Consider the following 144,179-nt stretch of genomic DNA (forward strand, 5'->3'; position numbering starts at 1 on the left):
AATATTCACTGTTCAGTAATGCATTTATCTCTTGCAAATTGTTGAAAGCAACATACATTGTGTACATTTACAGCAATATTAGACTGTTGATAATTAGATGTATGGATGTCGTCTGTCAACATGAACTCAGTAATATGAGAGGTCAGTTCTGTTGACATGCTATGGAATAAGATACATACATTACATCCATCACTGAACAATGTGTAAAAATGACAGCTGAACATGTGTCAGCAGCCCCTGAACAGTGATCAGATTTAAGAAGTCTGTTCAAAGAAAACCTGAAGAGTGGTGATAAGGAATCTGAATGAGGTAAAATAGTTGGAAGATTTCAGAGTTGGTGCACCGATGCTAACTTGCGTATTTCCAAAATGCCAGGTGACTTTCGTTCAGCATGGAGAAAATGAACAAAAACGCATGTTTGTGTGTTAAAAACTGCTACACCTTTACGTAGAGGTTTTTTTTCAATCTCGAATTGACCGCTAGGGGGCAGAAAAGCTCCACAAGTGGTGATGATGGAGTTTCGTGACGCTGTGGGAGGATGCGCTGCAGCGCGCAAGGCCAAGTTTTCTGTCCGGCATCTGCGTCCGTAAGACTTATCCTCTACTTTTTGTATCATTTTACATCGTGACACTCATTATGACTCTTTAATTGAAGGCATGGCCACCAAAAAGTGCAACGCAACCTCCGATGTGCTTCTACAAAAATGCTGCTGATGCTGCTGATACGCGTAGAATTAAAGGGAGACTTTTCCCCATCACAGTGATCCACTTTTGTGTCCACGTGACTCTGTCGTTTACGAAACGGTCGTTCCCTGATGTTTTCAGGTCTGCCATTTGTTAAGGGAGATGTGATGAGGTCGCCAGGCCAAAGTGCAAGCTCCTCTCAGGCCCGCTCCAGCAGTGGATCAGCAGGCGGGGATCATTGCGGGGGGTTTTGGCTAAACGTCTGCACATCTGCTCGCCCATCTGAAGCGGGCCAATCTCAACTTTCACAACGCAATTTAACAGGAGGAAATAAATGTACATGGTGACTCACAACGCACATTCTATATCATTTGTGCAATTCGGTATAGCTCACAGGGATCGGTGAGAGGCGTTCAGGTACGTTTTAAAGCTGAAATGAATAAATTTTAAAAAAAAATCATCGTCATTCTTTTATGTTTGAATTAATAATCAAGATTAATTGCTGCGTTCCTTTTTTTTTTCTGAAAGCAATGTTTGTGATCGATATACAGCATTATGTCAACATGACTTAGAAAAGGGAGATTTTCTTCATTTCTAATCGAATCTAATTTCTAACCCGACCTGGCAGCACAGATTGAGGGTCATTATCTCTGATAAATATATCAGTGGTACAAAAGAAAAAAAAAAAAAAAGATTTTCTGATGTAAAATCCGAACGCAGCGCCTCAAAATGGAATCATTTGTAACGTCTGATGGCCTTTTACTCGAGCGTTCAACCGCACTCTTGTGCGTGTGCGCTACAGTGCGCACGCATCACCCTAACGCGGTGTGACCGGGGGCTCTCTCCTGCGACAAGCGCTAGAGCTGTCTTCAAATCAATACATGACAAAGTAATATGCAAACAAGGCATAAGGGGGAACGTCCCTCTGATCTTAAACGAGGAGTTTGTTGCGAAGTGGAAGCTCACCTATACTCTGGCTGCACATGACTTGTTGTGAATTTTTAATGTTTCGTGTTGTGATGCATCATAGTTACAATTTACTGATTATTCACGTCCACAGATAATCGACTGTGCGCTTCTTTGGTTCGTGAGCTCCCTTTTTTTTTTTTTTTGGGGTGAAAAGCGCAGGAGGAGGGTTGCATCTGTTAGGGTCCAATGTTAGTCTTAATTACTGGCCTTCATGTTCTCCATGGCCCTCAACCGTCTTTAATTAAAACCTTGATTAGGGGGGAGGAGGTCTCAGCCAAGACTATTACCAGATGGGTTTTCCGCAATAATAATAAAGACTTCATCCGCTGCCTCCGCCCGTGTGCCATAAAGCGCAGAGCGCGCTGCCCGTCCATATCAAAGCCCAGCTAACAGAAAAGGGTTGTTAATTACGCTGGTAATTACTTATCTAATTACGGTTCGGTTATGATTAGATTTAGAAATGTTTCCTAGTCTATACAAAGGCTTTATGTAGCCAGTATGTAGGCTTAACACAGTATTGGGTGAAATGTAATGTGCATCCACAGCGGGGTGCTGCTGAATAACCGGCCTATAAGGGATGGCCAGTATAAGGTCTAGTGAAGCACTGACCCGAAGCGCGTCTTTATTTTTATAGTAGACGTCCTCCACCTATAAAGTTCTTAGTCACCATCATGTTGTCAAACACATTTCTCTACTTTCCTTTCTCCCTCTTTTCTTTGTGTGTGTTTTGTATTCAGCACATTTTCTTCTAATCCTTCCTTTTAGAGTTTGGCAGGCTCCAATGAGCTGTCTATAAAAAGTACAGCTGTCTTTAAAAAAAAGTGTCACAGTTTAAAGACGAGCGTTTCCACGATGTTCGAGAGCCTCTTGATCCATAACAAAACCATATTTTCAATGTTTAAAAGGGGGGGGGGGGAATCAATAATGCCCTGTAATATATTCTGCAGAATTGCATATTAGCAATTTAAGATTGGCCACATTATGACTACATCTCGCCAATGGTCTGAAAGGCATTGTGGAGGCGCGCTGGCACGCATAACGCTTTATATTCAGGACAGAGAAACTTGCAAATTACAATCAGTTCAATTATCCTCAAAATATTTACTGCAGGATAGAATTTGTCATCCAGACACAGAGGAGGAGTGAAAGGACGAGAAGTGATTTCTTGCCGCACTGTGCGTCCATTTTCCAGACGGTTTGTCGTCGTTATTGCTTGATTTAGTGTGTGTTGTTTTACATAGTATAGTCATCTGAGGGAGTTCACGTACATTTGTGCTGCTGCACCAATTTATACGTATCACACACATTTGCGTTGAATTCGTCACGTTTGCTTTGTCTATCTATCTATCTATCTATCTATCTATCTATCTATCTATCTATCTATCTATCTATCTATCTATCTATCTATCTATCTATCTATCCATCCACAGGACCTGTCCAGGTGGTAATATCATTCATTCATTCATTCTTTCATTGGATGAATAAATGAATCACATTGGATGGATGATGAATGAATGAATGAATGAATGAATGAATGAATGAATCAGTGAAATTATATTATTCCTAACTCCATCTCTGTAGATCTTATCCCATCACTGTCAGTGAACGCGCATGTTGAAGCGTTGTGACGTACTGCCCTCTTATTACCGTCATCTGACATCATCGCTTATAATTAGGATTTTAATTAATATTCATCGGAGTGAGTAAAGTGTCAGTATCAACGAGGCTGTGGGGAAACAGTGTTAACGTTTTTACTGCCTTGATTGTTTATGGTGACAATGTCCATTACTTTTTATTTTATTTTAAAAATCTCTTATTCCTTGTAACATTTTGTTTTCTCCCGTCATTTGGACGCCAGGTTTATTTATTTATCCCCGCCAAAAATGCTGAGTCGAGTCATTTTCAGTGAACTGTTTAGTAAACATCATTTTGAGAGTTCATAATCTACAAAATTAAGGATTAAAACATGGATTATGGATATGGATTATAATGGATCTTGACAAAGCATGCGGTATTGTATGCTAAAATACATGATCAAATACATCTAGAAATGATTAAATACATATAAAGTGATTCACATGCAGAATCTCTTTCAAGAAAAAAGGTTCGACAGAGCCCAGTGTCAGCTCTGCCCTAGGGATTATGTATCATGTCCATAACTACCATACCGTGTGTTGGGTATATCGCACACCATGAATTACACAGAAGAATGCACAACCTCTGCGCTTGTTATTCACAAAAAATCAGTCGGATCACTGCAGTTAAAGGAATGATAGGAAACATTTTTTTAAAAAAAAGAGCAGTCTGGTTTCTGATCCAGAGAGTTTAACAAGACAGAGTTATGATGCGTATTTAATCTAAATACCGCCTTCATTGGGGGGGGGGTGTTTTATTCCACCATAATCTGAGATTCTTCCTTAGCTAATACGTGATAAGTAAAAAATCAATTCAGATATTCCAACTGTTGCTAGAGGTGCTCTGAAAAAAGACTTTGGCATAACTTACGACTGTTTCCACTCGTCAACACAAAACCCCAGGTCGGGTATTTGATGATAAATCATAGGTGTTATATAGATACAATCTACTTTGGTGGTGCCGAATCCAGGTCAACACCCTTCAGCTGATGCGTAATTTACCTCGCCTTGCGTAATTAACTGTGATGCCGCCAGACCCCGGTATGAGTAACTCTTTATTTTGAACGATGCAATACGTTTCCATTAAACATTATTAAAGCACAGGGAGTGACGAGCTCTCATTTGTCTTGTCAGAACATCTGACAACCTCGTTAGCTCCCATTTTCCCCTGTCAGCTCACAGCGCGACACGGACACTGACTTCAGCCACTCTTGGCAAGCGAGTGATAAATGCGCCTACTCAGCCCTGCGCAAAAGCAGCATTATTGTTGCCAGCACCAAGCATCAGAATCAATCACTAACAAGTCTGCGTGGCATGTGTCAGTCTTGCGTTTTAACATTTAAAATACAATCCACTGTCATTCTTTAATCTAATTTAAAGGGGTCATAGATCTGAGGCATAATATCTCCTCTCGTTTGGATTTTCTTGCTGCCAGTCTCACTCGGCGGACTGACCATGTGCACCACTGCCGATGGAACTCGAATTAAGGCCTCACTATAGCAGATTGGGCATGTCGCAAATGGCACTGTTATGAATAGGCATATTGTGTGCAAAGTGATTATCGTGTTATTTATTTTATTTTATTTTTAAGGGGAGGGCATGGGATCTTTCCGCTCGGTGCACTTTCAGATGCAATTGTAGATCGAAGTCAGACTTGTCACGTTGAGCCAAAGTGAATTCCTAACATCCAGGACGTGCCTGTCTATTCCGGACAAATTGCATCCAATCACCCCAGGGGAATTCGGCTAATGTCTCGGTCCAGGGCAAGGGAGCATGGAGAGAAAACAAATCTAACTCTGCACACAGAGCGTGTAGGGCTTATTAAAACATTTCACACAGGAGAGAGAGAATGAGAAAGAGGGATAGAGGAAGGGGGGAACGAATGTGTGCAATGTGCTGTGTGGGGTAATTAACATATATTGCCTTTGAACTCCATTTCTTAAATTGAAAATATCCATTGCCCATCTAAACACCTCTGCAGACCACATGCCTGCCGTTTAAGTGGCAATATCAGCAGGAGCAGGCCTGATAATTTTACTCACTCCATGTGTGAAATCAGGTCCCCCACTTAGACTATTTTCAAATCTTTACACTAGCCTATTTTTTGATGTGAATAAACTCAATTGATAATTAAAGGTCGTAACTTTTTAAGAAAGTTCCAATAAATTTGATGGCCCTTTTCAAACCCCAGCTAAAGCTTGAAGTAAGACTTACCTCCTTGTCTCCATTGCAATTAGTCCTGATTTAGATGAATGAGATGCCCCTTTGAAAGCAGCATCAACTCTGCGTGCACCCTCTGCTTTCTGGTAACGTGGTCGGTCCCCTGGACATTTTTCTCTGTCTGCTACAGCGGCAGTAAACAATAAGCTCATGAGGCGAAGGCTATGGCAGCATGATGTTCTGCATGGCTAGAGATGGGAGGTCGATCATTACACAATTTGTTTCAGATCTGATCAGTCAGAGGCAAACAAGAGCTTGGCATTCCCCTGGAATGCTCGGGTTGGTGGTTATCTAAAATAGTTTATTAAGACATGTTGTCCACGCAAAACCTGTTCACGGCCACGTAAAGTGAGTACACTGACACCTGCTCAACCTGTAACTGAAGCTGAAACTATGTTGTTATACTAATGTTTGGGGATTGGGGTGACATGCAAGTATTTGTCAACTAGATTTATTAGTATTCATAAAAATTTCAATGAAGTGACTCTGCGTCTTTGTGTGTGTGTGTGTGTGTGTGTGTGTGTGTGTGTGTGTGTGTGTGTGTGTGTGTGTGTGTGTGTGTGTGTGTGTGTGTGTGTGTGTGAGAGAGAGAGAGAGAGAGAGAGAGAGAGAGAGAGAGAGAGAGAGAGAGAGAGAGAGAGAGAGAGAGAGAGAGAGAGAGAGAGAGAGAGAGGTGGCATTGTGCAGCAGCGTGGTGACGGCAGAGGGAAAACCGGCTGGACAGATTTGCCTTTACGCCTGATCTGCTTCTTGAGTGCGGGGCTGTGTGGGAAGGGAAAGGGAGCACCTGGCTCGACCGCTGTATCCCATCTCGTTTTATTGACAGCCTGATAAGCAGGGACCACGCCGTGCGGTTTCCAGCGCGCATGTCGAGCACCCTGCAGCGTTGCACAGTATCAAGGCCTCTTAATGGCTGTTCCACCAAATAATGACCCAAACACAGCCAGTCCTGACTGGCCCGTACCTGCGCTGCCTCGGTCTCTTCCTGAGATACAAGCAGCGGAGCGGTTGCCCATTTACTCATTGTCTTGTTCAAATTGACACAAACATCAGAGGCTGTGAAAGAGGATTTAAGGCTTTTAGTCGGTCTTAGTAAAAGGGGTCGGTAAAGCTTCATTACTATTTGCAGATGACAACTTTATAGGGCAGCAGAAACAGAAAAACGAGTAATTCACTTTTAGGTAATATACTTTAATCCTATAATGAGATGCGGCAACAGCCAGAGCTTAGATAATGTTCCTGGTGCCAAGAAAACGAAAAAACAATAGATGAGGTATTCACACGTCTGGTTGGGACTTGTCTACACCTGTTTTGTCCACACCTGTCGCATACTAAGTGTAAATATTTTTAAAAGTATAAAAAAGACTATCGTGGCTTGATGGCTTTAAAAGTACTGTCTCTTTAAAGACCTTTTAAGGAGGAAAAGTTTTGCCATTTGTTGTCATGATGGGGTTTTCATATGCTTAAAGTTGTAAACAGTTTCTTTCCATATTTGACAAATTGACAGAATGTTAATATCTGTAAACGCTGCGGCCTCCATTTAAACCACATCCAACATCTCCACGTAGTCATTAATAGAAACATTAATGTAATTAAGAATTTAAGTGATTAGGAACGACCTTTTTTTGGTAATTATTACATTCATTTGGGGACATTTGAAATGGAACCTAGTGAATTAATATAGGATCAACATCAAAAAAGATCAAATCAAAATTAAGCAAGGGAAAATAAAATGAAACAAAAAAGATTGAATTTTTTCCAAATAAATTTGGAGTATGAAGTGATCTTCTGAACTTTCTGTCCCGGTTCAGGCTCGTACACACACATACACACACACACACACACACACACACACACACACACACACACACACACACACACACACACACACACACACACACACACACACACACACACACACACACACATCGGGACAGTAAACAGGCCGGTGTGCTCCACATGTATAGGGTACCTTATGCACTTCCCCATTCTCGGCTCCGTGTCCTGTCCAAGGTATGACGTCGAACCGTCGCTCCAGCCAATCACTGCCAACTTGAGACTGATGCTGAGGGGAAAGTTGCTGGTAAGAGCCGCAGATTTTTTTTCCCACTCTCATTGACATTTCAACTCGTCGACGGATCCAAAGGTAGATAGATTTTATTCGGGACCTACAAGTTTCTCTCACCGTGACACGGAGTGAAGATCCGGGCCGGAAGAAGCGGCTTATGAGCACAGGACGTTAACCCTTTCACCCGGTGAGTTTGGACAGCTTATATTTTAATTCACTTGACTTTTAAATGCCCTGATATTTTGTGAGTGATCCCTATATGGCAATCTCGTGGTTACGAACACTTTTACCGATTCCAAAAATTAAAAAAAAAACTTGATCGCGCTTGCAGACTGATCTCATACCAGGCGCTGTACCGACAAAGTTGGTTCTAAAACGGGTTGGATGCCTCCGCGCTGACACGCGGAGCCGTCAGACACCTCAGACGGTCGCCGCGACTTGACTTGGTTCTTGTTGTCATCTATCACACACACTTCCACCGTGTAATTGGAGATCTTCACCGAGGAATTAAGCGCATGTCACTCATTTAAAAGAGTGAGCTTTACACCGTGGAAACCAAAAGATTCGATCCATCAAGTCGGTGTCAATGACGATGTCCATAGAAGGAATTTAAACCGAACAGCGCTTCTTTCTCACCCTGAAATCCACTCATTTTCAAAAAAAATAAGTTAATTTCAGCAACTTGCAAAAAAGAGCGTGGAAACATAACTTAGAATAAATATTAGGTACAAATAAGCGTGAAGAGGATTTTCACACTGACCCGGTCCAAGTTTTTTTTTTTAAAATAATGCCATATATGTATGTATGTATGTATGTATGTATGTATGTATGTATGTATGTATGTATGTATGTATGTATGTATGTATATATGTATGTATGTATGTATGTATGTATGTATGTATGTATGTATGTATGTATGTATGTATGCGTTAAAACATGTATTTTCTATTTTAATCCTTTTCTTTTAAGCTCAGCCTTTATGTACATTAAATATTACATATAAAAGAAAACATGATTTTTTTTCCCCAAAGAGCAACTGAAGACTTTAGCCGTCCCGGGTCCAGGTTCTTGTTTGTTTGGGTCCAGTCTTGCTTTATTTCACGCTTCTAGAGTAGCCCTGTGACACTGCCTCCATATGTATCTCAGCTTTCAGCCTTTTGCCGGGAGAGGGCTTCTGTGCACCTTCTGTGGGCTGCATAAGAAGCAATCCATCATCTCCTTGTCCCCTCCAAACACAGATTTTTAAATATTTGCATTATTGTATTTCCCCCTCACTTCAAGTAAAGCCTCACGAAAGGGGGAAATACAGGAATGACTCTATTTTCACTGTATGAAAACTTATGGAATTATTCCATGACTGTATTATCATATTTAGCATTAACAGTTTTCAAAGTACTTTAGATTTAAAATGATAAATTTTAATGTCTATACGATCGAGCAAGACAACAATGCTTTTGAACACACTGCACGCACATCACTCATATTTGCCATGAATCTTTCTATAAGGAAAAAATATGACAGTCCATCAAGTGATGGAAGACAGACGACTACAGAAAGTGTTTGTCTTACTAATTCAAGTTAATATTTCTAGTAGTGATTTTGATCACAAAACACCAATATAACAACAACAACAACAATAATAATATAATAATTATAATAATATTATATTATTATGTTTTATGATTATATGGATTAAACTTTCCCAAAATTATTATTAATAATAAAATATAATATAATAATCAATTATTATTATTATTATTATTATTATTATTATTATTATTATTATTATTATTATTATTATTATTATTATTATAGGAAATGCATGACTACTATTTATTGGTTTACGTGCTCCACAACTGACCAGAAAATATAAGATTTAATGACTGAATTGAGATTTATGAGTTAACATTTGTGTGCATGTAGTGTCTTGAATAAAACAAACAGGTTCAACTTTCATACACAGACATTTGATAATATTTGAGACAAACTATAGCCATTGGAAACAGTCTTTAAACACAGGTTTAACACTTGATTGATTTATCGCATATAAAGTTGCATCGGTCCGGAAAGGGTTAACTGTAATCCCAAACAAGAGCTATCTAAATGAGGTGGGTTTACCCTGAACCACATCCCTCTCTCCCTGTCCAAAAACAATGTCAGCAGCCCCTCCCCCTGTGTTGTCTTTCTTTCTTTTAATTTCCCTCTATCATTCTTTCTTTTTTAAAATCTTTCTTGTTTTCTTTTTTCTTTCTATCTTTCTTTCTTGCTTACTTGCTTTCTGTCTTTTTTTTCTGGCTTTCTTGCTTTCTTTCCTGCTTTATTTCTTGCTTTCTTTCTTTCAAAAGTTTCTACATGGGTACAAATACCACATTGCCCCAGGGGAAAATAGCGACCAGATTAGGCTTTCTTTTCAAGGCCTTTGGCTTTAGGTGCTGTTAATCCGAATTGGGCTAATTGCTTTCCCAACATCAGCCTGTCTGTTTTTAACAGACATCCACAGCAATCCGGAGACTATACTCACAAATCCATATCACAAAAATGTGCAGGTCCTATGTGAAATACATATTCTGAAATGGGGGGACATAGCAGATGAGCTAAATTCCAGGGAGAAGATTGTAAAAAAAAAAAAAAAGATTGTAATAAATAAATAAATAAATAAATGAATAAAATTCCATGGAGAAAAAAAAGACTGTTAAAAAAAGAACCCTCTCCGGAGAGTGGAGACAACGAATTAGCTCTTGGAACGGATTTACAGCTTAACCAAAGAAATCAATAACCTACTGGAGGTATTGTTTCCAAAGAAAACTACTTCACACACACACACACACACACACACACACACACACACACACACACACACACACACACACACACACACACACACACACACACACACACACACACACACACACACACACACACACACACACATTGGGGAATCAGTCTTTTTAGCGGCACGCATTTTTGACAGCTGCAGTCTGGAACAGGGGAGTCGCAATTCCATTTGCGCTACAAGTAACCACCAATACAAAGCCTTCAGTAAAGTCTTATGAAGCATAACACAAAACACAACAAAACAAAAGAAAAGAAAAGAAAAGAAAAAGGAAAAAGACGGATAAGGTGCCAAAGGTCCAGCGTGCCCGCTCGCCATACGACTGAACCGTGTGAGGACCCGTAGTTCGGTGTAAACCTTGCAGGAGTTCAGACCTCTCTCTGGGCCATGCAATCAACAACACTTAAGTTAATGTTACACACTCCCTTTATCTTCACTTCAGATTTAATAAGAAACAATTCCCCTCCATGCTGTGTTTCTCTAAATTATAATGACTTATTTGACAGTCAATCATAACCCACTCAGAGTTCCCTCATAATACGAATGTGTATGTGCACGGAGGGGGCATGTCTAACAGGGAGTTGACGTGAAAATGACCCCCCCTCCTCCTCCTCCTCCTCCTCCTCCCAACACCCCCTCCTGCTCCTCTTCCCCTTAGCTGATATAAGCTGTGGCCATTCATGTAGGCCTATAGGCTGAGCCACCAGTCTAAGTGAGTATAGAAACAATGCAGGAAGGAGAAACAGATGAATGTGCTCGTTTAGTTTACGGGTTGTTTGATGAAGGAGTATTGGCTATACTGTTGTTCCTCACCGCGGGACCCTCGGTGACAGTTTGAGTCGGTCCTCTCAGCTCATTATCTCGCCGGCCCACTGAGGGCCCCATTCAAGCCATCGGGCCCACTCGCTCTCTTTCTCTCTCTCCTCTGCCTCCCTCCCTGTCCCCTCATTCCCTCCTACTCTCTCTCTCTCTCTCTCTCTCTCTCTCTCTCTCTCTCTCTCTCTCTCTCTCTCTCTCTCTCTCCTCTCTCTCTCTGGCAGCGTCGTTTGTCTACTCATTGAACCCATGGTCAGGAATGCGATGGTTGTTAGGGAGCCCTCTTTCACCTCCGAAGTGTTTTATTGATGAGCTCTGACTTCTCCTACTTTTTTCACATGTCAAAGAAAGTCAAGTGTAGGCCTCCATGACTTCATTTCATGGTCTCCCATCCAAAAAAACAAAAACAAAAAAACAACAACAACAACTACCAACGTCTCTCCCCTCCCCCCCTGCCCATGCTTGTGTCCCCTTTCCTCTCTCTCTGTCTCCCTCTCTTTGCCCATTCATGCGCCCCCTTTTCTGTTTCAGTTTGGTTTCCCCATCCTTACAACCCCTCATTCTATCCCCCCTTGGTTCTCCTCCTTTTGGGGTAAAGCGACGGGGCTCCTCTTTGCTGAGACTGGTGCTTCCCAAACCTCAGAGTACTCGCTCAAACACGGGCGCAGAGGGGTTGCTTTTGGGTGCGTTGAGGTGTGCTTTAATAGCCAGTCATTCAACCAGCCTAGTTTTGGGAGCGTGTGGTCATGGCTACACAGTCATTTGCTGTACTTTTATTTACGCGTGCTATTTGCTGTCAGGTCACAGGAGTGACGTCGCTGTGCCTCGCAAATGCGTCCATAAAAAGCACCAGAGCTCGCCTAAAGGCTGCGCTCTTTACGCATGGTGTTCTTGTTGACAGGGTGGGTAAGGCTATTCATGGAAAGGTGATACCCAAAAGAATCAACATGAGCACGTGGTGGACACGTTACGGTAGTTTTCGTTTGTTTTATTTATTTATTTATTTATTGGGGGGGGGGGTCGTGAACTTTTTTTTATATGAAAACGATATTTAATGGTAAATATGCATTTGGAAGGTTTAGTCAAACAAAGTTTTTTCCATCTCAAATTTGCTACTTCCAATGCAGCATCAGAAGTCTCTTGGTGGATGGTTTTTTTTTTTTTTTTTTTTACGAAATCGCTTTTTTCACAAAATAAATACCTCTAAGTTTATCAAGAGAGCTAAACCGGTGCAAGTTATTTGAGCGCAGGCACACAGAGCCAATATTTGAATTAATACTCCCCCATAAAATAAATGGAAAAATGAAAGATTTTAAATCAGAACAGTGTGATTACGTCTGTAGAGCACTGGGTGCTTCATAAAATAGACGCTGCAGCTCGTTGCTATTTTAATTTGCTGTTATGAACCCAGAGAATTTCTTGCGCGCCGCTCCTCCGATGGTTCCCGTCCCCTTTGCGGCACTGAGCCCGCTTCAGGTTACTGCTGAACGTGTCTAAGATTCCCTGAGCGGACCCAATTCAAGTCAGGAAAAATAAGAGTTTTCCGTCCAGTGGGCATTTCAGAGGCAGTTGCTTTGCAATAGCGGAATATTCAGTCAGCGAACGCAGTGTATTTGCATGCGTGGGCTGATTAGTTGGTCGGCAAGACTCTCTCTCTCTCTCTCTCTCTCTCTCTCTCTCTCTCTCTCTCTCTCTCTCTCTCTCTCTCTCTCTCTCTCTCTCTCTCCCTCTCTCTCTCGTTCTCTCTCTCTCTCACCATTTCCCGCTTTGACTGTGGAGCAGGGGGAAGTGTTTATATGGGGGATGATGACAGAGGTCGGGTCGCGCTAATGGGCCAGTGAAGAGCGGCGGAGGGAGGCGAGGAGAGGCGAGGCGCACACAGCAGACCAGGAACAAATACATTAATACACTTGTTCCATCACCAATCAGCATAGGTGTGTTCATTCTCTAACCCCCACCTCCTTCCACTACCACCACCACCACCACTTCTCCCTCCCTCTTTTCCACTCCTTCCCTCCCTCCCTCCCCCTCGCTCGCTCTCTTTTCTCATCCCCACTCTCTCTCTTCCCGACCCTCTCATTCGCTCTCTCACACGCCAGCGCACATCCTCTCCAAACTCCGTGCGTCCTGACATCTGAGTTCACTGTCAATCTCTGTCCACTTCGCAGGGATATCCCCTCCATCTCCGCCGAAGACCACTGGAAACTAATTTTTCCTCTTCTAAACTTCCCGAGAGAGACTGATCCTGGTCGGCTTTTTTCTTTGGCTGGTGTGGAGAACTAGGCTGTAGTTTTGCGGAGGACTTTGACAGCAGCGCAGGATGCCCCAAAAAGGTGAGATCCTGACAAGAAAAAAGTTTGTCTGTACTGAAAATATTACTAACACTTTATAATGACCGTTAATATTATATATAGACTACTGTTGTGGTTGGCGGTATTATCAGGATTTTATAGGTATATTCCCGGTTTTCTGTTCAGAATCAGAGATGAGGTTCGGTGTACCGTTTGGACTGTCTTCCCAGTCTTAAGCGGCTCTGCGTGTTTTATCTGCTCGGTGTTGTAGCAGTGTTTTAGGCCTCCGGATAGTTCACCGCTTATTTATGACAGTAGAAAGTCACGTTGGGCCAGGACAGTGATCATCGTGGAGAATGGGGCGCAATGACCCGTTGAGGAAAGGTGTCAGATTGATTCATGCGGGCGAGTCACCATCCATCCATGCACCTTCAAAAAAAAAAAAAAGTGCTCAATTGTAACACTCAGGGAGGAGGCCCGTTTTAGTGTGTTTGTGTGTCAGATAAAACAACCCCCACCCCCCCCAGAGGTTTTCATTAATGACAGCGAGTTAAGCCATTTTAACATTTTATTCGTCGGGTAAAGTTATTTTCAAATACTGTAATGTGATAGTATCTCGACAGGCCAGTCAGCACATTCAAGTTGAATCATTTTCAAAGTAATTCCAATAATTTAACAAACTGCAAAATATGGACAGTTAAATTGCTGTGAAACTATTTTGTTAAACTAAAATTATTCAAATCAAATGACTATAAATGTGCTATCATTTTTCCCCCCATTTTTATAATTGTAACATAAATTTATTTAAACTCAGCGTAACATAATAATAATATTATAAAAAAGACTTATACAGCAACTTTAAATAAAAAAAGTTGATCCTTTGAGTAGAGATTAATTATTTTTCTTCATACACACCAAAAATTAAATTAACACATGCATTTTATAATATGAAACACATTTTTTTGGAGAAACATTCACATATCCATGAACTGCGAATATATTTGTAAATGATCTGTCAGGCTACAACATGCGTCCGGACCACCGATTAGTCCCGGCCTATGCGTCGACCATGTCTGCATATGAACGTTGTGAGCACAGAATAAATAAGCATGTTGAATTAAGACATTGTTGTTACGGATTACTAAAGGAAAAGAAATGCTGATTAGAAAGCAGTTAACCTCAAGAACAACAACGTTTGAGCTTTCGACCTTAAATAAATGATTAACCACTTGGACCTTATGAGACTAGAAGCAACGCAGCGCATTTCCACACAGGTCAAGCTTAATTTATAAGCTGATTTTAGATAGATCAGTGGCATTAATGTCGCGATATTAACTAATAAAATTAATAACAACAGACTTAATATTGGATTTATAGATCATAATAAGTAGACAAACTTTGCCATGTTTGGCCAGTGTGATGGAATCTGAATTTAATTAATGCGGCCTATTTACAAAAATAGACACCAATACCGCATAAATAAGGCGGCCTTATAAGTGCGCTTCATAAAGTATGCTCGGACTGCACACAGTCTGTTAGCGGTCGTTATTGGGCCATTTTACTCCGCACACAACACAACTTTACATGGAGGGAGAAAACTTGAGACTTCTCCCTCCCTGGCCCCCTTTTTATCTGTTCCCCAGTCAAAAGCTTCTTTAACGCATTTGTCTTTTCCAATTGAGCGCCCTACTGCGCTGTTGTGTCTCTCAACCCGCTTTACAACCCGCACCAGCAGCACAAAATAACCCACAAATATTTAAAACAAGAAATTACTTTTATAAAATATATTTTCCCCTTTTGTATATATATAAAAAAAAAAAATCCAGGCCAAACAAAAACCCTACATTCACGCACTGACGGCATCGGGGTCACGGTCGTGTGTGTGTGTGTGTGTATATGTGTATGTATATGTGTGTGTAGGCAGTGTGTGAATAGTCCCGGAGGGGGTGGATGCATGCCTCCGGCTCTTTGTATTAATCTGAACTTGTTGGTGTGTTTAGTGGGGAAGCTGTGTGTTATAGTCGCGGAGGCCGAGATTTCGCCCCTGGTTTGAGGTATACGGAGGCAGAAAGGGGGGGTTCATTGTTGAAGTCCAGCAGTCTTTGTGCACCAGCTTTGTACCCCCTCCTGGTCCGGGCTTTTGCAGAGCACTGAGGCGAGATAGACAACGTGTGTCACTGTGCAGTTTTCACCACAAAACTCCACAAGAGGGGCGATATCAAGTTTTAAAAAAAAAAAAACTGTTGAGACGATGAGGGCTGATCACTTCATGTGGACTTTAAAAAAAAAAAAGATCATCTGGATCTGGAAAGATAAGATCTGTAAAGATATTTACAGGCCTGTTGACTTCGCCAGTTTGTAGGTTTGAATTTATTTTGATAGAGCGTGGAGGAGATGTTCAAATAGGACGCGTCAATTTTGATTTATTTGCTTGGCAGCAACAATAATGAGGTTAATTGTAAATGTAGGGCACAAATGTAGAAGTCCATCAGTATGGCTGTGGCTGTGCTAATGTGTTGTTTTGCTTTGTCCCATAGGGAGACATTAAGTAGTGAAAACGGCAGATGATTGACTAAATTGTTATAGAGTGGACAGTCAACTCGGTTTCCAGGCAAGTTTAATTAAAATACCTACATACAATGAGGATGTGAAATTCATGATCCATCAATAATGTTTAAGCGCAAGCTGCGTATAATAATAATAATAATAATAACAACACAAAACTAATCGAACGATGAGATGAGATATTTTTATTCATCACCAAAAAAAAAAAAAAAAGCATATTAATAAACAAACAAACAAACAAACAAATATGTACACGTCTTGTCTGTGATTTGATTCTAACCAGCAATTTCTTTTTGCTTGTGACGCTCAGAATACCACAACCAAGCCACGTGGGAGTCTGGCGTAGCCTCAATGATGCAGAACAGTAAGTTGTTTTTATGTATATTGTGTTGTGATGACAAGCGCAAGTCGCTAATGTGGTCGCATGGAAGCAACACCCACTGACATTATAGCGCAGTAACCTTAAGCACACTTTAAAGGAAGGGAAGGGGGTGGGGGATTTTTTTATTTTAATTTTATATGTAAAATATATATTTTATTTTCGATAGTTGTGTTTTTGAATGGGTCGATCACGAGGGGAAGAGTAGAGTTAGAGAGAGAGAGAGAGAGAGAGAGAGAGAGAGAGAGAGAGAGAGAGAGAGAGAGAGAGAGAGAGAATAGAGGGAGTTGTGTTGAGAGAGAGATTTTTTTTTTTTTTTTTTGTTTCTGCTTGAGTTGGTATTAAATAATTGCACAGCCGTCTGCATTAGCGTTAGAGCTGGCTGCCAGGCTGCATACAAGATTAGCTGCGTAGGGAAGAGGCTTGCATGAAACATGAGCAATAGAAATAACGTCTTATGTAAATGAGTCCATATTCTTCACGGATAGACGGCATGAACTAGAAAGAAAATGCTCGTATTACAACCGCAGGCCTCGATTCTTTTTTAGGTGCCGGGTTTAGAGCATGAAGATAAATATTAACAGCCATATTGTCGTGGGTGTCAATCAAAATCACGTTCGATGAAGTTGATTATAGGCATCTGTATTTAAAGTGGCCCATGAGATGTCTTATACATGCGTGTGTGTGTGTGTGTATGTGTATGTGTGTGTGTGTGTGTGTGTGTGTGTTGAAACACAAAAGGATAAACATGAAACATTTTCTCTCTTGCTGCTGGACAAGAGGTGTATGACATCTGTGATGAAGGTGTGTGGAATAATTTTATTACATTATTCTCCATATGCCTCGATGACGTGTCTGTGCTGTAATCTGTGCGCATTTAAATCCGAATATTTTTGCCCCAATGTTTGGATCTAGTGACAGTTTGATGTGTGGAGGTGGGATTCTTGACGGGTGGGGGGGGGAGACATGTCATCCAACAATGAAAGCAATTTCCTACTTTTTTTTTAAAAAAAAAAGAAGAAGTTTTTTTTAACAAACTGTTGGGGGAGTTATATTTTCTGCGATTTGTTGCTTGCCCAGTGTAGAGATGATGAGGCCTGATCGGGGCTGTGTTCCATACCCAGTGCTCCTGCTTTGCTGCGGACTGATGATTATGGGATGCTCTCTTGGCTTGGCGTGTGATGTCTGGTGCGAATTGCCGAGCAGATATCACTCGGCCCGGCCCTTTGGGTTGTCTAAAGGTCGCGACGGCTTCGGTGGCTTTTGTACTAATAACTCCTGGGTGTATATGGTGGTGTGTGGTGGTGGTGGTGGTGGTGGGGGGGGGGCGTCCAAATTGACACCATATGTTTTCCTATTAGTCGACTTGCAATAGAATACAAGGAGCATAATCAGCGCCAGCGGGCGAGATCGACTCTGGCCACTTCAGGGAATTGTTCCATGATTAAGACTTAACCTAAGGAGGGTTTGATTTGATAGTGATGTCTTTATCTGACGGTTTTATCGATCCGGATGATTTATATAACAGTTATAAATCAGAGATGATGGAGCAGCCCGGGAGAACCCGCAGAGCAAGAGCTCCGAATGCGGCTCGGCCAATTGCAGCCTAAGAAGTCTATTAATTCCACTTAATCCTGGAATTACCAAAGCGCAGGAGGGATGATAATGGGTTTACTATCAATCAGATCCACGATGGAAGATTATTACACATACCGGCCAAAGAGGATATATTACTCAGTTAAGTAGGTTTATTTTCAAAAGCAGCTTTTTGATCATTTATTTCCTGTAAAATAATCGATTTTTATAGCAGAGAACTATGACGTATTTCCTGCAGAAGACGCCTGCCGATTGCACACAACAGGACTGCAGTGGCTGCGAGCATTTGTTGTCAAATACAAACAAGGGGGGGGGGGAAGAAAAAAAAAGAAATACATGTCACTTTTAATATGTTAAGATTCCAGGCGCGCCCTCGTTTGTGTGACCGCGCGTAGCCCCCGGCCACCTTAAAACGAGTTCTCCCTCGGAGGGTAAACGAGTAGCGTCCAATTTTGTCTGAGTGATATCCAAATGCAGACAGAAAGGGTCGTTTTATCATGCTACTATTTGTCGTGACGATGCGATTTTCAAAAGCAGAGCGGTGTCATAAAGTGACATGCCTGCCACAAGTGCTCCAACTGATCTTTTCAATTAGCCTCCCATGCATGATCCGAGGCGACTTCCGCCTATTTCCAGAAATTAAGCTCAAACTTGACGTGCAGCTAGCTTTATTTTAAAGACAAATGTCAGGCAGGCTCATCATATTTTCCCCCTCTTCTATATTTGGAGCTTATTTATTGCTAAGGAGCCTCTGCTCTCGGAGTCAATGCACCGGGCGGCAGCGCAGGGGAAGGGAGCGCAGAGGCAGAGCGCAGTGAGGCACTCCGGGGAGTCAGCGCTCCCTTTTGACTCCAGGTTTGCGAGTTTACTCTATGCTTTACTGGGATGATATAGGACAATTTATGGATAATTTACAAAAACGCATAATCTAAAGATGACAACAAATCCTAAACAGCTATTTTAGATGTAGTATCCAAGCGGTGTTTGTTTTATTGCTCTATAAATTAGGGTTTTTGATTTGTTTTGTTTTTTTCTAAATTTTTTTATTTTTATTTTTTAATTTGCCGATTTAATGTCACTTTATTTCAGCTTTTGGTGGTTATATGTGATTGTCGCTTGTCACTGGTCATTATTTTAAGGATGGTTTTGATTTTGGTGCTGATGATCCTTGCATCTTGTGAGGAGACGGATGAGGATGAGAATCTTTTAAGGACGAGATGTGCCGGTTTGACAACAGGTTGTGTCACCTCAGGGCGAAAGAAGGACAATTGTGTTCAGGTGTAATTAGATTTTTTTTTTTTTTTTTTTTTAAATGTTTGGATTGATTCATGTGACGCTACTGTTCGGTTCTGCATGTGTTATGGAATGACAGCGCGATGTTTGTCTGCAGAGAGGATTGTATCAAGCGATCTTTAAATCAATTTATCGGTGCGCTTTAATTTAAGAGAATGTGAACAGCATATACACGTGACAGTTATTTTCTGAGATAACTGCAAAAAAAAAAGTATACTTTACTATTTCTGCTTCATCTTCACCCTTATCCTCAGCGCTTCTCGCATCTTCCTCATCATTCAATAAATTTAAAAAAAAAAATTGTCCATCACATGTGCTTAATTGGAGTTCTAATGCGCTGTGATGACTCCGATGCTTTTGTCTCCATGTAGGTCACAGTGGCGTAAACCAGCTTGGTGGTGTGTTTGTTAATGGTAGACCGCTGCCGGATTCCACCAGGCAGAAAATAGTTGAACTTGCCCACAGTGGAGCTCGACCCTGCGACATCTCCAGGATACTCCAGGTGACAGCCACACTCCTCACCAACACAAAACGGCTCCATAAACTATTCTTTTCTTGATTTTTTTTTTTTAAAGAGAACTTCAAGAGGACAGATCCCGGTAGGATGCCCACATCCTCTTTCCCAGCCTGACTAATGCATCTTAATGCTTTTTCAAAGCCAATAAAATTATCACGTAGTATTTAAAAAAAAAAAAATTACTGGAAACGAAATAAGGCCGACAAAAAGGAAAAAAAAAATCTGTCTGCTCTTATGAAGAACAAACCTATTGTAAGAAATGCCTAATGTACAATTCAAGGCATATTTTTTGTGTTTGTAGACCCATGATGAAGTCCAAGTGCTGGACAGTGAAAAGGTGATAATTATTTGACGCCATCTTAGAAATTCCGTTAATTGTCGTAAATAATGTATGTGAATTGTGTCTTTTGTTTTCTATCCAGGTATCCAACGGTTGCGTGAGCAAGATCCTGGGCAGATATTATGAGACCGGCTCCATAAGACCGAGAGCAATAGGCGGCAGCAAGCCCCGGGTCGCCACGCCAGAGGTGGTTGCGAAAATCGCGCAGTACAAGCGAGAGTGTCCGTCTATCTTTGCGTGGGAGATCCGTGACAGACTCCTGTCGGAGGGGGTCTGCACCAACGACAATATACCCAGCGTAAGTATTGGATGGAAGTTAGGTGCATGATTTGATTTGCCACATGAAATAACTTTTTTCTTAAGCAGTGGAGGAAAAGGAGATGCGCAACGAACCATTCAGTCTTATTAAACACAATGCGTTTCAAAGCGTGGCCAGCGCGTTACTTGCGTATATGATCCCCAAAAACAAAGTCAATGAAAATGAGCTTTATCCACCTGTGCTGTTTGAAGGAACCTCTTTCTGTGCAGATCCATTTGACAATAAGACTTGTGTGTGTGTATTTGTGTTTGTGTTGCATCCATCTTTGCGCACCGATACGGCGCTCCATCTGATCCTAATATTTAATACAACCATATGCAATTTGTCATTCAGGTGTCATCGATAAACAGAGTCCTCCGCAACCTGGCTAGTGAAAAGCAACAGATGGGCGCAGATGGCATGTATGACAAGCTGAGAATGCTCAACGGTCAGACAGGAACTTGGGGGACCCGGCCCGGCTGGTACCCCGGAACATCAGTGCCAGGGCAGCCCAACCAAGGTGAGCCTCATTATCACACTGGCAATTAGGACGCCTTGACGCGTTCACCGTTTTAAGGTTGAATCAAAGAAGGATGTATATGTAACATTTATGACCAGCCACAAAAAGCATCTTGGAAATGGTCTCTTCTTAACTATAAACTCCGCAGAGGTCAACATCATTTGTCATGTTAGAATATGAATAGTTTTACAGCTTAGTGCTACCAGTCGTTCCGCTCCATGGCTGTTTGCAGTAAAGTATTGTATTGGCATGCTTTGGTGCCCTGAACAAGACCCCCAATTTAGACTAGTCGATTAGAGGAAGGCCACGCAGTTTGAAAGCCTCCACTGTCCCAGACATGGATGTGCGTGACAGCATCTCGTCCTTTCAGCAGAGGTGTCCATCCAACAGCCAGCACTGCATGGGGAGGCAGAACTGTGGAGCTATGCGCTGGGATACAAAGGAATGTTTTCTTTCACACGCAATAAATTGGTTATGGGAACGGTACGCACCACGTGTAATTGCTCATTAGAGGAGGTTTTGTCGCTCATTAACATGTAGGAGTGTGGAGATGGTCTTCTGTGGAAATATTCCTTGGCCTCCTGCTGGAAATACATTAAGCAGATCTCCTAAGAAAGAATACCGTTGTTGTTTTTTTTTGCTTCCTAAATATTAACCAATTGAACAGGACGTTTATTCTGATGCATTAAGACTGATTTATTTAGGAAACGTGCCGGTGTGTTTCACGGTCATATGGACACATAACGGGGTCTCTATTAATGAGTAACACTGTGGAAACAATTATATTAATAGGCGAAGATAACTTAATACATTAAAAAAATATTTAAAAAAAATTGTTATTGTGAAATGGTATTACATTTTTACTTAGATTTCCAGTAGCACCTGTCATAGATATTTATGTCTGTATAAATAAATCTAATATTTAATCATTATTTTTATCATCACATAATAATAATAATAATAATAATAATAATAATAAAAAAAAATAATAAAAAATAATAATGATAATAATAATAATTTGTTTAATACCGACAATAGATTTTCCAAATGACAGCTTCCTAAGCAGAAATAGTAATAGAAATAGAGTGACAGGGCCCCAAAAGGAGACAACTCTATCCGAAGTGGAACGAATAAAAACTCCTCACCGATTTTTCTCTTTTATCTCTTTCTCAGTCGAGCTCGCTGCCTGGCTATATGGCTCTAAATCCCGTCTATAGGATTTAGTCTCTCACTTTTTCTTTCAGTTCTAAGCGGTTTCTCAAGAGTGTTTTGATCCGGTCTCAGCAGCTGAAAGGTGCCGCAATTGGTTCGGTATCTCCTTTTTTTTTTTTTTTTTTTTTTTTTTGCTGCTTTTCCGCCTCACTGGCTGAGACATCGTGATACTAAAGAATGAGTTTATTTCCCAGCGCTTTTATAAAGAAAACAAATCCCATCCGAGCGTCACTGGGTCTGGCAGACGGATAATGGCTGCACATTCACTTCTTTTTATGGATTATCCAGAGCGAAGAAACAAATAGCGTGGATACAAACCTATAGAAGAATACTTTTGTCTGTCAAGAAACATGTCGCATCAGGTTTCCTCCAGTGAACCAAGACATTTTATATTTAGACACACTTAATATGTTTTCAGGCCTGCATAGAGGCGTAAAATGTCATTGCAGCAATCTCGTTTGAATTCACGTGATGCAAAAAACCTTTCTTTAAAATCTTAGGTGTTACATCTTTTATGTAAGAAAAGTGGGGGTTTATTGCCTCAGTGACCATTAGACCGTCCTCCACCTGTTCCACTCTTTCAGCAATTTATTGCCTTTGAGGAACTCGCTTTCCAACCTTGTTTAAAACATTTACTACATCTGACACAAAAAGCTCGACAAGTCCCTTCACGGGGAGTCCTCCGCTCCGACATCTGTGATATTACAGAAAACCACCCCATATCAACGCATCCCCTGCTTAATTTCGCATTAACTTCTCTGTGTGATAATGATGTCCAACAACAAGACAGACATTAGCCGATAAGCCTCGCCCTGCAACTGAAGGAGCAGTGAATAGATTGGCCTTATTTTGGTTGTTCAGGGGGTTGCATGCTCTCTCCTCACTCATTTGTTTCCAATTGAAGACAGAAATCCTGACTGGCGTGAAGCTGGCCGGGGACGTGATTAATGATGGTAGTGGATAAGGGTTAACACACTGGACTCAAAGCTCTGTTGACTGCGATCCTCGTGCGCACAATGCCAAAGCACTATAGCCTGTGCGCCTCCAGAGAGAGAGGATCCTTTTGTCATCTCCTCCAAAAGCCCCCCTCCCATATATTACACCCACCGTGGGCTCACTGCTCGTCCCTGGCTGTGTCCATAGTTTAATGGTTTCCCTTATTCCTGAAGGCATTGTATCATTCTGAAAAGCGTCTTCTCCCATTCAAAAAGTTGGTGGTCACCTCAATAGCTATACCAACGCCCATATGGGAACCACCATTGAGGGACTGCTCTGTCCTAAAAGGGGGCTAGAGAGTTTGGGGTTTTTAATACATTTCATAGGCTCTGAAAAGAGGCTCGCCACATCTTGTCACATTTCTCTTAACCTTTTGAGAACACACGCCATTGTTGCGGAGCGATAAGTACACGAACCCTATCCCCTCCACAGCATGTTTTTCCCACAATATTTTATAAACACTTTAAATGCGTGGTCTCCCTTCAGATTGTTTCTCTTTCTCGCGGTCTGTAATCTGGAAACGTCGAGGAGAAATTGCAATCATTCCTCTGTGATTTTGAATGAAATCAAGCGTGATAGGGGCCTTTAATTAATGATGCTGCACCGCGGTCAGCGCAGACTGATACTACAAGAGAGCACATAATTAATTATTCAATTAGCTTAGTTGAATGTATATTTCCATTATATTTGTTTTGTACAGATGGCTGCCAGCAGCAAGACGGTGCAGGAGAAAACACAAACTCCATCAGCTCCAACGGGGAGGATTCGGAGGAGACGCAGATGCGACTGCAGCTCAAGAGGAAACTACAGAGAAACCGCACGTCTTTCACCCAGGAACAAATAGAAGCTCTGGAAAAAGGTGGAACTCTCACGAATACACTTTATTTAACATTTTTTAATTGCACAAATGTCTGTTTTTAATTGTAGTTTGAAAAAAGGAACAGGTTTTATTTCATCTATTGTCTCCAACAGATATAGTAAAAATATACCAAATAATCTTTATCGTTTTCAGTTCCGTTGACATATATTTATTTAAAAAAAAAAAAAAATTACCACGACCTAATTTGTGTAACTCATTTTATTTACCGACACTTTCCTTCCTGTGCGCTACAGAATTTGAAAGAACTCATTATCCAGATGTTTTCGCTCGAGAGAGACTAGCAGCCAAAATCGACCTGCCAGAGGCAAGAATACAAGTGAGTTATGGAAAACTTCTGTGTGTGTGTGTGTGTGCATCATGTTTATTGAACATTTCAAAATTTGTCCCGAACATAAAAACAAAAAACCAAAAACCTCTCGCTGCAGGTATGGTTCTCAAATAGGAGAGCGAAGTGGAGGCGAGAGGAGAAGCTGCGGAACCAGCGCCGGCAGGCCAACAACGCCTCCAGTCACATCCCCATCAGCAGCAGCTTTAGCACCAGCGTCTACCAGGCCATCCCACAGCCTACTACACCGGGTAGGTGTCTGGAGTATAGAGAGGACACGGCCCACCCCTGAGAAAACTATTAATTTGTGATAGGATGCCACTTTACGCACAACCAGACATACTTAATTACACTAGTCATTATATTACACTGTCATGATGAAGTAATGATACGTTCAATTGAAGTCAGGCAGCCTGTGGATTCATATAAAAAGGGGGAAACTAGGCCTCAATGCACGCGATGAAACACCGGTGCTTTTCTTCTGACAGATGAAGAGCGATGATTTATCATTCAGGTTGTTGTGAGACCGCCGTGAACTCTATCTGTCAGGGCCTATCGTCCTGTCAGACGAGGCGTCACCCCACGAATGCACTATTTAATGCTAATGAGACTGAGCCATTTGAGCAGGTTTAAACCTCTCTCTCATCCACAGTGTCTTTCACCTCGGGGTCAATGCTGGGTAGACCTGACTCTGCACTCACAAACACCTACAGTGCGCTGCCCCCCATGCCCAGCTTCACCATGGCAAACAACCTACCTATGCAAGTAAGTACCATGACCCAGTAGGTACATGTCTGGTGTCATATTTAATGATGATTGATATCACCAAAGGGTGGATTCAAACACACGACTTCAATTGTTTCCTGGCCCAGAAATAAAGTTATTTTATTTTGAAGCACGGCTTTTCTTAGAGATAAAATTAAGACACATCTGTCTTCACGAGGATACAGTCTTCTAGACAAAAATTATGGTTGGCTAAGCTAATATAACATTCTCTCCCCCATCTATAGCCCAGCCAGACCTCCTCTTATTCCTGCATGCTGCCTACCAGTCCGCCTGTGAATGGGCGGAGCTACGACACATACACGCCCCCTCATATGCAGGCACATATGAACAGCCAATCAATGACCACTTCTGGTACCACCTCAACAGGTAGGCAGAAAGTTCATTCTTTACCAACATGCTTGGGAAGTAACCCTATAACAAAAGTGCACTCTTTGAAACATCTGCCACCTTTCCTGTAATTTTGGGGGTACTACATAGCCTTCTTTGGGCTTTGACTCTTTCTTTTTTCCTCTCCTTCTATTTGGGAGACGTCACCATTAAAACTGTCTGCAGATCAATACCTCTACATTCCATATCATTTTTTCCTCTGCAGTTGCACGAACAAAACTCATTTCATCGCTGCTTTATGCCATCATGTCAATCCCACTGCTCCAGCCCATAGTTTAGTTCCAGCCCATTAGGACACTGTTACTGAGAGCAATATATACCAGTTATAGTCATGAAGAGTTAATCATGCATAACCACATTTCCTCTGTGCTAAATTGCTAATTAATTTGATTCATTTGCTGTTGTACGCTCTCTGTTTAAATGCCATTGCCAAAGCCTCAATTTATCGAGCTTGTGAGGCTTTTACTGTGCAGCCATGTGCAGCACATTGTGACTCATTGCAGCTTCACTGCATGTCTACCTATTTGCAGGCATTTAAAGCACAATGCTCTGTGCTATGAGGCTAACCCGTGTTAGCTGTCACACTAACTGTGCATGGTGCATCCGCTCACCTAATTAAGCATGCTGACTTCTTGGGGTATTTTTATTTTTTTTTCCTGACTTTTTCTTTTCTTGTCTCTGTAGGACTCATCTCTCCTGGAGTGTCTGTCCCTGTCCAAGTCCCCGGGAGCGAGCCTGACATGTCTCAGTACTGGTCAAGACTACAGTAGAGAGAAGAGCTACTTCACCCTGTAACCACCCACTCCACTATCGCCCTAAGGCAGTGCTCCTCACACACACACCCGGCACAGGAGAGTATAGAAGGTGAAAGAGGTTTGAGAAGAGGCGAAGGACAAGAGAGAAGAGGAGGGAAGACAGAGAGAGAGAGAGACTCTGGGAGCGCCTAGGGACGTCTGGGCATTGCTTTTCCAGTGGGATTGTCCGCTGTTCTGTAGCTCTCTAGGACGTTCAAACAGGGACTTTGAAGAGAGAACAATGATGGAAAGACTGAAAAAAATATGGACCTATGTAAAGTGCCCGGTGTAAAATTTTTTTGGAACAAAAACTGTTTTTTTCTTCTATCTCCATCTTCAGTCATTGTTTCCTTATTTCTCTGGTGTGTTAGTAAATGGCCATTTGTATGTTAATATGGAAATCCAAGATTAAGTACTGATAGATGGACTGCTAGAAAACCATGTTGGTCTTGCGTTTGTTTAAGAGAGGAGAACCTGAGAGATTCTGCCATGACTATCTTTTAATCTGCTTATATCGAGACTTTCTACCAGCCTTTGCATGGTCTCTGGACGCTGTCGCATATCACTTAAGACCAAAAGGTGGAGGGAAGACTCTTACTGTGTCGAAAAAAAAATATTTATTGGTCTTATTTCTTACAAATAGATATTTAGCAGAGGAAACTCAAACTCGATCCACCCACTGAGGATGTGGTCTTGACCCCTCTGACACCGGCTTGCGTTTGCTGGCTCATTAAACTTGGATAGAGAGCTGAAAGTGTGCAAAGATGGCATGACGTACAACGCAGCTTGGACCCCTCGCTACAGTGGTTGGATTGACTCTAGAATACCATGAAGAAGTAAATGTGGAAAACAGGTGTAAAAGAAAACCTGTAGTCTGTAAATGGTAGACTGCGTCTTCGATATAATCCAGTTTGTTTATGTCAAAATGTAAAGTACTTGTCTTCCCTTGAAATCTTCCAGAAAGATTTCTCCAATAAAAGTTGATTTCATTTATAATCCCCCCAGAATATTCTATACATGTTCCATGCATCATTAAAAAAAATTTCTTTAGGGTCAGGTACGATTTGTCTCTTAGGTATAGTTGTATTATAGTGTCCTATGGTCAAGAAAAAAATGTGCAACTAGAACTATTTAATTCCTATAATTATGATTAAACATTGCTTGACAGAGTTTTAAACTTCAGTGTTTGGCAGTTGTTTACAAGTACATATCAGATTTAATCATTGTTGATTGTAAAACAGACCAAAGCCTTTGTATTTCATCTAGTACACAGTGTTTTTTTTAAGATATTAGTATTGTGTTGCAAAATTTTGTAAACACGTTCTGTTCGATTACATTGGCTTCAAGTTTGGAAGACTGCAGCCGAACCCCGCAGTCCTTATTTATAATGGAAGACCATGGGAGGGTTTTTCTAGCATCATCTGTCATGCTCTTATGAGTTTTGCATTTTTATTTCAGTGTGTACGTACAACATGGACACACACTGGGTTTACGTCTGAGCAATGCTTCTAAGAAAAAACGTCTACACGCTGTCTCTTAAATATTTCAATTTAATTTTATTTAAAATGGAGCTTTCTAAATGTATTTTGTGAAAACTATAAAAACATTTTGTACAGTAAAATTGTGTCTTAAAGAAAACCTTTTTGCTTGTTCAATGCTGTGTCAGTATTTGCTGCACGAGTAGACGGTAATGTCCACAAATTTCAGCAAATCCAATGCAGCCGATTTCAACATAAGGGTTTGTAATAAAAATACAACCAACATCTCCAGTTCGTTACAAAGATGTTCACATTTACAAACCTTTCTTGTTGTATAGGGTTGAACCAGGTTTGACACAGACCACACAGCGCAACACCACAACACAATGAAAAAGGTCAAGCAATTCACCATCACTGGCTCTTGTTGTAGCAGAGTTACGATGGTATGAAAAAAAAACCAGAACCAATGAAGAGGAGGGAGCGGAGAAGAGGGAGAAAAAAGTCATGAAATAAAGAAGTCAGCGCCCAGAGCGAGGCAAAGGAGCGATTGTGTGGCAGAGTGAGTTATTTTGCTTCACTTGCTGCCTCAGCGGGGGGCTTGTGTATGTGTGCGGATTAGAGGGGGTGTGTTAGAAAGAGAGAGCATCAAAAAGAGAGGGATGTCCAAGAGAGAGTGAGGTCAGGTAACATTCACAAAGTAGGTAACACACCAGATATCATAAAATTGATTAAGCAAATTCCTACATCTCAATTTTTCCGAGTTTAATCAGATCTTAGAGGATTGGAGGTTAATCAAAAACTTTTAACAGATTTCTTTTTTTTGGGGGGGGGGGGCGTGCAAATGCAATGTCTCTATTCGTTTAATCCAGTTTATCATACAGGCAGAGGACACAATGTGTTGAGAAGACGGGATGAGAAAACAGGCGACGCATTTGCACCAGAGGCAGTGGAAGAACATTAATAATTACAGAGCGAAAGAGAGATTCAACATGCCAGAAAGACTGCAATTAACCAAAGTCTAAATAATAGACAGCGTCAGAATAAAAAGGCTTGTATGTCGTTATCACTGTGAATAAAGTCAGGCAATAAAAGTTTATATTAAAAAGTTCCTTGAAACTTTGATCAGATTTTAATGTGGAAACAATCCTGACCTGGAAAAATGAATTCTCAAAGGACAAGAAGAGATGTTAACTATTAGTCTATGTAGTATCAACATTTAAATTATTTGCCTTCACACAAACATCAAATAACGTACTCATTAAAGAAAATTTATAAAAGCCTTGATTGGCCTGTATTTGACAAATATGGTGACCTTACCAAGCAGAACAATTGTGAATATATATTTGCTTTATCAATAAGAGTTGGTAAATCTATCGCTTTCTATATTGTATTACTTCAACAGCACAGTGATGCGGACTGTCAAATAGCAGAATCCAAAAGATCTAAGATAAGCAGCAGTAGGAAAAGCACTTCGGCTGGGAATCAATGGGATATGAGCAGCAGCTGCCAACACACACTTACATCTTCTCTAAAGGCCAAGTGCCTTTCAAGAGGTAGGTCCTCTGAAAAGTCTCAATAGTACTGAATGATGTTTTTACATGCTACTGTCACAGATTACATGGTGGTAAAATTCAAGTTGCTGGAAAAAAAAGAGAATACCTCATAAATGACAGGAAACAATCTCATCCCAGGAGATGAAGGTGGTGAGGGTGATGAGGGAGCTTTATACGCTCATTTATTTTGAAACTAAATGTAGAATTCTGTACTCTCAACCTGACAATGAAGTTGCAATTCTTGTGTATTCAAAGAAGATAAATAATGGACCTATTCGCCCTTGATTTACAAATGACTGTTATTCAGCAATAAGGTGGTATGTCTTAAATGTTTAATTTGGAAAAATATGCAGCCATATTTTAAATATTGTGCAGGCAAAGCTGTACATTAGATGAAGAAGAAATTAATTAAAATAGATTATTCTAACAACAACACCAACACCACAGCAATTAAAATAATAATAGTTTGAAATGGGTGAACAAAAAAGACTCAGAGCCACAATGATATGGAGATGTGGGAAGTGTAGAAAAAAGGTGTACCAAATAGTGTGACGACATAAACAAAAGCCAAGATAAATTTATTGAATTTTAACCTATTTTCAAAGCCCTGAATATGTCACATTTTCAAACACAACTTAGAAAATAGTTTTAATCTCAACAACAAAAATTCTAATTCACCTGGACATACGACCCGTGGTTGTCACCTCTTTCTCTTGTACACCTGATATGAGATCATTCCATTCATACATGAAACTGCCAGGAAAATCTCCCCAAACACTTCTGCTGATGGTCACCAATACTGTCAGCTTTCACTGACAAAAATATTCAAACTGGCATCAGGAGCAGATTTAGGAAAACAAAAACGAAACATTTAATTTTTCATGTTGTTTTTTCTCTGTTTCTCCATGTCACTATTTGACCTAATTTCTTCTTTTGGGCTTGTCATGGCAAAGCAGCTCATCCAGCAAACATGCCTGATGAGGTGTGAAGCCTGAACCCAAATCCAGCTCTCCTACCCTCTGCCCACATTCCTGCTTAGCTCTCCAGCTCACCAGAGGTGAGCCTCTGCAGTCTCGGGGTCAGAATGAAGCATACCTATTCGAACCTGAAACAAGCGAGGCAGATGAGGAAACAGTCATAACTAACACACTAACTTCACAAATCTCACACAGGTTGTCCACTTTCCGGCACTGCTGGTGTGGCGATGTTATAACAATTAAATAATGAGGATTTGTTTATGTACTGTGGAGTTACTTTCTTTAATACAGTCAAAGGAAAACACATTTCATTACATCCTCCAAGAAAGTGGAACAAGGCAAAAGTGGCCACTAGTTAGTCAAACCGGCCCAGAAAATGCAGTTAAATTATTTAACAGACAAAAAAAAAGACCAGAGTTTTGAAATATTTAAAACCACCAAGGCAGAGAAATACAAAGCTCAAACAAAACAAATGAAATTTAGAAAAATATCTCAGTTTATATTTTACCTGGGTTATGTATTCTTCAATGTTACCAAAACATAGACTGTCTGGAAATACCTTGAAATGATAAAATATTTAGTGAATGCAAGTAAAGCAAATTAAGGTTGTAAAAAAGACATCATGTTAACTTAGGTTCTGCATTTCCAAAGTTTCAGACAAAAATCGAGTGAATATAAAAAAAAAGCGTCCGTTATGTGACGAGGTACCGTGGATGTTTAGAGCTTCACCCCTGGCTGTGAAAGTTGGCAGGTGGTAATGGCTGGCAGGGTTATCTCGCTCGACATTATGTGGGTGAGGGAACAACCTGGTCTCTGCGGTAAAGAGGGCAACGCTGCAGCGTTCCAGGTGTTGGTTGCCCGTGGCGACTGTGTGGGAGCTCTAGAAGTCCAGGTGTTTGTTGCCGGAAGAACCGGAGCCACAGGCTGAGGCCGTGGCGGCTGCTCCTGCCAGCTCTCCCCTGCTCACACGACTCACCGTCTCAGACAAGTCTGGAGGCAAATGCAGTCTCTACAGAAACCAGAGAGGGAGAGAGGCAGGGTGGGTGCTCGGCACATATGAAGAAAAAAGAAAGCATTACAGTGGGTCAACATACAGTAGATTTTACACTTCAGCAATGTTTATCCAGAGTTATGTTGAGCTGAAATTGCATTAGATGCTTCAGCACTCCCCTCAGCACTGAAGTAAACCTGCTAGCGCAATGCTAAATGCTTCAGAGAGCTTTAGGTCTGTTACGGCTCACAGGGAATGTGTGTGTGTGTGTTTGTGTGTGTGTGTGTGTGTGTGTGTGAGAGAGAGACTGTGTGTCTGTGTTTGTGCATGTGAGCGTAAGGTCGAACTGTTTTGAGAAGTTGTGTATGGGACACAGCAGTATCTATTTATGACTTGAGAGAATGTGAGTCTGAAATGTGCATGAGATGTGTTTTGATTTACTTTGTAACACATGATTAAGTGCAACTAAATCAAGAGTTGTGTATTTAAGCTGTTTCGCCTTGAAACTTACTGATAGAGTTCAAAAACCCAGTCACGGAAAGATTTCCAACGCCAAAACTAAACACCTAAAATTAACTCCTATAAAGTTTTTGTGAGGCTACATTGGTGTGCTCTCAACAACCCAGAAGAAAGGAGTCTAATGGCACTCCATGAACAAAGTGACGAAGAGGTTCTGAGAGTGTGAGAAGGGGTGAAGTATCTCCAGAGTCAAGTGTGCGTACGACAATTTTGCTGAGTAGCCTGTTGCTTGAGTGTCTATCGAGGAAGTTAAATCAGAATACAAGAATCCAGGGTACAAGAGAAGTTAAACCCTGTAATTTGCCCCTCAAAGAATCTGCCATGACATCTGAAACCCTCTGGACAAAAGCCTGTGCTCCCACCCCACCCCAGCCATCTAAACCTTCCCTGCTTGGCACATCCTTAGCCCCTCCAGCCACGCAGCTTTAGTAGAGCCCATCTACTCCCATAGATACTTATCTTTATCTTAATGAGTGGGTGTTTGGGTACAGGCTTTAATAGCATTATTACTAAGAGATAATTCAAGACTACGTAACAATCTTTACCCTCCAGGAAAGACTGCTTCCTCCCTTTGCTTAACGATTGCAGGAACACTGAATCACCTGAATCTGAATGGCAAAAATGCGCTAAAGCAGTCAGTCACAGTCGCGTCACACTCAAGCTGCCTGTTGAGGATTTTGCCTTTGTGTGAGCTGGAAGACTGCTTGTCAGGCAAGTGGAGGAAACAAGAGGAGCAGTCTTCATGCAGCTGCGGATTATCTGGGGCAGGTGAGCAGTGAGACATTGTGAGGGACCTATAATTTAATGTAGGATGGTAAAGGTAAGGTTACAAAGAGGATGGATGGAAGATTCCCACCAGAAGAGAAGATTAATAAAATTCATGATAAATTAGATAGATAGATAGATAGATACTTTAATGATCCCAAGGGAAATTCAGGTGAATGATTAGTGAATGATTATTAAACGACAAGATGGACGATTACGGTGAACTAAAAAGTGTAGTTTGAGAAACTTCTTTGTATGCAACTTTTTATCTCTCTCTCTCTCTCTCTCTCTCTCTCTCTCACACACACACACACACACACACACACACACACACACACACACACACACACACACACACACACACACACACACACACACACACACACACACACACACACACACACACACACACACACATTGGTGTTAAAAAGGCCTCTGAAAGCTCTGCTCCCCTTCCACCCGTGCCAAACTTCACCTGCGTAACCTTTCGTGTCTTCAGCTCACTCAAGTGTGATTGAAAAAGAAAAACAATGCATTGATCATGCCTGGACTCAATCCTGTTTAGCGCATTGCAGCAGAAACACAGTAGAGACAGGGGTAGGAGAAAAATCAATCACATATACATCATCCTCAGCAGTTGTTTAAAAAAAAGATGTCATACTGTTGTCTGGCTGTTTCGCACCCACGGGCCTGGCTACACTTTGTCTCTTTGGCACTGGGCTCGGTGAACCCACTGAGCATGTGCACAACGAAGGTCAAAGCAATCCAGAAGTGCAGCTCAGCTCTTCTAACCTTTGAGTTCAGGGGCAGATGAGAACAATCAATGGTAACATCAAAGTTGGAGGGAGGAGCAGACAAAACCAATCGATTGGTTTGACACACAGTGGGAAAATAGAGCCTGCTAGCAGTCAACAGCCATCCCGCATGTCAGTGGCAGCCAATACTAGAAATGTTGTTATGTTGTTAAAAACATTAAATATTCAGTTCACATTTCATACAACTGCTGATACAAGGATATACAGTATATATTAGGAAAATCAAGGAAACAAATTCTCACAATGACTTTGTAAAATTTTAAAATGCCCAGTGCTTATTGTGGCAGTGATACGCCAACTGTGAGGTTACCATGAACTTTTGTAGTAACTCCAAGTGAATGGAAGTCATTTGGAGTTTAGGACTTAGACAGACATAACCAGGGAGGCTCTGAATCTGCTTCTCTTTGACCTGCACACTCCATGATATAAACAAGGACATCCGGAAAACCCTCAGAGGCATAGTGGGGTGTATGCGTGTGTGAAGTGTTTCTGTGCTGCCTGGCAACCTTCACGAGGGTGAAGAAAGAAGAAAAAACATAAGAGAGAGAGAGAGAGAGACAGAGACAGCGAGACAGAAAGAGGGTGGGGTGAGGTGGGGTGGCATAGTTGGATGGAAGTGAAAGGCGGGAAAATAGACCATTGGCTGTGGTTCATTGGATGGGTGGGTGGTGGGTAAAAATGGATGAGTACCTCAATGTTCGAGCATGTGTGTGCATGTGCGCGAGCAAGTGTGTGTTAGCGTTGTGAAGTCAGTGTTGCCTCCTTGGTGGCAGGCAGGGGTAGAGGTCTACAGTTCAGCTCTGTTCTACCGCCAGAGGGGCTGGGGCCATGCTGGCAACAGGGTGAGGGGTGACAAAGCTCCAAACGAGCGATAAGCACTTGAAATGAGCCCTCAGGGCCGGCCCACAGAGTAGCTTTGCCTAAGAGGGTTACTAATATCACCCCACAATGGACAATTCCCTTTGGCTTACTGAACACCCCAAACACTTGGTTCTTAAGGGATATTGCATTTTGTGACACTTGTAACTGGCCATTCAAAATCTTTGTAGACAGCAGTGGTTTATAGTTCACAAATGACAGCAAATTAAAATTTAAAAAGTTTTAGACACAATGTGTTTTCAGCATCACAATGCTATGTGGGCGCACAATGTTTAAGATCCATATGTACAAATTTAGAATCTTCTCAAAGAAAGCAACACCATCAAAGGAATTCCATTGGTAGTAACATCTTGCTAATGACTGGAGCATTAGGTGATAATTTAACGAGTCATTTCTTCCATAGGGTATTAGCCACACTTTCAAATGGCCCGTGTCACTGTACAGCTTAGAACTACGGGAAAACCCTACACCTTGTTAGAACACATGACGAATGGTCTGGCTGTTCCAATCAGATTAGCTGATGCTAGAACAAGCTCATGGAAGTGACACAATATTTACCAAAAAGACCTACTTAAGACAATAATTTTTGCTATTTGTCTAACATATTAGAAGCATTAGTCAGTGAATTGAGAGACAACAAATATTATATCACTAAGCTGAAGCCAAGTCACAAAACCTGTCAGGTCAGCAATGGCAATACATTGCCAGGTATGAACATGAACTTCCCTCACAACGCACTGCAATATGTTTTAAAGGTACAGTTTGACTGGATTTACAATCCATGTTTCCAGTATTCATGGACAGTGGTCACATTAGAGGTGTTTCCTTTTGCCAATTCCATTTCCCTGAGGAGGGCAGCTGCAGTGCAGCCACTGTAAACTAATGTGGATGTCTGTCCATGACACTGGGTCAAAATCCTCCATTTGCAGTCCATTTCTACAACCAGCCAAGGGTCAAATGGTAGAATGAAATTGGTAGAAATTTCCCAGACATGCTGGTCTATCCAGTCACTAAAACAACCTAAACCACCCCACAGTACCATAATCCCTCACACCTCTTAAATTACACCGCACTGTGTGGGAAATAATTTACTGGACCTAAAGGAAATAGTCTTAACTTTGGCATACCAAAAACCAAATGAGGTCATATGCTTTTCCTTGATTGGAAAAACACACTATCATCACATTTTTGTAGGAATTTTCAAAGAATATTTGCTCTATTCTTCCAAAAAAATGCAGAAGAAACTCAGCATAAATCTCATTACTTCAGAAATTCTAAACCACCTGCACATGACAAAAGCAAAGAAGTGCTTCCTTCTTCTTTTTTTGTGCTAACAAAGAGTGCAATACAATCCCTCATCTTGCCCTAAGAACAAGCTAAGGCTTCATCCCTTTGACTTTTTCAGTTTTTTCATCCCAAAAATCTTAACCATTCTCATATTTTTTTTGTCAGTAATGGTACTTGTTTTGCTAAATAAATGACTATATGTATATATGTATATATGTATATATGTATATATGTATATATATATATATATATATATATATATATATATATATATATATATATATATATATATATATATATATATAAAAGTAAAAGTAAAAAATGTCCTCACAAGTAAGTAAGTAAAAAGTAAAAAATGTCCTCACAAAAACAAAAAAATATATATATTCCAACAACCTTCCACTGTTTTACAAGTACAAGATGTAAGAGCGCTGTGAGGAAAAAGAACCAAATCTACACAAAACTCTAAGTCATCTGAAATTTGTTTTTGGTAATGGGTGGGGGGTGGTCACCTGCTCGCAAATGTCACCTGCTGCTTGATCCAGGATAATCTGAGAGGCAGGCATACAGATATTCAGGCAGACTGACAGACAGATACAGACACAGGCTCCTCATCTCTTCTGCTTCATGGCTAATGCATCTGACAGAGTAGGCAGTAGGCAGGCAAAAGGATGAGTAAGCATTCTGAGTGTAATTATATTCCCAAACAAGGGAAGAATAGGAAGTGACTGATAACTGAGTGATTTTCATTGGTAGCATGCCTAAACAGGAAATTGATTTACTGAAAAACTTTAAAAAATTTTTAATACCTAATGGAATATTTAATCCTGTTCTATAGAAACTCCACAGACTGACGCAAAACAGCAGTGGGTAATACCTGTCACATTACAAAACGTAACCTGGATGGGAATCAGTTCACTCTGCGATGCCTCTGAATAACCCCATGGACATACAAGGGCCAAAGTGTAACTGTGCCGTAACACAACAACTTGACTTGTTATCTCTGTGGTCATCATCTTCAACTGAACCCTCCTCTGGGGGCTGTTCTCAGGCCTGTCAAGAGTTTTGACAAGGGAAGTGGTGTAGGGCCATTTTGTCTCTTTTCAGTTTGGCTTTGTTTCTCTTTGGAGGGCAGTTCTTATATGGACTGTGGGCAGTGTAGGGTGAGGGGGCAAGGGCGCATTGACCCTTGTGGTGGGTAGTGAGGGAGGGTTAGTTGGTGTTATGGACTTGGGCACATCCAGATAGAGAGAGAGAGAATTACTCCTCCCCGGGAGAGACATGTTGCCTGGAGAGAAAGGAAGAGGAGTACAGGGCAAAGAGTACAAACATATCTAAGTGTTGCCTTCACTACCAATAGGCCCATAGCAACGAGTGCAGCTGCATGGGTTATGACAGCATATCTGGGGGACCTCTTGCACCCTCCACCCCTCAAACACACATTTTACCCCTCAAAGCATGACTTTGATACAAATGTTCCCAGGTTGAAATACCACTGACACTTTTGGTGAAAGCAGGTTTCTAACGCTGCATACATTTACTGTACTTGGGAAAAACATTTGGAACTCACATTTGTGTTATCGTTAAAACCTGTACCTTAACCCACTATGAAACTGCATACAGGTTAAGTAGCCATGTCATGTAAATAGTCATGTCAATAGTAATGTCAGTTTACAGCAATCTGCCAAATATAGAAATTTAGGTGAGACAATAACACTCATATTTGAGTATGAATCTGGGCCAAGTAGATGGTTGTCTGAGCCTAGAATAAAGACTTGAAACAGGTATTCTGGCTCTGTTAGAAAAAAAAAGAAGACATCTGTATGTTAAAGCCAGAGCTCACTAATGAAAATTCGATATTCCTGTTAACTTAATCCACCCAAAAAGGTGCGATCCTTCAAGGGTTGTTTGTTTGCTGGAATTGTCTTGACTGAAAACAGTTAGTTCTGAGTCTTTAGTGGCATGGGATAGAAAGAAAATGGTCATATTTCCAGAAATGTAGAAATAATTATTCAAGATTACTGGCCAGTTGTGACAGTGGCTCTGTATGCTGCTTCATCCACCCCCCCCCCAAAAAAAAGACAGAGAATGTCATGTATTATTCATTCTTTAATCTGTTTTCCACTCGGTCTACAAGTGCAAACACCCATGCACAAAAGCATAGAGACAGATACCCACTGCCACTTACCTTTGTGTGTGTCACACAGAGGTATTTACAATACGTACATATAAAGCCAGCTAGACGTTTACAACTGGGGTTTCTGAATTCAACTCTCCCTTTCAACAGAAAAGTCCATTTCTTCCTTGTTTGTGATGGACTTCAAATGCTTTACAGGCATAGCAGTTGGCAATGCAAAAGGTCGTGTGGAGGTTACTGTGTCAGACTGGGTAAGTGGCCAACCCCTTGAGAGGGGTGGGGGTGACCACACTCACTGATGAATACATGCAACCTGTTATCGTGCTCGAAAAAGATAAGGACATAGAGAAAATTTTAGAAAAGGAAATGAAATGTAAGGACAGTACGAAGGAAATGACAACACACTCTATTTACAAAATTAACAGTGTTATAATGATCGCTATTCTGAACCTGGAGCCACAAAGTTTGTCACACGAGTTGAGACAGGAGCAACAAAATATTGGAAAAGTGTGGAGTACTAAAATAACAAGGTAGAACCTTCTGCATCTACATTTTACTTCAGTAACAGAATATAACAACCTGACTGACATCTCTTTTCATCTATTTTCATGTGAAAAGTGGGTGACAGGAGCATTATGAAATGCTCAGTCATTCACTGGCAAGGGTGGGACAAAGTTAATAATCTTTAGAAAAAATTAATGGAAAAAAAAAGTTAAACAGTTATAAACCATTTCTCAGTGCACAACTAGTGTATTTTTGGAACAGGTAAACTCAACACTAAACTGACATGTATGATTCCAGTTGATCATTTTTAGTAAGGAGATCTGTCTTTTGCTGTTTTTAATTAGAGATTACTTTTACAGAAGTGGAAAGAAGACTGTCAGGTGGTGCAACAGCAGTCACTTGCTGGTCAATATCAGGAAACCCAGGGAGCTTGTGTTGAGCTACTAATATGGATGCTGCTGCAAAAATGCTGTAAATTCAAAAACATCTTTTACTGGCCAGCATGTAACATTTTCACTGTTTCAAGGTGGGTACCCAGATGAGTGTCATCAGTTTAGTATCCAACCAAGTGTGAAATATGATGACAATCTCCCCTTCTGTTCCCAAGTTTCGGTGTTATATAATGGCCAAAAATGTGTGTAAGTTCTGCAGAACACAACTATGTAACAATGAAGTTCAGCGTTGATCACTTTATTTTATCCTACAGAACATTAGTGTGTGAAAATCTTCCACAAATAGCTCATGAAATCTTAGGCTATGTTTTATGCAGTCAAACTGGCCTAATCTTTAACTTTCAGAATGTGATCAGATCACTCTTGAGTTCAAATGGATGTGTACATGCTATTCTGGAATCAATGTGAGGTCTAAAACACTATGAACTCTGAACACCAAAAATACATCCTTGAGTTCAGGTGGATCTTCTATGCCGGATTTGAAAAAAATTCCCTTGTCTCACTTTTGAAATAACTGGTGACATGTTCTTGGTGCTAAAGGAGAAAAAGGTCCATCCGGAATGTTACCCTTGCAAATTTCAAAATCCTGCATCTGCAGTGATATGGGAGTGTGCTAGTGCTCTCATCATAGGTAACTTGGACATCTGTCAGGGCACCATTGCTGAAAGGCACATACAGGTGAAGCAATATACTGCCACTCAAAATGCTGCCTGGGAAATCCCTGCTTGTCTTAATAAGACCCTGTGAAGTCACCTTTTGCATGTGTAAAAACAGCATGGCTTTGTAAGAAATGAGTCAAGGTGCTAGACTGACCATCCTACAGTTCTTACCCTTTTTTGCCAATGAAAATGTGTGACAGATAAAGGAAAAAAAACAGTAAATCAAGCAAGACCGAAAAATAATTTTGCTTTCAAAATATGCATGCAGTTACAAAACATCCCTGTTGCAATTATTTTTTGGAAACTACAGTATTGCAGATACAGAATTTGCAATATATTGAATGTAGGTCAAAACATCATCATTGCAAGTCCGTTTGAAACAGATTGTGTTAAACAGTGAACAGCAGTGATAAAAAGGGTGTGTGCATCCATATGAGTGTATCGTAGCCCTATTAACAACTGCAAGATTTGATGTGTTTGTGCCTGTATGTATACGTGTGTCTGTATGTTTGCTTGCATCCATTTCTATTAGTGTGCTTGGATGAATAAAGGGGGGTGGGTATAATCCATCACTAGTTGATAGTCCTAACAAAAAAGGAGCCCTTTTTGCTGAGAGGACAGCCCTTGTGTGGACAAAGACCACCATACTGGGGACTTCATAGGACCCAGCTGAAAAGGTGTTGCCCAGAGTTACCCCATTCACATTAACAGGCATGCTGTCCAAAGCCAGTCATTACTGCTGACTTGGACCAGCTAGGCCACACATAGACCAGCCTAGAGCCTCTCAGGCCATTCACTTCACATTAGCCCTCAGGGAATCAGCCTGAACTCTGCCACTGGGGAGCATCTAGAATTGTTACTGTTCAACTTGATGGTCCATCTTGAAACCTTACAATTTATTAAATTTGTGAAAGTTTTGGCAGATGTAAAAACTAATACAATTATAGAATAGCACAGACACAATGGGTGGAAAACTACTGTGCTCACAGATGCCTCCTCTTATTTTTATGCAAACAATCAGGTCCTGAGTAAGTTGTAAATGAAATGAAAGAAATAAATGATATGAATGAAATGAATGATCGTCAATCGAACCGTCAATCTTGTGATCATTGGACGACCCGCTTTACCAGCTCAGCTACTGCTGCGACAGTAGACTGCCGTGAAGGAGTCCAAATTTTATAAACCTGACAAGGTTCTTCTTTCAAATAAGGCTAACATCACTGGATTTTTATTGACTGAAAAAGGTAACATCCGATCCCATTCATTGCTGTGGACACCTGGCCCTTACTGTATGTAGGTTAGAAATAAACACCTACTAACAAGACGCATTAACATTATTTAAAAGACCCTACAATGAAAATCCAGATGCATCATTGTTTTAACCTACATCTGCATGCACCATGGCATTCAGCAGATGATCAACAGTGTGGCTAATGAAAGCCTCTACATCATAAAGTTTATCAAAGATTACCTTAAAAAATACTGGTAGATTTTCTATTTTGAGAAGACCACCAAGTATAACTCTCAGTTTTGCTTTGTTACCATCCAAAGAACTGTCAACATTTGAAGAAAAAGCTCACTCCTCTACAGGATTAATTAACTACTCATTTTTTCCTGACCTGACCATGCTGCACCTATGCATGATAAAGCTATAAAATCATTGATTGGTGCATTTCAATCTTCTCTGAGCCAGATCAAAGAAAGGCATGGTTTGGACGGATGGACATTTCCAGGGTTTTGCGTAAGAAGTCTTAAAAAAATGTGGGATACCTGTAATTCCTTCATAACCTTGAACATCCCCATTGAAGTTGCAAATCACGTTCCATGTAACTACGATAGCATGCCATCCATCCATCCGACGACAGTCATCATCTTGTCTGTAGCCTCTTCTTCCGCTTTGTGGGTCACGAGTTACGCTGGACCCTATCCCAGCTGAGTACAAGTGAGAGGCATAGCACACTCCAGACTTGTTGCCAGAGCATCGTGGAGCCACATGAAAGACCAACAAACACTCTCACACACTCACACCTACTAGCAATTTAGTGCTGATCAATTCACGTATATCATATGTTTTTGAAAGTGGAAGTTGGAGAACGAGAGACAAAACCCACAGACACACAGAGAACATATAAACTCCACACAGAAAAACAGGAACGCGGAACCTTCTTGCTGTGAGGTAACAGTGCTACCCAATATGCCAGCATGCCGCCCACATAAGGTATACACTGCTCAAAAGTAAATAAATAAATACCAGGAGAGCATTTAATGATTACAGTGTACAGGGGTTACCAATCTTTCTATTTAAGAAGCACAAGTGATTGCGAGTTGAATTTAACTTCTTTGGTGCAAATGAAAGTGACATCAAGTGCAATGGAGAGGCAAAAACAAGGCAACAGGAAGGGAATGGTCACAAAAAAATGTTTCCTAATTTCCTTATTGATTCTTTGCTAGGTTTGTGCATCGTCGGTGTCCTTCTCACTACTTGCAGCATGAGGCAGTACCTGCAGCCTAATCAGGTCGCACCTACTGTCCTTATCCTCCAGGAAGGGATAAATGCGGTCAGAAGAGGTTCGCTGTGGATCCCAGCACAATATCAAGAACATAAAAACAAAACCAGGAGAACAGCTATTAAAATAGTTGAGCTGGTCAGATCTCTAGAAGGGCATCAATCCAGCAGCAGGACAAGTATCTGTTCCACTGTGCTAGGAGGTAAAGGAGGAGGACTGCCAGAGTCCTACAAAGTGATCTCCAACTGTTAACAAATGTGCATATTTCTGACCCAACTGGTAGAAACAGACTCCTCAAGGGTGGTATGAGGACCTGAAGTCCTGTCGTGGGACTTGTGCTACTCCCATGTAGCTTAATTGCCATTTGTCAGAGACAAACAGTACTATTAGTAGAATTGGTAAGTTTGCCGTTCTTGCTTTGCTATCTTCAATGACGAAAGTGGCTTCACGTAGAGCATGAAAAATAAAATGTGTGAAAGAATGCAGACGTGTTGTGGTGAAAGTTATCCTGCCGGTTACATCATCCAGCATGAAAGGTATGGGGGTGAAGTTTGCACAGACCTCTATCTCAAAGCCAATGGTACCTTGACTGCTGTCAGGTATTGGGATGAAATGTTCCAAGTGATTGTAAGACTTAACATTGGTGCATAGGTCCGTTCAGGGAACAATTCTCTCTAACCCATATCAACTGAGCATATATGGGACTTTATGTATTGGTGAATTTGATGTCACAAAGTACTTCCAAATACTGCCCAGGAGGTCATTGATGCCCTGATCCAGGTCTAGAAGTAGATACCCCATAGCACCGTCCTCCAACTCCTCAGACACATGCTAAGTTATTGTCAAAAGTGAATACAGGCATGCAGTGGCCAGACACATTATGACATGTTATGATCTTCCATGATGAAATTCATGCAAGTTAGATCAGCCTGATTTAAAAATTTTCTTTTGATTTTTACTGGGATTGTGAATCAAGCCCTAAATTAGTTGATCATTTTAGTCTCCAGACTTGTTCATTTTGTTCTAAAACAATTACATAACGTACAAACGTAAAGATGTTGAGTACTTTGCTCATCAAGATCCAATGACTGATTTAAGCGTCAGTGTTTAATTTCTTTAAGCATCCTGTATACATGACATCCTTTGATGGACCAATGTACTACTGTCTTTCCCCCCCCCCCAAATTTCACTCCTCACCTATTTGACCTCCATCCCACTGCACTTCCTCCTCTGCTCTTCTGTCTGATATACTCCCTGCAGGCAGGTGGTTGTGTAAATTTAGCCACAGCTAGGTGAGTTGCATCCTGGGCACAATGTTTGCAAAACCACCTTTAGGGTGTTCAAGATGTCAGAGAGAATGAGACATCACCTTGGTTACCCTGCCAAAAACTTCACCACTGTCCATTTGCCCCATAACATTATGGACCTAGAAGCACTGTGAGTGACACAGAATGCTTGTTTTGTGTTCTCTAATTTTGCCTGAAACACAACAGCCTTTACCTAACCTGGAGCACTGGCCAAGTGTAAATTGCGAAGCATTAATAAAGCCATTATAAGAGTGAAACAAAGCCTGGGGAGAATACATGCCAAAGTTAAACATCAGGGAGACAACACTAAATACTATATGGCACACTGCAAATGACTCCTATAAGAGGTGCCCCTGCAGTGAATTGATTTTGGCCTCTATTTTAAAACGACAAAAATTTGCATGTTAACAATGTATAAACTGTGCAGACTTTCTGGTCAGACGTACAAATGTTAAAACTCAAACATGATTGGTACTTGACTTGGTACCCGACTTGGTACATCGACTTCAGGAAGAAGAGGAGCACGCCACAACCGATCCACAACCTGGGAGAGGCTCTAGAGGAGGTGGAGGACTATAAGTACCTGGGTGTGAAGATCGGTAACAGACTAGACTAGAATTCCAACGTCGATGCTGTCTACAAGAAGGGGATGAGCAGACTCTATTTCCTAAGGAAGCTGAGATCCTTCGATGTATGCAGCAAGATTTTATATCAATCTGTTGTGGCCAGCATACTCTTCTTGCCATGGTCTGCTGGGGAAGCAGCATCAGAGCCAGCGATACCAACAGACTTAATATGCTAATAAAGAAGGCTGGCTCTGTGATTGGCTGTAGACTGGACACTGTGGAGGCCATGGTGGAGAGGAGGACTCTTAACAAACTGTTATCCATCATGGATAACCCCACTCACCCTCTCCACCACACACTGGACAGACAGCGGAGCTCGTTCTCCAATAGATTACTACAGCTCCTCTGTCGAAAACAAAGGTACAGGAAGTCATTCCTGCCACAAGCCAACGCGCTGTACTACTCTAAAATATCAGATTTTAGAGTTGTACAGATTTTAGAGTCCCACCACCAGTCTGATGTTTAGATATGGCTTCATTAGGTCCTGTGTATGGCCACAGAGTGACACACTTATTTATGACTAAACGCCGACCATGCTTGGGTACTGTTATTATTGTTATTATTATTATTGTTGTTAATATTTTTTAATGTTATTATTATTACTTTTCCTCAATGTATATTTTCCCTGTTTCTGTATGTTCTGCTACTGTGACGTTTAAAATTTCCCAGTTTGGGACGGACGGACGGACGGACAGATAGAGTCAGTCCACCACTGAGGATTGCACAAAAAAATTTCACAAATAAATCATGTTGTATACCCTCACTGGCTTGCTATGTTTATACAGATGTTGATTTGACATAGTTACCTCCTCATTTGCAGGTGACAAAAAATCACCTCATCGCAAAAAACATAACAAAAAAAATGTGTAGTGAAATCTAAATAATAAAGAGAACTGTTTATCATGGGTTATTTAAGTATGATGAAGATACAATCCACAGTTAGTTTGCAAGACACAGCTCAGATAAGAATGTAACCCCTCAATCACCTAAAATATAATGTTTCCGTGGAAACCAAACAAAAATATAATTATTGTAAAAGCATCAAAAGCTTTTGATTTTACTATTATGCACCTGTGGCTTTATGTGTAAATTTTCGTGAAACTAGAGGATTTTTTTGTCAACCAGATATACTCTAGACTACATATGACAACTACCAGTTATCTCAAAATGACATTTACATGTAAACAAAAAACAACAACAACATTTGTAGGATATTTAAACAATCAAAATACTGCTGCTGCTTCCTTGACACAATGTCCATATGACTTAAAATGAGTGATAATGGTTGCTATTAAAGCTGAACTACACAACTGATCACATGGTTGTCAGCAGTGATCAGTAACATGATCCCAAGCCATACAGGATGCAGTCACAGGATGTTTAGGTGTCTAATGGGGGAAACTTCAAATCAAAAGTAAGGGTAGGAACAGAAATGGCTACAGAGATGAGTTAAAAAGAATAATCAATTTGGAAAGTGTTCCAAATGTGACCATCAGCTTCTTCATTCTCCCTGATATCAAGTTAGGCATTTTGCTGGGAAATGGGCAGCCTGCCAAATTGAGGCCAAGTCAGAGTTGTCAGGGGATTATAGTTCTGCCTTGCTCACTGCAGGGGGTGAAGAGTGGGCCTCAATTACCCTGGAGCGGTGTGTTTGATTTGGCTCGGCACTTTTGGGGACAGACCAAAAGCTGAATAATGCACCATTAGCAACTCAAAATCCTTCCCTAAAATGAGTCCACTTATGCATCACATACAGTAATTGTGTGTCTATCAAAAGGCTGGCAGGTCTACACCAATTATCCTGATAACAACAAAACAATCTATGCATAATATTATCTGCCTAACACCTGTGGGTAGCCACAAATATACAAGATGACTGGTTTGAAGCTCTGAATTTCATTTAAAGTCAGATACCAAAGCATTGCGGAGAAGCAAAGTTTCACGTATTAAAAAATATGGGAAAGGGAAGATAGAGAATGTGTGAGGAGAGAAATAGAAAGAGAGAGGGAGATTCCCAACACTGGCAACAGTTGGGGCTGTGCAATTGAATTTCACAGGATATGAGGCAGCAAATTGCATGTAAAGGCTGAAGCGTCAGACAGTTGCTGTCACATGGGCCAGATTAGATAAGGGAGGTGTAAGTGAAATCATTAGGTAACTGCAGGACATCAGGGACAGTTTGATGCTGACAGGGGCCTGTGAGAGCCAGAGGTCTTCCTTGAGCTCTAATGAACACCCATGCAGGCCGCTCCATATTCATAAACACACAGGGAAATTCACTTGTACAAACGAAAGCTGCTGACAAGAACCCAACACAGGGACACACCAGCAACTGAGTGCAGTTTGATTGTGTTTGACCACCTGGGTATGAAAGTGGCATTCTGGCCTATGTAGCAGAGACAGCAGAGAAGTACAGCTCTAGCCTGAGCCTATCTATGTTACGGCTGTCTAAGGCTCTCAGGGAGAGGAGCAGCCAAGTGTGGATGCACCTCATTACCTCACTCATCCACACACCAATTACCCCTAAATAAATACACCCAGCCCACTGCAGCAACAATGACATCCAGCCTGAAAGGGAAGAAAGAGAGCCGTCCAGAAAGCATTTGCACGCACAGAAAAGTGCTGTTGGATAATGATGAAAAAAAGTACAGAGAAAAGAAGCAAAAAGAGGAACATGCAGGGGGTTTCAAGTCTTTTAAAAGCTCAAAGACGAAACGGAGAAAGAGAAAGAATGAAACAAACACCGAGTAAGCGGAGTGAAGTGATTCAGAAAATGATAATTTCTTGCTAAATTTCACCCAACAAATTCGCAAATGATTGTTGTGGCGGGGGAGGGGCAAAGTTTAATTGTTTTAATGCATGCAGCCATGAGATAGCTGTGCTGCAGACTAAAATGGGGATCACTGTAGAGCAGAGACATATTTGCATCAAGATAGACCACTTGGACTAACAGTAACAGCACTGCGTCCGAAGGGCAAAGGACAAAGTCCCTAGAAAGTTGGATAAAATATAGCAGATGGAATGAAATGTGACAAGAAAAGCTCTGAAGAAATATGCTTCTTGGCACGTCAACGACATGAACGCTAAAAAGTCTGCTACTGAAGTGAGTGCACAAGCAAAAGATGCAAAAAAGGTGTGTGGCAGAGAACTGAAGACAGATGTGTTTTCAGGGAAGGGAGGTACAAATGAGGAGAGGAAGCCAAGAGTTCCTTCATGCCTCCCGCCCACTCTTTCTCCCACCTCCCTCCATGTGGTATCTTTCTGCATGAGTGACTCAGTCATACCTGGGGGACAAAATGGTCTCTCTCTCTCTTCTGTTTATCCGTCACCCAGTTTCTTCCTATCTCTTTTCTCCGTTTGTCCTGTGGTACTGTCATGCAAAGTAGGGCTGAGGTAGTGGCTAAAAGTCTGAATAGAACCATAATATATTACGAATATTTGAAAAGAATAAAAAGCCTTTAATACAGTTTCTCTCCTCTGTGCAAAGTGCTGAGGAATGTTTTCCTCAAGTGTAAAATATAAGAAAAAACAACATAACAATAAACATCAATTGGATAATGTGAAATGAATGTAAAATACACATTTACTCAAACTGTTTAAAGTTGATTCTTCAGTGAAAACAAATTCTGGTTTAGAGATGAACTTTAGACAATGGGATGCAGCTCTCTGCACCCCAATCATCCCTACACACATTTATTGGAAGCAAACTTGAAATTGTTCCTGTAAAACTCTCTCTGAAAAAACCCCCAACTAATTTATTCTAATCCAACTAGATCCCAAAGAAGATGGCATTTCCTTCAACAAATTAAATGTTATTGTTCTCACATGGATGTAAATATTGGTCCACACATCCAGTGCAAATAAATGAGTATAAACTAAATAATAAATAAATATGACTATATAATAAAATTGTATTGTCTCAGATGATTCAAGTAACAAAACATATGTGTGACCCTTGTAATCAATACAAGTGGTTATGGTGAAGTAAAATCATCTCTGCATTGAATGTTTGAAAGTTTCATAATCAGAGAAAGCTGTTTGTATTGTCCAGCTACAACTGACATGACTGCTTGTTTCTCCAAGTAGAAGTTGCAACATGGATTCACACTACACTGTTAGGATGACAGCTGTAAGTTTGTAAACATAAATGAAAAGGGTTGGGACTAACAATTGACACCTCTACCTGTTGACCCTGTAGGATACTCGAGTTTGGAGTGTTATTTAATTTTGGACATGGTGAATCCTCAGTGAAAAAACTGTTTTCACTCAGTGCTTAGAGGGACTAAACAATGTTCTCTGGCCTAATGTTTTATCTAGACTACTAGAAATTAATGTCAATGTTCAGATAACATTGTTGTATGTTGTGTCAATATAAGATTTTATTTTAATACTTAAGAAGTTCTTGGCACCAAAATTCAACAGAAATGATTCACTTCCTCTTCAGACACCTGAACAGTCAAGTGATTGACAAATTCATGAGTCGCTGAGGGCGGTGAATAGGTATATGCGTGTGTACCTGCGATTATGCAATTCTTAATAGGCTGTTCTACAGTCACCTGTATGAAGAAATGTATTCCTAGTGTGAAAATATGTCACATGACCAGAGTCGACTGGTTCACCTTACCAGAGGCAGATTCCTGGTTAACAGAAATGTCTGAGAACTTGTCACTTTTCCACCCTGTTGATTCCATGTGATAAACAAAAAGTGATCAATGGAATGGAAGAGAAAGGAGGAGGCTGATAAGAATTCTTTCCTGATGGAGGGCTGATTGAGGTTGGGCACAGCGCCCACCAGGTCCGGTGCCACATTTGGGTGGGGTAGCATTAACATGCTATGACAGCTTTGTCAGAATTCCTGGTGTACTGCTTAACACTCAGCTGGGATCAGCCTGCACAGGAATGTGTGGCCCTTTCACACACACCACAACAAGCAAGGCCCGTGGATACCTATGGGCTTTTTGTTAACCACACTAGTGTTTAAACAGGTAACACTTGTCTGACCTGTGGATATATCAAAAAACAGAAGGGTTGCTGTGTCCATCAATACAGTAGGGCGCAAGAGAGTCACATGATGTATAATATTATAAACACAACATATCAGTACAGAGGCATTCTCAAAAAGCATGTGAACAACTGAAGAAATGCTGAAGAAACTGAAGCATCCTAAACTCCTTCATAGACTTGCACAACTCCTGTGAGAATTCACACCCTACTTATGCCTGTGAAGAATGTGCAGGAGATATGCAGGATCCTCGAGTACACACCCAGAAAAATTTGATGACGCTTACAAACTGCAAACATACAAAACATATCATCGTGCTTTTGTTGGAATCCATCAAAACTTTTCAAAAGAAAATCATCTGACAAAGCAACCAGTTGTCATTACCACAACTGAAAATGCCTACACAGTAATGTAATAAATAATAGAATAACATAATGACACTCATGAAATTTGAAGTTTTAGTGGTTTGTGGACTCTGAATTTCTTCATAGCAATGAACAATATAATTAATGATATCGCACCACTGTTTAGAATAAACAAAATATAGTGGGTCTTTCTAATAAATTTGTGTATTAGAGAGTACTTCACCATGTATGTCATAACCAATGAAAAACCCCCCAATGCATATGGATTATGCTCTCACAGTTAGTGAGACATATCCTCGGTCTCATCAATCACATATCGCTATCTTTCTAACTCATACACATACTGACTTTCACTGATTCTCTGCAAAATGACAAGAGGATGAGGAAAATCGGAGGATACTCTAGACTAGATGGTCTCTTCTATGAAAGAGTTAAAGAGTGAGTTAAAGAGCGACTTTGATAAGTTAAGGAGTTACATTGATAAGTTAAGGAGTGACTTTGATAAAAAGTTGGAAGAAAAGCTAAAACCTGTGCTAGACGCCATGGAAGAAATGATAGACGAAATGAAGAAAATCCAGAAAGACAAAAATGAAAAAGACCGAAGAATTGTTGTCTTAGAACAGGGACAACAAAGAATGATTTGGAAAAAAGCATTCAAATGAATGATGTGATCATCACCAGCATCAAAATCAAGCCAAGGAATTACGCACATGCTGTGGCCAGGGGAGATGGAACTGAGCACATCACTGACATCAAGACTGTGGAACAACAAGTGAGTTCTCAACTGAGGAATCTGGAGATAACTAAAGATCAGACCAGATTGAGACATGTTATCCACTACCATCTGCAGGAGACCACCTGCAGCACTGATAAATCTCCAGAATCGTAAACACAAAATTGATCTTCAAAAACAAGGCGTCAAACTGAAAGGAAAAAATGTCTACATTAATGAGAATCTCACTAAAAAGAATGCTGGTATCGCTAAAAAAGCTTGAAAACTGAAAAAGAATGGGTTGATCGACAACACCTGGATAAACAATTGCAGGACCTTCAAGAAACAATTGCAGCCCCTTTGTTCATCAAAACAAAGGGGCTTTCTCTGGATCCGATGAAAACAATGGTGATCAGGAGTGCAAAGGAGTTGGTGAAATACAAGCAATAAAAATGGACAAGAGTTGTTACTACACCAAAGATCAGTACAACAATCACTTCAATAGTGGGAGTCCCTGCACCGATTTTGGACACATCTAGTATTACATGGAACAGTTGAAAAACCATTCAACATCATCAATGTCAGAAACATGGACTAATGAACAAAAAAACATGGATTTCTGCTTGGAGGGATAACATTAAGTTCGAGACGTTAAAGAGCATGTCAATATCTTTTGACAATATAATAGCATATGTAACTGTAATACACTTATAATGGCTGTTCATTTTCTGTTCCATGTCTGGACAGACAATGAAGTTGAGTTGCTGCTCAGTGTCACACTTGAATTCAAAGTGGAACTTTGGAGGTCCTTCCATTTTAAATATGTGGTCACAATTGCTCTTTTCCTGAGGCAGCACCTCTCTGAACCCAACAGAGTATTTCCTCATTGTAATGAAGACATCATCGTAGCTCCAATCACCACTAGGCTTAAGGCAGTACGGAAATTATAGGTTTGCTATTTTTGGTCCATGACAGTTGTATGACAAATCCTGGCATTTAAATAGTGGTTATAGACAAAAGAAAGTTATAAACGACAATACTGGATTAACAACGCACGCACGCACGCACGCACGCACACACACACACACACACACACACACACACACACACACACACACACACATACACACACACATAACTGGGGCAAGATTTAAATACGCCATATGAAATGTAATCTCACAATCCAACATGATGACACAAACCTAGCTAGACTAAAACAACACATCCCCATTATTTGGGCCATATATTGTCTGCTGGCGGACTCACTCACTTCATCTGCCAAATCCCTAAATTAACACCTTTTTGGTGAGAAAGCTCAATTTGGAGCACATCATACAAACACCACAGCTGGCATTCAAGGGTAAAATTAATTACTTCAGATACATGTGCTTCCTCTCAAAGTGGCAGACTTATTTGCATTGAGGAACATTCAGCAGAAGTAATCGATGCACACACAAAATACGGGCACCCAATGACCCCAGCCCCGTCTCAAAGTCCCTTCACGTCCCCAAAGCCCAAATGGCTCAGCCATGCATGGAGGAACAAACACAGGTAGCAAGAGCAAATCAGACTGCAACAAAACACAGAAACATGAATGGGAAGCATTACAATGATGGGCTGGATGCAAGACAATGGGCCCGACATTAAAAAAACGGCAAATCCCAGGATGGGCTGTGGGAGTATGATACAGATTACAGGCACCTACTCCCTGCCTGGGGAAAAGGGGAGAGGGAGGAAAAAGGACACAATATTCCAATCTGACAGCTGACGTCTTCATATAAATGTATGAATTTACATTCCAATTACAGGAAATTTACATCTTAATCACAGAGAGCAGTGTGTCGGTCCCTTGGTTAGTGTGTTGCTGCCGTAATGAGGTGGGATGCTGCTGTGCTCTCTCATCCAGACAGTGATCTGTCAGCAGACGACACCTCCCTGGTATGAGGGAGTTACACCCTTAAAAGCAACTGCTGCCACAATCCGGTAATATCCGTTGAAATCTGTCTTAAATACCAACAAGGTGTGAGCTGCCACCCAAGGATAATATGCCAAATATAGAGTTTGAAAAACATCAAACAAATCATAAATACTGTTCACTGAACCAGGAGTGTCTTTAACTGTCACTCAAGTGACAAGCTTTCAGTACTTTATGGCATTCCATTTCTAATTTCCATACTAATAATGGGTATATTATCCTTAATGGTTTGACTTTGTTTTATGGCATTTGAAATGGATGGTGCAGCCGTCTGTGGAATTACTCAAACATATAATGTCATCAGATCACATGCTGCTCTAGTGCTGACAACAGCAAAGTGAATGGGTGAGATGAGCACATTCTGAATGTATTATCAATATTAAGGCTGGGCAATTAACCAAAAAAGTATTGAAACTGACTTTAAGAACCTCTTACAAATTTAATGTTGCTCATGTCAGTTAATTCCAATTAATACTTTCTAAATTTTATTTAGAAAGTATTAATTGAATTTCCTCAATTTTATTCTCTTGTCTCTACTCTGTCTGACTGACACTAGTCTGTGCTGGGCATTGGTTGACATCACAAACACCAAGCCCACAAATAGTTTCCAACCAGAGGAAAAATGTTTCACATATGACAGTGAAGATGACATCCTAGTTTTAATAATTCAGTATCTTTACAGTGGTCTAAGAACTTAGTAGACATTGTGTGTGTGTGTGTGTGTGTGTGTGGGGGGGGGGGGGGCAGAAAAAAATATTTCTGCTCATAAATACTAGCTCATAAATACTATTCTAAGTAAAGGTTTCAAATAATTGAGCTCATATTGCTGAGCCTTGGTTAATAATGTTCTGGTCATCATTTACCTTGAAAAAAATGCCTTTCCCCACAACCCCAGGAAAACTTGCAGTAAGTGAGTGATGATGTTCAAGTTTCTAAAGTCTATTTGAGGATTCTTCTGGTTCAATTAAGTTAGCAGACATGATCTTCTTTGAGGAGGAAGTGAAATAACACAAAAAAAGTAGAGCTGTAGAAGGAGCATTTTATAAAATTCAGAACATGGAATGAATAGAATAATAGTCATGCTAATATGAATTTTAACAAATGGAGAAAGGGCAGAATTTGACAAAAACTTCAGCATGGAAACTTTGCTGAAATCACTTCCATTCACCAAATTCATTTACTTGTAGAGCAGAACTTATTGCTGACGATGCAATCAGGAGGAGTAGATTACCTAGCACCGCATAGGAGAGCACATAAATCTTTTTAACACAGTCCTTTGCCATCTTTATGCTTGACTTTAATACAGGGTTGTGGGAACAAAAAATTGGAGGTAAATGAGGCATGATTCTTTATCACCTACTCGTAGCCAATCAGGCCTCTTCCTTCAAACGCACTGCTCTAATGGCTGATATCTATGGAAGCAGCCTATTACTGGATACTGCCAGTAATTAAGAGAAGTCAGATTACACCCAGTCAGTGTCTATTTGCTGATATGTAGTGTGCCATCAAGGCCAGAAGTGGTGAGGCACATTGAGAGAGGATAGAAGACCCATGTGGTAATAAACAAACAAATAAATAAATCCATAATTGTGTGTCAAGGGAATGTGTCGAATGTGTCTCCAAACATCCCATGTGGTGATGTGTGGGAGCATGATTGGGATGCCACTTAAACCTTCTTTGAGATGGTGCCAAAAAGGTGAACACACCCCCTTCAGCACTTATCTCACTTTTCTTATTAAGGGTAATGGTGGTGAGGGTGAGGTTCATCAATTGAGCAAAGGTTGAATTCCACAGTGATTACAGCATTACAAAGAAGTAAGATGGCATGCTGACTTTGTATCTGGTAGTAAATGAGGAGAAAAAGGTGAACGTGAAGGCTACTAAACTGGAATAAAGGCTATGAAAGCAGAGAAAGCAACACTCATTAAAAGCTCACTTTGATTTTAGACAGAGTGGAGAGGGAGACTTTGACAAAAGAAACTGTGAAAGTGAGTGAGCCTGAGCTGCAAATGCACTTTTTTTTCTGTACACAGTGACCTTGCTAATGCTCTCCCTACTCTAATATTTACCACTACACATGCTTTTGTGCACTATTTCTCACCCATCTAAGCACGCAAGCCAGTCTCTCAATACATACACAACTCATATAATTTCATTAGGTGGTCTTCTAATGCTTAGACAAGCACAAACACTTACAAACATTCAAAGACACTCCAATTGCAAGATTTGAGGAGTGCAACAACTTCACTGCACTGATTTAATTATAATGCAGTGCATTAAATATCTCATCTCCTTTGCAAGACTTCTGCCATTGCAAAAAGCTCAAATGGTGACTGCTGAATGTCAGTGTTTTTTGGATGTGCAAGAAATAAAAGTGTTAACTTTAATCAGATTTGTGGAAAGAGGGCTGTGCAGAGTGATTTTTCCTCTCTGTAATTAGTAAATGAAGTAACTCAGTATGAAAAAAATATCCTCATAATAGCTTTGAGTAAAAAATCAATATGTGATTTCTTCAAACTGTTTGAGCTTAGCAATTAAGGAGAGAGATATGTTTCTCTTGCTTTTTTGACAAATATATGAAACAGGTCACTTCCCTAATCAAACTTGATGTTCTCCACAGATGTAGAATTACATCTCTGAATGTGGTCTGAGTGGTCAGGTGTGAAATGAGTCCTCAATGTTGTTCATCACAATAGTTGTGTGCTTGTCATTGGATTTCTCAGGACGTACTGTATGTCTGAACAGGGCCAACAAATAAAGAAGCACTGGATTAGAGAGCAATAAAAATAAATCAACATAAAAATAGCAAAGTTACTCCAAATGTATTTATGATGTATCAAGCTGAACTATACGTGATGTGATTTGATTCTTACAAATATTTCCAGATTTGAAAGAAAACTTATTTGTCTGATGAAAAAAAAATCATCAGAATTCTGACACTAACATATGGAGTAACCTTTGTGGCCTTCCGGGACTTGGGGGAGTGTTGGTGGGGTTATGTGGGGGGGTGAGCTGTCAACCCTTATTACAATCACTGCCTGAGCTCAGAAATGGGGGAGGGTGAGAAGGAAAGCAGGAAATAATAATAACAATAACAAGGCAGTCGGAGACTGCAACATCCCGCGAAGGGTAGGTCAGGGTACCCTGAAAGTAGCTCCTGACAATTGCATAGCTTTGACCTTTCAGGGTAGCTCAAAGCTATACACTAGCTTTGACCATAGATCAAAGCTAGTGCATAGGTAGATCAAAGCACTAGCATACAAAAGTTGAAATTTGACCTAGACCTAGTATTGTCAGGGTCAAGGTCATTATATCATTTTCATCCCCTTTGCTGCCCGAGTAATCTGCTTTTTGTTTCATTCTTCTAACTGCAATGGTTGCGAAGATATTTGGTGGACATACGAACGAACAAACACACGAACACACTAACACTGACAATAATAATAATAACAATAACAACAACAACAACAACAACAATAATAATAATAATAATAATAATACTGGTTTCTTGTGAACTGTCATCTAGAGCCACCCTCAGGCCAAAGAACCCTCAGCCTACAACTGCCACTTGGGAAACACTCAGGTAGTAGAGGGGCATAGGTTTGACAATAGATCAAAGCTAGTGCATATGTAGATCAAAGCACTAGCTTTGATCTCTTGTCTTGCACTGGCCTTCTCCCTCATTTTTCTTATCCTGTTCCTGAGTGTACAAAAGTTTAAATTTGACCTTGACTTAGTTTTCCCAAGGTCAAGGTCATCATCTCATTTTTATTCCCACTGCCGCCAGAGTAATGTGCTTTTTGTTTCATCTTTCTATCTGCAACGGTTGCAAAGATACTGTATTTGGTGGACAGACTAACGGACGAACAGACGAACACTGACAATTGCAATACATCACCGCTTTGAAGTGGGATGTAATCGAAACAAAACAACAGACCAACATCAATTCCTCAATGAAGGCAATATTGACACATCACTATAAAAATGTTTTAGCTAACTATGAGATACATATTATGATACACCATTATATGCCAGGGCATAAAAAGCTTGCCACAGTTTTGACCTTTTGCTGTCTTTTGTGTGTTTGGCTGGACACTGCTTAGGCACATTCTGTTCCCCAGATCCCACTCCTAACACCCCTGTCACTCATCATCACTCATCATTGTTAGGGACAAAAGAAAAGTTTGGTTAAGCCACACACTCGAGTATTCTCCCACCCATTGCCTCCCCCACCTTAGCACATTCCCTTATGTGTGTTACGTAGAACACACAGATATGCAAACACAATAATTTTTGATGCATAAACACAAGACAACACAACACAATACAACTTACTCACACATGCACCCTGATGGATGAGGTTGCGAGATTTCCAATAAGGCAGCATTACTTTGGTGTCTAACTTGCCTTCTGAAGTGCAGGCTTGTCCTCTGAATGGCCCTCTTACTCATCTACTGAGTGTAATTAAAGTCTATTCAGCACTCCATATGTGTCCTAACTATCCTCCATCATCTGGCCAGGCCTTTCAATAGCCACCTGTGAACTCTGAAGGACGGGGACACTTGCCCTCATAAAATTAATGAGCACTGCTACTTTCAACAACCAGCCAACTTTTGTCAATGGCCAACACCACTTTAAACAACTCTGTGTGGACTGTTTGGTGAATCTCATTTAAACACAACCATATTCAGAGAAGCAAAGGTTAAGTAGCTCCCATAATTAGCTGAAACAAATACTTTTATTTAGTGCTAAAGAATACAATTGGTGATAGGATAAGAATTTGTTTTCATCAGGCAAAAGATGAGAGACTGATGACAGAAAAAATGCTAACAAAATCTGATAAAATTACCTTGGATCCCTAATTATCCTTTTTCTTAAGCAGAGAAATGAATTAAATTAAGCACGAGACATGCTGTGATGACGTGTCGTTCATGTCCCGACTGCCTCCTTGTGTTAGATTTCCAAAAACAGATGACTCATTTTGAAGTGAGAATGGATAGTTGTTGTTTTTTGCAAAAACTGTGTTAAATGTGATTGTCAAGCTGAACAGATGTGACATGGCATTACTTTCATTCAACAGTATCGATGAGGAGTCAACTTTCTTTTGCCTGCAACTCTGTGATCCAGATCAGAAAACAAATCTTTTGCAAAAAGACCTGAAGGACATAGTGGACAACGTGGCATTGAAAAGACTGTGTTAAATGTATGCACATTACATATAATGCAAGATTCATAAAGACTAAAGACACACAGAGAGAAATACACGCAAATACTCATCCTGAGCCCCCAGGACAATGAGTAGTGAGAGTGTGGGAAAGTTTTTTTAGGAACCAAGCAGAGAGCCTTCCTGAGTTTGATGCCCCTGGTCCGGATCAACATTCCACCTTTGAACAACTCCGACCATTGAGCTATTTGTGCCCATGATGGCAATTTTAACTTTCTCTGTGAATCAACTACAGTGACAAAACTTTCACTTTTGCTTGTTCAGGCAAAACAGGACAATCTTTGCCTTTTGCCAGTATTTTAATCTATCCAAACAATGCAAAATTTGTTTCAGTACAATTTGAGAAAGAATGCTGTTTAGTGTAAAGTCTGTATTAACAACCGCATGCATGTTTATTTAATTTCTATTTAATTTTATACTGTTTAGTGTAGTGTACAGTTGTGTTCAAAATAATAGCAGTCCAACATGAATAACCTGTTTTTGGTAGAAATTATATTACTGCATGGCAAATAATTTACCAGTTGCTGTAGTAGGGTCATAGAAAACCAACAGAGCCAACATTTATGATATGTATGCTCCTGAGTCTGTGTAATTGAATAATGAATTGAAGGGCGTGTTCAAAAAAATAGCAGTATGGAGTTCAATTAGTGAAGTCATTCAATCTGTGAAAAAACAGGTGTCAATCAGGTGGCCCTTATTTAAGGTTGAAGCCAGCACATGTTGCTCATGCATTTCTCTCTGAAAACCTGAGAAAAATGGATCGTTCCAGACATTGTTCAGAAGAAAAACGTACTTTGATTATAATGTTGATTAATGAAGGGAAAACATAGAAGCACAGAAAATGATGGGCTGCTCAACTGAAATGATCTCCAATGCTTTAAAATGGAAAGCAAAACCAGAGAGACGTGGAAGAAAATGGAAGACTACCATTCGAATGGATCGAAGAATAGCCAGAATGGTGAAAACTCAGCCAATGATCAGCTCCAGGATGATCAAAGACATCCTGTGAGTGCTGTGACAATTAGAAGACGCCTGTGTGAAACTAATCTATCAGCAAGAAGCCCCCGCAAAGTCCCACTGTTAAAAAAAAGACAAGAGGATACAATTTGCCAAAGAACACATTGGCTGGCCAAAAGAGAAATGGAGACACATTTTGTGGACGGATGAGAGTAAGATTGTTCTCTTTGGGTCTAAGAGCCGCAGACAGTTTGTCAGACGACGCCCAAACACTGAATTCAAGCCACAGTACACTCTGAAGACAGTGAAGCATGGTGGTGCAAGCATCATGATATGGGGGTTTCTCTTACTATGGTGTCGGGCCTATTTATCGCATACCAGGGATCATGGATCAGTTTGGATACATCAAAATACTTGAAGAGGTCATTTTGCCTTATGCTGAAGAGGAAATGCCCTTGAAATGGGTGTTTCAACAAGACAACGACCCCAAACACACCAGTAAGCGAGCAGCTTCTTGGTTCCAGACCAACAAAATTAAAGTCATGGAGTGGCCAGCCCAATCCCCGGACCTTAATCCGATAGAAAACTTGTGGGGTGACATTAAAAATGCTGTTTCTGAGGCAAAACCAAGAAATGCAGAGGAATTATGGAACGTTGTCAAATCATCCTGAGCTGGAATACCTGTTCACAGATGCCAGAAGTTGGTCGACTCCATGCAACACAGATGTGAAGCGGTTCTCAGAAACAGTGGCTATACAACTAAATATTAGTTTAGTGATTCATAGGAATACTGAATCCTGGATATTTTTCAGTTTATATAGCAAATATTTGAGTTTGTAAAGTAAAATGCAGACACTGCAGCCCAATGTTCATTTTTCTTAATTTTCTGTAAAGTCAGTCAGTCATCTTCAGATTACCACCGCTGTATCCGCCGTAGCGGGTCACGGGGAGCTGGAGCCTATCTCGGCGGCATAGGGCGTGGGACACTCCGGGCACGACGCCAGTGCACCGCGGAGCCACACACACAGACATACAACCATTCACACACACACTCATTCCTACGGGCAATTTGGAACGGCTAATCAACCTGAAGTGTATGCTTTTGGAGGTGGGAGGAAGCCGGAGAACCCGGAGAGAACCCACGCAGACACGGGGAGAGCATGCAAACTCCACACAGAGCAGGACTCGAACCCGGGTCCGCCGTGTTGTGAGGCGGCAGCGCTAACCACTGTGCCACCGTGCCGCCCAATTTTATGTAAAGTAATTAAAGAATTTCTGCTTTTTTCTTCATGTTTTGATTTAGAATATAATGTGCAGTGTTCCCAATGCATGGAAATAAAAACCATTATAAGGATTTTAGGCTTTACTCAATTTTTTAAACAGACTGCTATTATTTTGAACACATGTCTGTGGTATGTCCTGTGATGTCAGTGCTTCTTTTTCTCCTGGTGTTTATGTAGTATTTATTCGTTATGTAATGCCTGAGCAGTGGATATGTCGAATTTCCTCCTGGATTAATAAAGTATCTATCTATCTATCTATCTATCTATCTATCTATCTATCTATCTATCTATCTATCTATCTATCTATCTATCTATCTATCTATCTATCTATCTATCTATCTATCTATCTATCTATCTATCTATCTATCTATCTATCTATCTATCTATCTATCTTATAACAGCATTCCAGCATTAATTCTTATTTCCTTGATGTCTGATTTTGTGTGATGAATTGTTTGAATCTATTTTAAAAGAATGACAACAAATGAATTGATTTTTCTTGCTCATTACATGGTTGTTTGCTTTGACTACCAACTAAGTCTGAATTCACACAATCAATAATAAATTAGAAAAAAGTGAACCATGCTCAACTGTGATAAAAATGGAAGAGCTTATGTACAGAATCTATTGTGAACACAATTACCATTTAGATCTTAAAACACCCAAAAGCGCACAAACGTAAGACAGCATTCAAAGATATTCACTAAAGCCTAGAAGATGACAATAAAAGGACTGATAATACAAAGCATATAATAAAGACCTAGTTAATAAACATCAGGGGGCCAATGGGTCTCCAGTCACTACCATTATGCTAATGAGGAAACCTTTCTGAACACACTTACATATATATAGTACCACTAGACCCCATGGACGGCATATAAGTTACAGCCTTTTACCCCTTATCTCTCTAATAGAAACTGAAGACAACTTGGGCTACTTTAATCAGGTCTGAGTCCAGCTTGGCCAGTCTAGTCTGATGGGGACTGAGTGGTACATGGACTATGTTAAAGGTTCACTGCTCACTGATGAAACAGCTTCACTTCCAGGGCGAGTTCAGGCAGACTACAATGTTACTCAATCTGGCAGGAAGAGCACACATGCCCTGTTTTGTTTCCTTTAATATGGCCTGTTTGTAAGAAACGTTTCGGCACTGCGTTGATATAGCATAGAGGGCAGCACACATTCCAAGATATTAACTTTTTCTGTGCTTTACCCGACTATAGCAAACAAAGGAATGACTGGTTTTTCATCCCTAGGCGTTCCAAGACAATGCTAAAAAAACTAAAAAAACCCAAAACCTTGTCCGGGTATGTTTTATCCAGTGTTCTGAATGAATTCTGAACTTTGACCTTGTCTGGACAAGCACATCTTCCATGCCTTGACTTCATATCAGATCACTAAGCCACTGTAACAGGGTAAATTTACACTTCCAGCAGTAAAACTCAGTGGATTCTTTGTAAGAGTTGGCCTTGGTGTTGTAGGCTTGGTTTTCTCAATCAAGAGATTTAGAGCAGTATTTACAAAACCAGCAAACAACCAACAAAAACTTGCATATGTTTTCATCTTCCCATACACCCCAAAGACTGTGCACAGAGGACTTACAAGCTGGCCCTTTTCAAACACACATGCACATTTGCAGAATAGATAAAATCCCTGTTAAATAATAGATTGAAATCTGATGTATGTTGTGAATATTGTTCAGCTGGGGGGGTCGATTGCGTGCCACTGACTGGCCTGTACAAGGCTCTCTCCCTCCCTTTCTCATACATGCACAAACCATAAGCACACCTCATTCCAAAATGTGACAGAGGCTGGTGTGCACCAAGGGAGGAAGAATAAATTATTCAGTTTGAATATTATTCCAAAGGTCAATTCCCATCTGAACATTACTCCCAAGGCACATGTAGGAATCACAGGAATGTGTAGAGAAAGTGACAATTTTTATTCCGCTAATAGGTTCAAGACATCCAATAAGCCTATTGTTTGCATTTACTTTATTCAGTCTGTGAATATCTATTCTGATCAACTAATGGATGTAAATATTAAATGACCCAATTCAGTTCTTCACATGAGTTCTTCTTAGCATTGTCTATTCTCTAATCTGTTGTACCAAGCATTATATGAGACACGGGGAAGCAGATATAGGGAAGGCATGGAAAGCAAACAAACATGTAAACATATACACAAGCAAGCCCTGAGGACTGGGTCTCTGAGTCATTCTGTATTCTACAATTCTGTCTTTCCCTTCCCTTTTATTCCTCCCTCAATAAGGCGGTTTTGATGCCTCTGAGGAATAGCCCTCATTTTAATTAGACCTGACCTGAGAATCACTTAACTGCTCCTCTCTGTTTATACCTCCCTTTCCTCTCCAAGCCTTCTCTCTCTGCTCCTCACATAGGTCCATTAACACCCTTCCCTCAGCACCCACAGGCTTCAACAGGGGGGCACACACAGGCGTTGTCTTAAAGACATTTTGAGGACATGCCAAGAAACATTAACCAACTCTACACACCTCCCTTGGACTCTTTCAGTTCACCATCTTATTCTCCTTATGTCTTCTTCCACTTAGTACCATTATTGTCTTCCCCTATTTTAATGTAGCCGCAAGAAGGCACAAGCCAGTGTCTTATTGTGTCTGTCCCAAGCCCGGATAAATACAGAGGGTTGTGTCAGGAAGGGCATCCGATGTAAAACTTTTGCAATATCAAACATGCGAATCAAATCTATGACAGAGGAATAAAGCTGATGAGCCACACAATGAAGTTATGGGAAACAGTAGTTGAAGCTAGACTAAGGGCAGAAGTGACTTTATCTCCTCTGTCACACCTACAGCACACCCCACCACTGTCTTACAGTCCTCATACATGTCCTGCACCGCTCTAACATACTTCTCTGCCACTCCAGACTTCCTCATACAATACCACAGTTCCTCTCTGGGCATCCTGTCATAAGCGTTCTCCAGATCTACAAAAACACAATGCAGCTCCGTTTGGCCTTCTCTGTACTTCTCTATCAACATCCTCAACATACTGCATCTGTAGTACTCTTTTTTGGCATGAAACTATACTGCTGCTCACAAATGCTCACTTCTGCCCTTAGTCTAGCTTCAACTACTCTTTCCCATAACTTCATTGTATGGCTCATCAGCTTTATTCCTCTGTAGTTGCCACAACTCTGCACGTCTCCCTTGTTCTTAAAAATGGGCACCAGCACACTTTTCCTCCATTCCTCTTCCTATCTACACCATGATAGAACAACTTGAACCCTGCCCCTAAACTTCCAGCCTTGCTGCCTTTCCACCTGGTCTCCTGGACACACAGTATGTCTACCTTCCTCCTCTGTATCATGTCAACCAACTCTCTACCTTTTCCTGTCATAGTTTGAACATTCAACGTCCTTACTCTCAGTCCTATACTCTTGCCGTTCCTCATCTCTCTCTTCTTACGGGCACACTTTCCTCCTCTCCTTCTTCGACCAACAGTAGTACAATTTCCACCGGTGCCCTGTAGGTCAACAGCGCTGATGGCGGTCGTTGTTAACCTGGGCCTCGACCGATCCGTTATGGAAGTCATAGGTTTGATTCTCATGTTTGATTTGGCAAAAGTTTTACACCGGATGCCATTCCTGATGCAACCCTCTGTATTTATCCGAGGTTGGGACTGGTACAATAAGACACTGGCTTGTGTCCTCTTGCGGCTACATTTAGTGAGGATTTAAACTGACATACAAAAAAGTTAAGTCATATAAAGCCATAAATTCTTTAGACTGCAAAGTTTTCTTGAAGGCCAACAAATGTGTTCAGACTACACAGCCTTCAAATTGACAGAGTTCAGCGCACATCAGACACCTCCAAACAGCCTCACTAAGAGAAGACTAATTTGACACAAATCCCATCTTATACCGTATTTGCCCCCGTGCACCCCAGTACCCCACAGGCACACTGCCTGTCAGTTTAAAGGGTCAAACAAAGGAGAATGTAATCGCGTGCCATCTGCATTCTTCAGAGCTTCATCCTACAAGCATCCTTACCTGTAGGACTAGTGACAGAAAACTGTGCTAGGTTCACATGAGCAACTGAAAAAAATTCTCAAGACATTGCGTGTCACATACGTGCATTTCTTAGGTATGGACCTGTGCTGCGGTATGAATGTCAATATCTCTCTGTGTGGGAGTAAGCAACGTCTGTGTATGTCTCTGAGTATGTGTTAATCTTGTCCAAACACCTAACACTCCTCTACCTGCTCAGACAGGGCCATGGGTTAATTCTGGCTTCAGGCGTCACAGTTAATAACTGCTCATCAACCGCGAGTTGAACTCTGCGAAACGTCAACTGCTAGTCTGAGAAACTCACGCATTCAGCACAACTTTTGGCAATGCAGCTTCGGTTTGTGGGGCTGGGAACTAAGTAGTGAAAACAATTACTGCAACACACTAACAGAGAATGTTTGTAGTGGCAAAGCCTTCATGATGTGAGAAAAAAATAATTTTTGCATTCTCAAGGTGCTTAATGTAAAAGTCATGAGTCAAACAGCAGTCAAGAAATTAGTCAACACAATGACTCAACACACAGCTGAGGTGAAATTTAACTGCCTGACCCAACTCGTCAGGAGCTAGCACTGTTAATCACCCAACATCCATCGATGTCATATTACAGAACAATTTAGAGAGTGTATGGAGTAAAGATAGATTCACTTAATTTACAGTTTGGAAAAGAAATAAAATTTTGAAACATCTGGTTATATCACTGCCATGATGGATGTGGGAAAACCTAAAGAATTAAGCAAAATAGCATAAGAATGCTGTATTATATGGCCCCAGGCAGAGGAGTCCAATATCCTGCGTAAATCAGATGATTAGCAGGGATGGTGTGAGCTGTCACACTCCAGACATTGGATTTAGACTCATATCACCACTGCATGTGTCAATCAGAGGCCCACCGAAGCAATTGACCAATAGGTCAAACACAGGACATGAGCCACGTAGCAACAACACAGAAATAGTCATACATGCATGCATTCTGATATAAATCAATCTCTCTGTATTGAAGGGTATAGATCCAATGTGTACTCAAATTTTGTGACATCTCCCTCTAAGATGTACAAACTAAAAATGACAGCTGATCACCTTGCCAGAGAACACAAAAGGAGGAAATAACTACCGGTTCCTCATAAAAGTGACTAATCTGTGTTGTGATTGATTTAATGCATGGCTGGTGATATGTTACGATGTTCTCTGGGAATTTCCAAAACACATATAGTGTAATGGCCAAGGACAGTGACTGACATTTCATATTATGTAGTGTCTTATGCCAGGGGCGAATTTTGAAAAATCTTGTGTTGATAACGCTTTGACTTTCTTTTAATATGTGTACAGAATAAGGGCAATGCAAATGGGTGGCTTCCATTCCACAAAAAACACCAATGAAATTCCGTCAACAAAGCAGCCAAACAAAGCTTGAGCTTTACAATGTGCTGCTGGGATAAATTACATAGTTTCCAGGCCCCACCGTGCTGCAGGGATGCTCCAGGCCTAAGCCCCCTGGCTTGCCCAATAAAGAGGCCTAATTAAAAGAGCACTGAGGATAACCACCTTGACTTTTATTGATGCTATAAATCTATACTACAGTAGCCTATTCAGGGTGTCAAAGAATGGAGGAGAGGGGCCTAATGCAGACAGCAAACTGAGTCAGAAAGATGGTGAAAGCCAGCATAGGATGAAAAGGGGATGACCATAGGTTGTGGAGAAGTTCTGGGGGAGGGACTCCTATCCTCTGCTTCACCTTATGTACAAGACAATAGGCCTCACTCAGAGCCACGGTGTGATAAGGTAATGATAATGTAATGAGGACCAATTATGAGCCTGAGCTGAGAGTAGGGCCCCTTAATTTGTCTTGAGAGTGGTAGTTCAATGACAGATTGATTGCTCTGGGTGAGTGTGATGATGTGACATAGGCAAAATGGATGTGTCTCTGCCAGGAAGAGTGAGAATTACAAATCAAATCAAAATGACATAAGAATGGGCAAGGCCATACATTCTTTTGCTATTTAGAACATATGCCCTATACTCTGCACAAAGTCAAACTAATCAATGGATTTAAGCATTGATGAAATGTGGAAAAATAATTCAACCAGTAAAAAAGAAGAAATCTGTCATGTGGTTCCAATTTTATAGTGTCTACAAGACAAAGGCTCCTGGGATAGATACCGAAGCCTTAATCAAATTAAATAAAGAAAAATGGTGTAACCTTTCAGACAAGAATTTCACTACATATACCTGTAAGTGGAGCTACATACTGGAAAATATCAGAATAGATGCAGACAAGTGACAGCACAGCCAATACAGGTAAGAGCCAACATTTACTGTATGTCAACCACATCCCAAATGTACTTGGATGCTGCCATTGATGACTGCACAGAGAAACATTTCAGTAAAGACAAGGCCTTTGGGTCTTATTGTCATCCTGAATTCTGGAACTAGTGTTTGACAATAACATAGCCTCATTGTACTTTGTCCTGCAGTGTTGGCGTCCATACTCCTTTAGTAAATGAAAATATAAATATATTCAATTACTACTGTCATCTACTTCTCATGGCACATTCATGAATATAGACAGTCTTCTCACTTTGTTGCCTCTTCACTGAGTGTGGCAGCAACAGTGGATAATCAATAGCGTCACCTTTGATTCCAACACCCAATAGCAGACACAGTAAGTTCACACAGAATAGCAGGTCTTGGCCAATAAGAGAGGTTTATCTTTATCATCATCTTGAGTCCTGCACCGAACTTGATGAGTGCTAAAAAATGTTTTGATTATTAAATATTTTATAACTGAATCTAGCTCTTGCTACTGTATACACGGTGTTATTAAAAATACACATTCCTAGAGTAAAATGAGAGCCACAAAATAAAACAAAAATATATGACAACATAAAAAATAACTGAAGATGGTTGCACTGCTGAGTATAATATTATCTTTAGAATAAAATCCTAGTTATGGTGAGTAATCCTGACAACGTACCTCAATACTGAACTGTTTTCTCTTGAGCTTGAAGGCCAGGTCCTTGTGGTCAGGGAGGTTACTCACCAGGCAGTTCAAGTGAGGTGTCTGTTGCACATGTAGCAGGCCTGTGAATGAATGTAAGAAGGGATTTAAAGAGGGAAAGTTTAAGCATCATATACTAGTCTGTTCACTACTTTTATGTTGAACTGTGTCTTAAAAACAATTAAATGCACGTTATTTTTACAGTGTGAAACTCTTGCTAAAATAGTTCAACACAGAAAGGGTTAAGTCTTTGAAATATTATTTTTCCCTGTTTAAATTACAGATACAATGTTCAATACAAATGTTTACTCACTACCCCAAGAATTCAGGTATTATTTATAGTCATTACACTTATTTTCAAGGAAACATTATTTATGTGTGCAATGATTTCACATGTGGAAGTCTTGTTTATCAAATTCTTTCACAACAAATCAACATAACAATAAATATGACAAGTGTAAATAAGTGTCATCTGAAGACAACACATCCTCCTGAAATCAGTTTATGCCATATACTCCAGTCCTTTTATAAGCCTAGATTAGCACAGTATACATAATTTTCGATATATGGTATGCTATGAAGAAGCATCTCCCCACCTATATATTTCAATAAGCTCACTTGAAAACCTCACACTGTCACGCTTTTTAACTCCACCCACTACCTGTTTATGCTGGTATAATAAATTCCCAAAATATTATCACACTTTCGTATATTTCAAATAATCTTTTTGATTTATTGAAAGAAGCTTTATCATGTTTACATCTCTTGTTTGTACTTTAAATAACATGACATAATTTAAAATCAAGCTTTCAATGACCAACCATGTCAATTTGGTGATGTTTTTGAAAATACTGCAATAAAATCAATGATTACCTAATATGTTTTAATACATCATTACTAATCATCAAAAACTAAATGGAAATGCGCCAGTGAAATGAAATGTATTATTAGTTAGTGTAAAATAAATCTCCCTTGAAAGGACCTGTTTTCAGACACTATCATTCAAACTATTTTCCTGGCGATGGAGACTAGTGCACTGTAAAACTTCCAAATACCAATATGCATTAGAAGAATATGGGAAATAAAACAAACTTGCAAGCTAAATATTCCTGCAAAGCTTCGGACACATTTTACAGTTACCACAATGTTATACTTTCATGAAACTGTAAAAAGTACAGTACAAGTGAGGTGGTATAAATGAGCGTGAGAGAGAAGACGAGATCGAGGGAGTAATGGAGAAAGGCAGACAGACAGAGAAAGAGGGGGATGGTGGGTTCTCTCCTCTGTGCACTTGGGTGATTTCCCCTCGTGTGATTTGCAATGACAGGCTTGCCAGCATGCTCTGAGCAGCCCTGAACTGCTGCCGCAAACATGCATGCACGCGTATCTGCACGCACTCTCACACCAGATGCGTCTGCGGCCATGTACACTCATCAAAACAATAATGCACGTAAATGTATTTCATAATCCAAACAGAATTTCTCTGGCTGGTTAAAACAGGGGCCAAATAGTGTTGACCAGGAAATTAAAAAATATTATTAACATTCTTGTAATTATTTTCAAAGATGAAACATGACGACACTCGTGTTGAATCAGTTTGCAATGGGGTGTGTGATATGAGAGGGATGTGATCAAAATGACATGTACCATCTCAGTAAAACATGCTGTTGGAAGAAACCAAAATCTGCCATTGAATTTTTTTACTCGTCATCCCTTAATCTGTCACAACTAGGGCTGTCTTACCCCAGGAGGGGCGGGGAAAACTGAGAGGAAAAGCCTAAGAGTGGAGAGTACGAGAGACACAGCTAAAAATACTACACTCACATAAACTGACCTTTATGTGTGAAGAGTGTGATAGAGAGATAGAAAGGAAGGAAGCAAAAAGGAGAAAAAGGAATGGTAAAACTGTGGAGGCAAATTGATGTTGAGAACTGAGAGAGTGGGGACAAACCATGTTGCACCCTTCACTCCTTTCCTCCTTTTCCATCTCTCCAGTCATCCCTTACCCATGTCTTCTTCCCCGACTGAAAGCCTTGCCCTCCATTTATCAGTGGAGCATTTTGGCCATGGAGACATCGAGCAAGGGACAGAAAGATAGAGACAGAGAGGAAGAGAGAGTGATGGTGAGAATATCGATTCCCCAGTGTTGGTCCGCTCTGTTCCAGAGCCTCAGGGGTATGAGACTAGGGATGGAGAGAGGGCGAGGCGAGAGGGAGAGAGGCTGTGCTGGAGGTGGGGGGGGGGGGCAGGAATGGAGGGTTTGAGAGTGCGAGGGAGAGGGGGTACAGCGTGGCAGCTGAATCCCCCCCGGCCTGTCTACTGAGTAGCACGTCTGATTGAGCAGCAGCACACTAACTTGCACTGACAGCCTGGCCTGCAAGGGGGCTGCCCTGCCTCCATCCACAGCCCAGCCCCAGCCTTAATGCACTGCCTGTGTGTATATTTGTGTATGTGTTGGAAAAGAGATAGAAAGATAAGCGAGTGCGTGTGTGTTCTTACCATGGTAATCTTTGTAGAGTGGGTTGGTCTCTCTTTCAGAGCCTTTGAATGATTCCAGCGCTATGGCATTGTCACATAGCCTGGTTATGCTTCCCATTAGAGCTCTGTCCTGTAGGAACGAGAGGGAGAGAGGGAGAGAGGGAGGGAGAGAGGGAGAGAATGAGAAAGACGGAGAGAGAGAGGGAAAGAAAGAGAGAACGAGAGAGAGACATAAGCAGGTAATTAAAAGCCTCCTGAAGAGCCATCATTGTTGCAATTAAATAGGTCATAATTTCCCGTAGCTGGGGTCATTTCTGCCCATGGGTTGAGATGAGGGTGATGAAGTGGTGAAGGGGTTTGTTGGGGGTCGCAGGTGCTGTTAGGGAACGTGAATGGACACACATTTTAAATCAGTCATACTTGTAAAGTAGCATGGGAAAATGGCAATAGTTTAAAATTATTTATACCATCAAAAGATGTATTCTTATGAAAGAGTTCACAGTTGTTGCACAGTCTCAAACCATCGCAGCAGGGGAGGCCAGAGGGTAGGTGGGAAAAGGAAGCAGAGGCTTGATGGGGAGAGCTCCCCCTACTGGTTAGGTCAGTGCCTTAACCAGACAAATCAGGGGCAAATACAGTAGTCATAAAGAATGACGGTGAAAAATACAAAAGGTTGGACACAGAGGGTAAAGTGAGTGGAGAAGGAGGAGAGAGAGGGATACTGCAATAGAGGGAAAGAGGGAGTCCTGCATTATTAATCTCTTTGCTTCTTTAATCATTCACATCCTTCTCTCTGTGTTGGCTGCCACCGCCTAATGCAGTTTTCATGCCTTCATGTCTTTTCCCCACTCTTTCTTCTTCCTTTTCAGTTTTGTCCTACTTTTAAAATATGCATACTCCACTAGCCAGGGCCACCAGCACTTACAGGGTATCTTAGGTCATTGTAATACAGCAATTAATGTCAGTGTTTGGCCATAAATAAAAATAAATAAATAACAAATTATGCAAAACACCAATGGTACAGAACGACCAAAAAGGGTAAGCCAAAACTTAAAAGTAGTCAAAGGTTTCAAAGTCAGAAGAATCCACAATGAGCTGCTGTGAGGCCTTGGAAAGAGCATGACATCACCAGTAAGACATGAAAATGCTCCACAACTTCAGCTTAAGTAACTGGGGAAATGCTAACTGTTCTGCAAAAATTTTTAAAAAAATCTTATTTGTGTTTTAAAGGACTAAAACATGACTCACTTCAAATGCAAAGAAATCTATACTGGTTCAATGAGATCAGATTTCATCATTGTACATCCTCTAAACATGATAATTGTCAGCTTAATATTATTGAAGTCAGGTCACTGCCAGGTCGAATTCAGCGCTCAGTGTCCATCTTACCTTCAGTAAACCGCAGTCTCTGCATGTAAGCAGTTGCTGATGAACCCCATCATTCATCACAGCGGATTGGCTTATTTGGTTTTGCTTGACTGCTTGTGTACTTGTTTTTTCTTGTTCCAGAACATGATTTATTGTTTTTTTTCCTACTCTATCACAATAAATTCAATGCATCATTCCGAAGGAGACTTTTCATTCTGTCTTGTGTGTTGAATGAGCAGACTGTTTGTTATTTCACAAATAAATGCAACTGCTTGGAAATATTAAATATTGCATGAATGATCATTTTAGTCGTGTCTTCAAGTACGTCAAAACTGAAGTTATAGTTTTATCCTCTTTTTATCATTTGTTAATTAAAGCAGTATAAATAAAAAATGTACATAATCAATAACATTGGGAATGCAGGAGAAAAGTAAAAAAGTTCAAGAGAAAATTAAAAAATGTGAAAAAATGAACACCAACAATAATATTAAATTGGAAAAATATAAATTATGTCACAAGGCTGAAGTTTGTTAGTTTCGTTTAGCTTATATATGATTGTAGTGGCTCTAGACTGTTGAGCACAGTGTCAACTTTAGTCCTATTAACTTTAGCAGAAGACATTTGAAAAAATCAGAGAAATAGGTAAAAAATACTGTTTTCCAAGCTGAAGTAGGCAACGAACTATTTCTATTTAAATTATGATAGTATATTCAATTAATAACTAATGCAATAAAGAGCAACATAGCTGGGAAGGGCCTTATTAATGGTATGTCCAACAATCTTACTGATCTGTTCCCAATTCACAGCGATAAAAGAAAAATATCTCAACATACATAAGAATACATAAGAAATAACCAGTAACAGATTCAGGTCATTTTGTAAATAAGAAAATGTGAACAAATATTGGACTGCATTCTGTGAGCTACCTGATCAAGAACATTCTGAAAATTTTTAAAAGCTTGTCCAATTCAAGTTGGGTTAAGAGTACACCCTAAAAGGTGTGGAAATGCTGAACTGGGATATTTGTTTTACATATAGACAGACATAGTAAATAAGATAGAATAATGTTTTGGAGTTTAGAAATTTGACCCTGTAGCTGCGCTTTTTTTAAAATAAAATATTTAGATTTTTCTAAAACTAAAGAGTTAATTTTTTATTCAAGAAATTGATCAGCAGATGCAAATGAGAATCAATTAAACACAAGTTTAACAAAATAAATGTGGACAAGATGTAATTATAACAATGCCTTTCTAAGAGCTGATTAGTATCAAGAAGAGACTGTACTGTGGGGCAGGAAAAAATATTTGCATAGGTCAAGATACCACTTGGTTTGGCCAGCAGGTGAGGAGAATGTGGGTGCATGTTAGGGTGAATTTTATGTTTGTGTGTTTTGCTGGCGGGGATAGGCATGGTAGCAGGAGATAGTTTGATGGAGGAGGACCACAGAAGGACAAGCCTAATTAATGTTTCAGATGGACTGTGGCACTGGGCCGCTGTATGGAGGCTTTCAGTGAGTTGCTAAACTTCCCAAGCTGCTCAATAATGGATAGAGAGTCCGGTGTAGCCTCGGCCAGCTAGCCCACTGCTTCTTGTCTAGACAGTTTTCCAAAGGCCACACTCTGTTAACTAAGCTAATTATCAAAGCACAGGCACTAGCTAAAAAGTCACTCTGCTAACATGTCAATTATTAAAATGGGCAGCCTGCACAAATTGGTGACCTCAGATGATCAATCAAAGAATGTACTCTTATGACAACAACATCATTTGAGACTAAAATCATCATTAGGCCATTTCCTTGATTCTCAGCTACACACCCTCTCATTACCTCAATGTTGGCTTTGTCACCCAACACCTGATTCAGTCCAAAATTTCCTCCTTTCCTCTTCTTCCCCCATTCATTCTCTTCACTCCCCAGGGTGGAGAAGGGGAGGGTACAGATTAAGGGTTTGGAGGCCAGGCTAGACTGGGACAGGGGGATCGCTCTAACCACAGCTGACATCTGCTAGTTAGACACTCTACCTTTTTTGACGAGGCCAAGGCAACTGTGGACGGCCATATACAGGCTTGGAGCCAGAACACTTTATGACAACACAGCTGTTCCGAAGTTAAGCATGGACTTATATCTTTGTTTTATAAGAGATCACAAACAGTGCGGCTTCCATGTAGTTGTTAACACACTACGAGGAAGAAGAGGTTTAATTGAAGGTGAAATTGTAACATTTTGGTAGAAAGTCTCAAATGGATTTTCTTGCAAGTCTGTCTCTATGGTCTGGGGGAGGGCTGTAGTTTGCCATATGCCTCAGCAGATGACTCTACTTTCACACTGAGAGGCCAGACTGTACACAGATGCATGCACATGGACTTATACCCGCTGAAACACACACATAAACACACAAACCTGCAAAACAGCCAGAGATAGACCCCAACTACAAGGAGATATGTTTGTAAAAGGATAAAATGCATACAGAGGAAAGCACTCCAACTGTCTAAGGATTAAAGTAATTAAAACAAAATAAACAAACATAGACTTAAAGACCTTTGAATAAAATGTGAACTGGGCCAGTAGAGGGGGGGTGCATGTTGAAGAGGCCCTTCACAGGTTTGAGTCAAACCAGTTACACCAAATCACTGTGTCACTGGGAGGCCTTAGTTCAAAAAACTTGAAACTTTGTTGTAATTCTTTAACGAACAATACAAATTAAAAGTGCATGGAAAAGGCCCGTCTTTTTCCCTCTGGTGGCAATCTGAGGTAAATGAAATGAAATTATAGAATTTTAAGAAGAACATGAAGTTTGCAATGACATTCAGTATCATGATTTTTGTTGAATCATTAAATTCATAAATTATTGTAAATGGTTTTCAACTACGGAAATTAAAAAAAGAAGTGGATGGAACAGTCATAGATCAGATGGGAGGCAAAAGGCTGAGCAGATCAGCTGTACTCTTGTTTGCTCACAGTTATGTTCTTTGGTGTCAAATACTATCTTACCTGGATGAGGTGGGAAGGCACAGTTACTACTGCAACGGAGAGCGATGACCTTAGCAGAGAACGCAGTCCATAGAGAAAGGTAGTTAGGGCGTGTTTATTTGTGGGGTTGTCGTGGCAACATAGGTCATCGCCCCACATAGCTGAGCCAAGAGAATGTAGACCAATTCGAAGGATGTTGGCTGTCTTTGACTGTAAGAAAGAACAAGTCAGGAATTCTATGCAAAAATTTTGTATACAAAACACAAAGAAAACAGACAATGCAGAAAAAGATTTTAAAGTTAAAGCTGTGTCTAAAGATTTATAGATCAGTGCTTTTGATATATTTCAGAGCGGTGCTGTTTTGGGTAGGATTCCCAAACTGGGAGAAAGTAACTGGACAGTCTGCTCACCAACACAGACGATTGGAACACAGTGCTCAAACGTGACTGGACACAACTGCCCAATCACAGGGGCCATCTGACACATGCACAATGGACCTGTCAGACAGGCTTCCAATATGGCCGCCACCCAGAAATCCCAGCACATTCTTGGCACACAAGTGACACTCTGCAGCCAAGGGGGCCTGAGTAAGGGTGGAGCGCCATCCCTCGAAACCCTCTCACGCCACCAACAGAGATAAACGACAACCAACTCTCATGAAGATGGGGAAAAAGTGGACAAACAGTAGCAGGATATACAGTATATCAGCAATGGAAAGAATGGAGGTGGCTGTCTAAATGGTGATACGTTTTCAACCTTTGGTACAACAGCATTTCATTTGGGAATTTTCTTTGTGGTGACTTCTAATTACTCATGTGATAGCCAAAAGTGATCAACAAAACTCTGGTCTACAATTTTTCCTTTTTTTTTATACAACCTTCCTTCTCAATTGTACCTCTCCCTCTATTATCTTCTCTGCCCCGCTCTCCATCGCTTCCTCTCCCAATGCATGACCTAAGCTTCATTCGAAACTGAATCACGATCATGGACATCTAAGAAAAATAAACCCCATTGTTTCTCAGAGTTTTTTTTTTTAACGTTAGCTCATAGTTTTGAAAAACACAGCTCCCATACAAGATTATTCACCTTCACAACATTCAACATCAATCCTGCCTTTTGTGACTTTCTGTATGAAAGCAATAGTGTTGCGAATGTGCCTTGGTCATGATTAGATATGCCCTTTCTTTGTTTGCCTACATAAGTCTTAGAGGGAGACAGATATAGAAATCAATTTCTTTCCGCAGCCCCTGCAGGCAGGAACTGTGGTGACAAGACTGTTGCTGTGGCATCAATACGAGTGGCCAAACCTAACTCCTATAGTTCAGCCTATAGAGAAATCAGGGACCAGTGCCAGTAGAATCCAGCCAAGAAGCAGAGGCCAGCCATATAGGGTAGAGCCAGCTTGGGACCACAACCTAATCACCAACCAGTCTTTGAAGACGCGCAATACTACTGCCACCCCTGTCCCACTTATCTTGAAAGACTTCAAACAACATACACCTGGAGATGAATCCATGTTCAACTCTGTAATGTGCACAATTCAGCCTATCCCTAACCCTAACTAAACACAGCCATTATGAAATCTGCATCTTGTTACCATTCATAATGGTAGAATAACAAATACAACTATGAATAAATACACTCAAACTAGACATTCTTGTGCAAATGCAAGAGCCCATGTTGCTCGGTCTGCATTCCTGTACTGTGCCAATAGCATGTCAGGTGGCCTTGCTGTTTTAATGATGTCAGCAGTTAATCTAGCATGTAAGTGACGGTGCTCTGGGGAGGAGTAGTAAGGGGCTCTGAAGGTAAATCCTGTGTGTGAGTGATGGCAGGGGGAAAGAGGTGGATGCAGGTGAAGACCAGAGGTTGTCACCAAATGCATTTGACTCAAAGATGTGGCCACAAGCACAGTAGGCCTCTCTCTCTCGCTCTCTGATAATTGTTTCTTAATTTTGTCTGCCTTTTTTAAAAAAAAACAAAACTTTTTTTTAGTTTGAGAAATGTTAAAAGGTTAGATGTCTCTTTGTTCAGGAAACCCACAGTACTATTGAAAATCCTCTACGTGAATCTCTTTTGGATTTTGTGAGAACGTGATTATTTTATAATTTGACATTTATGAATAAACGTGGTTTTCAAAATTTAAAAAAAATCTCTCTCTCCCATTGTCTCTCTCACTCTCTTCTTACCTACTGTACCCTACCTATCTATCTGTTTCTATGTCTACAAAGAGAGAGTGTGTGTTTGAGAGAGAGAGGTACATAGAGAGATGGATAGACAGAGAGAGATGTCTGTACAAATACACAACGATTGTTGAGCTCTTGAAAATTACACAAATGGATTTTGTTTTATTTTGGAGAGCTGATGCTACTTTCATGCCATTCTGTATTTCAACAGTTTTTGTCAAAATTCTATCCGTGAGACCAAACTGAAATGATAGGTACTATTTGTTTGCAGATCCTAAGGCTGTCCCACAAAGAAACATATAATTCAACTAGTTAAACGGAGTGATGCTTAACTAAAAAACTGTTGACCCCACGTTGACAATTTTTCTCGTACATCTTCTTTGTTTTGCTGTTTTGGCTACACAACTATACTGAGATCCACAACTTCATTAGTGTTTGTTGAAATGACATATCACTTAAAATGGTTTGATTTAGACATTTATGTAGTATACATTAAACTATGTGGAAAAATACCTCTGACTTCAGGATAAATGAATACAATTCAGACCAGTAATTTAACTCTTACCAAGGATGTGGCTACATCAAATCCCCGGCTCTGTATGACCTCTTTAAGTGACTTCAGCAATGCAGTGTAGGACTCAAGCATGGTCCTGAAAAAAGCACAGGACACAGCAGAGAATGGACATTATGGCAGAAACAATCAGAACGAGAGCACAAGATGGTTACTTAGGACATGAAAACTGTTACTGAAACCAGTTTGAAAAATCTAGACCAAGCCAATCAATGCAGTTGCCTAATCCTCTATGACTACAGCATGCTCCTCCTGACTGTGCTTTTCTGGAGCCACTGAAGCAGACAGATGATCCATATCAAGAGATCCAATTAATTTATTTGGTTGATTAAATTACAACATGACTGGTTCACTGTCAGCTCCCCAAAGATCTGATTTTGCAGAGACATACAGACAGATGAGATGTCCATATGGACTAACAAACATAAACAAAGACGAAAAGTGACAGGTTGGAGAAGAATTAATAGGCCGATAGCTAAAATTAACAGGGAACAGCATTTTGGTGTTTAATCATGGGTAAGATGTGCACTTCTGACAAAGGGCATCCGCTAACACAGGAGCAACATTTAGCAACAGTCAAGGCCCAGCTTACTGCTGAGCCTACCATGAGCCTAGGGCACGGCCAATGGGAATGTTAACCCCATCTTTTTACACAGGTCCATGCCACTTAAGGACGCTACCCCACTGTAATAATGACTCGGCAGTGAGTCACAGTAGGCTGCTGTGACAGTTATCAATTCGACCTGCAGGCTACAAAAGCTGATACACATAGATTGGTCACACACCAATAGGTCTGCATAAAGAGCAATACACAATTGTGTTGATTACATTTCTCCAAGTACATCCATGTACTCTATTTCTGTTATTCAGCCTAACAATGGTGCCTCCTGACCCCGCTGGGGCTAATGATAGGGCTACTTCGGTGAAAGAAGGACACCTACCCTCCTTGGCCGCTCTGCCCATGCCCCTTCTATGAAGTCGGGAGCTAAGATGGTTTGACATGCAGTTTAGGAGGTTGCTTATAGTTGGCAGCCATTGTGTAGGCCATCATTGTGCTTTAGCTACCCCTACTGAGCACCCCTCATTCAGGTACCAAAAAGGTCTAGGTGTTTAGCTACAGGGGCTAGCACTTCAGCTAATTAGGATCATGCACAGGGAAGCTTCTTTATCTTAGCATTCCTCCTTCAGCATAGGAAGAAAGGCGGAGAGAAAGGGGGATGCTTGGTCTTAAACAACAGGATCTGTATCACCTAGAGAGCAATTTGTGCCAATTATGGCTTCAAGTGAAACGGAGCAATTTAACAGCTAGGGTATCAACATGGGGCTGTGGACACGTGCAAGGGGGAGTTGTCTGCTTAGGAGTTTATGTGGTACATGTGTGTCGTGTGTGTGCATTCATGTATTTGTGTCAGTATTGGGGCGGGACCGGGGCACAATGGTACGATGCAGGTGTAGCTTCCTGCTGTCAAAATGTCTGTGAGATCTATAACGAATTTAGACAGCTCAACAGTGACACCACGTAACTTACTGATCGACCCATCGTGTAACACAGCTAACAATGATGGAAAAACTGATTTATTATCTGTTTAGGTTCTCAGTTATCCAGGTCATGGTTATCCAAAAGCTGTTTAAGTCAATCCACTGGATGTTAAGAAAGTTCTTGAAGAACTTTGGATTTATTATTTTATTTGGTCCAAATTTCTATGAAATATTTTATTCTGAACTGATATTTAGAATAATAGCGAATGTTGTCGGCTTGGTGATCTGGTGGAATTGTGTTCCTTGATGAATGTCTGCAACATTTAATGTGTTTGCATGGGTGCTCTGTCAAACAGTCTGTTTACCGAAATAAAGGAAGAGGGACTCTATATAGCCTCCTCCACATCCTCTGTGCTCCAGATTGCAGTATTTACCCAGTGTGTGTGAGCGTGCCTTCGTGTGCTCACCAGCACTCTCTGAGTAAAGAGCCTGCATTACCTCTTAACCCTAAGTACACTCAACACAGGAGAAATCAAACAGAGGCTGAGCAAACAAGACCCTTATTTGAATAGACATGCACAACCTTTCCAAGAAGCTGAATGTCATGGGCCAGTGGCAGGTTACTGCAAACAGGGGATGAACCTGAACTAAATTAATACCAGTCATTCTTCACATGTTGAATTGACACATAAAATGTTCTGTCAAAAACTGACATCTGAATAAAAATTTAATTTAATAAAACTAAATTTGTAGAATAAAATTTTTAAAAACACTGCTGAGTTGAAATCTGACAACATTAAGGGGACCGTGGACACTTTAGCATTCAGCAGTAGTTGTTCTCCTTTTTTAATTTCTAAGGAACTAATTACCAGTATACAAATGGCATTTATTTATTTGGATCCCCATTAGCTGCTACAAAAGTAACAGCCTTATACAGAACTAGACATGCAACAGATACAAAAGGTTTAAAGAACATCTTCCTTACATGTAAACAAAACACATAAAAACAAAAAAAAATCGAAAAATCACAACACCCCATTTTATATTCTTTTATAGTTATGTAGTTTTTCATCAAATTACGGTTATGTTATTGTGCTTTTTGTAAATGTTTAATATGTACAGTACACTATTAAACTATGACAAATCACTAATAATGCTTTAATATAATGTATTATGTCAAAAACATTGCAAACAATTTACAGTATCTTCTTTTAAGAAAACAAGAAAGACCTTCCTTTTTAACTTGTCTTGTTTTTTCTTGTTGATAACAATCATTAGTTGTTTATTAAATTCTCATAAATAAGTCTAAAATCTCATGTAAAGAATTTATCATGGGCTCGTGCAGTATGTGCCCTTTAAATGAAGTTGGGTAATCTCCCAACCACCTGTATTCTGTGAACAATGACATTTTTGCTTTCCTGCATAGTGTGAATGATATCTTATTAGTGTATCTATATTTTGTGCATTATGTCCTGTTTGTGTGGCTGTTTTCTGCAGTCTTGTTTGTTTCTAGGCATTCTGTGGATGATGTCTTGTCATTTTACCTCTGTGTAAGTGATGCCAGGGAAGGATGTTCAGGAAGGTAGAAGTAGTGACACTTGGCTGCCTGGCGAATTTCAGCCTCCATTGCCTTGGAAACGTCATAGTAATGCCCGAAGCGGGATGAGGATGCAAGGGCACTCTGTGGAGGTCAACAAATCAAAAGCATATAAAAGCATAAAGAAATACTTAATGTCTTTCAGAATAGGTAAATGTGTGTTCAGCACAATTGGTCATTTAACCTACAGACAATTGAGGAGCATGAAACTATTTTTAGATAAAAAGAGAGTAATGCACAAAAATGATCTTATTTATTTTTCTAACATGTTAAATGAGTGTGCTTCATGATACTATGTAAATGCAATTGCATTGTTTATGGGTCATTCCTCAAGATTCCTACGGCAGAGAAGTTAATTACCACTATGACCACATTCTTAATCATTTCTTCACATAAACGTCCACTTCTGACTGTGAAAGCAAACATGTCAGGGACGCATGGGAAGACGGATGTTTTCGTGCAGCTGAAAGAGAGAGTTTTAGCTCTTCTCTCTCAGTGAAACCGGGGATTCCATTGTTCGAGGGGCCCTTAATCTACTCCTAATCTGGATTAGGGCCCCCGGTGTGTCCCTCTCCTGGTGGGACGAGGGGGTCAGCAGGGCAGGGGGGTTAAGGGCTCATCTTCTCTTTGTGAGCTTGGCAACCCGCTTAGCGTTCCATCCCCGCCCTAACGGCCTCACCTTTGATCTGATGTCTTCATTGGGAGAGCGACACAGTGGGCTATGCCAGTAGAGGTGTGTGTAAGGGGAAAGTAAGCATTGACTCTGGGGGTGAATTTGGAATGCAAATCCTCTGCTGGGGCTTACCAGTGGTTTGTAAAGACAATTTTACAGGGCTAGGGGGAGAGTTGAGGAAAGGATACAGATATAAAGAAGTTTCCAGGGGGTGAAAAAGAGGGAGAGGATCACCAGGGACACACTGTGTTCTGTTAATCCAGCGATATGGATTATAGACAGAAAGGGAGAGACTGCAGAGAAGTAGAAGGAGAGGGTCACTTCTCAAAAGCGGAAGAAAGAGTGTAGGGCTACCGACCCTAGCAGGGGGAAAGGCAGGGATTTGAGGAGAGACAGAGGCACAGGTCTGGGTCCTAGGGTTGAGCGAGAAGACATGTCAATGCACAGCCTGCAAAGTACTCTTGTTTCCCAGGCTAAGCAGGGGTGCAGGCGTGTGGGTATCTGTGTATATTAGAGTTGGGGACTAGTGAAAAGCCTACCTATTGCCAGCTAAGTGTGAGTAATCTGGTTCAGCCCTGAAAGAAGAGGCTAGGACCTCTTTCACTCATAAAGTAGTTCAGAAGCTCATGGATTTAGTACTGGAGACAATTGCCAAAGCACTAAGACCAGAGAGCCAGTGTTGTTCTTTCTCATACCATCATTATCAGAGACACATTTGAGTTTGAATTTAAAAAAAAGCTGTACCATCTAATTAAATATGTTACAGCACAATCTAAACCCAGTAGACTGCAATCATTAAAATAACAGGCAAAATAAAATTTATTGTCATTACCTGAACTTTTGGAAGATTCTGATAGCGCCAGGCAATTTTCATGGCATCTAAAGTGTCCTGAGGTTCACCTGACAGCCGGGCATGCTCCGCTGGTCTGTGGCCAGCAACATCGTCCAGGATGGGAGAAGGGAGTTCCTTCAATGATACAAATGATACAATGAATATAAATACAAAGGCACTTGCCTTATGGAAGAGAGGTGGAGTACACCCCAAATGAGATGCCAGCTAATCGCAGGGCCACACGGAAGACAAACAAAAGTTTGCTCTCATACTCTCTCAAATACGCATCTAAGTTGTGTATTTTTCAGTGGTGGGAGGAAGACAGAGAAATGTTATTATGATGATGATTTTTATTATTATTATTAGAAACATACATTCATTCTGCAATACTGAAACTTTGAGGACAGTCTTTGACTTTGGACAGTCCTCTTCAAAATATCTTGCATTCTCCTCTGACCCGTACTGACCACGTTTCAATTATACTGTGTAACCAATTTTCCTTTAGTCCTGAAAAATCTACTTGGAGGTTTTTCCGTTTGAAGATTTTTTTGCTTTTGCCTGTGAAAGTTATATTTTAGGACTGTACATGTGCACAACAACTCCTTAAACACAGCATCAGAAGGGATAGAGACTCCTTGAGAGCAATTTGTCCTTCTATCAAACTGGACTTGATCCAAAGTCTGAAGTCAAGGTGTAACTGAGGTCAAATTGAGTGTGTCAAGCTGAGCTGCAGAGAATTTGTAAAATACAATTTGAAGTGCATAATATGACCATGAGGTCATATAACATTGACCTCTCGCAAAAGACAGGCTGAATATACATTTAAATAATCATTCACATAAATATCCAAAAAATTAAAAATAACGTAAGGCGTTTAATATCAGAGTTGTCCTTCAGTTTCCTTCTTTTGTCCTGATTCCTCCCAATAAGCTGGTTTTTTTGGTCCATTTTAACATAAAGCACAAAGTGCAAAATTAGAATCTGATGATGAACGAATCATGAAAGTAGCTGTGAAAACACTAAATGATGTGATATATCCCTTCTGGGAGTGCCCCTCTCTTAATAGGCCTTTGATATGTAAAAGCAGGGTGAGGCTGTGACCCCTCCCACTATCAATCAGTGGGGGAGTGACCCTCCTCCCTTATGATGGGTGACAGACAGCTTCTGCGGCTATGGTTCTCTTCACAGTGTGATGCATCTGGAAACATTTCAACAATGCCACAACAATGCCACCCTCGACCTCAAAGACAACTAGACTGACCCTGACAAATTTCGGAGAAAGCTATGTGTCTACAATTTTATGTTCAGTGTAAATTATGTGCAGTGGTAGCTGCTTAGTGTATTGTGAAATGTATTCAGGAAATTTTCAACATTTTATGATGACAAATAGGTGGAGAAATGTTTTTGAAATTGTCTTTTGCATGTCTACATTGGCAGTCCAGGTGTGATGTCTGAGTTGACACATCGAGGTCATCTAAGCCCCATTTGCATCTGAGAAAAATACACAAATCTTTGTTGCAAAATGTCCTTCCAAAGAGCTTTCAGAAAAGACCACACATCTTCTCATACCTGCAAGATGTCATCTGGATTAATTTGAGAGGCTGCCACAAAAAGTTCATGTCGACACACCACTCCTTCTGCCAGGAAGTACTTTAGGATCATCTGAGAGTAGCTATCATATCGGTCCTCCTCTAAAAAAGAAACATAAGAAAACAACAATCAGAATGTGAGTGAGGGTGAAAAACACAAACATGCACTTTGAAGAAAATGTCAATCAATGCCATCTTGCTAAGGCTGTCTGCAAGTCCTGAGGAAAAGATGCAGTGATAAAAAAGGTTCAACATGTTCTACATGAAAAATATCAACCTTGACTCCATCATTGGACCTTGTCTCATTCTGACCATGCATTAACAAGCCACAGCCACTGCAATTCATGATCAAATCATAGCTGCGGACTGTAATGGAAGTAAGGACTTCAATCGGGCCACTTATGGTGAGGAACAGATGAAGTGGCAATCGGCATGGCACAGACACTTGTGTATTTTTGTCTAATACGACAATCAAAGCGTATCCCCAAATAGCAGCAGAGGTGAGAAGGAGACACCTGTCTCAAGCATTCACCTGACCCCTCCCCGTGAGGTACTCCTGCTGTCAGGACATCTGACAGGAGGAGGCAGAAGTAGGATAAGAGTGCCTTTCAGTGAAATGCCACTTGACACAAGATTCACCTGAATCCCTTCATTTTGTATGAATTCTACGGCAATGGTGTCTCTTAGCCTTTACGTTTCTAGTCTTGCTTAGATTTGACGAGTTTATAACCATACGGTACATTAAAAGTTGTCTAGAAGTTCTTCAAAGGTTTTCTTATTTAAAATCATGTTGAAATAATGACATTTAAATATAATTTTTAAATGCATTGATAGATACTTTTCCAGAAATGTCCTTTCTCCATGAACATCATTCAACACTCCAAACACACAAAAAAGTCTCTATCATCACCATGACCCCCCTCACTTCCCAACCACCCCCTCCAAGCAGGGCACATAACTCTATGCAGCATGCTGCTGCTGCTTCCTGTCACAATCATCATTTTGTAAAGATTTACTAGGCCTCTCCACACAATGACAAACAGTGGACACAAAGACAAAGGCAGCAGTGACAGTTAAAGGTAATGGGCATACAGCTGACAGCTTGGGAATGACATCCTGATGTGTCATCCTCAAACATCTGGAGAATTCATGCCCTCCCACGTTCCCAGTCCATGTCCTCACCTACGGACTTAGAATGGCTCAGGAAATTCCATGGCTCTTCAATTTGTTGTCGGTGGGGCTCCCTGTTCTCTTATTGATGGGTTTCTAGGTCAGCAGGCCTTTGTGGCTTTCAGCAGGCCCCACAAAGACTCCCAGATGGGCCCTCTCAAGATGGGGCCTATTGTGGCTGTGTTTCTATGGGAGCCTTACAAATGGAACCTCCAGGAGTCATTAGGTTGTTTAGGCGGGGGGTTAGGGAGGGGATGAGAGGTGGCAGGGTATACGAGCAACAGGGGGTGGGGGGGCGGTCATATCTTTGAGGTAGATCAGTCACTCTGGACAGTCATGGGATGATTTTTTTTTGCTTCTTTTTTAACTTATTCTGACTAAGGTTTGGTAAAGGGGGAAGCGCCTCCTGTTCATTTGCCTTAAAACAGGAGAGTGGGAGTGCAAGAGTCTTGAATCATATCTGCCAATTTGGAAGGGGGAGGAGACAAAATATCTAGGTCAGTGTTTTCCCCCTTGTGTGAATCTTTGGTCTATGCAGTACTATTACAGCTCAAAATTATTTATGCCCTAGGGGAGTGAAATGAAACGTAGACACTGACTGGAATAACATTTGAGATTAAAAACACTATTTATATTTGTTTGTTTTTTTATCTGGTGGTGGTTCTTTTATATCAGTTCCATTTGTTGGTTTCCCACACATGGTGCTGTGATTTTGCAATTTCAACAGATGCACCTGTCATTTGTGGACAGGTACTCAGCTTCTGTATGTATGTATGTATGTATGTATGTATGTATGTATGTATGTATGTATGTATGTATGTATGTATGTATGTATGTATGTATGTATGTATGTATGTATGTATGTATGTATGTATGTATGTATGTATGGGGGAAGTACTTTTTACATCTAGAGTTGTGCTTCTTTTCAAATCCGCTTTTTTGTAAAATGAAAGCAGGAACGAAAGTAACTGTCCTGCGATATTACAGACTATTGTAAGTTTATAATTGTGATTAAGAAACTTCAGGGTTTTAGTAATTATATATTTGAATAATTCCTCAGTGCACTGGATTTATAATGATGGATTCTAACTTCACCTTGGTGTACTATATTCTGCTTTCAAATGTATAGTAATGTTCCACATAAATAATTATACTTAGAACTAATATAAAACTTAAAAAGCTGTAACATATTTAACCACTCCAAAGAAGAAGTTCTATGATCAAATGCACTTTAAAGGAAAAACAGATTGTTTTAAACTAATGGAATGAAACCATACAAAGTGCTGGGAGGCTTTGCTGCTTCTCTCACAAAAACACAAGAGATGAGAGATCTTCAGACAGTAGCCATACTGGGCAGATCCCCCTCTGGTTGACAAATCAGGATGGACAGCTCAAGACACTTCAAAGGCAGACAACAACCAGTCTGATAATTTTATGTCTGCTTCTCACAAACAGGCCATCACGACTAAAAGGGAAGACTGTAAGAGACGATTGCTCGAAACCAACACAAACAAACACACGCTTCCAACTCCCCCATCCCACTCACACAACCAAACACACACAGACACACACATATATGCGCGTGCACACACGCACACCACTCTTTCAGAGACAAACACAACAGCGCTCACACACGCATTTCACCTTTACTGTGTCTCTCATTACCAGATGAAACCAACCGTACATTGATTCACAAAATGGAAGGGAAGAACACATTAGTGTATAATCACTGACTCCTGCATCGATTTGGGGGGTGAATTAAAGGGCAAAGCAATATCATCAGTTGGTATAGGCCTTTGCTACACACAAATTACAGCTTCAAGGGGAAACAAGACTATCTTAACCTCACTGTCTACCAGTGCATATAGCCCAGCCTATGATGAACAATAACAACAATAATAATACAGTGGACAACATTTTTGTTCCTAAAAAAGCCACTTGCTTTGAATGTACAGCCGGAAACTTTTACAACACATCTGCTGATAAGCATAGTCATTAAGGCTCACAGCGGAAGTGTGAACACCTGGGATTCTAACTTGAGACCTCCAGGTCATTAATCTATTTACCATTCTGCTGAACAGTGATGCGCCAAACTCAAAGAATCTGGGTACAGAGACAGAATCATTACAAAAAATCTGATGATCAGAAATCGCAGATTTACTATATGTTATTATAAAAATAATTATGAAATTGCATATAAAATATAAATATAAAATATCATGTGAATATATCATTTAATATTTTGATAGAGTTGCCAAAAAGCTGTGTTTTTAATGCTGTTTGTTGTTCATCTATCTACGTATCTATCTCTGACACATGATAGATAATGCAGACAGACAGACCTCACAAATTTATTAATGATCCTGTCTGTTAGGTTGCTATTCCCAATCAATGCACTTTCCTATCCTATATAATAAGCAGCTGTACTGTCTATGTCCTTCCCAATTAGCTGTTCCAACAGGAAATGATCATTTCAGTATCCATTCCATTTAATGTAGCATTTTGTTTTTCAGTTTGCTGTTGTTTTTAAAAGCAAATGTCTCACCTATGAGAAGTACTGTTCCAACTGCTATCCCACCACCTGTTTGTAAAGGAAAACATATATCAGGCATGTATTATAGACTGTTTTACTCATAATCATTGTAAAACTCTGAAAAAAACCTTGATTTGGAACTTTTTTCCTTTCTTTAAACTCCACAGCAGTTCAGTATTCATCTTTAGCATCAGCTTATTTAATTCTGGATTGTCATGATGGAAAGTCATTATTTAAATTCGCAAGTAACAGTTGTGAACATTTTTTTCTATTCAAGTTACCCATTAAAACATGAAAGCTCAAAATGACCACTACACAACACAACACAACAAATAATGTATTAATTACGTATTAATTCATCTTTTGATTTACACCATTTTTCATTTTTCTATTTTGATATGTCAATAATCAACAATAAATGAATGGCCTCAGTGAAACTTGATATTTGAAGCAACATCATCACTTCTTTAAAATTTTGCTGCATGACAGTCACACTTTGGTGAATGAGAATAACATGTGAAACATTTATATAAAATGTTCTACAGATAATGAAAAAATAAATAAATAAAATAAAATTAATTGTACACACAATGGGGAAATAAGGTATAAAAGTGAAAATTTGACCTTGACATAGTTTTTCAAGGTGAAGATTGCGACCCAATTTTCATCCCCTTGTCTCCCTGAACATAACGGCTTTTGTTTTGTCTTTCTATCTTATCCGGTTCCTGAAATATGTGCACAAGAATGTATAAAAGTTGACCTTTGACCTTAACCTAGTTTTCTCAAGGTCAAGGTCATCACCTCATTTTTATCCCCTCTGCTGCCTGAGTAATGTGCTTTTTGCTTCATCTTTCTATCTGCAGCAGTTGTGAAGATATTTGGTGGATGCACAGACAAACACACAAACACTGACAATTACAATACATCACCGCTTTGTGGGATGTAATAAAATATCATAAACCCATTGCTGGCCATGGAAAACACAATTTTGTTTCTATTTAGGCCAGCGAAATCAACACAAAACGTTGTAACTTGTTGGCTTGAAATTAGGCCTATAGTAAAAAAGTTCATATGAATGCAAGAATATGATGTGGTTCTTTTCATTAAACCATTATTATTCAGGCTTCCCTTTAAATCCTGGAATTCTGTCTAAATTTAAATACAAGATTCAAATTGCTACAGTCCCAGGGGGACAATCCTTTTTTGTAAACCATATTGCTTATTTTCCCCCCCCCCATGCTCCTGATAAAACAAACGAGTGATACACAACATTTTCTTTATAAGTTTAGGTTTGCATGCTTCATCGATGGTATTACAATAACATGTGTTATTAATCAGGTATACCTTAATCACTCCAGATCGGGAAAATCTCCTAAACATGTCAATTAGGTGGGTGGGATCACCCTTTATATTTAATCAATGAATGTTAATTCTATGATAATCTTACTGTATTTATGGCATCATCTTAATGTCAAACAAATACGATGCTAAAGTACACCTTTACGTTACTATGACAGTGGAACTCCATCGTGTGTAAATTCTGGGGTGTCGTGTTTGACAATTTCTTTACGCGAACCTTCATGTAACAACAATTGGAGCGTCTCGCTAGCATCACATTTTGGGTCTCTCTTAGCACAGGTAGTCTCCGACATCGTTACGTGACTCTAAACTGACTGACCAAGCAGATAGTCGAGCGACGTGACACCTGTCGAAACCAGGAGCTGCCCATTTTGGACCGAGTGCCGAGCGCCAGGGATGGAGAGCAACTTGCTCCTTGTTTTCTTCCGGAAACTCGTAGTATTTACCAATAAACCTTCAGCTGGAAGGTTCCCTACACCGCTCATGGAAGCTGCCATACTGCTTTCTAACGTGGTTACGCTCTTTCACGCTTTGGGGGTTTTGTCCAATCAACGAATCCGTTTGTTGAGCTCGACCAATGGTGGCAGCGGTTATTACGTGGTGCGTGGCTGCAGGAAGTCATGCCTTTACTTTCAAAACACTGGAAGCGTAAACTCATTGAGCTAGAGGGTGAGTAACGTTTCGTCATTTAAGCCACTTGTTCCACGTATCCTGTTCACGTTAATGTGTGCTGACGTACTCTGGCAATGGCCGAATGATTATTGATGCACCTAATATCTGGCTTTGACCATGACGTTGTCGGTTCAATTCTTTCTTTATTTTTCTTCAGCAACCACAGCATAGCACATTTCTTTAAGTTAATACTCTATTGTAACATGTTTTTCGCACAACAGGATTCTATTCTATTCTATTCTATTCTATTCTATTCTATTCTATTCTATTCTATTCTATTCGAGAAGATACATTGGTGCATTCGAGAAGATACATTCTCCAATGTTATCGCAAAAGAGGACAACATAAGAATAAACCCTGTCTGTCTGTCTTGTCTGTCCGTCCGTCCGTAATTATTTCCTTTGTTCTGCTGCTTCGGTGCATAATTTACAAATACTGAATCGTTTAGTACTAATCTGCTAATTTCCATCTTAATTCCATGGTTTTATATCATATTGGAATAACCAAGTAAATGATTGAAGAAGAAAGTCCACTTTATTATCCCCTACGGGGATAATAACTTTATTATACAGTAACATGCATATACAGTATGTGTTACATCACCATACATACATGGATTGTTGTGTACAGGCCCCTGAAACAGAACACACTAGGGGCCTGTGGGCATGCAATTAATAAACATCAACTGTATAGGGTGAGGCAGAGTGAGGAATCGTGCCCACACTGTTTATTGTTTATTGTAGTTTTATGGTGAAGGTGAACAACTCTATGACATACTGTTCACCACTTTCTATTTCATGTTCAGCACATTCACACCTTAAAAATATTCTTTATTTTGCTACTGTGAGGGATTTTTGTATACATGTCATAGTTACATTTCCATGCAACATTATATGTGACTTGGATTCAGGGTGATCCACAATGTTATTGCTGTCAGTTCAATATCATATTTTCATTAAAGTTTAAGCCATGTACAGTAGAGAGATAGTGAATATATTGGTAGAAGGATGCTGAGTTTTGAACTGCCAGGCAGGAGGCCTAGAGGAAGACCAGAGAGGAGGTTTATGGATGTAGTGAAAGAGGACATGGATGTAGTTGGTGTGAGAGAAGAGGATGCAGAAGAAAGGGTTAGATGGAGGACACTGATTTGCTGTGGCAACACCTGAAGGGAAAAACCGAAAGAAGAAGAAAAAGATTAACGTTTAAGCCTAATTAAGACACAAAATCAAGTACAGTTAAACCAGTACAGTACTATACAATCCAGTTAGAAGAAGTGAATGTGTTGTTGTTTTTTCCCCTGTGTTTTGTGTTTTCCTGAAGGCTCCAACTTTAGTAACTAAAATTCTTTGAGCTCATTTATGGAATTGCAGCAGAGCTTTAGCAACAAACTTTGGAATGTAATGTGGCACTCTGCTAGGCACCTAATGGATTTTTTTCATGGGAGACATTTTGACATGATGTAAATAATAAAATACATTGTGGATAAATCCCATTTAGCTACTTTGGACATTGTGACTCTGCAGTTGGCAAGCTGGCAATCTGTCAAACTGACATTGAAGTGCTTGAACAGAACAGAGCCATTATTATTGTTATTAGTACTGTTTTTCTTACTGTGACGAGTCAAAATGTTGTGTGAATACCGCCACTGAATTTGGAAACCTTTTTTTCACATATCTCAAATACTCTGAATGTTCTGTCAAATTAAGCGAAGCACTAGGGCGAGGGCTAATTGCTTTTGTGCTGTAGAATGTCTACTGTTAATACTGATTGACTGATGAGAGATCTGTGTAGTCTGTAAGACAAGAGTAGAAGAAAAAATGTTTGTGTGGCATGGAGAGGCCAGAGGCAGCACAAGATCACAGGATACTTTACACACCCTAGAGGAAGCAATAGCCCAACTGCTCACTTTACGAAGGCTCTCAGCAGAGGCAGTCCTGCTGTTTTGACAGCACTGTTGAGATTTATATGTGCTGACAGGAGACCAAGGGAATATATTAACTGACAACACTGGGCATTGTGGAAAGCCTATGAGACAAATAAAGATCTGCTGACTGACCTGCATCTCAGAAAGAGGAAAGCCTGCTTTAGCAGAGCAACATGCAGCATGCACGAATGTTGTGCTGTGGAAACGTTGTCTATATCTATAGTACGTATAGCAGATTCGTTGTAGAAAAAAAAGAGGAAAGCACACACTTTTTTTCCATGTGTCATCTGTGCATGTGTTTTCCTTGTTTTCCTTTTTGTCTTTGTCTTTTATCAGTCACTGTATCTGATTGAGCTATATAATGGCAGTAGTCATAACATGTCAGACCTTTCCTGGCCAGGTTGTTTTGGTTACTTCTGTCTAATTTTGCCATTGCTGTGTAGTTACAAGAAGCAGCAGCCTTTTTGTGTCTGGGCGATGCTAGATATTTGTCAGCATGCGACATATATTTATTTTCATAGTATTTAATATAAAGTAATATTTTCAGGGCACAAGTTCAATAAGGTTAAGATGGGTTTGCAGCCATTTTAAAGATCAGGTGTTTTCCATGTATTTAGCATTACATATTTTGAAGACTTTTTGCATATGTTGTATGAAATGCAGCAAGCATTTTTAGTTTGATCTATTGGATAGAAGAAGTGGTCAATGAAAAAACACAAAATTCATATTTGAAGTCAGAGGAAAAACATTGTTTAGAATTACTGTATAGGTTTACTTTTAGATTGAGGTATCTATCATTAGCTCATGTTAAAATACATCAGTCTGTCATGGGTTGCTGTGTGCAAAACACAAATGCCATTGTCAGTCCGACACAACACTAGATAAGATCTCTCAATTCTCTCAGCACCAGGCCACCACCACAAATTCGCTTGTGTTTAATACAATAAGGCTTAGTGGTTGATTTTTTTCTCTCCATTCTTTCTAATTGCCTGGGGACTCTGTCAACCCACACTTCCTTTCAATTCATAGCAGTTGTATTCATATCACTTGGCTATTATTTGCTCTGGCTGACCCATTGATTGCAGGTTTAAATCCGCAGCTCCTCAAATAGTAACGTCACCCAGCTATTTCACAGCTGTGTTGCTGTTAGCAACAATGAAAGAGCAATATGGAGATCAGTTGCTTCAATTACGTCTTTGGTAGAAGGCAGATCTAAAGATGGGCCCAGACAAAAGTGATCTGTGACTGGGACTTCTACATCTGTCACTCTCCATCCAGCCAGGTGCCTGTGTCTAAATCTGCAGGATTATCTCTGATTGGACTGATAGTTGATGCAGACCCCCTGGTTGGGTAACCTCCTCCATTTTATAGCTCATATTAAGATCAAATCTAGCTCCGTGCAATAGGATGAATGCCCCACCCTCCCCTGCCTTATGCTGCCCACAAGAGAACATCAAAGGTGTGATTCATCCACTCTCCGATGCTTCCTTCTTCATCCAGACTCCCTTCCATCTGGGATCCTTAGGGAGAAGAAGGATATCTGACAAGGGGCTTGTAAGCCTCATTCCCCCCCTGTAGCCCAGTGCTCCCTCAGCCCATGTTTTCCTAATTTAGTTGTGTAAGGAGTCCACAGCAAGACCCTTGTGCTCTGTTTGGATTGCAATTCTCTTTGTGACTCTAATAGACAGGCCATGTTTATCAATTAACACTACTCAGCCAGTGGCAGGTTCAAATCCCTTGAGACCTCCAGTACTAATTCCTTATTTGAATATTTCCTTATGGAGCCAATAAAGTGTGTTTAAATTGGGGATCAATTTTGACAAACAAGGTTTTTTGATCTGTTTTAATTTTTATATTTTTTCTGATTCATTTAGGGTTTTTTTTTCATTTCTGGATATCCATAAATGTATTTCAGCAGAACTGGCTGGGTATCTTCAACAGAAAAATGTCAACAATAAAATTTTTATGCTTATTTGACGCAGAAGGTTTCATTATGTCATTAATTATGAAATAGGAAAGATCTCCGCATTATTTGCTTTTAATTTGCAGTATTCAATAAATATCATACATGATGATGCGCTTGGTATTTACAATTTCCCCAAATATTAGAGTATTACATCATGGCTCCTGTGGAAGCGTCACATTTGGTGATAAAGGAACAGTAACAACTTGCCTAGTGCTTATCAATTTTTGAGAAACTCAGACATCTTAGACATGTCATAGTGATATGTCAATGCACATAAAATGTACACCAGTCACATTTTATGTCTGTGGTGACCCAAATTGTTTACTCAAAAATGATTTTGACAGTTGCACAGCTGCAGTGACAGGTAGTTGATGTTTGGTATGTCAAAGAAAAAAATAATTTTGTCTTATCTCCTTGAGATTGCTTTTCCCTGTGAAAAACAGGGCTCCCCCCTAAGAGGATCACAGAGCTAAACACACAATGATGTGTTTCCATTGGTGGCTATTCATTCGGGATCCCCTTCTTTTCCCGACTGTAGTGTTGCGCTGCAGCCACAGGAGGCCGATGGCCACAGATGGCTCTGCAGAGAGGGCTGCCCTGACTTTCTTTGTTTTCACATGAACATGTTTGGCGTGTAATCCTGGATTAGCGGAGAGACTTTGTGTTAATTTACAGATTTAATACAGTATTCAATTAATATTGTTACTCCTCAGCACACACATGGGTTGTTTACCAGTTGTTGCCTGACTCTGCTCAGGGGAATTTATATGTAACAGAGATCCAGTCCAAAGCTTCAGTGGATGTCCACCTCATACTGACTCCCAAAGGCTACACTGCTGCCCATACATGCTCTTTCTATAAAACATATTGTCTGTGCACATTCACAACACACGCACACACACACACACACACACACACGCACACGCACACGCACACACACACACGCATTCAATATCAATGACAGAGGGTGCCTCTAAAAACCAGGCGACTGCATATGGACTCTCTTGATATCAGTCACTGGCTGTGTGATCTTGTTATGCAAAGTCCCTTAATCCCTACCTATGATGAATACACGCTGGAATGGAGCAAAGCTTGGCGGGGGTGTCCACTGTGCTTTGCGAATGAGTGATAGCAAAGAGATTCTTGATCCCCTCTCCAGCAGAAGGGAGAGCACATGTGAGATCATGTCTGTAGGAGAATTACAGTACAGCAGTGACAGAGATGCTGGTGGAAGCGATTTAGAGCAAGACAAATAGACTTGAACATGTTGCCCTGAGATTCACATTAACCTTTAGACCATTTGCTTCCCAACAGAGGAATTAAAGGGCCAGAGATGTTATAGTACCACCTGTAGGAGGATTGAGTTCATAGCTCCTGTGGAACTGAAAGAGATCTGAACGGGCTGTGACTGGAAAGAGGCGCATCATTCGGGCACTGAGGACGTATCAGCAGTATGCTCCCCTCCACCTGCTCAGGCGTTGTCATTCATAGTGGTGTCCACAAGATGAGGGTTGCGTGGGGTGACAAGGAAACAGAGGGAAGAGTGGAAGAGTAGCACACAAGGAGGCAAAAAGATGGAGTCAGTTGGTCTTGTTCAGATGAGAGATGAAATTGCCAACGAGACAAACCATTGTAGAGCTGAAAGAATAGATAGATGGTTTAATAGAAGGAATATAGCTGACATGAATAGAGCATTGTGCGTGTGTTTCTGTGTGTGTATAAGAAGAATAAAGGGGGGGGGGGGTAATGGGATTAGGGGTAACACCTTTGGCAGGGCTGGGAGAGCCACCTGACACCCAGTCTGCTGGGGACATGGGGAGTAAGGGGGTGAAGGTGGTGGGGCAAGGGAGAAATTGGGGGTCTAATCCGTGTCCATCTTTGGGAAGTCATTCCCAGAGCTCTGAGGATTTGGGGCTTTGGTTTCCGCTCTGCTTGCTTTGGTTAATAATACCCTGGGAGGGAGAGCAGACATGGAGAGAGGAATAGGGGGAAAAAACCCCAGAAGGAATAGGGGCAACAGATAAAGATTTCTTTACCCTGCAGTGGACCGGCGGGACAGAAGGCTGAGCTAATGTTTGAAGTGAAGAGAATCAAAGTCGAGGTGTATCTATTGTTTTTTAAACACTTTTCTTTCTATGTGTGCATATGCATGTGTGTGTCGAGGTACACCTGCATACATACACTGTGCACGAAAGTGTGTAAAGATTGACTTAGTTTCCTACATCCATCCAACAGGTTGCAGCTTCAGTTAAAGTCAATAACCTGAGTGAGGCTTAGCTGTTTGCTCAGAAGACACACTGATTGACCTCGTGTGTTTTTGTGCGACACGGTGTTTGCCAGGCATTTGTGTGTGCGCTGTGAGTGTCTTTGTGTTTCTATGGTGCTGACAGGAGTTGATAACTGCTCTAATGATTGTGGAGCAGCACAGTGTCACGGACTAGCTGCAGACGGGCCGGAGCTGCTCGACTGGATGTGTCACAGCTTCTGTGTTTGTCCATCACCTGAGCGCAAGGTGTTGATTGGTCAATCCTACATGGGATCAAAGTTCAGGCCAGTTCTCTGTTGTAAACTGGCCACTCATCCTCTGAGAATGAAACACTAGGGAATGTGCCATTTTAGCAGTAGGCCAACTGTGACAACCCTGTTCACACCTCTAAGAATTAAACTGTGAATAGGCTTTTTTTTCCCAGAGATCCTGTGAAAGACATACTGTAAGCCTACCATAAATGGATCCGTCACTGCACCACTCCCTCAGCACTGTATATGTAGAGCCACTGATTACTAACCACACCTGACTTTGTGTTGTGTTATGTTCTCTAGGTGGAGATGTTGCGCACAATGCTGGGGAAAACCTTGGGCTTTGTGGGCTATGCTGTCCAGTATGGCTGCATTGCACATTGTGCATTTGAATACATTGGAGAATTTGTGGTGGTTTGTATATTATAAGAATAAGAATAATAAATATTTTCTTCACAGAGTGTATTCACAGAAAATAATTTTTTTTGTTTCTTTCAGTGTTCTGGCCCATCCATGGAGCCCACCATTGATAACAAAGATATTGTCTTCTCTGAACGCATGAGTCGTCATCTTTGCAAAATTCAAAAGTAAGTTTTTTATAGAGTGGATTAAAAAAAAGAACACAATTGGAAATGTGTTTATATAGCTCACAATTAATGTTTATGTTCATGCAAAAAAAGGTTACCTCCCTGTGGTGGTGTTGCATTCATATGTGATATGAACATTTTTCTGTTCTCAATCAGTCAAAGGTCACACATTTACAAATTAATAAATTTTTTAATTGTTTCTTCTTAGGGGTGATATAGTAATTGCAAAGAGTCCATATGACCCAAATATAAACATATGTAAAAGGGTGATTGGACTGGAGAACGACAAAGTGTGCACAAGCGGACCATGGGCTCTCATCAAGACTCACACTTATGTAAGTATATTTACATCTTTCCAGGCTATATTTGTTTTACTGTTTACTTCCAACAACCACAGCTCACACTTTTTGTGAAAGAAAAAAAAAAGAAAGATACAGTAGTGAATGAATGAAGAACGTGTTTGTAAACACTTTCACAAAATCTTATCTCGCATAATGCAAAACCATCTCTCAGTCTTTTGTTATTCTTTGTATCAGGCCTATATAATATAATGGTTGTTTACATTTTAGACCGCACACATCCATTTTCTGTTGTTGGTCAAAATATCAGCTTTCGACAACACCTATATTTCCTCAGAACAGTGATAAAACCAGAGAGTGAGCAGGGGTTCTGCTGCTGAAACCACCGTCATTGCTTTTCTATTACTACTCTCCCCAACGCCCACAGCTCAGGCCTGCAATCTTTCTGAAGCCTGTTAGAGTTAGTGCCAGGCGAATGGACAGACTGATGGGTGGGCGTGTGTGTGTGTGTGTGTGTGTATGTGAGTGTATGTGTGTGTGTGTTAATGTGTATCTGTGTATGTCTGCAAACCACAAGTTGTCTTTATGATGTATGTTTTTGAAATGTATTTTATGTATTATTTTATAGACTATTGGCAGACTGTTGAATGAGTTCAGCAGAGCTCAGTGTAAGGCCAAACCTGTAAGCATCGTTCAACAAATCAAATAGGAAATAATGCACAGAGCTGAACTTGTGATGGAAGACACCTTTGCATTGTGAGTCAAGGTCCCAGGATGTAGTAAGATAAGTTTCAGTATGAATCATTTCTTGACTCACCGCTGCACAGAGACCTATTTTATCTAAGTTTGTCAGGTTTAGGATAAAGCATAAAGATTTCAGTTCATCTTGGAGGATATTTTTCTTAATACTGCCAGAGCAATCAATGGACGGTGATATCTTGGTGAAATATTGTATGTTTCTTTATCTATAAATCATACCAGGATAGACAAGCAAAAAAGTGTCTGTCTGTATCCCCTTAATTTTATTATGGCAGCTTGACTGGAGGCAATAGTTAAGTCTATTAAATGTAAAACAGAAAAACAATTACCCATGCTTAAAACATTAGGAAAAGTCTTCTGATTTTTGCTGCTGAAAAAAGTAAGAAGATAAAACATCTTAAGGTGAAAAAGCACTGATTCCAGATATTGTGGTATTTTATTTATTCGAAAAATTTATTTCAAGCACAGTAAAATAGTGACGGCTCAAAAAAATGCAAAAATACACCTTGTCAGTTTTTGGGATTTCATAGATGAAGGGAATTGATCTTTTGATGCACTCGTAGGTACTTAGCCTATCTTTTTTTTATTTTGGCATCACTGTTTTTTTCTTTTAATTCATGCAGTAAAATATACGCTTCCCCTTTCTAATTCTTAAAATCCCAGGAGCAAGCTCATTTTCTTTATGTGTCAGCATAACTGAGAAAATACCCACTGTTCAAATAAATGTTTGTTGGCCTCCCTTAGGGAGTTTCTTTTCCCTTTTAGGGTGTGTGTGTTTGTGTATGACTATTAGGATGGTGTGAGGCATTATGGGAGGAGCTGCAAAGATGAATTTTGGAAGGCGGTGTTAGATCCTGTCATCACCTTTTTTTTTTTTTTTTTTGTTCTGACAGACAAGCAGATCCTTTCCACCCTCAGACAACCAACAGCAGACTAATTGCCCTGTCACCTTTTAGGAATCGTTTCTATGTTTGAGCTATCATGTCAAAACAATGACACTTGATCCCTAATATTATAGCAACGTGCATGAAGGGGAGACAGGCTGACATACCCGCTGACATACCCAGAGAGAGATTAAATGTCCCCGTATGTTCTGCTCTTTGCAATAAAGATAAAGAGAGTAATCTGGTGACAGATAAACTCGAAAAGCCTGTGCATATTTAAGCCAAGCGTAATTCATAATCATGTTAATGTAATGAGAACTGTAATGATACCGCTGTTAAACGACGCTGCTCTACCTTGAGTGGAGGCTCCAGTTTCTCTGCTTCTTGATGCGTCTCTAACAGGTATACGGTGGCTGGTTTTGACACAGCCTACAACCACAGGATGAGTGTAGTCCCTGCCGTCCATCACAATGAAGTCCTCATTCTTTGCAGTTGGAAACGACTCCATATCTGAACACTGCAACTTTTTATGGTTTACCCGCTTAAAGACATTTACGCTAATGGTCTGATAGCAACTCACAGCTGCTTGACACAGCATGAAAAAACAATCAAAGTTGGAGCTTTATCCGGCTACTCCAATGCTTTGTATCAACATAGTTCTAGATTGGAGCTTTGCCTTGTACTTACTGTGTCTTTTCTTTTGTCACACCTGTGACTTGTAGACTTGTAAATTTGAGGCATCAAAAAGTTGTTACGTCAGGTTTTATTGATCAGATTAATTGACCTTTGTAGTGATTTTTCTCAGGCTGGCTTGAGTTAAAAACAAAACTCAGCCTGAAGTTTGTGTGGTTTGCTCATCACTAGGATGAAGTCAAAAGACATGATGCTTTCTTTGATAAATAGATGATGATGAGAAATAGGGATTTCTGGTTTGGCAGATGACAAACGGTGATGTTTCTCTTTCTCGTGCTTGGGAGCCAGCATATGTTATCGTGTTAATGAGGTGTAATGGTGGGAATCCAGCATGCTGACATATGGTTCTCAGATGACTCCTTTAATGATATTCATTTGTGTCGTCATTATTCACTGAGTTGTTTACCTCATGTTAGGTCAACATGTCACTGGCTCTTGATTATGTCACATCATCTGTCTCAATTATGGAATATGAAACAAATTGCAGCATCTCCGATCGGAGATCCGGCTGATTGGAACGTAGGAGAAGTGACGAAACTTCAGTACGGATGATATTTGTTCTTTATGTTTGTTTTTTTATTTCCATCAGAGGACTTTTGCCGTTAAAAAGTTAGGCAACACAAAAATAGACTCATGAATTGTGATGCCCATTATGACAATATAATGTGTTGTTGATCCTGTCTGCACATATAGGGGGGACAGCACACTTAATTAGGGCCTTGACAAGCCTACTCTCCTAAAGTGATGAGATTAATCATAATTGGTGTCACTGTGAATTAGGGCCCGCTTGGATGACCGCCCCACTGGCAGGTTGGACCGCGGTGGAGACCCTTGGACACTGCTGCTAGCCGTAGCTTAGCCCTCTCCAACTCACTCCTTCCCCCTCTCTGTTTCTGTCTCTTCCTTTCTCCCTCTCTCCCTAGCTATCTCAGGCCCCTCTCTTACGTCTCTTTCCCTGGGTAAGCAGGGCGCCGATTCAGCCAACAGCCTAATGACCCTGCTTGAAGTTCTTCTAAATCCTACCGACCCTGCCTGTTACCCATGACCCCACTGCGGGGTTAAAGAAGGACTGGCAGGTTGATGTTAAGATAGGGCAAGGAGTGAGGGATGGCGTAGACAAATGCAGTAAGATTGAGTAACGGGGTTAAGGTGGAATCTGACCACACTAGAGGTCAACTCACTTTTACATCAGTTCTGTCGTTTTAGTCCAGAATTGTCTTACATTGATTATTGAGGGTAAAACAGTACATCTTATCACTGTGTTTCCTGCCCTCTCTTGTTTGTGTCTGCTTTTAGGTTCCAAAAGGCCATGTATGGCTAGAAGGGGATAACCTTAGGAATTCCAGTGATTCGAGGAACTATGGCCCAATTCCCTATGCCCTCATCCAAGGGCGTGTTTGCTTGAAGGTACCACATGATTTTTTAAGAAGAAATATGTTAAGCAGAATTTAAAAAAAATAGTAGAATTAATAGAATAGAATAGAATTATTTTTTTCAGTTTGGTACTAAGCCATCCATTATGGTTTTTTTTCTTTGTGTTTTTATTTTGTTATTGACTGGGTATGCTTGAGTCCAGGGTGGACATATTAAGCACAATTGAGTGACGAGAGTCAGTTGGAAGTTCAAAGCAAGTGTGTCTGATTGACCAAAGCCTCGGCAACATATTGTCTAGCTTTCCATTCTGCTGTGTTGTCATGTCACTGGATGTCATAGCAGCCACAACCCTGGAAACAGGTCAGCCAGCCTTCTGTCCATGTGATTGGACAGCGGCACTCCACTGGAGGCCCTATTAGGACAGCTGATAAAATAACAAGATCTCCTATGAAGTCAAACACATCATTAAAAGCCACATTAGCAAATGTGTCCAAGAAATGTGATATAGTGTGTACATAATGGTGAGTTCTTTCTTTTACACCATTGTTAGTCTTACCTCTCTTTTAACCTATTGTTTCTTTACAACCTTTGTCCCACACAGCTCTGGCCACTGCATAGCATCGGGACCCTCAGTGAAAGCCCAAACAGACGGATCATTAAAACTCAGAGTGACTCAAACACAGATTGACTCATTAACTTTATTTGCAACATACATTATTTTAATAATTTTCAAATAAAGGTGATATTTATTTAAAATTTTATTCTGAGAAATGGTTATTGATTGTGATTGGCCTTAGGTCTTGTATTTACAGTTTTCCTCTTGAATATTCTAACAGTTGCTAACTGTGCAGGATCAGCCTTGTACGGCTGGAAAGTAAAGTTGTGTCAGTGGTCTGCAGGACAGTGACAGAGAGGTTCTGCCCTTCAAAGACAAAATACAGTATTTGCAAATCTAGCAAAATTCCCTCTTTTGGGTCAGATGGAAGGTGTAATGTGATCTCTGCAATTAGTTATAGGGTTCTTCTTCCACTTCAGTATTTTTATTGATATTTTTATGCTTACACTTAAAAGCAGAATGAGCTGTTTTTGCCTTTATGACTTATTTTTTTACACAAACCACAATTTGGCTTATTGGGAACGAAGAGGCTCAAAAGATATGCACAACATGGTTTGTGGTGGGGATTGTGTACCTACTGTGGGTAAAATAATTGTAGATTAAAGATACACAAACAAAAGTTCATATTATTTATTTGATATTATAGATTTTACAATAAATGACTTACGTACATACATGTCTATATACTGTGGAACCTCTACTTACGAAATTAATTGGTTCCGGAAGAAATTACGTAAGTAGAAAATTCCATAAGTAGAGACGCATTTTCCATGCAAATGCCCTAATCCGTTCCAAGCCCCCCAAAATTCTGACATAAATGTTTTATAAAGCATAAAAAGGCATCAAGACATGTAACAAATACATGTTACGATTAGATTATTACGCAATAAATGAGAGTCGTTCATAACGTAAAAAACAAAGAATAGAGTAAAGAATAAAAATGATGGTCATTTGCCTTTTAACTGCTGTCCTCATTATTTTTTGCCCTCTTCGGTTCATGCGCTCCTGCCTCACCATGCCAAACAAGAGTGAATTCCAGTCCTCCTTTTGAACTTCTCCAACCACCCACGCCATTCCTTAAACTCCTTAAACTTCCTTTTATTTTAATAACGTGGCGATTGTAGATGCATTACGGCCATATTCTTTGGCAAGATCAACCAAACGCATCCCTTTTTCATGCTTTTCTATTATCTCTTGCTTTGTTTGTATGGACAAAAAAACTCTTTTCTTCGTCTTTTCCTCTTTTCTCCGTCACCAATTAATTTCGTAAGTAGAGGTACCACTGTATTTTTACTTTACGTAAGTAGAAATTTCTTTCGGTAACTAGAGGCAATAATTTCCTGCTGAGAAATTTCGGAAGTAGAAAATTTCGGAAGTAGAAACATTCACAAGTAGAAGTACCACTGTACACGGTTACTTGTGGTTCAATTTGTCTTTTTTGTGCTGAAAACTCATCTAAAGCATGTATTCAGAGGGTGTTTGTGGTTAACATATGCTTTAAACAGGGATATCTAAAATTGTACATATTCATCAAAGGCAGATTGTCATATCGTAAACAAAACATTATTAATATCATGTTTACCCTTTCTTAGTATTATGGTAAAACAAAAGATTGTCTTACAGTTTAATATTTCATCAGGCTGCCAAGGCAATGTAAAAAATATTAACATTTTCCATTTAACCATACAATATTAATAAGCACTTAGTAAGGCCTCGCTCACTACTGAATGAATTGTGTGTGTGCGTGTGTCCAAACCGGAGTCTCACACTCAATATGTTACATGCACGCAAGACAGCACTATTGTCAGCTTTCTGGAACCAAACAACGTACAAGTTGTTTTCCTCATGGAGGTAAATGTTGAAGAGAAAAAAAGTAAACATAACTACTGTAGTCTTTTCCTTAAGATACCTGCATTCTCCATCACACCTATGCTTCTGACTGGATCTTTATGGGAGCAGTGTGGCATAGCGTAGAGGGGTAAAAAGAGAGCATTGGTTCATGTTAAGCTTTAAGAAAAACAATTACATCTATAATTGGAATAAAACATGGGCCAAAGTTATTCTGCTTATTTTGTATTGTGCTGTCAGGAATTTTTTTTTCTGTACCGGAATACAGAGCAAAGAGCAGACGGGAAGTGACTGGAAATGACTGTAAAATATAGGTTACTTTTTAAATAATGCCGATGGATTTTATTATCACTGTATCTGTTTTCATTTATTAACTTGCCATTCAAGCGTAAAGTCTGATGAACCTACATTATGTTATAGGTAGATGTGGAAATTAAATGATAAAATACTGGCCATTTACACTAAAATAATTAAGTGTAAATAATGCTGTTTCAACTTAAATTTTAAACATAAGTACTCACAGTAAAATGGTTTTGTCTGTCACTACAGAGCCCAGAGAAGCAACATAGTGACTTCATTGGAGTAACAGTCATATAGATGTCTGACTGGAGAGAGGTGGTGGTGGTGGTGGGGTGTTATAACAGTTTAAAATCAAATCATCATCCTGACTCTCACAGAAAGCACTACGCTGCTGCACATTTCTAAATTCTGATTTTCTTGCTCAGACTTTTGTGGACAGAAAAATAGCAGCACATTCATTCTGAGCCACTGAAGCTCAGCTGGTCATTCTCTGGGGCAGAGAGGGACTCTTCTCCTTAGAACTCCCCAGGGGGAAGTGAGTTCCAGGCAGCCGTGGGTCCCTGTCCAGCTGCTTCATGTGTGTAGAGGGGGCCAGAGGGTCACAGACAAGGCTCCCTGTGACACTGAATTATCTGCCTGAGTGTGATTGTGCCTGCTGGGAGGGATTCTTAAGTTTGTGTGTATGTATGCATTATAAAAAAAAAAAAAAAAAAAAAAATATATTCATGCAGGGAAACGCTTCAAGCACATCTTTTTTCTCAAGGTTTTAATATTCATCTGCTGCGTGTCAACATGGTGCCAGTGTTCAGATGAAATGCTGACGCAAGTAGTCGTAGAAGGCAGCTTTAAAGATCCTTTCCCATAGAGGGAGCTCTGACCATGTACTGTTGGAACTTCAGTAGAGGTTGTAAACTGATTTACGTAATTTTACCTCAGGTAAAACATCTGCACTCTTATTTTCCCTTTAAAAGGACAGAGGTCCATTTATCACTGAATGAACGTCACAAATCTGATCATTCTCCACAGATACCCAAACTGGAGCCATCGTTTAGACACATACATCCCTTATGGTGCCTTTTTCATCCATTCTTTGACTTGTGACACGAGACCAGAGTTTCAGAAAGATGACTGGGCAGAGGTGTGTATCATGTATCATTGCCATGCTAAGTAAGCAAAATGCTGTGATTGAGGCAGGAAGAGATAGGGATTGGAAGAAACGAACAACGGACAGCTGTGCTGAGCTTTGCATCACCACAGATTCAGGCCGTGGGCTGTCAGCAGGGTTGAGGTGTGTCTTCTGCCTGTTAGAGGAGAGGGGAACAGAACCGAAGTGTATTGTCATCATGTTGCTACAGGGCATGAATCCACTGGTGATTCTAGACTCAGGGGAGGCCCAAGGAAGTGAAATACCATCACTACCATCACTGATGAGAGTTGGGAGAGGCTTGTGCTTTTCCCATTTGCTTTTCCACAAGGTATCTTGATAATTCTACACTAGACAATTCAAAATGTGTGCAAATGGATCTGAATGTGTAAGATTACAATGCAGTATAATATGGACAAATATGTATCATGTCATGGTATGATATGGAAGGGGGCAGAGATATGGTGACACCAGCTGTATTCAACTGAGATAATGTAGATTTAGAGCCTTTCTAATGGATTTTGTGTGTTTGTATTACAAAGGTAGATGAATAATAGGACCCACCACATTTGTGGCAAAAACTCAGAAGTGACTAACAACAAACACGATACTCCAGATGCTTTAATCTGAGTACAAAAGGGTTACAAGGAATTACTTGGAATCACGCCATTTCACATGCAGCAGATCTGATTTAAAGCAACATCATAATGTTTTCAAAACGTGGCTCTTTTTCTCTTAAAAAATATTTTCAGAGATTGGAAGAACTTTCTGACCTTTTCTGAACTATGCTTTTCAAGTTGTCAATTTTTCCTTTTGTTGCCGATCTGTCACATATCCTTATAATATCACTTTATGCTATGATATGCTTACAGTAGTGTTATAACAGTAGCACAGTAAATTACTCAAAGAAGACATGAAGTTGATGAACAGCACCTGCAGATTTGTTTCCTTGGACTTGTTTTTAAATTTTTAAGCAAAACCACATTTTTGCAAAACAAGTATTAATAATGGATTTGATTATAGCCGATGGTGCATTTCGTAATTACTTTGTTCTGGGATAAATGTTAATTTGCATGAGCGCGGTAAGCCTCAACATATTGTGTCAGTTCATTTAGCAACAGGGTAACTGAAGGGTATGAAAGCTGGTGTTAGCTAAGGCTTGTAATAGATTTTCAAACACAACAGGGAAGGCTGGTACCCCAAAATTATAGATAACGATAAAAATATAGTTGGGTAAAAGGTAAAAATTTTGAAATGCAACAAATAGTGAGAGGTAGAGATTGGTAATCATAGTTTTTTCATGATGAACCCATGTCTATAAATAATAGAAATGCTGTACTATTATTATTATTATTGTAGAAATGCTACCCAGTAGTTACATAAAGGCTTTCTCTGTCCCTTCCAAAAGTTCAAAGTGATGTTTGTTCTCAGCATGTCAAACACAGGCTTACCTTGGAAACAAAAAAAGTACCTATACGTACATGTGCACTGTAAAATACGGTAAGGATACAACACATGATTAGTCACACTGCATACTGAATACACAAGTATTGTGCAGTTTATGTTGCCCCAATTTTAGACTGGGCATTAAAATCTTTTCAATGAGCATTTTTGTTAGTGTTTTGCTCAGGGAAGATAATAATATAAAACTAATAAAAATAGCAAGTCACTATTATAATTCTCAGTAGCGTCAATATAGTCTCCTTAGTTACTGAATCTTATTAAACTAGCATGAAAAAAGTTAAGCAACCACAAGATGAAATACAGCAGAAGGCGGGACGAGTTGCCACAGAGAATTGGAGAAGAGAATAGTTGAATATTGGAGCAGAGACAGAAAGATAAGGCTTGATGCCTCAGTTCAAATCAGGTTAATAGAATCCTTAAAAAGTGCAGAGGCTTGTGAAAGAGGAGAACTAGAGGTATGAGCACAGAGTGACAGTTTATTTGTTTTTGTATCCATGATCAAGAATTTTCAAGTGAAATAACACAGCAGTGTTACATCCACATCAAGATATCGCAATTACAGCGGCCTGCAAGCAGAAGCATCACCATCTTAAACACGCGCACACGCACGCACACACACACACACACACACACACACACACACACACACACACACACACACACACACACACACACACACACACACACACATTCAAGCAAGCAGGAGGTCAGACATGAAGAGCAACACGGTCCTTATCAAAAACAAACTTCTTCTTGCCAAATACTTTAAATCAAAGTTATGTCAACTGCCCTTTGAAATGAATGTGTCAGTACTCCATTTCTCTTTGACCATTTCTATTCTGTTGTTACATCCTGTTGTCATCTCCTTTTCCTTTTCAGTCCCTCCGTCTTCCACTAGTGTTGCTTTTAGCAGATAAGGGAATTGCTGCTTTCATTGATGGATTCTTTCATTATCCCACTTTAATCAAGCCTGTTAGTACTTCTTAATTAAGACATCACAGATGCATTTGATCACTCTAGCTTTTTTGTCTTGTCTGTGTGTGTGTGTGTGTGTGTGTGTGTGTGTGTGTGTGTGTGTGTGTACGCGTGTGTCTGTGTGAGTTAGGGGAGTAAAAAGAGCATGAAAAGAAATGTGGAGTGTGGATACTCTACCAGTGGCTGCTCTGCATGTGAAGATGACTGAACAGCTTCAATCGGGTTAGATCCACCTCCTCCAGCTCTGCTCTGCCAGCCCTTGAGGCCTGCGGTGTGTACATCTCCCAAGCCATCAGGTGTCAACCTCCAGAGATCCATACTAGACAGATGGTATTGGAGGCTGTGTAGGATGGCTATCGAGCTCCCTACCATCAGTTTGTTGTGATGATCACACACAACATGTTGTCAATACTTACAGTCCACTAATCAAAGAGAGGGAGGAAAAACAACGTAACACAAAGACTATTTAGCAGCCAAAACTTAACTTTTCTGTGATTTCATTGAATAACTTTGACTTTAAACAACTTCTAATCACCAAAAGTAGCAATTTTATTTGGATTAATGAAAGAATGGATAGAATCAATAGGATGATGGGGGCGAGGAGCATTAACCTATCTGTGGCCTTGGTGTTTGCCGTCCTAAGGGCAGTCAACACTGGTGGTGCTCTAATGGTATGGGTGAGGGAGATTATGAATGTGTAAGTAGTGTATATATATGTGTGTGTGTGTGTGTGTGTGTGTGTGTGTGTGTGTGTGTGTGTGTGTGTGTGTGTGTGTAAAGATGGTACATTCAATGCTGCCCATACAGAACACTCACGTTGGGTCCTAATGGAAGACTATGGGCCCTTTATCCTCAGGCGAGGAGTGACGCATGTTGGAGCGAATGGAGAGGAGGGGGATGGCAGAAGCCTTAGTCTGACAGGCCTGACCTATATCCTATTTTGCTTAATAGAGACAGTCAGAGAGTAATTGCCAGTTACACACTTGCAGTTTGCGGTGCTCTCTTTCTACACAGTGTTGTCTATTGTCAAAAAGAGTAGTGATCAAGGGTGTAGAGTTTCCCCTCTCTTCAGTTTCTTCAGGAAATTATTTTATCACCTTTAGAAAAAACTCAAGCTAATAAGACACACATTATCTCCATCTCTGTCATTAGCAAGATCATAAGTCTTATGGCTGTGCGTATTTGTCTCAATTATTCAGTCACTTGATGTGTGTGTGTATGTGTTCACTTGCACATGAATGTGCAAGTTCACTTGCGAGTCAGAGATCAAGGTACATTTTGTGGATCTGCGTGTGTGTTTGTGTACATGGTTCACCTGGCATGTCCTGGGCCCTGTTGTGGGATACACAGCCCTATCCACTTGGTTTACTGATAGGGGGGCTGTTCGGCTTCCAGACAATTTAGCAAGGGAAACCTTGTGCAACAAACATAAACAGACACGGGCCGATCCGGGCAATGGTGGAGAAAGCAAACACAAAGAAGCACACAAACACTGATTGCAACACACATGTTGTAGATATGCAAACAAAAGACATAGCAATTATGGTGCATGAAGGCCACACATGAGTACATACCACACGGATCAGAATAGAAAAGAAGACTTACTTGACTCCTAACTTGGGTGATTCTTTGCTATCGATCTGAGTCATATCCCTGTACTCCCACATGACTGCTCTATCTGCTCCTCCATTATATAATTAAAAGTTCTCCTCTTGCGATTAAAGCTTGCTGCTTCTCTTGAAGACCCCTGTTTGTTTGCTCTTGAGGTAGAGGAGGGCAAGGACCAAAGAAAGGAAGAAAAGACAGCAAAAAGAAAGGGCGGTCAGCGTAGAACACAACTTAGATCCTTAGAGTGAGGGAATGGGTCCTAGTGATGATTGAGAGCTGGCATGGTGAAGCAGAGATTTGCGTGCGTGTGTGTTTGTGTTCCTCTTCAGTCACTGTAGTTCAAAAGCTGAACTGGGTCCAAGAGTTGGTAATGATGCAGTCGACCACAACAGACTACAATAACCAACAGTCTATGGCTGGCCAATTACTGTCCACTGCAATTATATTTCCAATTCAGAGGTAACACGGGAAAGTGGCCCAACTCAACTAATCATTTCGGGCAATTACTTTTAAAACTAATTACAATGTCAGGTTTTAGTTGTGCGTGCCTGAGCTTTGGGTAGGTTTTTGTTTGTGTTTTTGTTGCAGTTTTCACTTTGTCAAATGCGCAAACTTGACAGGAGTGAGCAGAAAGAGAGGGCGATATCAGCGACAGTGTGAGCTAAACACCAACAGCCATGACTTGAAAGACTCGGTCATTATGGGGCTCTGCTTAGTTGTGGGGAATCCATTGTGGAAGGGAAGATGCAGAATTCATTCTGCTGATGCAATAAAGAGGGAGAGATGAGAAGTGAAAGAGACCCATTGTCATATATCATCAACAGTCTGGTTCCATCTGGGAAAAAAAGGTAATAGAAGACAAATTGAATAAAGAAATTAAGGATTACTGTAAAGTGAATTAATCTGTAAATTTGAGATTAGAAGATATTTTTTAGACGTAAGGCTTGTCAAATCATTCAATATTTCTGTTCAATGAGTACAACTTGATGCGTATCTGGATTTTCTTTCTAGGAATTTATTAAAACCTCTTTTAAATTTACATTTAGACAATAATGACTGAGATGAATGACACTAAAACAGTGTTCCTTTTATTTGACCATCAGTGATTATTAAATGTGTTGTTTGATTGTCATTATCAATAATATTTGTTAAAAATAATATAATAATAATAATCAGCAAAAGTCTGGTAGACGGCCTCTAATCAGTGGCAGGCCATGCATTTCACACTTTGGACTTCAGTGATACTCTCCTTAGTTCAATGGGAATAAATACATCCCCTAATACTGTAAGCAGCTCTTATCACTGCCATCAATGCAGTGTTCAGGACTGAGGTGTTTATAACTTCTCTCAAATGGGACAAAAACCGGCGTCAGCCCCACTCCTTTTATTGCCACTTGCACAGAAGAACCCAGCGGCCACACCTTTTATAGACATCACACAACTACGTCACAGAACAAAACTGACTGAAATGACCATCATTTATGACACCAGAGCTAGAGAAATGAAATACAGACATACACAACTACACTACTAGATGTTGCATCACCTCTATCATGTATAAAACAGGCTATTTTCCAGCAGGGACACAAGTCTTTTTGTGTATTTCCACTACAATGTCACAGCTGAGCAAATGTCCACAATATTTACACACACTGCAAAAATTTTTTTTTTCATTTTTAGTACATTTGTCATTTTATTTTGTTATAATTTATTTCATATAAATGAAATTGAATTACAAGAACATTAAATATGAAAACTTAGATTAATGAAATGCGGGTACTCACCTAAACAGCTGCTAGAAAAGGTTAGCTAGAACAGGTTAGCTCGTTCAGGTGTTGGAGACTTGACTCACTAGAGCTTCTCTTCAAATAGCGCCGCCGTCTCAGAGTGAGTATTCAGTCACAGGACAGATACATGTCAGGACAACGTGGGCTAGCTAGCAGGTCTGAGAAGGCCAACTTCTGATCTGATTGGCTATCGCATCTGTCTATTAACTATATGTTCCCTTTCACTCACAGTGCAGGGAGACCTGCATTCTAGATTCTGAAGGTCCTGGGCAGATTTCATTCAACCTGGCAACACAAGCTAGCCGAGCTCTGATTGGATAAAACCTCTCTAACCCAAAAATAGAACACTGACCCAGTGTTGGCCTATATCCTAATGTATAATTATATATTTACTAGTGGGAACCCATGGAAATTCTACAATAAAACAATAATATCAGACTTCGTTTGTTTTTTTCTTCGCCGTCACAAGAAAACAAACCTTTGTGTCCGACGAAGCTGTAACATCTCTGTGTGTGTGGGATGGATGAATGTGACGACCGCTTCGGTGTTACGGTCTGGCCATCCGGGTAGACGCCGATTTTGTGTGTTCAGTCCTGGTGAATAAAGAATCGCTGTTCCCCACACGACAACGTGAGGTCTGTCACAATCAAAGAATATAAACCGCTATGTTTGACGAAGCCAAAACGGCTCCATAAGTCAGAGACATGAACAAATGTGAAAACCAGAGCTAACTCGGCTAGCGGCCCAAACTTCTAGGTAGATGCCGGAAATGTGACAGCATGAGGTCTTCAAGTGAGCTTATTCAAGCATATAGGTGGGGGATACATACACTCAACAAAAATATAAACGCAACACTTTTGTTTTTGCTCCCATTTTTCATGAGATGGACTTAAAGATCTATGATTCATTCCAGATACACATTATTACCATTTCTCTCAAACATTGTTCACAAATCTGTCTAAATGTGTGATAGTGAGCACTTCAGCTTTGCTGAGATAATCCATCCCACCTCACAGGTATGCCACATCAAGATGCTGATCTGACATCATGATTAGTGCACAGGTGTACCTTATACTGCTCACAATAAAAGGCCACCCTGAAATGTGCAATTTGTTTGTTTTTTTTTGCTTTATTGGGGGTCTGGGGACTCAGAACCAGTCAGTATCTGGTGTGACCACCATTTGCCTCATGCAGTGCAACACATCTTCTTCGCATAGAGTTTATCAGATTGTCAATTGTGGCCTGTGGAATGTTGGTCCACTCCTCTTCAATGGCTGTGCAAAGTTGCTGGATATTAGTGGGAACTGGTACACACTGTCGTATACGCCGGTCAAGCACATCCCAAACATGCTCAATAGGTGACATGTACGGTGAGTAAGCTGGCCATGCAAGAACTGGGACATTTTCAGTTTCCAAGAATTGTGTACAGATCCTAGCAACATGGGGCCGTGCATTATCTTGCTGAAACATGAGGTGATGTTCATGGATGTATGGCACAACAATGGGCCTCGGGATCTCATCATGGTATCTCTTTGCACTCAAAATCCATCAATAAAATGCACCGGTGTTCTTCGTCCATAACAGATGCCTGCCCATACCATAACCCCACCACCACCATGGGCCACTCAATCCAAAACATTGATATCAGCAAAGTGCTCACCCACACAATGTCACACACGCTGTCTGCCATCTACCCTTGAACAATGCATACCGAGATTCATCTGTGAAGAGAACACCTCTCCAATGTGGCAGACGCCATCGAATGTGAGCATTTGCCCACTCAAGTCTGTTACGGCAACAATCTGGAGTCAGGTTAAGACCCCGATGAGGATGACGAGCATGCAGTTGAGCTTCCCTTAAATGTTTTCTGACAGTTTGTGCAGAAATTGTTTGGTTATGCAAACCAATTTTTTCAGCAGCTGCCTGAGTGGCTGGTCTCAGACGATATTGGAGGTGAACCTGCTGGATGTGGAGGTCCTGGGCTGGTGTGGTTACACGTGGTCTGCGGTTGTGAGGCTGGTTGGATGTACTACCATATTCTCTGAAACGCCTTTGGAGACGGCTTATGGTTGAGAAATGAAAATTCAATTTCATGAGCAACAGATCTGGTTGACATTCCTGCTGTCAGCATGCCAATTGCACGCTCCCTCAATGCTTGTGCCATCTGTGGCATTTTGCTGTGAGACAAAACTGCACATTTCAGAGTGGCCTTTTATTGTGGACAGTATATGGTACACCTGTGCACTTATCATGATGTCAGATCGGCATCTTGATGTGGCACACCTGTGAGGTGGGATCGATTATCTCAGCAAGGCAAAAGTGCTCACTATCACACATTTAGACAGATTTGTGAACTATGTTTGAGAGAAATGGTAATATTGTGTATTTGGAATGAATTATAGATCTTTAAGTCCATCTCATGAAAAATGGGAGCAAAAACAAAAGTGTTGCGTTTATATTTTTGTTAGAGTGTATATGACCTCAAATGGCAATTATAGATTGAAATTTAATAAATAACGACTTAAAAGCAATTACGAACTTACGAACAACCTCTCGGAACCAATTGTATTCATATATTGAGGACTAATTGTACAGGCAAACCTCAGTTTCTGACCACAATTCATTCCGGAAGGCTGTTCGAATACAGATTTCTTCAAATTCCAGATACATTTTTCCCATTGCAAATAATGTAAATGGTCTTAATCCGTTCCAAGACGCCAGAAAACTACCTTTTTCCAACATATGTTATTTCATAATATCATTTATATATCTAATTGTATAGTAATGAAACATATCAAAGAAATGTAAAAGAAAGAAGCAAACATGAGAAAGAAAGAAAGAAAAAAACCCATCTACGTAATCAGGCTAGCCTAAAGGACGAGTTACCGTCGTCTTTTGGACAGAAGTTTACGGTACCGTAACTCGTACCATAGGCAATGGAATGCAAATTAAGTGAAAAATGATTGAATACAGTAAACTAAAATAAAAAGCACATTACCGTCACGTCTTCTCTAGACTTTTCTCGCCTTTAACGAGCCTGGCGGCGAGAAATAATAGTAATAGTATAATAGTAATAAAAATGGATTTTATTTATATAGCACTTTTCTGGACACTCAAAGATGCTTTACATTGTATCATTTATTCATTCTCTCCTCATTCATACTTGGTGATGGTAGACTACGTATGTAGCCACAGCTGCCCTGGGGCAGACTGACGGAGGCATGGCTGCCAATCTGTGCCTACGGTCCCTCCAACCACCAGTGGAACAATCACACACATTCACACACCAGCGAGGGCCCCACTGGAGGCAAGGAGGGTAAAGTGTCTTGCACAAGGACACAACGACAAATGACTCGGCGGGAGCTGGAATCGAACCACCGATCTTAAATCCTTGGCTGATCTGCTATACCACTGAGCCAGGGTCACCCCAAAAAGGCGTTTGTTTCGCGTTCGACTTCCAAATTTTGTTCGACTTCTAAGACAAAAAAATTCAGAATTTTTTGGTCGATTTTCCAATTTGTTCGATGTCTGTAGCGTTCGAAAACCAAGGTTTGCTTGTATTAACAATGTCTATTGTTAATACAGGTACTACAAGAACTAGTGAGCAGATAAATCAATTACTAAGTAAACAGTGAGACTGAACATCTTAAGCAATGCAATTTAAATAAGTTAAGAATGGAATAAAGTACAAAAATGCAAAATTCAACATACAAGTTGACCAACAAGTTGTAAATGATCATTTTCTATGGAAAATTGTGACAGTGAAAAAAAAAAGTATATACATGTTTCACTAAAAAAGGTTAAAGAACAACCTAAAAGTTTGCTGTTTAAAAATATGATACCAGTGTGTGTGTGTGTGTGTGTGTGTGTGTGTGTGTGTGTGTGTGTGTGTGTGTGTGTGTGTGTGTGTGTGTGTGTGTGTACGTGTGTGTACGTGTGCGTGTGCATGTACCAATGTTTCCAATCGGAAAATCTGCAATATGGGCCATGTTATATATTTTATGAGTCTTGGGGTTTCTTTTTATACCATACCACTCTTTGACACGCAAATACCTGCTATACATACTACTGGTTAAGACATACACAAGCACGCACAGTGACTTGTAAATGAAAGGATTGCTTTAAAAAGAGGTAGGGAGTCTGCTGCAATAAGAAGCGATGATGCACAGCCAGCAACTCACGCAATTCAAGTACACAAGGGTCATTATTCCACTTAGCTGATCTCGTCTTAAAATATAATTTTATGGTAAAAGACATTTTATCCTGATGAATACTAATATAATTTCCATATTAGATACAATGTTACAACTGTTGATTTACTACAGTAGTCTCATAATAACTTGTTTTTCTTTGCATGATTATTTTTATGTCTTGTTACAAAATGTTTTGAAATAATTATTATATGTTCAATATGGTCAAAGCAAATAAACAAATATACCCGCACTTTTCACACATGCACACAGAAACACACAAAGGTCTTTATCACAGTGAACACCCCTGATGGACTAATGTCTTCTTATCAGATGACATAGCAACTCAATGGCGTTTATTTTTTCACTGGGTGACTTCAATCAACAAGTGTTTTAACTTCATTCAGACATGCTCCTACAACAATTACCGACTGCTTCTACTACTACTACTTCTACTACTACCACCACCACTACTACTACTACTACTATTAGTGCTACTATAATTACTACTACCCTACTGCTACTATAACAACAACGTCCACTACTACAACAAGAAAACAACACAGTACTAGTCGTACTACTACACTACTACTTCTATTGCTACTACTACCACAACAACAACAACAACAAAAACAAGGCAGTCACAGACTGCAACATCCCGTGACATGGCAAACAAAATCCTGAAGTCTGCTTTCCCCTGAAATCTAAATTTTACCCTTACCTACTTGAATAGGTCAAAGATCAAAGCTAGTGCTCTGATCTACTGTCATTGATCAAAGCACTAACTTTGATCTACGGTCTTACACTGGCTTTCTCCCTCGTTTTTCTATCTTATCTATCTTATCTTCCTAAGAGTACAAAAGTTTAAATTCGACCTTGACCATCATTTCCCCAAGGTCAAGGTCATCATCTCATTTTCATCCCATAATGTGTTTTCTGTTCCGTCTTTCTATCTGCAATGGATGCGAAGATATTTGGTGGACTATATTAACGGATGGACGGACGAACGGATGGATGAACGGATGAACACACACAAGCTGACAATTACAATACATCACCGCTTTGAAGTGGGATGTAACAACAACTATTACTACTACTACTACTATTACTACTACTACTACTACTACTAATAGCACCACGACTACTACTCCTACCACTAATGCTTCTACAACTACAACTACTACTGCTACTACAACTACTACCACTACTGATACTACTACTAATACCACTACTACTAGTGCTACCACTACTACTACCACTACTACTAATACTACTACAACTACTACTAGTGCTATTACGAATCTCCGTAATAACAAAGCGTGTGGTGTCGATAGTGTTATCAATGAATTTCTCAATAACAGACCTCAGGAATTTGTTGTAGTTGTAACTAAACTTTTTAATTTGGTTCTAGCCTCAGGTAAAATGCCACTTGACTGGTGTGTTGGAATTATAAAACCTCTATATAAAGGCAAAGTGCCCCTAGATAATCCTGATAATTATAGAGTAATCGCCATTCTATTCTGCATAGGTAGACTCCTCACATCCTCTATTAATTTTAGGCTTAATACCTCTCTTGAAAGTACTGGTATAATTAGTGAAAATCAGGCAGGATTCAAAGTCAAAGTCAAAGTCAGCTTTATTGTCAAATGTACCATATATGCACGACATACAGCACAGATGAAATTGCAGTCTTCTCTGACCCACGGTAGACAGTACAACAGGCAGTACAACACCGACAGTACAACAGGCAGAACAACACGGGTAGTACAACACGGGACAACACAAACAGTACAACACAGGCAGGACAACACAGGAAGGGCAACACAGGCAGTACAACACAGGCAGGACACACCAGCAAGACAACACAGGCAGTGCAACAAGCAGTACAACACAGACAGTACATCAGACAGTACAGCACGAAGTATAAGAAGTGGTAATTCCACCCTTGATCATGTTTTTGTACTTAGCCCCATTATTGATATCTACCTCGCTAAAAGGAAAAGACTAGACTGTTGCTACCCCTGTGGACCCACCACCCGCAGGGCAGACCGATGGGGTCGGGTGCGCTGCCATATGGGTGGCAGTGACGACAGGGAGTCATGACGGACCAGACCCGGCCGGCAAAAGCTGGCTTTGGGGACGTGGAATGTCACCTCATTGGCGGGGAAGGAGACGGAGCTTGTGTTGGAGATGGAGCGTTAACAGTTGGATCTGGTGGGGCTTACCTCCAGGCATAGCCTCGGTTCTGGATCCAAACTCCTGGATAGGGGTTGGACCTTGTTTTACTCCGGAGTTGCGTCAGGCGTGAGGCGCAGGGCGGCTGTGGGCATACTCACAAGCCCCCGGCTGAGCGCCGCTGTGTTGGCGTTTATCCCAGTGGATGAAAGGGTCGCTTCCCTATGCCTTAAGGCTGTGGGGGTGGAAAACTCTGACTGTTATTTGTGCATACACACCAAATATCAGTTCAGAGTATTCGGCTTTCTTGGGGTACCTAAATGGGGTCCTTGATGGGATCCCTGCTGGGGACTCCATTGTTCTCCTGGGGGACTTCAATACACACGTAGGCAATGATGGAGTCACTTGGAGGGGCGTGATTGGGAGGAATGGCCTCCCTGATCTAAACCCGAGCGGTGTTATGTTGTTGGAATTTCTGTGCTAGTCACGGATTGTTCATAACTAACACCATGTTCGAACACAAGGATGCTCATAAGTGTACCTGGTACCAGAGCACCCTGGGTCGGAGGTCAATGATTGATCTTGTGATCGTATCATTTGACCTCCGACAGGTGTTCTGGACACTTGGGTGAAGAGAGGAGCAGAGCTGTCAACTGATAACCACCTGGTGGTGAGTTGGGTCCATTGGTGGAGGAAACCTTTGGATAGACCTGGTAAGCCCAAACGGGTAGTGTGGGTAAACTGGGAACATCTGGAGGAGAACTCGGGTCTGTGAGGCCTTCAATTTGCACCTCCGAAGGAGCTTCTCGTGCATCCCTGTGGAGGCTGGGGGCAGTGAAACTGAATGGTCGGTGTTCAAAGCTTCCATTGCTGAAGCTGCAGCTGAGAGCTGTGGTCTCAAGGTCTTGGTTGCCTCAAGGGGCGGTAACCCTCGAACACCGTGGTGGACCTCGGTGGTCAGGGAAGCCGTCCGACTGAAGAGGGAGGCCTTCAGGGGCTTGTTGTCCCTGGGGTCTCCTGAAGCAGTTGCAGGGTACCGACAGGCCAAAAGTACTGCAGCCTTGGCTGTGATGGAGGCATTGCGTGGAAGTCTCGGACAGTGCCGAAAGAGTGGCAGACGGGGGTGGTGGTTCCTCTTTTTAAAAAGGGGGACCAGAGGGTGTGTGCCAACTACAGGGGCATCACACTCCTCAGCCTCCCTGGGAAAGTTTACTCCAAGGTGCTGGAAAGGAGGGTCTGGCTGATTGTCGAACCTCGGATTGAGGAGGAACAATGTGGGTTCCGTCCTGGTCATGGAACGACGGACCAGCTTTTTACTCTCACAGGGATCCTAGAGGGGGCTTGGGAGTATGCCCATCCAGTCTACATATGTTTTGTGGACTTGGAGAAGGCGTATGATCGTGTCCTCACGGATATACTGTGGGAAGTACTGCGGGAGTAAGGGGTGAGGGGGCTTCTCCTCAGGGCCATCCAATCCCTGTACGCCCAAAGCGAGAGCTGGGTTCGGGTTCTCGGCAGTAAGTCGGACTTGTTCCGAGTAGTTGTTGTCCTTCGCCAGGGCTGCGCTTTATTACCAATTCTGTTCGTGATTTTCATGGACAGGATATCGAGGCGTAGTCGTGGTGAGGAGGCTTTACAGTTTAATGGCCTGAGGATTGCATCGCTGTTTTTTGCAGATGATGTGGTCCTGTTTGCGTCATCGGCCTGTGACCTGCACCACTCACTGGTCCAGTTTGCAGCCGAGTGTTAAGCGGTGGGGATGAGGATCAGCAACCCCAAATCTGAGGCCATGGTCCTCAGCAGGAAACTGGTGGACTGCCTTCTCCGAGTGGGGATTGAGGTCCTTCCACAAGTAAAGGAGTTTATGTATCTTGGGGTCCTGTTCACGAATGAGGGAACAATGGAACGTGAGAATGGACGGAGAATTGGGGCAGCAGGAGCGGTATTGCAGTCGCTTTACCGCACTGTTGTCACAAAGAGGGAGCTAAGCCAAGAGGCAAAGCTATCCATCTACCGTTCAATCTTCGTTCCTACCCTCACCTATGGTCATGAATGATGGGTCATGACCGAAAGAACGAGATCGCGGATGCAAGCAGCTTAAATGGGCTTTCTCAGGCGGATAGCCGGTGTCTCCCTTAGAGATAAGGTGAGAAACACTGCTGTTGTTCGCGAGGGACTCAGAGTAGAGCCGCTGCTCCTTTGCGTGGAAAGGAGTCAGTTGAGGTGGTTTGGGCATCTGTTGCGGATGCCTCCGGGACGCCTCCCCAAGGAGGTGTTTCTGGCACGTCCAGCTGGGAGGAGACCTCGGGGCAGACCCAGGACCAGGTGGAGGGATTATATCTCAACACTGGCCTGAGAACGCCTTGGGATCCCCCAGTCAGAGTTGGTGGATGTGGCCGGGGAAAGGGAAGTTTGGGGCTCCCTGTTGAAGCTGCTGCCCCCGCGACCCGACTACGGATAAGCAGTGGAAGATGGATGGATGGATGGAGTGTTGCTTTGTTGACTATAAGAAATCCTTTGATATGATTGATAGAGTCTCACAATGGCAAAAATTGATTGGTTGTGGCATTAAATGGGAATATTATTAGGCTCGTTTACAGTATTTATGGGAATGCTAAATCATGTATAAAAGTTAATGGTAAATTATCAAATTCTTTTTAATGTGAAATGGGTGTACGCCAAGGAAAAAAAATATCTCCCTTTGCTATGTGTCTGAATGATTTTGAGTATTACATCAGTCACTTTAATAATAGTCTGGATGTATTGGCAGGTGATATGAGAAATTTAATGAGTGATGAAAATGTTGAAAAACCGTCAGAATCATCAAGGAGGAGTTCCACAGGACTGCAGGTGAATGATGTAGAAATGTGATAAATTCATTTGAAAGTATGTTCTCTTAATGATATTGTGCTGCAATGTTAGTAACATTAATGTCTTTTCGGATGTCCCAATGTAATTTGCTGCCATAGATGGTACCCATATTCCCATCAAGGCTCCCTCACATAATGAATACAATACAGGTTGCTGCTCAGGTAAGACCATATATCCAAGAGCTCCACATCAGAAATGTAGTCTGCAGCATCACATAATCTGGACAGATGTTTATCTATAATGCAGTCTTGAATATGTTGAAACAATGTTCAGTCTACAAGTACCTTGATGGGGATGTGGTACCATCTGTGCAGCCAATTACATTGGGAAATCCTAAAATAAATTGAAGTTAATAATCCAATTTTGAGGTTGGAGCACAATGTCATTAAGACAATATCATTTGCAATTCATTTATCAGATTTCTACATTATTCACCTGCAATCCTGTGGAACTCCTCCTGATTCGGGTTTATCTCTGGGGTAATAGAAAAATTGGGGTAAAAGTTTCAAGGCAAGGCGCACTGAGCATCTCTCATTGTATAGAAAAAATACCGTTTGCAAATATAAAATAAAACACTGACCGGACCGCTACCTACACACAGCACTGCTGCAGATGTGAGGATGGATCAGGTCGTGGATGTGTGTGATGGATGGACGTGAATCAATCGGTAACGATCATAAAGACAACTGGCCGGGCTATGACTGGACATCTGAACTTGATACAAAAACATTTTAAAATCTCTGTGAATTAATGCGGAAACTCCATCAAGGGGCCCCTCATCAGAAGGACATGCCATGTTGACCTCTGAAATACGGAGTTATGTATAGAAACCTTACTTCGGTCAGACTCTCCGTCCGACAGAACCAGGAAATTAAGCCGCCCGAGCAGCAGTGAAAAGGGGCGGAGTCAGAGGAAACCCTGGGTTTGTGGCATAAAACCTGCTCCCGACCAGGTTATGTTCAGAGAGTCTGTTACTGTGGTAACAAACCCAGAGGTTCAGTTTACCTCGTGTCATGAAACAGGTCAGGGTTACTGCTCTAACCCTGGGTTAACTTACCTCCCTTTGTGAAAATGAAAGTCCTGGTTTTCCCTGATTTCAGGGTTAACTCACCCTGGTTTTCCACTAAACCTGCTTTTTGAACGGCCCCAAGTCACGAAGCTGGGCTAACTAACCCAGAGTACAACCTGTGGTTCTGGGCTGCTTTACCCTGAACTTAGAAACCCAGGGTTTTCAGTTTCATAAAATCTTCTCGGGGCTAGTTTTTGTTATCCCAGGTAAGTTGACCAACAGTTTAACAGGCGCGACGCCACTTTAAAAAGCCATCATCAATGGAGCCCAGATTCAACGAGTCACCATGACGACGGACGAGACGCGCTCCGTTACTTTACGCAGTTGAAGTACAGATTGTAATCTACGTGTATGAAGACTTTGAGGACATATTGCAAAAAGACGAACAGCGTTGCAGCTGTAAAGAAGAGAGAGATGACTTGAAACTGCTGCTCAAGTCGATGCGTACGTCTGAACGTAGTCTGTGGGACTCACGGTACAATTACGGAGGTAAAATGCTTGAATAATAGTTTATTAAATTATTTTATTAGATGCAATCCAGCGGGGGAGAAGCGGACTTGTCAACAGCTGAGAACGCAGTTTAAAAACATCGTTCACACAGGTCGCACTTCTGCATCATCTCGTTAGGGATCCTCCTCTTCCTCATTATAGCATAATGACATTGTACAGTAAATAATAAGTGGACGTTCGGCTTTTCAGTTCTTTTATTGCCAACAGAATGCTCTTGTCACACACATAAATGTGCTCTCATCTTTAGGCATTCCATGTTTAATTCTCTGTGTCTTTTAGTCAAATTATACATAATTGATATAAAAAGAAAAATAAATTAACAGGAAATGGAAGAAAAGAAAGGTGGTCAAATATTTTCTGTTACCGATTGTACCTATTGCTTAACATGCTGTTGCAATACAGAGTGACATTTAGCCTCTACTGAAGGATCAACACTTTCTCATCCTTTTTTAACAGAGAAAGCTGGACAGTCCGTTACATCCAATGTACAGATAGACGGTCAGTGAACATCAGCGGTTAATTCAGTGGAATTCATATGCAACTGCATGTTTTGATGTCCTCCTCATGTATTTCCGGCTATTTGTTAACGTTTATCGAATTCACTTTCTATGAAATACAGACATCAGATAAAAAAGTGGTTTCTTTGGACCTCCAGATTAGGAGGGCAGATTTGAACATACAAATTGTGGAGCACAAGTTAGAGGTGGGTGTTGTTCACAAGTGAATCATGTTGAATATTAGAATGTTCACCACTGAAACGATCTAAGAAATGACTTTGTATTTGTAATTAATAAAGATGACCAAATGAAATGTATATTGTATGTTTTTATTGCCCGCTGTGGTGATGGTGAGTTACACAGACTCTGAAATGATTCTGGCAGATGGAGTGACTGCTCTACCACCCTGGATATGAGCAGGTGGACGGGATCATTATCGGGGTGTTCAGTTTGTGGGGAAGAAGAAGAAGAAGAAGAAGTATACTTTATTTATCCCCGCAGGGAAATTACACAGGTTGTTGTTCTCATCTAATAGTGGCAATACTACTATGAAGAACAGAACTGCATCACAGGTCCTCTCAGGAATCATCCTGAGGTTTCATAGACACTGGAAACGGCCTTTCAGCAGCCTATGGTCATCTCCACCCAGGCTCTCATCCTGCAGTGAACCCATTTGAAGTTCTATTGGGGACCTGGGTTAGCAAGGGGTCAGCAGCGTCTGTTGGCATGGGTAACCCCTGTCCCCCAGAAAACAACCATCAGACTCTCCTGTGATAGAAAATAGATTCATTAGAGTGGATTAAACAATGTAGACAAATGAATTATTGTGCTAATCTTTAGTTACTGCATAAGTCTGTTGCTCAGGTGAGACTCATCATATGATCAAGACCGCTCCGTCTCCACATCAGTACTGAGGGGAGTTCCTCCCCGCAGCTGCTGGGTATGCTTGCTCTGGAGGGTTCTGTTGGGTGTCTGTCTGTTAAAGCTCTTTGAAATGTCTTTTAAGATGCAGTCTTTAAGGTGTACAAACAGTAGTCAATGTACTTGTACCTGCATATATTTGCTGTGAATGGACATCCTCCTCACATAATCACCTTCATTATATGAGGGAGCCTTGATGAGAATGTGGGTACCATCTATTGCAGCAAATTACATTGGGACATCCGAAAGAAATTAATGTCTGGGACTGCAGCACAATATCATTAAGAGAACATACTTTCAAATTAATCAGATTTCTACATCATTCACCTGCAATCCTGTGGAACTCCTCATTGATGATCCTGACGGGTTTCTCTCCAGGGACATAGAAACACTGGGGTGAAAGTTTAAAGGCGAGGCGCACTGAGCATCTCCCACATTATAGGAAAATTACCATTTGCAAATAAAAAATGAAAAACCGAACGGAGCGCTACACGCAGTGTGTTAGTGTGTGTGTGTGTGTGTGTGTGTGTGTGTGTGTGTGTGTGTGTGTGTGTGTGTGTGTGTGTGTGTGTGTGTGTGTGTGTGTGTGTGTGTGTGTGTGTGTGTGTGTGTGTGTGGATCAGTATGATCAGTATGATTGGTACCGATCATAAAGAGAACTGTCTGGATATGACGGGACATCTGACATCGATACAAACATATTTAATTCTCTGTGAATGAATGCTGAAACTCCATCAAGGGGGTCCACGTCAAACGGACAGGACATGTTCGCCTCTAAAACACCTCTAAAATACGGAGTTATTTATTGAACCTTACTTCAGTCAGACTCTCCGTCCGACAGAACCAGGAAATGAAGCCGCGCGAGCGGCGGTGAAAGGGGGCGGAGTCAGAGGAAACCCTGGGTTTGTGGAATAAAACCTGCTCCCGACCAGGTTATGTTCAGAGAGTCTGTTACTGCGGTAACGAACCCAGAGGTTCACTTTACCTCGCTACGTGAAACAAGCCAGGGTTACTGCTCTAACTGTGGGTTAAGTTACCCCCCTTTGTGAAACCGAGAACCGTGATTTCAGGGTTAACTTACTCTGGGTTACCACGGCACCTGCTTTGTGACACGGCCCCTCCTCCAGACCAGGCTAGCTTCAGAGTCTGTTACTGTGGTAACAAACCAAGAGGTTTACGTTCTGACACAGGCTAGGTTTACTCCTCTGACTCTGGGTTAAGTTACCTCCCTTTGTGACGCCGCAAGCCCTGGTTTTCCCTGATTTCAGGGTTAACTTACCCAGGTTTTCCACTAAACCGGCTTTGTGAAACGGACCCAATCTCTCTGATGACAACTCTGCCTCTCACCAACAATAATTCTCCCCTCCCACACACACTACATACTACAGTACAGTGGCATGGTCGAGAGTTCTTTGAAGTGTTTTCTTCTTCTTCTTCGTCTTCTCAATGATTAATTATACATATGCAGTGCACCCTTGGTCTTTGCGATCAATGCGTTCCACACGCAATTGAGGGATCTGCAATCGAGATCGCGATCTATTTGTCTTATTATTTATGGTAATTTAAACATTTATAAACCCTCCCCGTACTGATATTAAGGTACCCTCTATCTGTATTACCTTTTCCCACACTCTTACCGATTGTTTAAAGCACTTTCGTGTCTCATGAAAGTCCGAGACTGATGGAACGAGTGCACTTCAGGAAGCTGTCAGCCAGTAGAATGCGCGTACGGTATCACGTGACTGCTGACCAAAAATCCCAGATGAATTGTAGTCGTAATCGTTGCGCGATCGCACGAGGGCACACTGTACTTATGAACAACCTCTCAGAACCAGTTGTGTTCGTATGTTTGGGACTACCTGTATTAGTACATATCAACAATAATAAAAAAAATAAAAAAAATAACAGTAACTTTTAATGAAAATGCAATTGTTAAAATTAATGCATTAGTCTATGTTGTCATTCATTTTCTGCCGCTGTATCCTCCACAGTGGGTCACGGCGAGCTGGAGCCTATTTCAGCTGGCATATGGCATGTGGTGGGGGACACTCCGGGCACAACGCCAGTGTGCTGCGGAGCAACACACAAAGACAGACAAACACGCAAAAACACACTCACTCATAAGGGCAATTTTTTGGACCGGCCAATCAACCTGAAGCGCATGCTTTTGGTGGTGGGAGAAAGCCGGAGAACCTGGAGAGAACTCACACAGACACGGGGAGAGCATGCAAACTCAGCGCAGGGTGTGACTCGAACCTGGATCCGCCGTGTTGTGAGGCAACATCGCTACACACTGTGCCACTGTGCCAACGTGCCGCCCTCTATGTTGATGATTTAAAACATTTTATTGTTTCAGTATCAGTCCCAGAATTTTCCGTAATTTCTTGATATTCCCTTTTGCCAAGTACCGGTAGCTTATTTTATTTTTCATTCTTTCTTTCTTTTAGGATTAATGGATGGATGATTTAGGCTCTAAGATACAAATTAAATAAATTGAGAAGCGACTGCTCTTTATTCTCCTAACAATTTGTCTCATTTCATTGCACAGTCACACAATTACCAATGTGGTAATTACTAATTAGGTAAAAAAAATAGTTGTTTATGTTATTGTTATCTAATAAGGGAATGTTCTGATGTTTGTTTTCTACTTTTGTGTGTCGTTGCCCTCCTTGATATGCAATTTGCACACCCATTAAAATGCCTTATTATCTACGGCTACACATCTGTAATTGATGTTTGCCTTTATCTGTGCCCCATCCAATCCTTGTCAGAGCATCATGCCTATTAAGTTCACCGTGAAGATCCCAGGGTTTGAGATTTGAACCAGAGCTTTCTGAAGTGCACACACTGTGAAGAAAGGGAGCTGAGAGAGAGAAAAGAGATACAGAAAGCAGGGGCTGCAGGAACCAGAAGTAGTATAAGAGGGGAAATACTTTGATTGACAGTTGTCTGGCCTGGTGCCTGCTGAGGTTGTTCCCCCCGTCGACTGCTGTTATCTGCAGAAGGACTTCCCTGTCGCCTTGGCAGGGACTGTGTCACCCCTCTCCCCTGGAGGATGATATCCCATTTGGGAGATGATGAATAGGGTTCCCTACACTCTGTATGAGATCTATGTGGACAGAATCTTTACAGAGAAAGCACAGTGGAGTAAGCAGGCTTTTTGTCAACAACAACATCTCCAACGTCGCTGTAGAAAACACACTGTCACAAAGGAACTAGTGACCCTCCAAAGTTGGGTGTCAGAGTGGTTCATTCGGGAAATTTGTCTGTGATGTTGTCCTCAAAGATGGGCCCAGCAAGATTACTGTCTTTAAGTTTTGGGGCGGCAGTGGCTCAGTGGTAGAGCGGGCGCCAGAGTGGGTCGTCCAATGTTCTAAGATCAGTGGTGCAATTCCCACTCCCGCTCAAAAACACACGGAGTGTGAGCTGACAGTGAGAGGTGTCAGCTCACCTCCGAAGCACTGCCGGGGAACCCCTGAGCAAGGCTGCCCGCCACTCTTCCTCCCATTGCACGCTTACAGGCCCCCTTGTGTGTGGTTGTGTGTATTACAGGTGCCTGTACACACTAATATGAATGCGTGTGACTGACTAATATACTAGAGTGTGCGTTCTTAAATCTCCCTTCGGGGATTTTAACAGTATATTAATTTAATAGTTTAGATAAGTTTTTAAAAAAATTTACTGTCTTGTGACAAAATCTTAGTCAGTTCATCTGAATGATAATTTCAAGTATTTAGTATTGAATTAGTCTTCTTTTGGACTTTTAAGTAATGCTCATTATTGTGGATTTACAGGAACACTGCAAATTGTGGTTCGGCTAGATATCACAACAGTTACCTGCCACTCAAGTGTTATTTAAACTTAAATATTATGACATGTTGAAATGAATCCAGGAATTAAAATGTGGTTAAGAGGTGTAAGGCTCAGGATTCATTCAGTGGTGAATGAATCCTGTAGATATAAAGCACATTTTTTATATGTATTTTTTTTTGTTTGTTAGAAAAGGCCAACATTAGTCTTTCAGTCAAGGTAATTAAAAGCTACTTGAGTGATTCTGACATGTAGCTGATGGAACAGCTTGTCATGACATTTGTCCCCACTTTAGCATTTAAAGCTGCATGTCTGAGAGTGTTTGAGGTACACGGGTAATTTCTAAAGGAATGCAGACAACACACAGACAGCTGCACTATTGGGTGATTGGCATGTTCAATGTACTGTGTGTAATACAAGTAAATCCTTTACTTAGGCAGGTGGGTGTGTGCGCGCGGGATAGAGTGAAAGAGAAAACACAAGAGACGTGCAGAGAAACAAAGTGCGTGTGCAGGTGTCATGGATGGGTTTATTAAATTTTGTTCTTTTTGACAACAACCCTGCAGCAGAGGGTGTGGACAGCCTCTTGACTCGTCTCTTAAAATTTACATGTGTTGCTCTGGGATCAGCGGTGAACAGGCCGACAGGAGAGGAAGTCTGGCAGGACACGTGATTGTAGACAGATCCAGTTCTTGGTCTGCATATATCACATATGATTTTCTTCCATTGAAGAGCCATCTGGGTAGTTGGCTTTTATCTGCAGCATTGTGGCCTAATGTGCTTACTGAGTGTGATAAATACAGAGGACAGTATCCCCGGTGAGAAACTATAGAGATACATAGCAATATATGTATAACAGGGCACCTGAACCCACTCACCGGCGCTTTCAGACGATATAGCTGACCATATTTGGAATCACGAACAAACCCTTCTTCCTTCACCCCCCCCCCACACACACACACTTCACGTCTTCACTCTCAATTTAACCCTGGTGTGTGACGGAGCCCGTGGTTAGGCTCCTTGTGGGTGTTAATGGCCAATGGAGCAGATATCGTAATGAGTGATCAATCTAGTTGCTTACCAGCACTGCAACACATTAGTCATTCATCCAGATTCAGTCCACTTGCCCGAGCAGAAGATCTGGACGCATATTTAATGTTTATCTTTTACAGATCTCGTTTAAGAGGACCTGCTCATAATGCAAAGTCTTTGAAAAAGGTGTCGGGAAGTCCGTGTGAATCCAACATCTGTCTGATGGAATCAAAAAAGCACGCACAGATCTCTGGGAAATGAGGCTGTTCTTTTTTAATGAAGAAGCAGAAAATTCGGCTTCTAGTAATGATAATCAATTGAAGCTACCTTACAATTAACACCAAAGCTGCATTAAATCAATTAATCAACACCAAATAAAAAAGAAGTGTGCCAGAGATGACAGAGATAGCTGATGCACATAATGTCAGGATAGGAACACATGAGGAGAATCACAGCTATCCTGAGAGAGCAGGATGGAGGAGAGCCGCTGAGTGTCTGCTTTTAAGTACCTCAATCATGCAGCTGTCACTCCCTTTTCTCACATAGACATCAGTGTTTACCAAAATGAGGGCCGACAGAAGACATGAGCGCTGGTTTGTGTGCAAACAGCTTGTGTGGACAGTCTCACAGACTCAGCCAGGCTGGTGCATTTTTTACTATCATGCAAAATCCTATTTAAGGCTATTTGAAGTGAAGCAACTTTATCTTGTCGGGGAGAATTTTCTGTCTGTTTGTGCAAACGATATATGTAGACATTGTGCATGATGTATGCTGATATGTTTGCAGTTCCCTTAACATGCCCTAGTGGCACGCTAATTGTAATTATTATTGCAGACCAGCCAAAAAGAGTATGAATCACATGAGGTTATCTGGTGTCTTAAAATAACGCTGAATACATTTGCAATGGATCCCCCATTTCCAAAAGCTGAACAATTGCAGCATCATGCATTCCAAGTCACCCGAACAAAGTCTGAAAGCAGGTTTCAGGCAAGGCTGGTTCCAATTCAACTGTGATAAATGAGCAGATAAGACAATCAGTGCACACTGTGACATAGTGCAGTGTTAGCTCTGAGGCTCGTGCTCTGCTGGGGGAAATCCAGGTGTACACACGTCAACTGCACGCATGAATTGCGGGAAATGCGAAGTCACAAGGAGGCACCTTACAGGCTCCTAAGTAAGGGTGGCTATTAGTTCATAGTCAAAAAGATTAGAACTGGTGTGTATCAAGTACCTCTGTCAACTGATGCTGCTCATTTCACAGTGTCGCCTACCCAGGGATGAAAGTGGGCCGTGGGAATTAAATGAAATCTGTACAATGTAGCTGCAAGAAATCTGTACCTGTGTGAAGTGGTCAGCCAAAAACCTACATACCATGACTAAAAAATTGAAGCGGGTGGTTTTGCTGGCTCAAAGAGTCCATGAATGGGGCTGAGTGTCTGAAATGCTTCTGGTGCATTGTTATGGGAAACGTGGACATGTGTACATGATTCACCATCTCCAAAGGGTGCCAAGTAGCACCCGGGGGGTGCTCACGTTGCACTTCTCTCATCTCTAGGATACAAATGAGTGTAATTGTGTGTTGCACATGATGCACTTGTCCGCATCATGTGAATCTTGTTGCTATCTTTCTTGCTCACTCAGCGTTGGAACAGACGCCAGTCCGCACGCGAAGCTCCCATTTAAACTTTTAAACTAAAACTCTTTGTGTAACATAAGAGAGATCTCCTGAAACTGCTTTATGATTTTAAACTTACTTTATGTTTGTGATGCTGCTTGTTTTGCCCTCAGGAGTGTGGTGACTTCACGTATGTGTAGTAACTACATCCAAATATGTTTTTTATTTTAAATTGGACAGAGATTTACTGGCAAGACATTTTTCTCTCCTGGCTTCTCTATTATTTCACCCCTCTATATTTGCAGTAAACTAATGCACTGTGATTTCCTCTTAATGTACAGTCAAAAGTTCTGAGTTTTTATATAAATGTCATGTTTTCTGAACAAGATGACAAGTTTAAATGTTATGTGCAGACTGAATGGCCCTGTGGTATTCTTTCTGACCCTGGGTGTTTCAGAACTTATTATTTTGTGCTGCATTGAGATAGTTGATCACCCGTTGGAGTTGTTTCATCCTAATGTGGATGAAAATTTGAGATTCGTCTTCGAGTGAGGCACAGGAGCCTGGTTTAGGAGGTTGATATGACAATACTGCCACCTAGAGGCACATGTCAGAAAAGCGAGACTGAGTAAAGCCCCACTTTCCCCGTTACAGTTAATGACAAAGGCCAGTGTTCGACTGCTTACAGCACACGTGTGATTCCACATCTTCATTAATATCACAACTAGGAATTTGAGATTTTGCGAATGTTTGCAATTTTTTGCACTTGCATACAGGTACACCTCTCTGACTTTTAACATGATGGAAAAAAGGCATCTCTTCCTGCATTATGCTTCCACCAGGTGGGTCATTCATAGAATGTCATCTCCATTGAATCCCATCTGGCCTGCAGAAGTAACCCAGCTCGTGCACATTTGCCATCAGATGCAGGACATGACTATAAAGAGAAGGAGATGCAGGCCTCACCTGTGAATCAGAACTGCCCTGTCCAGGTGGGACCTGTTTTGACCTGTTGCCATTGGGACCCTAATGTGAGAGGTGATGGGGTTAGTGGCCATGTGGTGTGTATTTGTCAGTGTCTCTCTCCCTCTATCTCTCTGGTTTTTTTTCCCTTTTCCTTTGTTTAGGTAGCCATCCAAAGGAAATAAGCCATCAAAAGGAAATAATAGGCCAATAGATTTATGAAGCAGCTGTTATTGTGGACTACTTAAAACGTTGTTTCAGGGGATGATTTGCTTTCATAATAAAAATGTATCTTGTTTACTATGTCAGCAACACTCATATTTTGGGCAGAGGCTGTAAGTAAATTTAATATTCAATATACAGGGATTATTATTTGAATAGTATATGTTTAATCTCACTGTTAAAACATCACTTTTTTGTGTATTTGGATAAATGGAAACCTAATCAACCTAAACCATTTTTATCTTTAATGGAAGCTGAAGGCCTGAAAAATGAAAGTTGAAATTAAGTAAAAAGCACAAACTAATGAGTTTGCCTCTTTAAACATGTGGTATTTTTTTTAGAGTCCTGCTTGATAATGTAAATCTGAGTAAATATAGTGTAGCCACTTGTGTTGTATAGCATAGATGAAGTAGTTAAGGCCACAAAATATATGTGTGTGTACACAACCTTTGACCTTTGAAACTTTTTTTTAAAACCAGAGTACACATGTCATATCATTTCAGTCTTGCTACAAAATGATTCTTGAAAATCCCTGACAGTGAAAATGATGTGATCCTCTACTTTTTTTTTTTTACAGTCAAATGTCAGCTGCTTCAGCGATTGTAACAATAGCAGTCAAAACAAAATCACACACACTAAACGGAACAACAACGTGTAACGACTCAGACAGGGAATGACCTTTGTTGTTTCTGCGCAAGAAGTGGTTGCCTGACAGTCCACATCCAGGGCACGGAAACCCCTTATACGAGCAGACCAACATGGGCACAGGCGGACTACATGAAAGTATCTGAGAAATCTAATTGTTATTCAAATTGGTTGGAGGCCTGGGGGTGTTGTTTGGCGTGGTTTGTCTATCTCTTGTTTTCTTTCTCTCTAAGGTCATTTAGACTGCTTGTTTAGGGATGAGTGATTAGCAGAGATGTCCAGGGGCTTCAGACTCATCCGAGGTCCACCCTGAAAAGGCAGGGTGGACCTGCTGCAGTGGCACGACTGCACAGTGGTGGCTCCGGGGACTCTGCCACTCAATGCAGTGGAGATTTTTCTGTGGGTGTGATCTTGGTGAATCAGTGTCATGGAGAATTTTGATCTTAAGTTGAAGTCTGTTGGATCTATTTGCTTGCTCAAATAAGAATGATGTCATGATGATACCATTCTGGATAATGTTTGGTTTTCTTACATAGAGTGAGTCACCAACTTATCCATAGGTTCGTGGTTCGATCTTTTGTCCCTGCAGTCTGTGATTCAGATCGTTGTTGAGCAAAGCCGCCATCTATAATGGACACTGATCGCTCTTATCACAAATCAACTATCTTATATTTTTATTATTTCTGTGTTAGCAGTTGTAGGTCAAACCAATAATGAGCAATAATGGGTTTCTGTGTGTTATGTCAGTGTATTCTTTTAGATGAACTTGCACAGAATTATAACAACCCTCTCCATGAGAATAAAATCATTGTTGATGGATATTCCACACACACACACGCACACACACACACACGCATACACACACGCACGCACGCACACACGCACGCACACACACACGCATAACACACAGACTAACACATGCACACAAACGGACAGACATTTGATGTAACAAAGTCCTCTGTTGACCCTGACATCCAATTTAACAAACACCAGTTTAAAGTCCTGTTGACAAGAAGCAGGAAGCGAGAAGAGAAAGAGGATATGACATGAGGAGAAATCGGCTCCTTCTGTTCCTTGTCACTCCATATTATTGAAGACTTACCCAACATGCACCTGGGGGAATCAGTGTCCGTCCACCCGAGTCTCTCTGTCTCATGTTGCTCTGCCTCTTCCTCTCTCTCTCTCTCTCTTTCTTTCTCTCTTTTTGTCTCACACACACACACACACACACACACACACACACACACACACACACACACACACACACACACACACACACACACACACACACACACACACACACACACACACACACACACACACAAACTCAGTCTTTTTGACCTTGTCTTAATGAAATTGATGCTTACTGTACTCAAATTTCTGGATTCCATTTTTCCCCTTGTTTTTGTCTAAGTGGAATCCAATGGTTCGGGCATGGGCATGTATGTCAGCCTGTATATGTTTATATATATGCGTGCATGTGTGAGCAGATGTTTGCTTGGGGCGGTCTCACATGTCTGTCCCTGATAGCTCAATAGAAATGTGGGACAAACTGAAAATCACAAAAGAACTTTACATTCAAATGTATTCAACACACTCAGAATAACTAATATGGGACTTCATCTCTGTCGGATCATACTAGCCTCAATTTTTGCTATTCATTACATGACAATTTATTAGAAACAGCATTACTTCTATGTATTCATGGAGGAGGAAAAGCATCCACTTATTGGAAATATCCCTCAGTAAAGTGCCTTTGGAATAAATTTCTCTGTTTGATATTAATTAGAAACACAACTATAGTTATTGCAGTTATTTATATATTTCACTTCACAAAGCCAGTATACCTCAGTGAACACCAAATATATTCTGTCAAACTCTTAAATGGTAATTTAATGAGCCATGACCTTTGGATTAGAATTAATGCCAGATGTATTTCCACAATGTTCATTTATTACTGGCTAATTTTACCATCCTGCATTTTCTGCTGCACAGATATTCATGTAGGGCTCGTTTAAATGAGCTCTTTGTCATTAGTCGGCCTCATTGGGACAAAGACTTCCCTGTTCATTTCCTGAAATGGTATTTTGAAAATACTGTTAATGAGTATGTTTATAAAAATCATATGCCGCTACTCTGTCTTTTTTATCATACGGGACTTAGATGAAGGCAATAAGTCTTGATGCTTTTATTATTGGGACACAAACAAATAAAGTTTAGACATTGAAGGCTTAGACATCTTCACAGACATTCCCAGCCTCATTATCAAACTACTGTGATTCTGATATATTAATGTATTTTATCCAAAACCAATTATGTGATTGAGACACCAATAAGTCCTTTTTTTTTTAATCAAGCGAGATAATCATCACAAGACCTTAGTTTCCTCTTGTTCATTTCTCTCCCCACCTCTTCTTGCTATGTTTCCAGTCCATCATACATCCCCCCTTACTGGGATCAGTGGGGCCATCACGCGCACACCTTTGATGTCTCCCAGAGTTAAGCTGGTTTTGAAGTCAGATTAGTGAATTGTAAACACCCTTTTAGACCTTCAGACTCTCCCTGGAACGAAGGAGAGTGAGAGAAGGAAAGAAAGTCAAAGAGTAGTGGGATTAACCCATACACTACAGTTTAAAGGTTAGCCTATGTAAAACCAGGATTTATATTGCCATCAGCCAAATCATAAACTAAAGGCGTTCATCATTTTCATTTCTCTCCCTGTCTCATCCTTATTTAATTTAATTTTGCTTTGGAGGATTCTAGGGATACGGCCGAATGGAAGCAGACAGTAGATATGTGTGGGAGCATGAGCATCCTCTCATCTCATACACACAAACACACACATGTGTATATATATGCGCACATGTACGGAGAGAGGGCAGTGTTTTTCAGACATGAAGCCCGTCTGTCTCTTTCACATTCCATTAGTTCCTGGAGCTACATCAGAGGGCAGAGAGAGCACACAGACATTCCTGCAAGACGCAGATGTCAGGATCAAAAGTCAGACTGACTCCTGTACACAGCGGGGGAGAAAGGCTGAGTGGAAGAAAATGAAGGGAGAGAGCAAAAGAAGAGAAAGAATTTATGCTCGGCATGGTGAGAAAGCGTAGTCGCATCTTTTTGAACATCCTGTGTTTTGAACAGCATTATACACTCCTTCAAAAAGTCTCCAATTTTCTGCAAACAAAGACCTTATCTGTTGCCTTATGTTTCCATCTACACCTGTAATGCTTTGTGTGGTTACTGTTCTCTGAGCCACTGCTGCTATTGTTACTTACTGCTCTCTCACTGCCAGGCTGATGGGAAACCATGCACCATGCTGTCTACATCTTGTGCCTTGTTTCAGTTATTAAAAGGCACGGGACCAGATGGTGTGTGTGTGTGTGTGTGTGTGTGTGTGTGTGTGTGTGTGTGTCTCCAGGTCTACACTTTTGCTCCAGGCTCTTTCAGAACTGGCACAAGCCCAACTGGGTCATCCATGCAAAGACTCTCTCTCTTCTTCACTGAGAGCGCATCTGTGTAGGCCTTTACATGGGGAGTGTGTGTGTGTGTGTGTGTGTGTGTGTGTGTGTGAGAGAGAGAGAGAGAGAGAGAGAGAGAGAGAGAGAGAGAGAGAGAGAGAGAGAGAGAGAGAGAGAGAGAGAGAGAGAGAGAGAGAGAGAGAGAGAGACTCTACCATAGATACAGTATGTATTTTGGAAAGGCTGAGGGGCAAAGTCTCACCACTTCTCAACAAAGATTATGTCTGTCTCTCCTCATTCTCTCTGTTTATTGTCCTACTCATTTATTTATGTTTTTTGAATCTTTGCTTTCCTCTCATCTCTGGCCAGCACAGCAGCCAGGTGAACGCTCAGTGAAGTCATCAAGTGATGCTATTTTTTGCTATTTTCACAAGAGAACTGTACACGGTGGGACAGACGATGGAGAAAATTAAAGTGTACTTTGGGATTAGAACAGAAAGAAAAAAATCAAATCAAGTCAAAATCAGGTCAAACTGGGATTCGGCGAGCTGCAGATATATGTGCAGGGATAGTGGAGGTAAATGAGGGAGGCTACCAGGATAAACTCTTTCTGAGAAATTTATTTAAAGAATTAAAGAGACCCAGCAGGGTAGTTAAGTTTTGGAGCTTGAGCACATCTTTAAGTACTGGGACACTATTTTAACATTTCCTCACAGACTGTACTTAAATTAATAAATGTCACAGTTACATTAAACAGCCTCGCGCTCACCTCAGAGCTTTGCTGCAAATCTTTTGTCCATCATGCTGTTTGTATTTTATTGAAATAAAGCCGAGATCATGATTCATATGACAATGCCTAGCAGTATATAATACATTTTAATTTTCCGACAGCTTCAACATTGCAGGACCTTTGGACACATGCAGCCACAATTACAACCCACAAACATTATGTAACAATTGTCACAATATCCACTTATTTTTGGTGTTTTAAGCACATTTTGAAGCTAATGCTACCATGTCTTTACGTTGTTTCATGAGTTTAATTGTCTGTGTCTGTGCATGTTGTTTCTACACCTTCTAGAATACAGTGTAGAATCAGTAAATATACGGTGTCTAATGGATCCTCACTCCTTGACTCCTGCTTTTTTTCGTACCTGTCTCGCTGCTAATCTCACCGTCTACCACCTGCCTGTGAGTCACAGAGGCAGAGTACACTGATTACATCAGTCCTTAGAGGGCTGACCAAATCGATCCGGAGTCAGTGTTCAATCAAATGCAATCATAGCCACTCATTAATGAGAGGGGAGGAAAAAGAAAAAGAAGATGGAAGAGAACAGAGAAAGGAAAACTTTAACAACAATGATGTGATGTGTTTTTTTCATCGCCGTGGAATTGTATCATAGATTTGTCTTTTTGAGAGACTGAGAGATCCATTTTACTTCAGCATGAATCAATACTGCATCCTGATTCTGGCATTTACGGAAGTCTGACTCGCATCTCCCTCATTCCTTACACCTGATTCCTTTCATACAAAGTGCTTGTCCTCCATATTTTCTGTCTCTTTATATCCCATTGCCTGTCTATGGGTCTCTTTTTTTGGTTCCCTCTTTCTCTCGCACACACATTGTTATTTAATAATGGTAATTTTCTTCCCAGGTCCGAGTGTGAGCTGATGTGGCGAGGCTCTTTGCTCCCCACTGTTCCTGATAAGACATGATGGGAAATTACCCAGAGCTCTCTCTTGTCAGATTGTAACTCACTGTTTGGTCGTAATAAGCAGGCAAACCCCTGCATGGGTGTTTGCGCACACACACGTATGCAGACACCTCTGATTGTGTGCATTAATTACACTGGTTGAAATCACCACGGTGACCACAGCTGTGTAGGCCACGCCTTGCTTTCCGGGTCACTTGGGTCATCGACTCCCTGTAACAGCCATAGCACCGTCGCTGTCAGACACAACAGCACATAATGAGAGTTGTCGTCGCTGTGCTTGCTGTTCAGATGCCACTAAAACACTCCTCTGTCCATCCATCACTTCCTTTCTTCCACCCCCCCCCCCCCCAACACCCCCGTCCTGTTCCCCTCAACATTTACAGGTTGATGCTGTGTGTGTGTGTCTGTGTGGCAGCCTGTGGTTTATTGACTGACACGACTGAAGTACAGGGCTTACAGGTCCACCACCGCTGGGTGAGTGGATGTTGGTGGAGATGGTGGAGGAGGGGGGGCTGCCCCTGTCACTGCGGTATGTCACCTCTGCTGCAGTGCTGTCACCAATAAATGGAGCTGTAGTGGTACCTTGTAAAGAAAGTCCTGCTGGGGCACTGTTTGAATCAGTTTGGGGCCAGAGGAGGACTGCAGGTTCTGTTTGATCAACATCAGCAATGTTGGAGAGGAGGTCCACTGTCAACTTAATGACCCTCCACAGTCAACACAGACAGTGGGTGCTTATCGTAAATGACTGTATATTATACAAGGTTAAAGAGAACAATGAGGACACAGCTAAAAATGCAGTCAATTTATGTATTCTTCATTGTGTAGAAAACAAGAGGACCTCAAGAGTCCGTAATTTAAGGTAGATTTTAAAACCTTGAGCAGGAAACCGTATCTTGGGGGCCTCAAATTGAGCTTGAATGTAAGATTGTATGCATATGGAAAGTACCATTTATTCCATTTTGAAGGGTGCACAGAGAAACGTGCACATTTCAGCATCCTTCAGACTTGAAATCAGTTTTCAAGTGTTAAATTCATCCTCATTCTGCACCCTGACTAACATATGAGTGTAGCAACAAGAAATAATAAAGACTTTGAGACGAAGAAGGTTTTAAGTTCATTCACCAAATGTAACATACATTTAAAAACCCTTGCTCTCTGTTTGAGTTATTTATTTGCACATCAATCCTGCTGGGTGCCACATTTTAATTATTATTGCAGTAGTACATGATGATATCATGTGCTTTAGACAAACAGTGACTTTAAAATGAATTAGGGTTAATTCAAGAATTGAGAACTGGAGATTGGATTTGAGTCTAAAATATAATATCTTATATAATGCGTCATGAAATTATACAAAGTCATAATGATGATAAACTTCTTTAGACATATATGAGTGTAAAACACATTTAGTGCACTTCAAATAGTCCACTGATTAAGTTTAGGGAGACCTTTTAACTCACCAAATCTCCTGTTGTGTTAGAACTACATAAACCGATGAATGAGATGATGCAGAAAAAGAGGACAGATCTTAGGATGTTTATTAATTAAAAATGTGTAGGTTGTTCAAAAACATCTGGATTGTTTGGAAGAAGCTTGTTTTGTATGAATAAAAATGTCCATACTTATTATGTGTACTAGAATCAATGAATTGTGATCAAAAATGATGTAATAAGCTCAATGAGATTACCCTTAAGACTGTGATGCCTCACTCAGATGCACAGTGAACATCCCCATCACATCTTTGATGTAGCTCTGATATCTGTATCGTATTGAGGGCATGGTAATTACATTTATCCCCCCAGCGGTGGAAGCAGTGCTGGGTACCTCCCTGCATCACTATGGAGATAGCCTTTTAAGAAAAGCTTTAGCAAAGGGATAACAGTCAGCATTACCACTATCGTAGTGCTGCTGGCAGAATGTGTGCAAAATGGCAAGGCCCGACTAAACTGGTGCGACTTAGAATGGTCTCAGATAGGGCAGAATCAGTCCTGCTCTTACATTCATGCACACAGAGACAGTGGCCAGGGGCTGACAGTAAATAAAACCAGAGTTCCTTCTTAATTAGATCTTTGCCTGAGGATGAAAAGAGAGAGAAAGTGTGTCACTCTTTCCCCGTGTTGGACGCTAAGCTGCCACCACATTCCTCTGAACATTGAAGACAAGGAACAGGGTGAATCTAAGGAGTGAATCATTAGCAAATTTAACAAAATGGCCTTTATTCTTTCAAGAATCAAGCGATTCTTTTAAAATCTATTTTATTCCATTTATGTCTATGGATTGTCTCTTAAAATTGTGTGAATAATAAGCAAGAGCCGCTTCATGCTGAGACAGCAAAGGAAGGTAGTTAGACATGCATTTTAACATATCTGATTAGAGATAGAAATAATTTAAATTTATGCCACAATGTCATAAGAAATCTGAATTCACTGAGGTGAATATTCTGACTGCTGAATAACTGTTACAATTCTAAGGTAACACTGCCTATACCGTTGTGCATCAGTGACATCTCAGCCTCCTACTCTAAACCACTGTAGGTTCATTATGATTTTAAAATGAGATCTCGTCACTCCATGGTTATTCATGTGTTACTGACCCTCATCCAAGATTATTAATTATAATTATTATTAATAAGCTTAAACCTAAATACCATAATCATATACCATTAGGTATTTTTTTTTATCAGTTTTTGGTGAATTCTTGGGGACTTAATTTGTGAAAATGAACATCACTGTACGCAATGCAGAAGTTTTCAGAATAGGATGCTATGTTGGATAAACGTTATATATGTTCATAATAATCAGTGTAACCTTTTGTAAATGCTGGGTGCAGCTGCTTTATGGAACACTTTGCGAGTTATACGCTCTGGTAGCAGAGCACTATTGCCCCCTGCTGGTGTGATGGAGCTCCAAAGAGAGAGACCAGAGAAAAACACATTAAAACAAAACACATTTTCTTTTCTTATTTTTATTTATTTTATTTATTCTAACTTAGTCTGCACATTAATCAAATGCTAGAATTCATTACTGGGTAATTAATGAAAATATTGATGCATTATTTTTATTAAAAAGCTTGTATGACTTATATTTGACGTGCAACACAAGGACAGGAAATGTAAGAAGAGAAGCAGAGTATGACATAGAACAAAGATCTGAGGGTTCCTTACAATTATTATTGTTCAAGAGATAACCACTACACCCAAATATAAATCAATTGTAACCACTGCAATATCAGCAATGTCAAAGCAATCTTTGAAGCACCATGTGCTCTGTCCATGGCAGGCGTGTGTGTCGCGCTGGACTGAGGCAGGGGTTTGTGAGAGCAACGGATTTACACCTCGTTGCCCATCCGATGTCGCTAAGCCATGGGTCAGAGGGAGAAGAGTGCTTGTAAGACCTCAGGGGAAGAGCAGGTTCAGGAGGTTAAATCCATCTTGTTATGGACAGAGGCTCAAAAAAAAGAAACAAAAAGGACTTGTTGTGACACAGTTCATCATTTAACAGGAGGAGCAGATCATATTGAAAAGTAATGAGCAGATTGAATAGCAGATGTTTTTCTAAACAGAAGCTAGTTTGATTTTATTTCAAGATTTGTCTCATCCTCTGAAGTGTTGCCTGAGAAGGATCCTTGTGAGGAAAGTCCAGGAAGTGTATGAGATCAGACAAGCGCAGGAAGCTCGTCATTAACAGCGCTTGGAAGTGGCCCTGGAGCCACTGTTGGCTGTAAGTGGACTATCAGTGGCCACTGTACGGAAAGGCCCAATTAGAAACATTAATTATGCTTCCTTGGCACTAACTCTATCATCCTCTTTTTTAGCCTGGAGAGCATTTAAATCTGAGGCTATGTTTGCATGCTCCCTTTCATGCTATAATCCAATCTAGTAGAGGAAGTTTGTCATGTTTAGCAAAACTGGACTTTCTGGGATGAGACGGGATATCCAGATGGACAGGGCAGCAGAGCTGACCTCATCCACAGGGTAAAGATGTGAAGTCGTACAGAAAATGCAGTGTGATCTCAAAGACTGATTCTACAAGGTTCCTCTAATGCGCTGTGAAAAACCTGTGAGGGAGGCAGATGCAACATGTTTCACATCAACACGCCTCACAGCTCTTTACTGACATAAAAATTGCTAAACTACTCATACAGGCTCAATGTCAACTTGAATTTCTAAATACAGGCAAAGCAAAGAGACAGTGGAGAATGTATGTAGTATTGCTCTGTATGCTGATGTTAATTATGGAGGATGAAATATGCTTTTTTGCTGTTAATCGCTTCATACTGCCTCAAGCATGTCTATAAAGGGTTTTATTTGTGTGGAATCTTTCAATCTGCTGTAATAGGTCTTTAATAAGCAACATAATCAGATTATCTAAATGAAGAAAATCAAGAAGCTTCACTTCATCTAACTAAACTGCAAAAAAGATCTAAAAATAAGGAATAAAATTGGATTTACCTGCCAGAGCAGTATGATAATTGCAAATGATAAAAATGTTCTAATCTTTAAAAAATTACAATTCTTTGGCATAAGTACTGAACACTCATTCTGAGCCAAATGCAGTAAAACTGTATTTTTTTAAATATTATTTTTTAAATTAGAAGCAAGATAATTGTTTTTAATTGAAAAGGTGTCTTCAATTTGTGTTACAACATAATGAAATGAGCCAGGTAATTACCCTTAAAATTAACATCATTGAAATTAGATGAGAAGTACTAAAGGATATACCCAGGGCACAGATTGGAATTCCTGATGGAGCCACCCTGACAGCTGGGTCCAAACCTACACGCTTCTCAGTGAGGCAATATTGTCACCAAATTTAGTAAGTGAATAGATATCTGTGGTCAAATATTTATCCAGTAAAGTTAAAATTGTTCCCTAATGCTTTAATTTGAATAAAGTGCCTTTAATGGAAACTCATTACTGATTGTACTGAATTCATTTGACAACATTTAAATTTCTGAGAACATTTTCAATTATTAACATGCATCTGATTCTGTAATGGTTTTGCATAGCAACTTTTACTTTACTGTACTCAATTCAACAGTTCTCTGGTTTTCCATACTTAAAGGAGGTCATACGGGTGGAACCAGTAACATATGGTAACTGCACACACTCCCCCCTTTACACACTACTCACGACATTTTAGATTTTACCAATGTCTATATTTAATTGCATTTTTTTGTCCCACAACAGGTGAAAATATTTTGTTGATAATATAATACAGTATAATATGAGTGTCCTCTGCCTTACGCCCCCAGTCAGCTGGGATAGGATCCAGCAACCCGCAACCTACGACTTTGGACGAAGCAGGTTGAGAAGATGAATGAATGTATGAATAATGTAATATAATATACTATAATATAATATACTACAATATAATATATTATAACATAATATAACATCATCTAATATAATATAATGTAATATAATATAATACAATATAATATTCTCAAAAGTGATGCAGCAGAATTCATACCAAAGCGATTGTTATTGTCTTCATGCATATCAATGACAGATATCAACCTCCTTTTTGAAATTGTAAGAAAGGACCCATAATTCAGTATATTAATATTTAATATTAAGGTGTTCAAAGTAGAAAAAAAAACAATGATTATTGATCAACAGACACTGATGTGAAAGTTTCTTAAAACTTATGCGTCTGCACTTATCATAAACTGCTCTGCTGAAATGAGAAAAATGGTGGACGGGCAACTTTAGTGATATACAACACTTAAGACTGCTTCTCTTGATTTCACCGACTTGAAACTCGAAAATTTGTATCTAATACCTAATGTCGATCACAGCATAGTCATAATCTCTCTTCAACTTATTACCAGACATCAGTTTTCATGGCCAACGGAACATTAGCATGCTTATTGCTCTCACCGATTATCCTCACTATGTACGCTACATTAGCAAACTGTACGACTGGCCAACCCCCTGCCTGCACAATCAACAGAGAGCGTGAATGAATGATGAGCCATTAGCAGGTCGGGTGTGAACTGTGAAAATGGGCTCTCACACCAGTGACTGCAGGAGGCCTTGATTTTCTATAGCCTAGCCTAGCATCACGCTAGCAAGGCCTGCATTTGTTACACACAGCAGTGCAACAGCTAGCCGTAGCCTGCTCTGCCCAATGTAATGCAGTGGAATACAGACTAGTGTAGCGTGTTGAAGCCCAGTCTAGTGAAGTGCTATGTGCAAGATCATAGCAAGACTCCTTGCTAGCATATGCTTGTGTTTAATGCAGCGACCTGCTTCTGCATGGTGAGTTTACACGTACCCTGCAGTGAAGGTGGAATGTGTGTTGGTGTGTGCATGTGTGTGTGTGTGTGTGTGTGTGTGTGAATATGAGTATAATATCAGTAATCAGTGTACCTCAAACAGGCAGAGTATAACTAGGCCTGGTGTGGGGAGAGGGCTGCAGACCAACTCTCTGCCAGGTTGTGTCAACTGTTTCCGTTGCTGTGTGAGGATGTGACTGTATGTGAGGCATGCAGGGATAGGTGTGTGACTGTGTTCTCATGGCAACTCAAGTTGGGGATTGTACTTTTAAATGCCACATGGATGAAAAAGGCCCAAAATGTTAAGGTAACCCTTTATATTGATTTTTGTTCTCTTCAGTTTGTCACTTTATATTGTTAGTCTATGCTTGTGTGTTATAGCTTAGTTTGTGCGTGTGCGTGCGTGTGCGTGTGTGTGTGTGTGTGTGTGTGTGTGTGTGTGTGTGTATTAGAGGAACCAGGTGTCCCACTTCATGTGTGACTACACGTCATCTCTTCCGTCACCCCACTTCCTACGGATTGAGACAATGTTCCAAATTTTAAATGAAAATTGTCTCAATCAAAATCAGCCTTGCATCAATATTTAATTTATGGGATAATGGATGAAAATAATGTGCATTGTCGGCAATGTTAGTAAGTTTTCTGTGGATAGGATGCTTTCAGAGTTTTGAGAATGATGTCGGCAGCATGTTCAGAGGATATCAGATGGATTAAAAAACAGTGAGACAATCTAGCAGTTGGGTCATTAATTGTTGTGATTTGTTAAAGCAACTTTAAAATGACAAATATGATGATTTGGCACAGCAGGAAGTTCTTGTCTATTTCCTTTATGGCAGTTTCTTGACCTTTGTCGTAAAACAGAAGAGAAAAAAAGTTTTTGTATGGCCGAGAGATAGGGGCAAAGCTTAATAATTCAAGTTATAAATAAAGTAGGTAGCATTTCAACAAGCTTGAAGCAACTTTGGCACATTAGTCACAAAAGAGAAACTAAGATACATGTGATCGTGAACAATTTTCCTCTTAGTCGAGTTGACAGCGCTGAGGCAAAGAAACCAGAGAGCATGATACTGTGCTCCAACCTCATGCTTATTTGGTTTTTCCACTTTCACACCCCGGTCTAATTTCACAGTACAGAATCCTGGCTGATTGATGGCTTGCTGTAGTCGCTGGAATCAGCGGACCAGAGTGGACCCGGGGCCACTGACTGAGCTCACGGCTCACCGATATCAGCTTGACACGCTGACGCCTGCATATGCGTGGTTAATCTGGTTTTTATCGCCGCTCATCTGTGTCCCAACACAGCCGAGACGCATCAGGTTTTTGTTCCACTCACTACTCTAAGTGGGCACACGAAGGATGATGTGAGGTCCCTTGGGCTGCTCCCCTCTTCATGTGTGAAAACCTGATGCCCTAATCACCCTGACTGTATTAGTTTGGCATTTTTCATTTGACTGACAGAATCAAACATGGCGAGGTACATTACATTGCATTACTATTGTATTCATTATCTGATGCAATAAGTATAGTGTAACTGTAGCTAGAGAGGAATCAAGCATTAAACCATATATTTCACCGTTGAGGTGACTATCTGTTCCATTACTGTTATCTAATCGCCGACCTCTCAGTCCCTCCTCACTGAACAGCCTAAGGACCACAAATCGTCAAATCCTTAACCAATTTACTTTATTCACATCGCAAACAATTCATTAACGCTCAAAATCACTGGAAGATCACCAATACGTGCCTCAAGTATCAGATTCCAGACATTTTTTGAATAACTCTTCCATCAATTAACATCTCACTTGCATCCTTGAGGCCGAGGCTGATCCTTGGGCTGTGGTCAGTGGCTGTGTGATATGGACACTGTGTGCAAAGTCACCAACTAATGAGTGAGCTTTAAAACAAATAATGGTTGAGCTTTACTGTTAAATTCCCACACAAGGGACTTTTGGATTAGTGTTGCTTTTGATGTCATATCCTCGACCCGTTGATGCGGCACGCCGCCCTCATCTCAATGAAGCCTTTGGGAGTTGTGATAATGAGCAACAGGGCATGCTCTACGTGTAAACATTCTTAACTGGATTCACCTGATTTGTGCCAGTTTATGCTCCCATGTGCTGAGCTGCGTTAGATATTCAGCACCCATGCTCATTATAGGACCTAATTCAATTGACCTGGAGATGTAAACACGTGTTCACAAGGATATGAGAGGGCTAATTAGGAGTGCTGCTAAACTGAATTGAAGTGGTTCATTGTACTGTAAGGATAATAACCACAGAGTCTATAAAGAAACAGCAAGAGATGAAAAGAAAAACATTGTATTTTGTAGTTCGTTGTTGGATTGGAGACAGAAAAGGGTAAGGAGGGGATGGGGGGTGGAGGGTTCAACACAGGCCCAGCTAGTGTCCCATGCTTACTTGGGTGTAATGACCCATCAGTGGTGACATCTTGTTTCATCAACTTCTGCTTCCCTTCACTTGTCTGTCTGGGTCTGGTCTCTCCCTTTCTCCTGGGCCTCTACCCTCCTGCCTCTTGAAATCCATCGTCTTCTCTCATGTCTTCCCTTTTCACCCTATCTGCCTGTCTCTGCTGGACAGAAAGGATAACCATGAACCAAGTAGACGACATCCAGATTCAAGATCCAAAGAAAACTGATTTACGAAGGTGGTTGGAAATATTGACATGTTTATGGTAATATATATAACATATACAGATAGTCCTCAAGATACGAACATCCGACTTACGAAAATTCGCCGATATCGCACTACTGCAGTTTCTCTGTGAGCTTCTGAGCAGGGAACAAATGCACAATGTATTTATGTGCATGGGGACATTCATGAACATCAAGACTGCCGACAATTTGGGTCAGGCTGAACGTTTTTGCCAGCAATGAAGATTATACTGTACTTCTAAGAAAACTCTGTCACAACCTGCCTGTTATTCCATATTTTTTTAAACTATTGATAAGGCTGTCCCCCTGTAGGAGCTAAATGATGTAGGAACCAATGTTGGCTGGGTTAGGTTTCTGCCCGGAAGCATTAACTAACGCTAACGCCGAATACTGAAGTCTGGATGTTTTGCTATTTGATATTAACTCTTGGTTTAGTTAACTGAGAAAGTTAATGGAAATAAAACAAAGTTATCAAACATAAAGTGTTGTGTAGGACTATTGACTACAAGGAAGCACACCAGCACCTTATTCATGTAAGTGTGGTGGAGTACCACAGTGAATTAAAGCTTGGCATGGCCACTACACCCCTGAGGATGAAATTCATTCAGCAGAGGTAGAGATGTTAAAGTGGTACCTGTAGTACCATATTGCAATTTATATCCAATAATTAGTTTTGGTAAGTCTTAGGGAATAGTACTTCCACATTTCGAGTAGTAATGGCATTTAAATACCTTCAAATGAAGATTATAGATTGAAATCTAATAAATAATGACTTACAAACAATTCAGTTTATGAACAGTGTGTTAGTCGTCCATAATAGTTTTTGTAACTTTGCTTCACATTTAAATACTCCTAAGCCCGTCTGACTTTGGGTTAGAATTACATATAATATTC

General features: G+C 40.7%; 3 protein-coding genes and 1 long non-coding RNA gene across 7 annotated transcripts; 2 read left to right on the top strand and 2 right to left on the bottom strand.

Annotated features, from left to right (window-relative positions):
• The first annotated feature begins 7,604 nt into the window (after positions 1-7,604).
• LOC137596012 (paired box protein Pax-6) lies at positions 7,605-27,967 on the top strand. Of its 4 annotated transcripts, XM_068316439.1 has the most exons (14): positions 7,606-7,761; positions 13,392-13,556; positions 16,052-16,125; positions 16,390-16,443; positions 19,719-19,849; positions 20,166-20,201; positions 20,287-20,502; positions 20,857-21,022; positions 23,931-24,089; positions 24,344-24,426; positions 24,536-24,686; positions 25,088-25,200; positions 25,446-25,587; positions 26,293-27,967. In XM_068316439.1, exons 4-14 carry the CDS (start codon positions 16,431-16,433, stop codon positions 26,376-26,378), a joined length of 1,296 nt encoding a protein of 431 aa, XP_068172540.1. In that variant the 5' UTR covers positions 7,606-7,761; positions 13,392-13,556; positions 16,052-16,125; positions 16,390-16,430; the 3' UTR covers positions 26,379-27,967. The 4 variants fall into 4 exon arrangements, with proteins under 4 accessions (XP_068172516.1, XP_068172540.1, XP_068172531.1 ...); XM_068316415.1 differs by lacking the exon at positions 16,052-16,125 and having other exon boundaries at positions 7,605-7,761; XM_068316422.1 differs by lacking the exons at positions 7,606-7,761; positions 16,052-16,125 and adding an exon at positions 13,047-13,157.
• A 2,089-nt stretch (positions 27,968-30,056) lies between these two features.
• On the bottom strand, positions 30,057-87,718 carry elp4 (elongator acetyltransferase complex subunit 4). Its single transcript, XM_068316450.1, has 10 exons — positions 87,541-87,718; positions 85,875-85,910; positions 82,140-82,261; positions 80,571-80,705; positions 79,013-79,149; positions 75,984-76,068; positions 73,254-73,442; positions 68,918-69,026; positions 66,395-66,501; positions 30,057-31,419 (listed from the first exon to the last, which is right to left on the bottom strand). Exons 1-10 carry the CDS (start codon positions 87,716-87,718, stop codon positions 31,291-31,293), a joined length of 1,227 nt encoding a protein of 408 aa, XP_068172551.1. The 3' UTR covers positions 30,057-31,290.
• Positions 87,719-87,803: 85 nt separating this feature from the next.
• Positions 87,804-99,657, top strand: immp1l (inner mitochondrial membrane peptidase subunit 1). Its single transcript, XM_068322262.1, has 6 exons — positions 87,804-87,890; positions 94,604-94,714; positions 94,799-94,887; positions 95,096-95,222; positions 98,819-98,929; positions 99,498-99,657. Exons 2-6 carry the CDS (start codon positions 94,610-94,612, stop codon positions 99,582-99,584), a joined length of 519 nt encoding a protein of 172 aa, XP_068178363.1. The 5' UTR covers positions 87,804-87,890; positions 94,604-94,609; the 3' UTR covers positions 99,585-99,657.
• Positions 99,577-109,001, bottom strand: LOC137600568 (uncharacterized). The gene is made up of 2 exons (XR_011036955.1): positions 105,421-109,001; positions 99,577-102,961 (listed from the first exon to the last, which is right to left on the bottom strand). It is a non-coding gene; the product is annotated as an uncharacterized lncRNA (long non-coding RNA).
• Between the last annotated feature and the right edge of the window lie 35,178 nt (positions 109,002-144,179).

This window comes from Antennarius striatus, chromosome 1 (genome assembly GCF_040054535.1).
Source record: "Antennarius striatus isolate MH-2024 chromosome 1, ASM4005453v1, whole genome shotgun sequence".
Lineage (NCBI taxonomy): Eukaryota > Metazoa > Chordata > Actinopteri > Lophiiformes > Antennariidae > Antennarius > Antennarius striatus.

Coding starts and splice junctions, on each gene's coding strand:
- LOC137596012 (XM_068316415.1), top strand. Junction 19,850..20,165: donor ACATCTCCAGGATACTCCAG/GTGACAGCCACA, acceptor TTGTGTTTGTAG/ACCCATGATGAAGTCCAAGT. Junction 24,427..24,535: donor TGCCAGAGGCAAGAATACAA/GTGAGTTATGGA, acceptor CTCTCGCTGCAG/GTATGGTTCTCAAATAGGAG.
- elp4 (XM_068316450.1), bottom strand. CDS start 87,718: ATGGCAGCTTCCATGAGCGGTGTAGGGAACCTTCCAGCTGAAGGTTTA. Junction 85,911..87,540: donor GTCGCTCGACTATCTGCTTG/GTCAGTCAGTTT, acceptor CTTTACAAACAG/GTGGTGGGATAGCAGTTGGA. Junction 66,502..68,917: donor ACTCTACAAAGATTACCATG/GTAAGAACACAC, acceptor ATTCATTCACAG/GCCTGCTACATGTGCAACAG.
- immp1l (XM_068322262.1), top strand. CDS start 94,610: ATGTTGCGCACAATGCTGGGGAAAACCTTGGGCTTTGTGGGCTATGCT. Junction 94,715..94,798: donor ACATTGGAGAATTTGTGGTG/GTTTGTATATTA, acceptor TGTTTCTTTCAG/TGTTCTGGCCCATCCATGGA. Junction 98,930..99,497: donor AAGGGCGTGTTTGCTTGAAG/GTACCACATGAT, acceptor TGTCCCACACAG/CTCTGGCCACTGCATAGCAT.